General features: G+C 35.2%; 13 protein-coding genes across 14 annotated transcripts; 4 read left to right on the top strand and 9 right to left on the bottom strand.

The window, feature by feature from the left end:
- The first annotated feature begins 7145 nt into the window (after window positions 1-7145).
- On the top strand, window positions 7146-14986 carry LOC133875099 (uncharacterized). Of its 2 annotated transcripts, XM_062313106.1 has the most exons (18): window positions 7148-7602; window positions 7947-8186; window positions 8451-8514; window positions 8600-8729; window positions 8822-8960; window positions 9214-9462; window positions 9552-9636; window positions 10746-10848; window positions 11205-11330; window positions 11401-11514; window positions 12563-12681; window positions 12791-12872; window positions 12970-13062; window positions 13164-13253; window positions 13424-13543; window positions 13641-13732; window positions 14018-14075; window positions 14627-14986. In XM_062313106.1, exons 1-18 carry the CDS (start codon window positions 7410-7412, stop codon window positions 14705-14707), a joined length of 2178 nt encoding a protein of 725 aa, XP_062169090.1. In that variant the 5' UTR covers window positions 7148-7409; the 3' UTR covers window positions 14708-14986. The 2 variants fall into 2 exon arrangements, with proteins under 2 accessions (XP_062169097.1, XP_062169090.1); XM_062313113.1 differs by lacking the exons at window positions 13424-13543; window positions 13641-13732 and having other exon boundaries at window positions 7146-7602.
- A 264-nt stretch (window positions 14987-15250) lies between these two features.
- Window positions 15251-16260, bottom strand: LOC133875114 (early light-induced protein, chloroplastic-like). The gene is made up of 3 exons (XM_062313121.1): window positions 16009-16260; window positions 15796-15882; window positions 15251-15708 (listed from the first exon to the last, which is right to left on the bottom strand). The coding sequence occupies exons 1-3, from the start codon at window positions 16153-16155 to the stop codon at window positions 15364-15366; spliced, it is 579 nt and encodes a 192-aa protein (XP_062169105.1). The 5' UTR covers window positions 16156-16260; the 3' UTR covers window positions 15251-15363.
- A 3576-nt stretch (window positions 16261-19836) lies between these two features.
- On the bottom strand, window positions 19837-20771 carry LOC133858767 (early light-induced protein, chloroplastic-like). The gene is made up of 3 exons (XM_062294229.1): window positions 20582-20771; window positions 20419-20469; window positions 19837-20313 (listed from the first exon to the last, which is right to left on the bottom strand). The coding sequence occupies exons 1-3, from the start codon at window positions 20729-20731 to the stop codon at window positions 19966-19968; spliced, it is 549 nt and encodes a 182-aa protein (XP_062150213.1). The 5' UTR covers window positions 20732-20771; the 3' UTR covers window positions 19837-19965.
- Window positions 20772-37717: 16946 nt separating this feature from the next.
- Window positions 37718-38708, bottom strand: LOC133858807 (early light-induced protein, chloroplastic-like). Its single transcript, XM_062294265.1, has 3 exons — window positions 38490-38708; window positions 38327-38377; window positions 37718-38221 (listed from the first exon to the last, which is right to left on the bottom strand). The coding sequence occupies exons 1-3, from the start codon at window positions 38637-38639 to the stop codon at window positions 37874-37876; spliced, it is 549 nt and encodes a 182-aa protein (XP_062150249.1). The 5' UTR covers window positions 38640-38708; the 3' UTR covers window positions 37718-37873.
- Window positions 38709-44480: 5772 nt separating this feature from the next.
- LOC133858617 (uncharacterized) lies at window positions 44481-45741 on the bottom strand. The gene is made up of 4 exons (XM_062294093.1): window positions 45454-45741; window positions 45289-45339; window positions 45000-45122; window positions 44481-44908 (listed from the first exon to the last, which is right to left on the bottom strand). Exons 1-4 carry the CDS (start codon window positions 45604-45606, stop codon window positions 44660-44662), a joined length of 576 nt encoding a protein of 191 aa, XP_062150077.1. The 5' UTR covers window positions 45607-45741; the 3' UTR covers window positions 44481-44659.
- A 2006-nt stretch (window positions 45742-47747) lies between these two features.
- LOC133875092 (perakine reductase-like) lies at window positions 47748-51358 on the bottom strand. Its single transcript, XM_062313095.1, has 7 exons — window positions 51201-51358; window positions 49885-50055; window positions 49558-49761; window positions 49295-49467; window positions 49010-49106; window positions 48704-48857; window positions 47748-48252 (listed from the first exon to the last, which is right to left on the bottom strand). The coding sequence occupies exons 1-7, from the start codon at window positions 51255-51257 to the stop codon at window positions 48077-48079; spliced, it is 1032 nt and encodes a 343-aa protein (XP_062169079.1). The 5' UTR covers window positions 51258-51358; the 3' UTR covers window positions 47748-48076.
- A 2165-nt stretch (window positions 51359-53523) lies between these two features.
- LOC133875084 (perakine reductase-like) lies at window positions 53524-56952 on the bottom strand. The gene is made up of 7 exons (XM_062313086.1): window positions 56796-56952; window positions 55774-55944; window positions 55134-55337; window positions 54845-55017; window positions 54572-54668; window positions 54262-54415; window positions 53524-53986 (listed from the first exon to the last, which is right to left on the bottom strand). The coding sequence occupies exons 1-7, from the start codon at window positions 56850-56852 to the stop codon at window positions 53811-53813; spliced, it is 1032 nt and encodes a 343-aa protein (XP_062169070.1). The 5' UTR covers window positions 56853-56952; the 3' UTR covers window positions 53524-53810.
- Window positions 56953-62795: 5843 nt separating this feature from the next.
- LOC133875077 (perakine reductase-like) lies at window positions 62796-68978 on the bottom strand. The gene is made up of 8 exons (XM_062313077.1): window positions 68504-68978; window positions 68242-68412; window positions 67893-68105; window positions 65006-65178; window positions 64813-64909; window positions 64517-64673; window positions 63167-63339; window positions 62796-63062 (listed from the first exon to the last, which is right to left on the bottom strand). Exons 1-8 carry the CDS (start codon window positions 68561-68563, stop codon window positions 63057-63059), a joined length of 1050 nt encoding a protein of 349 aa, XP_062169061.1. The 5' UTR covers window positions 68564-68978; the 3' UTR covers window positions 62796-63056.
- Window positions 68979-74977: 5999 nt separating this feature from the next.
- Window positions 74978-78828, top strand: LOC133875068 (transmembrane emp24 domain-containing protein p24beta3). Its single transcript, XM_062313069.1, has 4 exons — window positions 74978-75344; window positions 76653-76839; window positions 77042-77149; window positions 78559-78828. Exons 1-4 carry the CDS (start codon window positions 75120-75122, stop codon window positions 78699-78701), a joined length of 663 nt encoding a protein of 220 aa, XP_062169053.1. The 5' UTR covers window positions 74978-75119; the 3' UTR covers window positions 78702-78828.
- An 11950-nt stretch (window positions 78829-90778) lies between these two features.
- Window positions 90779-93851, top strand: LOC133875064 (stem-specific protein TSJT1-like). Its single transcript, XM_062313057.1, has 4 exons — window positions 90779-91069; window positions 92492-92732; window positions 92858-92978; window positions 93417-93851. The coding sequence occupies exons 1-4, from the start codon at window positions 90870-90872 to the stop codon at window positions 93605-93607; spliced, it is 753 nt and encodes a 250-aa protein (XP_062169041.1). The 5' UTR covers window positions 90779-90869; the 3' UTR covers window positions 93608-93851.
- A 121-nt stretch (window positions 93852-93972) lies between these two features.
- On the bottom strand, window positions 93973-98143 carry LOC133875056 (meiotic recombination protein DMC1 homolog). The gene is made up of 15 exons (XM_062313046.1): window positions 97961-98143; window positions 97760-97842; window positions 97082-97173; window positions 96922-96993; window positions 96742-96780; window positions 96519-96576; window positions 96376-96421; window positions 96234-96279; window positions 95712-95773; window positions 95490-95556; window positions 95305-95397; window positions 95159-95227; window positions 94974-95052; window positions 94486-94652; window positions 93973-94240 (listed from the first exon to the last, which is right to left on the bottom strand). The coding sequence occupies exons 1-15, from the start codon at window positions 97975-97977 to the stop codon at window positions 94196-94198; spliced, it is 1035 nt and encodes a 344-aa protein (XP_062169030.1). The 5' UTR covers window positions 97978-98143; the 3' UTR covers window positions 93973-94195.
- Window positions 98144-108227: 10084 nt separating this feature from the next.
- LOC133875048 (uncharacterized) lies at window positions 108228-118506 on the top strand. The gene is made up of 11 exons (XM_062313038.1): window positions 108228-109009; window positions 110646-110910; window positions 112172-112331; window positions 112471-113233; window positions 113339-113762; window positions 113843-114024; window positions 114419-114578; window positions 114956-115183; window positions 115270-115620; window positions 117293-117394; window positions 117743-118506. Exons 1-11 carry the CDS (start codon window positions 108498-108500, stop codon window positions 117980-117982), a joined length of 3387 nt encoding a protein of 1128 aa, XP_062169022.1. The 5' UTR covers window positions 108228-108497; the 3' UTR covers window positions 117983-118506.
- Window positions 118507-121786: 3280 nt separating this feature from the next.
- LOC133879394 (uncharacterized) lies at window positions 121787-126399 on the bottom strand. Its single transcript, XM_062317988.1, has 6 exons — window positions 126302-126399; window positions 125002-125101; window positions 123224-123715; window positions 122890-123115; window positions 122460-122804; window positions 121787-122127 (listed from the first exon to the last, which is right to left on the bottom strand). The coding sequence occupies exons 1-6, from the start codon at window positions 126397-126399 to the stop codon at window positions 121787-121789; spliced, it is 1602 nt and encodes a 533-aa protein (XP_062173972.1).
- Window positions 126400-138230: the final 11831 nt, after the last annotated feature.

The following is a 138230-nucleotide window of genomic DNA, read 5'->3' as shown; positions in this document are numbered from 1 at the left end:
CCTCATAAGAGGCTAGCTAGCAGAGAGTTTCTCTCTTGTAAGAAGAAGAAAAAAAAACACTTAGAAAAGGAAACAACAAAATAGTAAAAGAGTGGAGACATATACCTTCTTTGAAATTTTCACTGGGAAACTTGTTTTCGAGAGTGTAATTTTCATGCAAAAAAAAAAAGTGACATCATGAGTTAACTGAAAAGGTTTAGAACACAAAGTAGTTATCTTAGCATTATTTACTAGATATTTTGCTAATTGACTATAAAGGGGATATTATATATTTGTTGGTAAAAGAAATAAAGAAATGCTAGAAGTACTAAATCGTTTATTAAGAGATGAGTACTAAGATGATGTGAAGTTTATTCATTGGTATTTATAGCATTTTTTTTTATTAATTGTTTTAATCATTTCCAATGAATAAGCTCCATATCATCTTAGTACCAATCTCTTAATAAAAGATTTAATACCTTTAGCATATCTCAAATAAATATGCCTAAGCCCCCAAAGCCTAAGCCGTGTTCTACATAAAAGGCACATGGTAGATCCACACATGATTTTAGTCCCCTTTTTAAAACATAAAATCAATCTTTTCAAAAAATCCGTTCGGTTTATATATTTTCAAACATAACGATAATACGTTCAAATGAAATAATTAAACATATTTAAAATTAAAAACAAAAACATCATATCATATTTAACTTGCAATGTATGTAAATTGTCATAAAGATATCATAACAATCATCATATGATCATCTTATAACGTTTTCACTTGGCCATACTAATAATACATTTAACCCTCGTACCATTAAGGTTGACAAGTCTCATTGGACGTCCGTAACCCGGCCACCCCTGCGACCACAGGGTGGGTGAAACATATGCATGCCAGAAAGCTACTTGCTCGGCCAAAACTTTTATGGGTTCGATGCCATTCAGAGACTATTTTGAGATATTTGTGATATATGGTACAGGGTTTATGTGGTACATTAATGTTATTCAAGTCTAAGCATCTAACTCAAAATTTGCTCCATCATATATATTGTCATTAATCCAGATGGCTAATTTGAAAATAACTACTTGCAAACATTACACAATTAACATAACAACAAACATCATCCTCACAACATTGCACAATTAATCACAACTTTTTTTTTTTTTTTGGACAATAACGTACAACATTACAAAATCAGAACAAATTCCAAAAGTAAGAACATTACAAAATATTACAAATTAAATCAGACTCTCATACTCTCATTTTGTAAATACGTGGTCAAAGCAACATTATCCTTGAGGCATTGAACTCGATCTGATCTGTTAGATGAAAAGTATACCAACAAGAAAAAAACAAGAGCCCATGAACGGGCTAGTGCGAATTGGTGAATGCCACATGTTTTTATGTTTTTCTAGTTTCAACGCAAAACGAGCAGCTTCAACCTCCATTTTGGACTTGTATTTCACAACTTCATTCTCGATTTCACACCATGCTTGTTCAGCCTTTAGACTTGCATGCCTGTCCCTCAACTTTGTCAACATTATCACGTACAGGCCGTCACACAAATTTCAGGATTAAGCCATTTCAATAAATCACAAGACCGATCATGCTGCATATATAATCTCAAATAAAATAAACCACTTTAATGTTTGAATCCTACTTATTAAAAAAAAAAAAAATGTTCGAATCCTCGTTTTATCTCAAGTGAAATTTTATGTTCCTATTTAATTTTGGCTAAAAGCAAATTTAAGTTGAAGGAAATTTTTATCACTGAGCTTATTGCACTTACCTTTATATCAGAAAACCAAAACCAACTGATTTAATAATTGCCAGCGGTGTTGATTTGACTTTAAAACTCGAGAAATTATGCGTTAGCAATCACATGTAAGACAACAAATAGTATCCTGCCCCCCCCCCCCCCCCCCCCCCCCTCTTCCCCTTACTGAGCAAAATGTTCATTACTTTTTCATATTTCTGAATAAATATATCACCATTTCCAGTAGGAAGCTAATCCTAAGCTGTCTTCTTCTTCACTAGCCTTTTGTGATTCGTAATTTATTTCTTGATTATTGCGTTTTTGAGAATGTTCATTTATATGCGGGATCCTCTATGTGACAAAGAATCTATTCATTACTATTTTGCCATTGCAATTGGTTCAAAGTGCAAAACAATCAGCAACTACTGATAAAAAAATCTAATTTTTGTTTTTACTACCTGGTTTGAATAACCGGTTTGGATAAAAATCGGTTAATTGGGATACTCGATTCCTGAGCCGGTTTCCGGTTATTGACCAATAACCAAGAATCGGCTCTGGTTTACACCCCTAACATATAAGTTTAAGTATAACATAAACAATAATTTTGAAAAAGGGAGGGATATCGATGGATTACTTACAATGGTGTACGTGCGATTGAAGACCCTAGGAGAATTTAATAATGAGCTCCTCCTTTGCCAAAGATTGTGGTGTCCTACGTTGGTGAAGTATAGGAAATGGTTTAAGCTCTTGGCCGGGAGTGAAAGTGTACCTTGGAAGAAGTACTGAAATGGTTGACTTAATTAATTAAGGTTAAGAATATGTAAATGACTTAATTAATTAAAAGCTGTCTTCACTGGAAATCAAAAGAATTTATATCCAAACTCTCTCTCCAAACAATTTCTAGAGAGAGAAGGTCTAATATTTCTAGAGAGAGAGAACTCTGTGAGCTTTGTTTGTCGGGGGGAGGCTCCATGTCTCCCCCTCCTGGTGCTGGTGTTTCCCCCTAGCCGTTAGGTTGAGGGTGTTTTTGTCTCCAAGCCTTTTGGCTGTTGGAGTTTTGTTCCTCCTGGTGCTTGAACCGGTGGAGGTTGTTGGGGTTTTTTTTTTTTTTTTTTTTTTTTTTTTTTTTTTGTAGTTTTCTTGTTGCAAGCAGTGATTTTCAAGTGCTGGCCTGTGAAGAACGGTGGGTGTTGGAAGATTTCCGTTGGAGTTATGTTCAACGCTAGATCTGTCAGCCTCGACTGGTTTTTCTCCAACAAGAACTTGCCAAGTGTGGTGGCCGACCTTTTCTGGTCAGGTTGGTTATTTTTCAAGGCCGTGCAGTTCATCTCTGGTCGGTGTGTGACTTGTACGCGCCAGCGTTTCAGTTCTGTTTTTAGCGTGTGTGGGCTACAACTGTTTTCTCCGATCTCGGAAGGTGCCGATATCAACTTGTGAATGTCGTCTGTTACTAGGGAGGTTCCCGGAGAAGGCGCGTGTTTTACACGAGCCGTCTCCGGCAGTCGTTTCTTGCCGGTGTCTGTATTCTGGGTTGCTGTTTGTGTTTTTGTTGTATATTCCTACTTTGTATTTACGGTTTACCGTTTTGGTAGCAGCTTCAAACTAGGTGTTCCTGGTTTTGTGGGTAGAAATTCATTATCTCTGTTCACTGCGATGGCCTACGGGCTCTGCTTTCTCGCCTTTGGGCGATGTGTTTGTATCTTGTGCTGCTGTGATTGTATCGTTTGTTTTTTTTTTTCCTAGTTATGTACTCATTTGGGGATGTTTTCTCATGAATGGAATAGAAGAAGAAGGCACTGTGTTAAAAAAAAAAAAAAAAAAAAAAAAAAAAAAAAAAAAAAAAAATTTATATCCTATTATCTTACATGCCATGCGTCATTAATTAAACCATTAAATGATGAAATTTATTAGCTCTTATGATCTCTGATCCAATTTTTTTACTGAGTTCACTAGGTCAATATCAATGGTACGGTCTACATATCTAAGCCCAAGACTTGACTAATTCTCTTACTAAGCTTGTACTAAAATGTTGGGGTGTTACAATATGAATAATGAAAAAGTAAATTAGGTTAAAAAAAGAAAAGAGAAGAGAAGTAATTACTAAGATATTTTTAGGGTAGTAGGGTAATTAGAGAAACCCTAGACCTCCCGATCAACGGACAAACATTTAAGCAAACTATACTTGTGATCTCTTTCTTATTAATGAACTTAATTAGAGACATGATATGCATACTTTTGTGCATTTCTTTTTTAAATTAATCATTTGATCAATAAGACCCCACATATAGGTTCTACGTACGTACAAATTCAATTATTTATTTTTTAAAAAACTGTATAAGAGATATAAAAAGATCATTTCTCATAAACTTAATTATGATGCATACAAGAAGAAATGAAATGAAAATACAACTCTAAATGATAACATATATGTTTATCCTTAAGACTTCTAATAATATATAACCTAATCCCAATAAGACTCCTAATAAATAATCCCAATCCTTAAAAAGCTCCACATAACAATGAGATAATATATAATCCTTATCCATGCATGCAACTTCTTCTATGTTATCTTTATACTTTTCATTCTTTTAGCTTCTCATGCAACTCATACTTAATTCTCACGTCCATGCATGTGAATTCGTAGCACTGGCATTGTGTTATGAAGCATTTTCATTCGATTTCTCTTGGATTTTCTTCACAGTCAATGGCCTCAAATCCCCATGACCCCCCTTTTCCTTCTTTATTTTTTTATAAAAAAAACCCTGAGCAATATTACGGATACCCTTTTAATTTCTTGTATTTGCCTAGAAAAGAGAGAGAGAGAGAGAGAATTATTGGGACCAGAATCTTCTCCAGTTGAGAGGAATTTGAGAGGAGCCGACCCTTTATACATTGGAGTATTTTTATAATTTCACATAATGTGAAATTGAAAAAATGTATAAATGACCGACTCCCCTTTAATTAAAAATCAACCGGAGAGAATTTTAAAGCAAATTATCGTGCCGTGCATGTAATTACTAAATTACTCAACTCTTTTAATTTGAACCCTTCCCCCTACTTTTCCAGCCTGCCCAACTAAAACCTAATAATACCAAATTTGACAAAGAGGATTAGTGAATTTAGCAATAACTAATAAACTAATTTGTCTAGTAGACTAGTACCAAAGGTGACAGTCATTGTCCAATCAGGTTGATAGTCAAAGGGGAGGTTATTAAAGGGTCGCTATCTTCTTTGTATTTTTTGTATTGTCCAATCTTTATTCCTCCTGATTATGTATATTAATTGCTAAATTCAAACCCAATAGTGCTATACCATTATTTAAAGCACATAAATTTCTTTTAAACTAGGTTTAACGAATTAATTTCATCCATCTTAATCGTCTATAAAATTGTTATAAAAATATGTGCTTCTTATAGACTTGATCAAATTAAACATAACAATATTTTTATAAAGTTAGAATTATAAATTTTTTGTGATTGGTCAAAAATGAAAAAACAATGGGATGGTTTGATAGTAAACTTTCGAAACAGCTTACAGCTAGCCCATTAAGTGCCAGAATGGGACCCCTCATTCTCAGCCTCGAAGGCTTATCTTTAGCCACCGACAGCCTAACTCCCCATCTTAATCCACCCACAAAGACTGCTGTGTCCTGTTGGGTATCCAAAGGCTTTTCATCTCTCTGCTACGCCGTTGATCATACATCTGAAAGCACCGCAGTCCGAACCACTGAAGAACAGCTATACACCAAATTAAGTCCCAAGAAAAAGTACAAAGACGACTTTTCTTCATTTTTTTTTTTAATCTCATTTCTTCTTTATTGTCCGGAGGGAGTGGGCCAAACCCTAAAAGAATGGCATTTTTTGTTCCTTCGATGCATATTAATAATCATAATTCAGAAATTATTCTTCATAGACTCTTAAATCTCCCTAGCTAGTCAATGGTGGTGAAACCCATGGGTGCACATTAATTTTATAGCACCTAGTCACCTAGAGAACCCTAAGTGTTTAATTGTATATATATATATATATATATATATATATATATATATATAATATAATACATCTGATATCCACCAAATTAGTGAATAGTTCAATTAACAAGAATTAAATAAAAATATATTTTACGTTCAAGACCTAATTAACAATATCGCATCAGCAAAAAAGAATGAAAATATGGTGTCTAAAATTACCGTATAGTAAGAGCATAGAAAATTGTCTAATATGAACAAAAGTTGATTAAGATTTTCTAAAATTCTTTAGATATTTTAATATATCAATTATTCTAAAATTCAATAATAAAAATTTCATCACACAAATATTTATTTTTAAAAAAATATAGTAAAAAAATATTAATATTAAGATAATAAATGTTGAATTGATAAAAATAATAAATATTAAGATGATAATATCTTCATCATCTAATTTAAAAGGAAAAAGTCCATGTACCAATCAAATTATCACTTAATTGGTAATGTTCATCTCCAAACTACCAAAAAATTGTCAATGTCCCTCAATAATAACAAAAAGACAAAAATGACTCATACAATATTTTCAATAAGACAAAAATACTCCTATAAATTCGAGAAAAAAAATAATTTTTTTTTTCTTTAAAAAAACCTTTTCTTTTTTTTTTTTTTTAAAAAAAAAAATTTACACCGGTTGGTTTTATCATTTTTTTTTTAAAATTAGTTTATTTTATTTATAGAATTTTCATTTTTATTTTATTAAGGGTATTTTTGTTATTGGGGGTCATTGACAAATTTTGTTAATTTGAGGAGACATTATCAATTAGGTGATAATTTGAGGGGTATATAAACTTTTCTTAATTTAAAAATAATTATTAAAATTTAAAGAAATATAAGGGTAAGAATATGGGGATCCTCATCCGATTTTTTTTGAGCAAGATCCTCATCCGATTTATGAAAAGGAAACGGTATCACCTTTTTTAACTGATTAATTTTAAATGAAAAATCGATAGAAAAATTTTATTATATAATATTTTAAGCAACTATATTTAATATGAAAGGATTAAGGAATGCTTTCAAAACCTTAGGGACATCTTAATATTAATATTTTGTATTTAATTTCAATTTTCACATAAATATGGTAGAGAAGCCTCTCGATCTGTACAAAATTTTTCATATTTTTTTTGTAGATTGAATATCTTATTTTCGTTTCTCCAAATGAAAAAAGGTTGGATATCAGCAGCACTACCCAAATTAATTAAAATGATAAACAATAAATTTTATATTTGATTTTTCTTTGGTATGTTTTGATATTTTATTATATTTTAAGTCTAAAACTTACAAATAAATAAAAATCAGACCAGATATATATATATTAGTAACAAAAATAACTTCCAATTTTATATAATAATCCAGAATTTCTACAGAAGTCTAAAGGCAAGTTCGTCAATTAGCACTCCGGACCCAAAAATTACTCCAAAGTCCATTTCTCTCTCCCTCTCTCCCTCTCTCTAAACTCCAGAGTCTCCAAAACCTTCGTTTCTAAGTCCTCTCTTTCTCTCTCTCACGCTTACACAAAAACAATTCGTTTTCAATTACTGTAAAACCCAACCGATCCAGCCCTCTGAACCTCATCTCTCTCTCTCTTTCTCTGTGTGTGTGTAATGTCATTGAAGCCGATTAGTGACAATCGACTTTTTTGAGTTCAAATGGGAACCGTGCCTTCAACGCCGAGCAGGAGCGGCAGCGCGCGACCGCAGGACACGGCGGAGTACCTGATCGGTACCTTCGTTGGCGAGAAATCTTTCCCTATCTCCTCCGATTTCTGGCACAAACTCCTCGAGCTCCCTCTCAACCTTAACTGGCCCACGCACCGTGTTCGCGGGGCCTGCGAGCTATTCGGTAAGCAAATTTCCTATTAGTTTTTCTCGTAATCATTATTAATTTCCATTTCATAGCGTTTTACGTTGCATGAATACGGTTGTTTAGAATTCGAACACGCCCGACCTGTATGTGTAATTCGAAGTTTCTTGTGCTTGATTAAAGGATTTTAGGTGTCAATGTGAGTGAAATATTCGAGTTGTGGATCTATAAGTGCAGATACTGATTTTTTCTCAGAAAAGAAAAGGATAACACTGATTTTTGTGCTATTCTTTAGCTTTATTAATTTTTTTAATTTTTCATATTTTGACTTTGGTTATTGTTTTTTTCTTTTTCTTTTTTTTTGGTTCTCTACCTCTATGCAGCACAAAACAACCAATACACGAGGCATCTTGCGAAGATTTTGATCCACCTTTCATGGTGTTTGCAAGAGTGTGTTTCGGCTGCCGGTGCTCCCTCCAATGTTTACGAAAAGGCTGTTAATGCCGTCTACATCTCATCTGTTTTCTTGAAGCACTTGATCGAAAATGCCAAAAGCGATGACATTGAGGAGTTGTATCTGTCCCTGGATGAAAAAGAACCTATTCCAGAGGATTTTATTCAAGGTAATTGATTTGTAATTGGCAATAACTTTTATATATTGGTTACTCTCTTTGGTTTGAAATGGTTCGATTATTAATGAAAAAGATAAAAGATATATAGTGATCTTCCCAAAATGACATTTACTATATATTAGAGGCGGCACAGCTTTAGTGTTTTGTTTTGAGCCTTGTCTTGTGTATTTCAGCTACTTCATTGATGGCTATGTTTTCTAGTTCTTGGTAAAAAAAAATCATCGTGGGCCTCAAATTAATGTTTTTTATATGCAGATGAAAACATCGAGAATCTTGTTGTGCGTAGTTTGCTTAGCTTTATCAGCTCAGTAGATGTGAGGTACATGTTAGACTAGTCTATTGGTTTTTGATTGTTGAAAATTATATATTTTGTTCCCCTGATTATTTGTTTGTGTCTTCTCAAGTCCCAACACGTATTTCCTACATTTGGAGCTGCTTAATTTCATGCTGATTGCAATGTCGACTCAGCTTCTTTGTGGGCCATCTCCGGGACCAAAAGATGTGAACCCATTTATTGATGCAGCAATGATTCAGGTTACAAGATTTTCAGCTTTATTAGTTAGCTCCGAATCTCCGGATCTTTCGAATATATTGCTGGTGTCTTAGATTGCTACTGCTATTTTCAGGATAGCTCTTTGGTTAGTTTGGTTGTGCGAAAACTTCTGCTCAATTACATCTCACAACCTCCCTTCAAAAGTGCAACTTATTCCATATTTTATGAAGGAAGTCAGCCTAGTGTTCTTCAAAGAGTTGGTTCTGCAGCTGGTATGACCGTTTCTTTGATTCTCATATTCTTTCTATTTTGCTCCTACGTGCTTTAACTGGGAGTGCTACTGATAAGAGATCAAATAGTATTTTCTTTGTCTTTCATCAATTGTCCCAAGCTTTCGCATATTAATGTTTCTTTAGAATATTTTCACATCCTTTCCACCAATGCAAGATGATTTTTTTGGGCAATGTTCAAGGCTTACATCACTGACAGAAGCTTCTGTGGTCATCATACTTTTTTTCATTGCAGCAAATTTTGTATTATTGCCATTGAGTTATTTGGGCAGTTCAAGAGGTGAAGGCTCAAGAAGTCCATTGGCGGACTGCAGTCTCCTTGTGCTTCTTGTTCTCATTCATTATCATAAATGTGTTGTGAGCAATGAGTCCGTGACACAGAGAATTGTTGATAGTGCTACTTCAGACTCTCTTCTGAAAGAAAATACATATTTTTCTGACAACCCTTACTGCAAGGCTTTGGAAAAAGCCACGGATTTTGAATGTAAGATACGGAATCTCATTTTTCAAGTTTTTTTTTTTTTTTTTTAAATTACCAAGGCTGTCTTTGGTAAATCAGTGCCCTGGTTGCAGTTGATCGGATAGATGTTGAGGGAAATACATATAGTGGTCCAGTCGTGAGGTTACCTTTTGCTGCTCTGTTCAATACTCTGGGCATGTGAGTGTATTCTTCCTTCTGTATCAGTGTTTGAGAGTTTAGACTTATTACTTGAGTTATATCATGTGAGATTACTCAGATTTTATTTGTGCTAGAATTTATTTTTGGGTTGAAGTGTACTATGTTGCACCTACCATTTGCATTTATCAGCTGACCGTATTTGATTAAAATAGACCGATTTTATCAGCTTTTTTGATTCCTACCAAATGAATTTTAACTATATTTTACCTTGTGCAATGTCTGCCGTGATTTGTCTTTTATGCTTGGCAGTCAGCAGCTTAGTTCACCGTTCTTGTGTTAGATTATCATGCATATCTTAATAGTGTTTAGACTACTTTCCTTCTTATCCTGGGTTCATAGGGTTGAAACTCTAGTTCTATGAGCCATTTTTATAGTGTCAAAACCCTAGCATTTGAAATCCAGGGTTCTTTTCCAGATTCTGTAGTTGCCACTAGTGACATGGAAGTTTCATTCTTGAATACATTAATATTTTCCAATCCAAAATTTGTGTGCGCAAGAACCTGATATGGTTCAAGTGACAGCCATAGTCTTTTTATTGTGGAAATATAAGAAATTAAATCTCACATAAGACAACAGAGGAATAGGGGTTGAACATGTTTTTTATTGGTATGTCAGTCGTCAGATATGCACCTGGTGGGTTTTGAACTCACAACTTCACCTTTCACCCCATCTCTTATGGGGGAAGGAAGTGTCATTTCAGTTAGATCTCATTGGCCAGTGGTAAAGAAACTTGAAGAAGCTTTACTAAACCTTATCCTGATAAAGATAGGATTATTCTTATTTCATTTTTAACAGGAAGAGCAGTAAAATATGTGTCATTATTTGGCTACTTTTATTTGCTTGGAGTACCTAGATTGTTGTGGCCATAAAAATGATGGTTGGAACTATTTGGTACTTACTACAAGCAATTTTTCTGGTATTATTGTAAGAAAAACTGTTTCTAACTTGTAAGGATACAAATTTTATTATATGCGTTGTCAGGGTTGTGAATTTCATTGCATTTTTTTTATATGGTACTAGTTTCTCTATCTTGTAGAAAAATCAGAAATTACAAGATTGTAATAATTTAGTTCCTTCTGCCTCTGCAGGTGCTTGGCTGATGAGACTGCTGTCCTATTGCTTTATTCGTTGCTGCAGGGGAACTCTGACTTTTTGGAGTATGTCTTGGTGCGAACTGATTTGGATACATTGGTATGAAGCAGCTATTTAAGATTTTCAAAAGCATATAAAGGATGTTATATATTTATCATATAAAAGTGGTGCAAAGAGTTTCTTATGAAAACAGTTGCATTTTCAATCTCTTGAAATATTATATTTTTAGATATATCACATAAGTACTTAAAAAAAAAAATTGAAAAAAGATATATCATATAAGTAATTTGCTCACCCTTGTACTTATCAAAAAAAAAAATTTGCTCACCCTTGTGCTCAATTAAGTTCTTAGATTGTATTTAATCAAGCAGGCTGGTGTATTGTGTTTACTACTGATGTGGCATAGCTGCAGCAAAGCCTGATTCTGTTCTATGTTTTCACGATGAAATTGACAGTTGATGCCCATTTTGGAAGCTCTATATAATGCACCTAGGAGGACAGCTAATCAAATCTACATGTTGCTGATTATACTTCTGATACTAAGTCAGGATTCTTCATTTAATGCAAGCATTCATAAGTTGGTAAGGATTGCATCTATTTGCCATTTGGCTTTTAGATAAGGATTGAATTTAATTTAGATTGTGCGGACAGATACTGCCTGGTGTCCCATGGTACAAAGAACGCCTCCTTCAGCAGACATCACTTGGTTCCCTGATGGTCATTATTCTCATAAGGACTGTGCAATATAATCTGTCTAAGTTGCGGGTAAGTCTTTAATGATCCATATTGCTGATCTGCTTATGTTCTATATTTATGGTGACTTTATTGAATACAGAGTGCTATAGCAGGCTGCATCTTTAACTTGAACTGAATTCAATTATGTGAAAAAAATCCTCTTGGAAATATTCCACCATCTAAGGCCTGAGATTTGATGGTGTAATTTATTCAATTTGCCAATGTCCTGTACAAGTATTTGTTTTGATAGGTACTTACGAGTCAAGCACCTATATGAGATTGAACTTGTGACCTTACCCTCAACCCATTTTTTATGGTGGGAGTAGATGTTTGGTCTGAAGGCTGTCAACGTACAAATTTATTGATGGATATATCATCAATTCTGACCTTGTTGCTAAGGATGACAATGGGGCATCTTCCTCAATCTAATCCCCTAGAAAATCCTCAACCAAAAAGTCCCAAACCTTGGCGTGATATTTGTAATTCACCCATACCTGCCCCTAACCAGGTTAGGTCTATCCAGAACCTGTCCTAGAGGGCTGAGACTAGATGAGTTATGCAATTAACTGCATTCTTTGGGTTCATTAAAGAATTAGTGCATATACGCATCAATGTATACTAATTCTGTATAGAAGATACTAAGGCAATATATCAACTGCCCATGCCAACCTACAGGTTTGTAATCTTAATTCTGAAACCAATCCTACACCATAAAATTCAGTCAGTCCCTTTTTCTTATTGGCGAATCCTGTCCATCCCACCTCTGACCCTTATTGGCTACTGTTCTTTGGACCAAATAGCATACCCTTCCACAGGTTTGTATGGAGGGTGAGTTCAGGGGTTCAGAGCCCTTACAGGTGTGTATGTTTGTATTTACCTACTCCGAAAAAAAAGCCCCCTGATAGATTGAATAGTTATTTGAAAATTTGATGTTTCACAACAGCATTTCCAAAACAGTTTCCATTAATGTTTTCTTATAAGCATTTCACATCAAAGATTTTGTGCATATGTAGCTGGATATCTAACTTTTATCAAAATTCTTCCCATTGTCATTTTTTTTAAACGTTTTATTGTACAGGATGTTTATCTCCATACAACTTGTCTAGCAACGTTGGCAAACCTGGCACCTCATGTCCACCGTTTGAGTTCATATGCATCACAGAGGCTGGTCAGCCTTTTCTTTATGCTCTCACGCAAGTAAGTTACTTCTGTTCATTTTTAATTTTGCCAAACTTCAAACTTTTGCTGCTTCATGTTCATATGTCATGATCTTATGATTGTTCCTTTAATGTAATGCTGGATTTAGGTATAACAAATTAGCAGAGCTACGAGATAATAAGGTGCATATAGCCAAAGGCGACTCAATTAACTGCCTTTCAGAAGATATGGTCTGTAACAGTTACAATTGCAAATTTTATGCTATTTGGATGTTGCCCCTCCTTATACTTTATTTTGTTTGGCTAAGCGAGATGGTTTTTGTTGCAGTCGACAGAGTTACATATATATACGGACTTCTTGAGACTTGTTCTTGAAATTTTAAATGCAATTTTGACCTATGCCCTGCCAAGGAATCCTGAGGTATCTCTTTTGGTTAAGGATTTAAGTGAGATAAATCTTCTTTAATTTCACATCATCACCTTTCATATTTTCTGAATTCCTTACTGTATGAAATGAGGCAGGTTGTATATGCGATAATGCACAGGCAGGAGGTCTTTCAGCCATTCAAGAATCATCCCCGCTTCAACGAGCTGCTTGAAAACATTTATACTGTATGTTCCTGCGTATTTATTGGAAATATTTTTGTTTATTCTTTGTCTTGGCAATCTTGCATTTGTTACATGGCAGGGTTAGGTTGTAGCTTACTTACGCAACAATGTCTGATTTTATACTATGCTTTCCTGAGAGCATTTGAAATTCATTTTCTCTTTTGGCTCTTTAGGTATTAGATTTTTTTAATAGTCGCATGGATGCCCAAAGGACAGATGGTGAATGGTCAGTAGAGAAAGTACTACAACTCATAATTATTAACTGCCGATCTTGGCGGGGTGAGGGAATGAAGGTAAAGGAAATGGAAAAAAGATGATAGAATTAGTGGTCCAGTCTAAACTGGGAATGTTATCGGAAGGATTAAGATTAACATGCCGTTGTTCTCACAGATGTTCACACAATTACGCTTCACTTATGAACAAGAGAGTCATCCGGAAGAGTTCTTTATTCCTTACGTGTGGCAGCTAGTTTTATCCCGTTGGTATTGTTCCTGCATCCTCTCCAAGTATTATTTTATAATACTCTACTCAACTAAGCCATGATCCAACTAAGCTGCATGATGATGTTGGTTTTTGAATTTCTTAACCTTATTTGAATAATTATCACCGAGGTTCATTTCTCATTTCTCATTTCTAATAAACTGGAGGTCACATGCTCATTTTATGAATCTTGTTATTGATTTTTAGTTTTTTCATTTGTCTGCTATATGCGGTTCTTATATGTACCACTGATTCCTTTGTTCTGTCTTACAACACCCTTTCTTCAGTGGATTCAGCTTCAATTCAGGAGCCATAAATTTGTTTCCAGTTGATCCACCTGTAGAAGTAAGTATCTGGATACATTTTATGAAGTTAGCTTATAATCTAATAGTGTAGTTAGATATTTTTAATAGTATCTTTGACATGAGGACTTTCTACTTATCAGCAACCTTTGATATCATGAAGAATAACTTTTAGGTTATGAACAAGATTTATTGTCGTTTTTGGCTTATAAGCCTTCTCAAATTCAAGATTTTAGCTTATCGTAAATTCAAGTAACACTGGTATAAAAATCTCTTTGACTTCCAACTGCAGACTACTGAAAGCCTGAGGAAATAATGCTGATTCGCTCTTTAGCAAGGAGCTTTTGATATATAGTAACATTTCTATTAGTTTATTATAAGCAGGGAGGTGTTATATATGATATATTTTTTATTTTTCCAGAAACAGAACTTTGACTCAATATCTCTTAACAATATTGAAGCAGATGGTGGCTAGGTGCAACGAAATTTAGTCCATTAATATTATAATCTTTTTTCTCTTTAATGTACTCTACCAGTTTCCTTCACATTTCGATTGATTATCATTTTGAATGACGCAATAATTCTTGGTTGCAGAAGCAAGAAAATGATGAAGTGGTAAGTAGTAAGTACCAAAATGGAGAGCTGAGCATGCACGGACTTCTCCTTGATCCGTAGGCGGTGCAATATATAATGTCACGATTCACCACCAGAAAGATTCATGTTGGTTGGTGCATATGTATATATATATATATATGAGATAGTAGAATATGTATTCTTCTCATTCTTTCTGTTCATATGTTTGCTACACTGTAGAGAGGCCCTTTCCCACCTAGAAATTTGAGATAATCTATGTAATGAATAAGAGATGACGCTTATATTATAACCGCGAAAATAAATAAATAAGAGTACGAAAAACGATGCCCAATTCTATTTCAATACAGTTGTTGGAGCTCATTTTCCATTTCTATATTGATGTTGGACAGGTGCTCACTTTCATTCCATTGGTTTGAATGTATCACGTGTTGGGAGTAATATATACAAAGTTCGAAATATATGTACTAATGCAATAAACGCTTTGCTGTATAGCATAATTCAACGTCAAATTAGAGAGAGAGAGAGAATAGTGGTTACTGGTTGTCTTAAGGTTAATTTGCAGGATAAGTGAACTTTCACAGGCTTCAAAATATCTCCATTCTTTCTAGATGTGTACCATGTGAATTGATGAAATCGTATGTTTTGATTGATCACTGAAATTGTTTTACACTACTTGCTGCCGAATTACATGGAACTATATCTTTTTATTCGTCGGATCTAATTAGCAAAATATGAGTTTACACAAGGGTTCCACCCTTCACATACTCAGTAAAGGCGAGTGCAACCAAACCCAACATGGCAATCCTCCCATTCCACAACTCAGCATCTGAAGTCATAAACCCTTCTGACTTGGACTCCACGCTGACCCCTTTGAATAAAGGAATCAGAGATGCAAGTGATAGCACGACGGTAGTTCCTAGGAACCATGGGATCCCACCGTTGGATATCTGGGCAAACACATCCTGTCCCCTGGATAGCTCTACTGCCATCGCGGCAACGAAGCCGACCATGGCTAACCTTCCGTTGATCCTCTCCGGTGCGGGCCCACTAAATGCCAACACGTCAGAGAATTTCGTGCTCACCTGTTCATAGCAAATTACAAATTGTTATCTCCTAGAGCTGTAGAGCAGTAGTACTATTTCTTATGATCGATAAAGGCCGGCCACTACCTTAGGTTTACGTGGCGGTGGTATCGGTGTTGGAGTAGCCACAGGTGTTGGAGTAGTCACAGGTGTTGGCTGCTCTTGCTGGCCTTCCTGTAAGCCAAGAAAACGGACTGTTAGGGTCATTAATTTCTTGAACATCAATCGGCATGTAATAGTTAATTACTTAGTTAAGCTATGACCTGAGAATAATAAGAGAAAGCTTGAGACTTTACGTACCTCTGCCATGGACCGCACTCGCACGCTAGCATTCCTTGGCAAACGAGGCACATAAGTACTGGGAAGAAACTTGCTCACCCTAGACCCATTGGCTACGCGGGTCACAGGGCTGGCCAAGATGGATTGCATTGCAGTCGAAACTGTCATCGCGAATGCTTTGAAGAATCAGGAAGGCAATACGAAATGTAGCGTAGAAATGTTGTGAGCTTCGAATACGTATTTGTAAGTTTCAAACTTGCATTTCAGCTGGGGTTGGGGTGTGTATATATATGTAGTGTGTGTGAGGGCAGGCAGACTGGTGGATATTTAGGATCCACGTCTTCCATAGATATTCTCAAAAGGTCATTGGTTCACGTGGGTTCCTTTGTCCACACATAATGCTGTAAGCGGCGTGGCCCTCACAAGCACCGCTGCATTCCACTAGTGAGTTTGTGGTCAAAATGGTTACAGCGGGCTTTCTGCTTCTTTCTAGACTAGTACATTCAAATTCAAATTTTAGGTACCCTTTGTGCCACGCTTCTCATAAAATTAATTTCCGGAGGTAGAGTGAGAAGTTCACTCAAATGAAAATGTGAAGTGAATGGCCCGTTTGACCGATTGGGTTAGTTGTAGTTGTAAAGTCTATTTGGAGGCTCCGAGTTTGCAATTAATAGTACTTATTTTTGTTTTAAAGGTTTATTGTTAAAAACCTCATATCAATTTATTTCACTTTTCGCTTTAGTATATTCTGATTATTAGTATAGATTATAGTGTAGTGAAATCAGCTAGTTACCAGGTAATTGGTTAATGACACTGCAAATAACATTCTAAATTAAGTAAATATAATTATTTAATTTTGAGAGCGTTATACTAAGGTAATGGGATGACGGATGCGTTGTGTTAGGTTAACACTTTAGTCTACCCTTTTTGTATATCATTTTGTTATGTGCATAGACTTCATAGTTTATATCATTGTATCGTTTGTGAAATTTTTGTATAGCAATTCTTTTGTCATGTGGATGATATTATGTAAAAGCTTTAACAATAGATGTTTCCGCTGCATGTCAGTGATATCTGATAAGACATAATGTTTATATTCATTGTTATGAGATAGTATAGTATAGGTTATTTTGATGACTTGACTCCTATTACTACGGTAATGAGGTTCGGGTCACCATAGTATATGCACCCAAGTATGAAACTGTTAGAAAGTTTAATTTTAGCCTATTTAACCATTTTGGCAACCTTAATACCATTTAAAATGTTAATTTTGTTTATTGGGGAGGGTACGTACTATTAGTATTTGTAGTTCAATATTTAACAATTGTTTCTTCAATGTTGATGCCTATTATTGTATATTGGAATATTTGGGCATAATAAAGTTCATTTAACTTACAGTTTAACTATTCATCTTCTAATTTTCACGCTTCTTTTTAATGCCTACATTATAATTTAATTTTTTAAAAAAAAAATATAAAAAATATTTTTTACGAAAACGTCGTAAAAAAAAGAATTGCAAAATATAGATAATGAAAAAAAAGAAAAAAAGAAAGCTTATAGAAAAATTCATTAAATTCAAACAACTATTGATTTCTACCCTATGGTGACGGTTGGGTAGAAAAAAAATTAAAAAAAGAAAAATTCCTAAAATGATATTTGTTACTGATTTAGCCACCCTAAAACTATATATATATATATATATTTATATTTATATTTTTTTTTCCAAAGTACTTTTTACTAATTAACCATTGTAACAGCTATTGAACATATATGCAGTATCCAAATATGAAACTAGTGAAACATTTTGGCCTATTTAATAATCTTAGTCACCCTAAAACCATTTAAAATGTTAAATTTTGATTATTAGGGAGGTAATATTATTATTTGTAGTGCATAATTATATTTAACAATTTTTTCTTAAGGGCTGATGTTTATTGTTGTCATTGAAATATTATAATTTAATTTCAAAAATCTTTTTGCGAAAGCTTCTTAGAAAAGAATACCAAAAGATAGAAATAATAATAATGAAAAAGGGGGGGAAAAAAAAAAGGTTATAAGGGAATTCATTAGATTCAAAAAGAAAAAAGAAAAAAAAGTTGATTTTCTTCCCTATATATGATAATAGTTGGGTGGATCGAATTAAATGCCGCACCTATCAATGTAAGTATTCAAGCCCAGCAAGCAATAAATCTCCTATAATAGTTCGTCTTGGATCCAACATCATACAACAAAATACAGTCATTAAATGTTACTTGTCATAAATTTAATCTCCCTTAAACCATTTTATATATTAAGTTTTGGTTCTATTTTAACGTACTTTTTATTAACTATTGTTAGTGAAATATTTGCACAACTATTGCACGTATATGAACCCAAGTATAAAATTGTCGAAACTCTTGGGTCATTTAACAATTTTAGCCACCCTCAAACCATTTAAAACGTTAAATTTTGGTTGTTGGAAGTTAATACTATTATTTTAAGTGCACTATATATTTAAAAATAATAATATTTCTTTAGTATTAATTCATATTATTGTCATTGCAATATTTGGGCTTAAGAATGTTCCTATAGCTTTCAGTTTAACTATTCATCTTCCAATTTTTACACTTTTCTTAAACGACTACATACAGAAACAATTTTTACCTATATAAAAGCTTATTGTATAGATCTATTGGCAAACAAATTAATTTGATTTATCTGTTTGTTTTCCTGATCCTCCAATTTCAATTTCTTGGCTAATAAGTCATGTCTAGCTTTTTTTATCCTTAGTGGCTCGAATTAAAGCAACTTTAAATCATAAAATAACAATTTCACTTGTCACAATTTTACCATATGTCAATTGTCACGATTTTAACACTATAAAAGTTTCACTTGTCATGATTATAAGCCCCCTAGATTTTCTTTCTCAAGATTTATGATATTATATATATATTATACAGAATGCTCAATTCAATTTTAAATATATATATGCGATAACCCAAGGTAAAGGCCCAAAGCAATTTGAAATATGCCACTTGTCACAATTTTAACATTACTAAAATTCCACTTCTCAAGATTTTAGGGACCCTAGATTTCATATCTCAAGGATTTTGCAATTTTTTTTATATATATAGAATACCCAATTCAATTTTTAATATATGTGACCCAAGTTAAAAGCCCGTTCCAATTTTACATATGCCATTGTCTCAATTTCAAATTCTCACTTTTGTTACAATTCTAAACCATACTCTTGAAGGCTTATGCTATTATATATAATATATATGATATATGATATGATATCCAAACCTAAAGTAGCCGGAATGAAAAAATATTTCTACAATTTTTTCCCACGATGTTTCATCAAAAGTGTTTTTGAAATTTAATTATAATAACAAAATTCAAAGTTTTTTCAAACGATAGTATGAAATATGAAATCTTTTTGGGTCAGTCATAACTTTTGGAGTAATACCCCAATTTAAACTTGTGTAAAAAATCCTTAATTAAGGCTTAAAGATTAATAAATAATAAGAGAGAAGGTTTGGCGTGGAATTTTAAAAATAATAAAAAAAAAAAAATTAAAAAAAAAAAAGGGTGGGGGGATATGAAATGACACGTACTTGGATAATTGTGGATCGACTTTGGGTGATCAATAAGTGCCAGAGGGTACGTGACTGATAGACCATTAGACCTTAGTGATCGAACACTCCTAGTGAGTGATTTATTAGTGTACGTGGCACAAAAACCCTAGATTGATTGGTCGCTGTTAGGTTATTTAAGGCCCCTTATGACAACACTAGCCACCAAATTAACCCAACATGGAAAACCAAAACTTTCTTCCGATCGATTTACAGGGAAATATATTTTCATTTCGCTTTAAAAATAAAGACTACAGTACTAGTACTACTTGCTTCCGATTTACAGTACTACTTGCTTCCGATTTACATATATGGAGCTATATGGTTTTATTCGGGGGTTCTAATTAATAAGCAAGATCTGAGTCTACACAAGGGTTCCACCGCCGTTCATGTACTCAGTAAAGGCAAGTGCAACCAAACCCAACATGGCAAACCTCCCATTCCACATCTCAGCATCTGAAGTCATAAACCCATCTGACTTGGACTCCACGCTGACCCCTTTGAGCAAAGGAATCAGAGATGCAAATGTTAGCAAAATGGTAGTTCCTAGGAACCATGGGATCCCACCGTTGGATATCTGGACAAACAAATCCTGTCCCCTGTATAGCTCTACCGCCATCGCGGCAACGAAGCCGACCATGGCTAGCCTGCCGTTGATCCTCTCCGGTACGGGCCCACCGAATGCGAACAGGTCAGAGAACTTGGTGCTCACCTGTTGATAGCAAAACACGTACGTACGTACGTTGTCAAAATGCATGTAACAACGGTAGGATCGTATATAGTGCTATTTCTTGGGATAAAGGTCATGACTACGTACCTTAAGTGGCTGTTGTTTAATAACAGGTGATGGCTGCTCTTTCTGGTCTTCCTGTAAGCCAAGAAAACGGACTGTTAGGGTCATTTCTTACTTATAGATAAGATAATAAGCTGTAATATTTAACCTGAGAAAAATAAGACAGAAAGCTTGAGATTTTACGTACCTTTGACATGGACCGCACTCGCACGCTAGAATTCCTTGGCAAGCGTGGCACATAAGAACCGGGAAGAAACTGGTTCACCCTAGTAGACCCATTGGCCACACGGGTCAGAGGGCTGGCCAAGATGGATTGCATTACAGCCGAAGTAGTCATCGCGAATGCTTTGAACTTTGAAGAATCAGGAAGCAGGGAATTCTAAATTAATGCAGCGTAGAAATGTGAGTGTCAAACTTGCACTTCCATAGGAGTTGGGCTGTGTATATATAGTACGTATATGCATGAGGGCAGCTGGCAGGCAGATCAGCGCGCGGTGGATATTTAGGATCCCCATCCCACACGTCTTCCATGTATATTTTTTTTCGAAAGCGCATAATTGGGTCACGTGGGTGTAAGCGGCGTGGCCCTCGCAAGCACCACTGCATTCCACTGGTGAGTTTGCGGCCAAAATCGTTCCAGGCTTTCTGTTTTAATTTCTATAAGGACCAGTACATTCCAAATTTTGGTACCCCTCACAAATTGTGCCACGGTACGTTGATTTTTGCCATATGTTTGTTTATGTTTGGAAGGATGGAATTAAACCAACATTAAATTTAAATAATAATTCATTAAATTTAAATAAGGGTTGATTTTTGCTATATATAGATGTTTGGGTGGATCAAATTGGACGAATATTGAATGACAAAAAATAGTCATAAAATGCTACTTTTGTCATGGAGAAATGATCCCTACACTCATTTCTTATAACAGCCCCACAATAAGCTGACGTGGCTGGTAATATTTTATTATTTTTTTGTTTTCTTTTGTTTTCTTTTTGTAAAAAAATAATAAAATATTACCAGCCACATCAGCTTGTTGTGGGGCTGTTGTGAGAAATGAGTGTAAGGATCATTTCTCTTTGTCATATACCCTAAAACTATTTTATATTTTAAATTTAATTTGGTTCTTTGAAAGACTTTGTCTCCTTAATTAATTATATGATATCCTCTCAAGTTGTCGTTGTTTAACAGAGAACACCAAATTAGTTTTGAAGTATGTAGATAACATTTTCTTCTTATCTCTAGCTTTGTAAGTTTTATCTCCTACTCCTACTCGTGTAAGCTAGTGTAAGTTTAGCATGTATTATATGACTCTGCAATCTCTATATATAGAAGTGAATACATAAATTGGAATTATTCCCCAATTTTATTCTTCTATTTTCTTTCAGTCTATCCATATTTTATTCCCCTAATTCTATTCGAGTCCTACAGATCTAGATCTAATGGTGAATTTAAAATAGAGATGGATGGGAGATGAAGGAATAACTGGTCTCTATATATGATTCATCAATATGATTTGATTTGTATTTATTTATTTCCTTATTTGATCCGGATATTAATAACACTTGACCTATTTATATTAGGATACCAAAAATATCCAATTTGATTTAGATTTTCAAAATATTTTTATTTGTACTTATATATTATATATTATATAAACATTGTAGCCATACATTAAAGGGACACTTGTCAACATTTTAACATGACACTTATTGCAATTCTACTATATATTTAAATTAATTATCCCTCAATATGACATGATTTATATTTATTTGTTCTATTATTTGATTTGGACATTAATAAACACTTGACCTATTAATATTAGGATATTAAAGAAATCCTAGCTATTTGATTTAGATTTCTAATATATTTTGATTTATGCTTATGTGTTATATATTATATATATATATAAGCATTGGAAGAATACATTAAAGGGAAACTTGTCAGTATTTTAGACTGCTACTTGTTACAATTATAAGCTATTCTCTTTAAGCCTTCCGTACAAGATTATAATCATAGATGGTGTTAAAACTAAGGAGAAACGTATAAATAATTATTACTTCCGGAATCTAGCTAGTGCAAAAGTCTACAAATCCATATTTCATGACATTTCGCTAATTGCAACGTTTACCTAGCTAGTCAAGATACGTTGTAAAGAGAAGAGTGGAAAGTTGGGCTAAATTTTTATATAGATGTGGCCCCACCATGCGAATTTATCTCATTTTTGCTTAAGTCTCTCATCTCTTTTGCCCGATTCTAAGTTTTGGGTCGAAGATTCTTGGGTTGGATCTTCCATTTTAACTGTTCATCTAAGGTAAAAAGCCTAAATCTTAGATTTTCTACATGTTGGGTTAAATTTTTGGGTAATGATGCTTTACCCATGAAATTTCCTTAGGGTTTTTTGTGTGGGGAAGGGTTCTATACGACACCCAAGCTTCGGGAAGAAGATTCGTGGTATGGAACTTCAGATTTCTCCAACAATAAAAGGTATGAGTTGAACCCCTAATCTCTCATGAGTTGAGTCAAATTGGATTTTATTTTTTATTTTTTTTATTTAAATGTTAAACCCTTGATTTGGCTCTGGATTGGGTTAATTTGACTTGTGATGGTGATTAATCCTAAGTTTGGTTTGGGTGTTCATAAAAGATTGGTGATTGAGGTGTTTGCGCAGCAGCATCATGCATGGGTAGTAATGTGTCTATAGACGGAAACAGTTTTTACCTATATTCAAAGCTTATCCTACAGATTTACTCACAAACAAACTATTTTGATTTAGGGACGTGTTTTGTGTTATTCTCTTGCCCATTTATTGTATATTTCTTTTGCAAATCCACCATTAAATATGCCGAAACCCACATGTGGTCCCACCGATTCAATGATGGATTTGCACATCTCTTGTACGAAGATATATAAGATATGTGAAAGAGAATGAAACCAAACATTTCTCTTTGATTTATTTGTTTGTTTTTCTGATTTCCCAGTTTCAATGTCTAGACTAACAAGTCTAAGTCAAGTATAACTTTTTTTAATCATTGGTATATCAAATTAAAGCAACATTATTAAATCACAAAATAATAGTTTCACTTGTCACAATTTTACCATGCCAATTGTCACAAATTTAACACTACGTATATTTCACTTGTCATAATTTTAGGCACCCTAGATTTTCTTTCTCATGAATGCATACGAATGCATCTAAGCAAGAAACACATTTAAGTCATCATATGTAATCTGGTCATAACGATATACAAATGTTTTGTTCCATTCAAACTCATTGGCATATAGGTGTGTCTAGCACGAAATATCACATAAATCATTCTATGCATTCCGGCTGTAGCGATATATATATATATATGCTATGTTCGATTCAAACACATATATATATATATACTGATACATCTAGTCATAAAAACATCATAAATCATGTCATACATCATTATCATGTCATGCTTGCTTTTCATTCGTTTTCATCGTTTCATAGTGCCAATGGGATTTGAACCCATGGTCTTGTTGTTGAGGCCGGTGAGACTTGAACCAACGGTCTTACATAGGAGTGGGCACGGGGCGGATTTCCGTCCTTTTTGCCCCCGCCCCACATCCCTGCGGTTTGAGAATTTCTCACCCGCAGCCCTCATAAAAGAAGGAAAATCCGCACTAGGGTGGGTTCGTGAGGGGCAGGAGGGACGCGGGGCGGGGGGCGGGGGTGTGAGTTCAACGGGGCAGTGCGGCTTTGGGCGAAGAAGAGGAAGATGAAGAGAGATCTGCTCTCGACATTCCAGAATTCCATAGACGACCAAGCGAATGGGAGATCCCAACCAACGACAAGGCTAAGTGAATGAGAGATCCTTTTATCCCGATCGACGACCAGTACCTATCATTACCAAAATGAAGAGAGGAGGACGAAGGACAGAGGACGGGGATGAGGTTCGAGTTGCGGCGCTTGGGCTAAAGGAAGAAAAGAATGAAAAAATGAAGAGATGCGGCGCTAGGGTTACGAAGTTATGCAGGTAAGGCCCTAAGGGGTTTTTTTGTTTTATAATTTTCAGCATGCGGGGCGGGGCGGGACCCCGAGATTTTAAAAAATACCAACCCGCAACCTGCCCTGCCCTGCACGAGTATACCGTTTTTGGACCCATACCCGCAAAAAAAAAAAAAAAAAAAAACTAAAAACGAAATTTTCGGGGCGGGGCGGGTCCATTGGTTTTTGCCCACCCCTAGTCTTACACTTGGTGCCGATGGGACTTGAACTCATGGTCTTAGTTCTTAGTGTCGTTGGGACTCAAACCCACAGTCTTGTTGCTGATGCAGATGGAACTTGAGCCCACAGTACATTTGGTGTTGATGGGACTTGAACCCATAGTCTTAGTTTAGCATTTATGATTTCGTTCCATGCTCATGCTTTCATGCCGTATAATCATCATGTACATGCTTTCACACACTTATGCATCAATTCACATCATAAACTTTTCATGTCATTTTTAAACGTATCATAAAATGCTTAACTCATAAATCATACCTCATTATCGTTTTCATAAATATACTTGAAGTTGATAAAACATCATCAAATCATATCTCAATATAATTGAAGGTATAGAAAGCATTCTTAAAGCACATACCATCACAAAATATTATCTGCTCGAATTAAAGCAAATATAGCATTTTGTAACATCATAAAACCATAAAACTTAGTATGTTTTCTCAGTGAGTTAAATACTCACCTAGGTTGCTTGAGTAAAAGCTTATGATGGAATCCCCAACGTAAGTCTCGCAATGTACCACTACAATTCACGTTGCAATAACACATTATTACTAACCTGCAACCTTCTAACTCTAAATCTTACCCAAATTCTTGATTTAACTCAAGAGCTTGACACCGGCCAATGGAAACCCATAAAGTTTCAAGTGTTTCATTTGACAACCTAATAACTAAAAATATCAATCCAAAGGAAAATCTTAGGTTTAGATACAGAAATCCCAAGTTTACAACACTTAAACAAAATCTAAGGTTTGGGTCTTACCTTGATTTCCAACAAAAAATGAACCCATTGCTTGAAGTTGTTTAGAACTACTCTAAACACCGAATACCTAGAGAAATTTGTGGATTTAAGCTCAAACTCTTAGAATCAACACAAAATGTAGGAAAAGCTAGGGATTGTGGATTTACATTAAACCAATTAATGAAAACAACAATCTCATGTCAGGAATGTGTTTCCGGGGTCAGATTTGGCTTTAGGCGCATTAAAATACTTAAATCTAAGGTTTGAGAGCAAATCCTAAGAGAAAAAATGGGGAAAAAATGCGTGGGAGATGAGAATGGGAGGAAAAATGAGCTGAAAACGTGTTTAGCCAATTTGTATTCCGACCTGTGGTTAATAAGTTGTCTGGACGCTTTTGACGTGGATCGTCCCTCGAGTCGTTCATAGGTGTCCCGTCCACAGCCCATTCAGATGCGAAGGGAACACACAACTTTTTGCCTAACCTGTCCGAGCACCTAAATGTCCCCATTCGGACGCGCATAATGAAATGAACTCTTTCTCCAAGCTGTCTGGGCACATGTCAATCCTAGGACTCTCGACCTAATCCGTTCACAATCCGACTGGATACGGTAGCGAATGGGACCCTACTGCCTGGTTTGTTTGGAAACCAAGGTGTCCCATCCGAAAACTGGCCTAGAAATTTAGACTTTGGCAATTTTCTTAGTGTTCTTTCACATTCTTTACCTAACTATTTACTTAATTAGCCTAATTTGTATTTTAAATTCTTAATTAATACCTTGGATGTTACAATTTGTGCTTGAGGTATTTGAGCATCATGCATATATGGGTAGTAAATTGAACCTTAGAATAGGTCGATGGTATCCGAGTATGTGATTGAGCAGACTCTCACGACTGGCAGGACCAGTCCCTCATAACACATGAAACAAAAAAGGGGTTAAAGTCACCCATTACACGATAGGAGTGGAAATGTGGATGCGGATGCGGTTATTAGCAATATATAATGTGGTTATTACTTTTAGGTATCCGCATCCGTGCGGTTATTGTGGTCATTATCCGCTATGCACATATGCGGTAATGGTCATTTTATATTACTATCCAAATCTATCTACAAAAATAATACGATTATTAGTATGTCCAAGCTTAAATAAATTAAGATTTCACTTGTTACACAATTCATGATTATCAGCCATTGAAGGTCATTGTCTCATAGAGTAATTGAGATTTGGATTACTCAAAGGAAAAAAAAAAAAAAAAAAAATTGTAGAATGAACTATAACTTTGATATGATAGTGAAAAAAACCTAACATAACTTAAAGATTCTAAAATCTAAACTTACCAAATCTAAAATGATGTCTTTTTAGTGAATTTAATTAAATTTAGGGATAATTGCATCACTGGCCCTTGGGGTTGGCCTAAATTACGAATCACTCCATGTGGTACAAAAAGTTCATGAAGGATCCTTATGGTAAACTATAATTACAAATCACTCCTTGAACCCATTTTTCATCCACCAAGTTAATAGAGTCCATTCGTGGATTACAATAGAAATGATATTTAGAGGTTGTCTCACTATTTATATAATGTGGCAAACTAACGGATTCTGTTAACTTGGTGGACGGAAAATGGGTTCAGGGAGTGATTCGTAATTATAGTTTACCACAAGGACCCTCCATGAACTTTTTGTACCATAGTGAATGATTCGTAATTTAGGTCAACTCTAGAGACCAATGGTGCAATTATATATATTAAAGGGAATGTGGATGCGGTTATTAACAGCATTTTCATACCCTAAAATTGCATTCGCATCTGCGGATAGCGGATGTAGGTGAGTATTATTCGCCGACATTTTCACCCCTATTTCACGAAACAAAAGACATGAGAAAATGGTTGGAAATGGGAATGCAATGAATACTTGAAAGCATGCATTGCATAGCTTTATAACAATGTTATATGTTATATTTTATGAGGGATTGCATTTTAAGCATATCAATGTGTATATGTTTTTGGATGAGATATGGAATATTTGTATACTGTTACAAGGTTGCATATGATGTTTATAAATGATTTCCTTTTTTAGATATGCTCATATGTTTTGTTTCACCGGAGGTAGTGGAATGCATTTATATGTGTGTAGCTGAGTTATATGATGTACAATTATGATATGACTTAAATGGGTTAGTATGTGTATGATTCAAAGTAGGAGATTGGGATGTGCACATATATTCATGGCCTAAAATATTATGTTTTAAATGTTTTCATACCTATGGTGTTTACTTCATCAGTTATGAAATGCTTTTAAATGTAATGTTCAACCAAGAGTGGCTGTTATTGTAAACCCATAGTAGAAAATGGAAAGTCGGCTTATTGTGAAAAGTCAGTGATTTCTAGACTTACTGAGACTGTGGACTCATGTATCCATATGTGTGAATGTGATTATCATTGATGCAGGTATCAAGAGTGTTGATAGGATCTGATAGCCTTATACTGGGGGTACTATGACTAAGTGTAATACTTCAAAATAATAAAATAAAATGACGAGTAATTATCCATTTTAAAATCAGCCAATACTCGTGTTGTTAAGTTTATATGGCATAATGCCTAAAAGAATTTTCCCAAAAATAAAAACAAATAAATATTTTTAACTTTGTTCGAACATTCGAAGTGGACCCCTGACTCAAATGTTCAAAGCATCTCTATAACGTTCGAGAAAATCCTAGGACCATTGGACCAACAGTACATCGAACATTCGAGTCAACCTAAAAAACAATTTTTAACTTACTATTCACATCATTCAGCCTTATCCACTTCAACCCACCCCTATAAAAGTACTCATCGTGCCCTTCAGACTTCACTCCTCACCCATGCACCTTAGCCACCCCAATCCTTGAGAGAAAAAGAAATTCTATAGAGAGAAAATAGTGATTTTGGTGTTGTACCATCTTTATTAATGTAAACCTTGAACCTTAAACTAGTTTTTCATGTTGTTGGTGTTTTGTCAATGTGATTTACCGTGATTTTCATAAGCCTTAAGTATGCCATGATGAATTGATAATTTATCTCTCTTAAAAGATACAGTTTTCTAAAAAATTGGAAAACTAGCTTTCATTTGTTCATGAACTCTTACATTGATATAGTTTAACAAGTTTTTATAAAGTTATTATGAACTTTGCTTAACCTTTAATTTGTTCTAGGTAGGAGTTTTAAGTTTTTCATATATTTCCGTACCCATCGAACATTCATTATAATTGACTGAACGTTCGACCCTTGCTAGTCGAACGCCCGACCTATATAATGCACGTTCGACAATGACCATAAATGATTTATTAGGGTTTTAGTGATATATTATAATCCCTAAAGCGTTTATTAGGATTTTACGTGCATAGGTTGGAACTCTCATTGTTATGTTTAATATTAGGATTTGTTTCGCACTACTGGAAGTTCATGATGTCTGAGTTTGTGGATGAGCGATTGAGATAGGTACATACTTACAAAACTGGTTTTACTAACGTGTGATATGTCAACGGATTGAACATGCTTTACATTTCAAAATGATATGTCCTAAGCCTACTGACTTTATAAGATGTTTAGATAACTTCAAATAGATAAATGTCTATATATGATTTTCTTAAAGTAAATGAACAATATTTGCATCGTATGGCATGGTACACTGGTATGTGCGCTATTACGACCATGAGCCAACTATTATGTGGGTTTGATCATATGGCTAGATATATTTAATTTTATGTTTGACATTGGATCCAATGGGATGGGGTCACGGTTACAGCTTTGCTAGTAGCATAGGCCACCTGAGGTCGGACTCGATCGAGCTGCTAGCATGTGACATTATGCGGCAATATCCGGGGCACGGGTATTGTCTACAGGTCTCTCGGGACAGCATAAACCCTACCAAAAATAAGAGTTTAGATAGACCATATGGAGGATAGTTATAATTAAATGAATATATACGTATATATAGAGCACGATTTTCCTATCTTAAATTATCAGTGATTGTTACTGGAATTATGTCTTATCACTTCCTGAAAATAAAACTACATTTTTATGGGATAATAAAAGAGGCAATATACATTGCATTTGTGAAAACTCATGTTTAATATTCTGAGATTATGTACTGTCAACTAATGCTCGGTGCATAATTGGTTTTGAAATAATTTGCTTACTAAGTCGTAGACTTACGCTGTTATTTCTCTTCCATTTTGAAACACCTTAGTGTTTTGCAAATTAGCAGGTTTTCGGAGGTAGAGTAAAAAGTTCACTAAGATGAAGATGCCAAATGAATGGCTCGTTTGACAGGTTGGGTTAGTTGTAGTTGTAAAGTCTATTTGGAGGCTCTGAGTATGTAATTAATTATACTTGATTTTGTTTTAAAGGTTTGTTGTTGCTCAGATCAATTTATGTCACTTTTCGCTTTAGTATACTCTGATTATTAGTATAGACTATAGTGTAGTGAAATCAACTAGTTACCAGTTAATTGGTTGATGACACTACAAGTAACACTAAAAATTAAGTAAATATAATTATTTAATTTTGGGGCGTTATACTAAGGTAATGGGATGACAGATGCGTTTTGTGTTAGATTAACACTCTATTCTATCCTTTTTGTATATCATTTGATTGATGACATTGTGTCGTCTGTAGAATTTTTGTATAGCCATTATTTTGTCATGTACATGATATTATGTAAAAGCTCTAACGGTATAGCTAGAAGTAATTGTCAACTCTGTGTCTTATGTGAGGAATAATAAATAGATGTTTCCGCTGCATGTTAGTGATCTCTGATAAAACATAATGTTTATATTCATTGTTATGAGATCGTATGGTATAGGTTATTCTGATGACTTGGCTCCTATTACTACAGTAGTGAGGTTCAGGTCACCATAGTATATGCACTCAAGTATGAAACTATTAGAAAGTTTTGGTCTATTTAACAATTTTGGCCACCCTAAAATCATTTAAAATGTTAATTTTGTTTATTGGGGAGGTAATATTAGTATTTGTAGTTCAATATTTAACAATTGTTTCTTCAATGTTGATGCCTATTATTGTATATTGGAATATTTGGGCATAAGAAAGTTCATTTAGCTTATAGCTTAACTATTCCTCTTCTAATTTTCACGCTTCTTTTTAATGTTGACATTATAATTTATCTTTTATAAAAAATAAAAAATCTTCTTTACGAAAACGTCATAGAAAAGAATTGCAAAATATAGATAATAAAAAAGAAAGAAAAGAAAGCTTATAGAAGAATTCATTAAATTCAAACAACTATTGATTTCTACCCTATGGTGATGGTTGGGTAGATCGAATTAAACCAACATTAAATAATAATAATAAAAATAAAAACAAAAATAAAAATTAAGAAAAAAAAAAATCATAAAATGATACTTGTTACCGATTTAGCCACCTTAAAACCATTGTATATATTAATTTTTTTTTTTCAAAGTACTTTTTATTAACCCTCAGCTATTGAACATATATGCAGTATCCAAGTATGAAACTGGTGAAACGTTTTGGCCAATTTAATTATCTTAGCCACCCTAAAACCATTTAAAATGTTAATTTTTGGTTATTAGGGAGGTAATGTTATTATTTTTAGTGCATTATTATGTTTAACAATTTTTTTCTTTAGGGCTGATGTTTATTATTGTCATTGAAATATTATAATTTAATTTCAAAAATCTTTTTGCGAAAGCTTCTTAGAAAAGAATGCCAAAAAATAGAAATAATAATAATGAAAAAGGGAAAAAAAAAAAAAGTTTATGAGGGAATAAATTAGATTTAAAAAAAAAAAAAAAAAAGTTGATTTTCTACACTATGATGATAGTTGGGTGGATCGAATTAAATGCCATACCTATCAATGTAAGCATTTAAGCCCAACAAGCAATAAATCTCCTATAATAGTTCCTATTGGACCCAACACCATACAACAAAATACAGTCATAAAATGTTACTTATCATAAATTTAATCTCCCTTAAACCATTTTATATATTAAGTTTTGGTTCTTTTTAAACCTACTTTTTAGTAACTATTGTTAGAGAAATATTTAAAAAGCTATTAAACGTATATAGACCAAAGTATAAAATTGTCGAAACTCTTGGGTCATTTAACAATTTTAGCCACCCTCAAACCATTTAAAATGTTAAATTTTGGTTGGTGGGAGTTAATACTATTATTTTAAGTGCACTATATATTTAAAAATAATAATAATTCTTTAGAATTGATTCCTATTATTGTCATTGCAATATTTGGGCTTAAGAATGTTCCTAATTCCTATAGCTTCCAGCTTAACTGTTCATCATCCAACATGTTATTGTGAAGCAATTAAATCTATTTGATGCATTTGTTTTGGTTAGAGGTTATAAATAATGAATTGGAATAAATTATGTCTAACCATATTTGAAACTCATTGAGTTACCTCCTTCAACCAAATCACTTGGTTGTAACTAGATGTATAAGAAGAAGCTTAAACCGGATGATATGATAGATAAGTACAAGGCAAGCTTGATAGCTAAAAGCTATAAGCAAAGGTCAAATGATGATTATTTAGTACTTGTTCTCTGTTTACTATAATTACATATATAAAATGTTATTTGCCATTACTTCTATTATAAATTTGTTGTACATCAAATGGATGTCAAAGTTGTTTTTCTAAATGGTGAAGAGATTTATATGGAGCAGCACAATGGGCTTATAATCCTTGTTCAAGAACACACAAGTGTTCAAATTAGTGAAATCCTTGTAAGATTAAAGCAAGCTCCTAAACAATGGCATAAAAGTTTGACAAGGTGGTGTTGTCTAATGCATATTTGATTAATAGTGCAAGTAAATGCATAGCATGTTTTTACAATAATGAATGTGTCATTATTTGTTTATATATATTGGTGACTAGCTTGTTTATTTTATAAACTAGCATTGATATTGTGCATGAAACTAAAAGATCTCTTGCGTATAATGTTGATATAAAATAAATGGGTAGAACTAATGTCATATTGGACATTAAAGTTCTTAAAAATAATGATTGCATTATTTTATCTCAGACATATCATGTTGAAAAGATGCTTAAAAGATTTGAACACTTTGATTATTTGTCCATGTTTACACCATATGATTCAAAATACATTTGGTAAAGAATCACGATGATAATGTTATGCAAGAAAAAATATGCACAATTCATTGATAGCTTGATATTTTGACAAAATGTACACGCCCTGATATTGCATATGTTGTTGGCATGTTGAGTAGATATACTCTTAATCCTAACGTTGAGCATTGGGATGCTATCTCAAAATTGTTGAGATACTTAAAGAGCACAATTAATTTGATTTGTCATATTGTGATGCTAACTGAATTTCTGATCATTCAGATGATCTAAAGTCTATATGTGACTTTATGTGTTTACTCTGGCTGTATGGACTATCTCTTGGAGGTCCTCAAAACAGACTTACATAGCAAGGTTTACTATGGAGTCAGAATTAGTTGCCTTGGAGAAGGCAGGAACTGAAGATGAATGGCTAAGGAACTTATTAATCAATTGATTTGCCTTTATATGCTAATTCAATTCCATTTGTGTTTTGATTGTGATTGACAGGCTGCCATAGCTCGAGCAAGGAGCAAGATCTGTCATGAGAAAAGTGCACAATATTGTGAGGCAGCTTATTGAAACCGGTATAATGTCCATGGACTTTGTGAGGTCAAAAAGGAATTTGCAAATCCTTTGACCAAGCCACTAGCAAGAAGGCTGGTGAGTAAAGCATCGAGGGGGATAGGACTAATACCCAAATTATGACATTGTGATTGATACCCAACCTCTGTGATTGGAGATCCCATGAATGAGGTTTAATGGGAAACGAAGTCACAAGTGATCATGTTGAGGTACTGTCATTCTATGTTTATCCATTATCTTGTTGAGAAGATAGTGATGAGTCCATCCCTATGGTGTAAGACAGTACAAGATGCAGAGTGATTAAGGATGAGTTTAAAAGCTCTTAATGGATCCATAGTCCCTACGTGTTGGGATGGGGTGTTCCCTGCACACATTCTTGATAGATGCCACCTATGTGAGTGTGGAGGTGGTGCCGCCTCCTATGAGACTAGGGTAGGTCTCTAGAGCACTCATGAAACCCAGGGGCGCATGGCCTGTATAAGGCGCCAACCCACTATAGAACAACCCAATTTTTTGGAGAAAGTTATGTGGGTGATAAGTTTGGTCAACTTGTGAATTTGGTTAAAAGAGTTTAACTCTACCACGATTCATTAAGTTCTTACTTATTTATCCTAGGTGTGGTTAAAATCTTCGGATACCACATTGATGCATACTTTCAATCTCCTTATATTATAGTGATTGTAACACGTGGGGGATTGTTGTATTTGTTACAAACATTATTTCTTTTTTGAAGTATTTAAAACATATTGCCGTTTCTCAAAATGTTTATGAGTTTTATGAAAAAGAAAAATCAGTTTTAATAAATTTGGTCTTAAAGTATTTTGACCGTTTATTTTTTTCTTTATAAAGAATTATGATGGTTAGTCATAAAATCTCAAAATCTAACCGTTGGGTGTTTACAAATCATTAAATCTTGCTTTAACCATTTGGTCATTAAGATGCATTAACATTTTAAAACGGTTTTTTACTATTAATATTTTAAACGTTTTTTAACCATTGGTGATTAAAACTTTTGTCTGGTCATTAAAGAGAAAAAAAAAACTGATGCTCATTTTGTTGGTCATCAAATAATTTTAACCGTGGTTTTGGTGGCTTTAAGAAGAAGGAAAAAATTGATGGTCAATTTTTCATATATATATGTATATTAAGTTCCTGATGAGAATGTAAAATGTTATATTTTTCCCCTTAATATTTAATCTCTTATACTTATTTAATGCCTAAATGTACTAATTATTCTTATATTTTGATTTAGGATACAAATTGAGGCATTAAATGCAAAACAAAGCTAATTGGGCGATTTTGGACAGATTTGACATCAGTTTGTAATCTGGGCATAACTCTCTCATAAAAGCTCCGATTGAGATGATTCAAGATGCTATGGAACACCAAGAAAAAGATCTACAACTTTTATGTTTTGCGTTTTGAGAGATACCGGATTAATCAAGGTCGAAATCGGGCTTGAAGTTGACGTTCTGATGCGGTTTAATTGCGGAATTTTTCAGATATGGAAATTTCTTTACTTTGAGACTTTTCATAATCATCCAGTCAATTCCAGCCAAGCCAAGCAATAAATACAAAGTCAAGCAAAAGGAAGAAAAGGAAGGAAAAGATGCGTAGAGGATCAAGAAAATAAAGAAGAGATTTGTGGGGACCACGTGAAGAAGACAACATGAAAGGAGCATCTCTTTTCATGACAAGACAAATTGATTTTCTCTCCATACTTGGCTGATTTGTGGGGACTTAAACAAAGAAAGAATCGAGAAAGCATATGGCAACAAAAGTCCCCATTGAAAACATCACCTTCCTAGTTATCCTAGCCTTTATTTTATGTTTAATATTTTCCTTAATTAGTAGATTTGTGTATTGTTATTTTATGATAGTATTTACAATATCTTTCTTTAGGAGATTTCCTAGGTTTCTAGCATATGGGATGAAACATGTATAAAAGGGGGGAACCATTACACACACCACACACCTTCTAACACACATCATCTATCTTCCATCTTCTCCCCTCTTCTCTAACTTCTTTGAGTCATGGCCCTGCGTGGCTAAACTTTCATAATTGGTCGAAGGAAACGGAAGCCTCGGAATCAATAAAACTGTGAGATTTAATTTGTTTTTATTGTTCGATTTATGCTTTGAGTATCAGATGTTCTTCTATACTTATTTTCATGATTGTCTCGTTTAATTGCTAGGAGTACTACTAGTTTATTATTCGTTGCAATCTATTGCTAGGTTGGATATCAAATCCGTAATTGTTTGATCCCTCCAATCTGTGAAGTAACTAAGATTTAATGATTTGCTGCTTCTCAGTGATTATTAAATCTTAGGAAGAACATCCGACGAAATTAAATGCAACCGCTTGTGCTTGTGTTGTTTCGCTTCATCGATATCTCTAATTCTTAAGGCTGCTACTAGATTAAACCTATAGCGCTTGTCTTAGGTTGTTTAGTAGTTAGGGTTAATTAGAGCGCTTGTCTTCTAATTAACTACGACTAAGGAGAGATAGGAAAATAGTTCCAACGGTGAATATTCAAGCATGAATTGATATATATTTGCATCGATGATCAGTTGCCAGATTCCGATGGTGGAAGTTGACTTAGACCAATGTTTTCTTACTTGATTAATATTTTAAATTGTTTCTTTGTTATTTTTCTTAAAATTATTTTCATACTCAAAACCCCCCCCATCCTTGTTCACGTAGCATAAAACTCGGCTAATTTATATATACTCTCCGTGGGATCGACCCTTACTTCCACTGCTATATATATATTTTCACAAGTAAGGTTTTATTTTTGGGTGCCTGCGACAGCACACCAGTTCCCAATGAGCATTTGAACACTGACTTCTTCTTTGGCTTCCAACATATTTTTCAACGTGTAGTTTATTCCAAAAGTGAATTTGTCTTAAGCCAAGAAGCTATTTGTTATATTAATATTTTTTCTACAAGAAAAAATATTATGAAGTCCCTCATCCACTTTGATCAAAGGGTTGTTCTATTTGATCTTCGTTCTTGGAAGTATGTCCTTAACGAAAATAGATGCTATAGTTTAATCCTGAGAGGTTGTGTGTCAAAAGATCCGATCACACCAAGTTATACACTCCGGGAGGCACGAATCAACCTTTAAGGACAACGCTCTTACGTGATTCTATAGCATTGTGAGATATTTCCTTAATTTAATTTTAATCTCTTGTACAATATTTATTTTTTTTGTATTATTATTATTATTATTATTATTATTATTATTATTATTTCGGATCAATATGCATGGTCTAGTATCAACAATAATTTTTCAATCAATTATTTGTTTAACAATTATTTATTTAATTGTTAATTTTCATATTAATATTATTTTATTTCAATAAGAACTTTGTGCACCATCCAAAATTATTTCCAACAATTTTTACTTATATAAAAGCTTATCCTATAGATCCATTGGCAAACAAATTAATTTGATTTATCTGTTTCTTTTCCTGATCCTCCAGGTTCAATGTCTTGGCTAATAAGTCATGTATAGCTTTTTTAATCCTTAGTCGCTCAAATTAAAGCAACATTAAATCACAAAATAACAATTTCAGCTGCCACAATTTTACCATACCAATTATCACGATTTTAACACTACAAAAATTTAACTTGTCATGATTTTAGGCACCCTAGATTTTATTTCTCAAGATTTATGATTTTATATATATTATATAGAATGCTCAATTTAATTTTAATATATGCAACGACCCAAGGTAAAGGCCTGATTCAATTTTTGAAATATGTTACTTCTCACAATTTTAACATTACAAAATTCACTTCTCAAGATTTTAGGAACCCTAGAGCCTAGATTTCATATCTCAAGGTTTTTGCTATTATATATATAGAATACCCAACTCAATTTTTAATATATGCGACCCAAGTTAAAAGCCCGATCCAATTTTAAATATGCCATTGTCTCAATTTCAAATTCTCACTTGTTACAATTCTAAACTATATTCTCGAAGGCTTATGCTATTATATATGATATATGATACGAAATCCAAACCTAAAGTGGAATGAAAAAATATTTCTACAATTCTTTACCAAGATGTTTCATCAAAAGTGTTTTTGAAATTTAATTATAATAAAAAAATTCAAAGTTCTTTCAAACGATGGTATGAAATACGAGATCGTTTTGGGTTAGTCATAACTTTTGGAGTAATCCCCAATTTAAACTTGTGTTAAAAAAATCCTTAATTAAGGCTTAAAGATTAATAAATAATAAGAGGGAAGGTTTGGCGTGGAATTTTTTATTATTATTTAAAAAAAAAAAAAAAAAAAAAAAAAAGAAAAAAAAAAGGGTAGGGGATATGAAATGACATGCACTTTGACAATTGTGGACTTTGGGTGATCAATAGCTACCAGAGGGTACGTGACTGATAGACCATTAGACCCTAGTGATCGAACACTCCTAGTGAGTGATCTATTAGTGTACGTGGCACAAAAACTCTAGATTGATTGGTCGGTGTTAGATAGTTTAATATTTGCGATTTAAATACATCCCAGACATGTGGGGAGGCAAGGTGGATAGCTTATTTAATTAAGGCCCCTCATGACAACACTAGCTACCAAATTAACCCAACATGGAAAAACCAAAACTTGCTTCCGATCGATTTACAGGGAAATATATTTTCATTTCGCTTTTAAAATAAAGACTACAGTACTAGTACTACTTGCTTCCGATTTACAGTACTACTTGCTTCCGATTTACATATATGGAGGATGGAGCTATATGGTTTTATTCGTGGGTTCTAATTAATAAGCAAGATCTGAGTCTACACAAGGGTTCCACCGCCGTTCATGTACTCAGTAAAGGCAAGTGCAACCAAACCCAACATGGCAAACCTCCCATTCCACATCTCAGCATCTGAAGTCATAAACCCATCTGACTTGGACTCCACGCTGACCCCTTTGAGCAAAGGAATCAGAGATGCAAATGTTAGCAAAATGGTAGTTCCTAGGAACCATGGGATCCCACCGTTGGATATCTGGACAGACAAATCCTGTCCCCTGTATAGCTCTACCGCCATCGCGGCAACGAAGCCGACCATGGCTAGCCTGCCGTTGATCCTCTCCGGTACGGGCCCACCAAATGCGAACAGGTCAGAGAACTTGGTGCTCACCTGTTGATAGCCAAACACGTACGTACGTATGTTGTCAAAATGCATGTAACAACGGTAGGATCGTATATAGTGCTATTTCTTGGGATAAAGGTCATGACTACGTACCTTAAGTGGCTGTTGTTTAATAACAGGTGTTGGCTGCTCTTTCTGGTCTTCCTGTAAGCCAAGAAAACGGACTGTTAGGGTCATTTCTTACTTATAGATAAGATAATAAGCTGTAATATTTAACCTGAGAAAAATAAGAGAGAAAGCTTGAGATTTTACGTACCTTTGACATGGACCGCACTCGCACGCTAGAATTCCTTGGCAAGCGTGGCACATAAGAGCTGGGAAGAAACTGGTTCACCCTAGTAGACCCATTGGCCAGACGGGTCAGAGGGCTGGCCAAGATGGATTGCATTACAGCCGAAGTAGTCATCGCGAATGCTTTGAACTTTGAAGAATCAGGAAGCAGGCTAGGGAATACTAAATTAATGCAGCGTAGAAATGTGAGTGTCAAACTTGCAATTCCATAGGAGTTGGGCAGTGTATATATAGTGTGTGCATGAGGGCAGCTGGCGGTGGCCGGATATTTAGGATCCCCATTCCACACGTCTTCCATATATATTTTTTTCAAAAGCTCATTGGGTCACGTGGGTTCGTTTGTCCACACGTGATGGTGTAAGCGGCGTGGCCCTCACAAGCACCGCTGCATTTCACTGGTGAGTTTGCGGCCAAAACCGTTCCAGGCTTTCTGTTTTAATTTCTATAAGGACTAGTACATTCCAAATTTTACGTACCCCTCACAAATTGTGCCACGTTACGTACGTTGATTTTTGCCATATGTGTCTGTTTAATTATGTTTGGAAGGATGGAATTAAACCAACATTAAATTTAAATAAGGGTCGATTTTTGCCATCTATAGATCGATATATGTTTGGGTGGATCAAATTAAATTAGACGAATATTGAATGACAAAAAATAGTCATAAAATGCTACTTTTGTCATATACCCTAAAACTATTTTATATTTTAAATTTAATTTGGTTCTTTGAAAGACTTTGTCTCCTTAATTTTATGATATCCTCTGATCAAGTTGTCGTTGTTTAACAGAGAACACCAAAGTAGTTTTGAAGTGTAGATAACATTTTATTCTTATCTCTTTGTAAGTTTTATCTCCTACTCCAATTCCAAATCGTGTAAGCTAGTGTTTAGCATGTATTATATGACTCTGTAATCTCTATATATAGAAGTGAATACATAAATTAGAATTATTCCCCAATTTTATTCTTCTATTTTCTTTCACTCTTTCCATATTTTATTCTCCTAATACTATTCTAGTCCTACATATCGAGATCCAATGGTGAATTTAAAAAAGAGATGGATGGGAGATGAAGGAATAACTGGTCTCCATATATGATTCAGCGATATGATTTGATTTGTATTTATTTATTTCCTTATTTGATCCGGATATTAATAACACTTGACCTAGCTATTTATCTTAGGATACCAAAAATATCTAATTTGATTTAGATTTTCAATATATTTTGATTTGTACTTATATATTATATATTATATAAACATTGTAGCCATACATTAAAGGGACACTTGTTAACATTTTAACCTGACACTTATCGCAATTCTACTATATATATAAATTAATTATTCCTCAATATGACTTGATTTATATTTATTTGTTCTATTATTTGATTTGGACATTAATAAACACTTGACCTATTAAAACTAAGTAAAGACGCATAAAGGATTATTACTTCAGGACTCTAGCCAGTGCAAAAGTCTACAAATCCATATTTCATGACATTTCGCTAATTGCAACGTTTACCTAGCTAGTCAAGATACGTTGTAAAGAGAAGAGTGGAAAGTTGGATCAAATTTTCATATAGATGTGGCCCCACCATGTGAATTTATCTCATTTTTCCTTAAGTCTCTCAACTCTTTTGCCCGATTCTTAATGGGTAAGACCATTTTGGAGATATTGGAATTAGGGGTGGGCATCGGTTTGGTAGGTGGTTAAGTTGGTTAATTGGTCGGTCAACCGATGCAGTTGATGAATTTATTTCGGTTAAGCGGTTAAGAGGCGGTCGGTTAAGTTGGTAAAGCGGTTAATAGGTTGTCGGTTAAGTCAATTAAATCGGTTAACATGGGTAACGAAACGACGTCGTTTTGATTTTTTTAAAGGAAAAAAAATAAAAAATAAAAAATAAAAAATAAAAAATAAAAAATAAAAAATAAAAAATCAAACGTTTCGTTCTTACTAAAATGATGTCGTTTCGTTTTATGTCTGTTCGGTTAATCGGTCCGAATAAAAGGCGGTTCGGTTCGGTTACCGAACCAATTTTTGGAATAAAATTGTATACCGACTACCAAACCGAAAATTAGTCAGTAGGCGATCGATGACGATTCAGTTCAGTTCGGTAAGCGGTCTTTAGGCGGTAGGCGGATAATTTGTCCACCCCTAATTGGAACTTGGAAAGGTTCTTAAACCATTTCTAAGTTTTGGGTTGAAGATTCTTGGGTTGGATCTTCAATTTTTACTGTTCATCCAAGGTAAAAAGCCTAAACCTTAGATTTTCTACATGTTGGGTTAAATTTTTCCTACAGATCTTCTCACAAACAAACTATTTTGATTTAGAGACGTGTTTTGTGTTATTCTCTTGCCCATTTATTGCATATTTCTTTTGCAAATTCATCATTAAATATGTTGAAACCCACATGTGGTCCCACCAATTCAATGATGGATTTGCACATCTCTTGTACGGAGATAGATAAGAGATGTGAAAGAGAATGAAACCAAACATTTCTCTTTAATTTATTTGTTTGTTTTTTTGATTTCCCAATTTCAATGTCTAGACTAATAAGTCTAAGTCAAGTATAACTTTTTTTAATCATTGGTACTATATCAAATTAAAGCAACATTAAATCACATAATAACAATTTCACTTGTCACAATTTTACTATGCCAACTGTCACAAATTTAACACTACTGATATTTCACTTGTCATAATTTTAGGCACCCTAGATTTTCTTTCTCATGATTTCTGTTATTATATATATTATATAGAATGCTCAATTCAATTTTAAATATATACAACAACCCAAGGTAAAGGCCCAATTTAGTTTGAAATATGCCACTTGTTACAATTTTAAGACTACTGAAATTCCATTTGTCAAAATGTTAGGAACCCTAGATTTAATTTCTCAAGGTTTCTAATATTATATTGTATAGAATATCCCATTCAATTATACATATACGTGACCCAATTTAAAAGTCCTATTCAATTTTAAATGTCATTGTCACAATTTTAAATTCTCACTTGTCACAATTCTAAGCTATACTGTTGAAGCCTTATGCTATGATATATGATATATGATATATGATATGATATCCAAACCTAAAGCGGAATGAAAAATAAAAAAATAAAAAAAAATCTACAATTCTTTTCCAAGATGTTTCGTCAAAAATAATTTTAAAATTTAATTATAATGAAAATATTCAAAGGTTTTTCAAACGATGGTATCAAATATGAGACATTTTTGGGTTAGTCATTGCTTTTGGAGTAATACACCGATTTAAAATTGTTTTAAGAAATCCTTAATTAATTAGGCTTATTGATTAATAAGGGATAAGGATTTGCGTGAAAATTAGACGAAAAATAATAATAATAATAATAATAATAATAATAATAATAATAATAGATGCATGGGAGGGTCTGTAATGACACTTGGACAATTGTGGACTTTGGTGGTGAGTGAACGATTAGTGTACGTGGCACAAAAACCCTAGATTGATATTTGATCGGTGTTAGATAGTTTGCGATTTAAATACATCCAAGACGTGTGGAGAGGAAAGGTGGATTGCTTATTTAAGGCCCCGGCCTTATGGCAACACTAGGGACCAAATTAACCCATCATGGCAAACCAACTTGCTTCCGATTTACAGGGAAATATATTTTCATTTAACTTAAAAAATAAAGACTACTTGCTTCCGATTTACAGCACTACTTAGCTTGCTTCCGATTTACATATATGGAACTATATATGGTTTTATTCGTGGGTTATAATTAAATTAAAAAGCAAAATCTGAGTCTACACAAGTGTTCCACCACCCTTCACGTACGTACTCAGTAATTAAAGGCGAGTGCAACCAAACCCAACATGGCGAACCTCCCATTCCACATCTCAGCATCTGAAGTCATAAACCCATCTAACTTGGACTCCACGCTGACCCCTTTGAGCAAAGGAATCAGAGATGCATGCAAGTGATAGCACAATGGTAGTTCCTAGGAAACATGGGATCGAGATTCCACCGTTGGATATCTGGACAGACAAATCCTGTCCCCTGGATAGCTCTACCAGCATCGCGGCCGGCAACGAAGCCGACCATGGATAGCCTGGCGTTGATCCTCTCCAGTGCGGGCCCACCGATCGAATGCGAACAGGTCAGAGAACTTGGTGCTCACCTGCTCATAGCAAAACATGTACGTACGTTGTCAAAATGCATGTAACACCGGTAGACAGTAGTTTGAGATGACACGGCCTTGACAAAGGAAATGGGACGCAAACGCTCCACATGTGCTTGGTTTTATAGCTTTCCCTGCCCCAAGAATTACAACACAAATGATGAAAATGACTCAAATTTTATTTTATTTTATTTTTATTTTTTTAAAAAAAGGGCATTCTAGATATATGTAGTTCCTTTTATCGTAATAAAAAAAAATTATTATTAAAAAAACATTATCAAACGAATTCATTTTTGTCTAAAAGTAGAAAAAAGAGTCGGAGAGGAGTACATGCAAGTGGTGCTCAATTATAGTTCTTTTTATAGTAGGGAAATACTTAAAATACTCGTTGTGCATAACAAGTACATTACCACAAAACACAATAAAATGGATCTAATGCACTTGTTATGCATCATGAATGCATGCATCATTTTCCTTTGTAGTATACAATGGCAACGGTTGGTTTAAACAACTGTCAAAGACGAAACTAGACATTGAAATGTGGGAGACCTAAGTGAAAAAAAAAGCATATAATTTAGAGGTAATTCATTTGCCTTTCTTAAAATGCTTTTTTATTATTTTTTTTTTCTTTCTAGATATTTCTTAAAATGTTAGTTAAATGATTTGTAGTGCATGTGTGACTTGTATTTCAACAAGTCTTCCCGTGGGCCCCACTCCTTTGTTGACTTGCTTGCTGTCCACACACGTGTGTACTGTGAGTTGGGCTTGGTGAAGCTTCCCGTAGAAGCTTGTGGAAAAAGGATAAGTTTTTGGATAAGTTTTTTTTTTTTGGTTGCCAAAACCTAGCAGCTTCATTAATTCGGACAGAGGGGTACAGGGGGTTATTCGGACCTTTGTGAGTGGTGTGCAGAAGAATCTTCATTTGGTCCTCTTACAATTGGTGTGCGAGAGAAGACAGGAAGAAGAGGACCCGTCCAGCAGCTTGAAGTTTTCGGCAGCTCATTGGAAGAGGAATAAGTCTCTTTTGTTTTCTCACTTGTAAAGGAGCTAAGAGAAGGTTTTTCTTTTGTATTTAGTTCACATTTGTTGTGTAAGAGTGAGATAAGAGTATACTGAGACTTTTGAGTTTGAATAATTGCTTTTTGCATTACATTTTGTACTTCATCCTTCTAATTGTGAATTTCTCATGGATCATATTTACTGGTTAGTAGAGGTAGGCTTATTAAATCAAACTACTTAAATCTTAGTGTTATTTGTGTTGTTATTTGCTATTTTATAACTTTTTTGTTTTTTGGTGTTCCTAAAATTTTAATCTGTCACAACGTGATTAAATTCGTTATTTCCTACCGATTTATTCTTTTGTACCAAACAAATAGTTGTTTAACATAATATCAGAACGATACTCATGAGTTCTATCTATCTTGGCCAAAAGAAAGAGCCAAAGCTTCCACGATCACATAATTAAGATGGTGCGCTTAAAGCACCGACCTTGTGTTATATTAGATTTGTAAACGTACTACACTTTGCACCAAAAGAAGGAACCATTTTTTTTGGGGACTTTTGACCGTTGTTATCTCTTGTATAAATTTCCATCGGGAAATGATTCTGGAATTATGCATTTGGGTGCTTGCTTGGCATGCAATATTACGTCTTGTTACCACGCTCACACGTAAGCTTTGTTTTACACACAAGACTCCTCCCCCTCTTAGAACCACGATTCTAAGAAGCCATTGTTCCCCCCAAAAAAAAAAAAATCTCTCAAATGATTCGTGTTTGGACAGTAACCAACCCATTAAACAATAAGATTTTAATCTCTTAATCATAGGAGATTAAGTGGTCAAACAGATGTAATGTTAACAGTCAATAACAAATGAAAAACGAATGCCTAGATTGAAAGATGAAAGTTGGAATCAAAAAGTATTATTTCTGGTGCAAGATATCAACTGAAAAGAAAAAAGCAAGAAACTAAGAACGAATGATCAGTTCTTGGTGTTCGTGCTTTTCTTAACCGCGTCAGCATTTTCCTTGATGCTTTGCTTAACCGCGTCAGCATTTTCATTGATGCTTTCCTTCGACTGTTCAGCCTTTTCCAGCCCACTGTCTTTGGCCTTTTGGGTATTGTCTCCGGCCGAGCCCCATGCATCTTGTGCTGTCTGCTTAGCCTTCTCGGTCACATCTTGGGCCGTTCCTGACACCGTGTCAGCCAAATCTTTTGTTTTCTGCGTTACCTACATTTGGCTCACAAAGAGTTGAGAACATTACTTGCAACAAATTAATTATATATATACATACGTACGAAATTAAGGATATGTTTTTTACATCTTCTGCAGTAGACAAAACCTTGTCGCTGACTGACTCGTAGCTCTTCTTCGCTTCATTTGCCCCTTGTTTTATTGCATCATTGGCCAATTTGGCCGGCGAAGCATCTTGATTTGAACTTGCCTATGACACATCGAAAACGTTAATTAATGTTAACTTTACATCCTCAGATTCATCATTTGCAAGCATTAGATATATTCATTATGTTTATGAAAGATAATCTCAATGTAAAAGCACTCCCATAAACCCATGCTGGGTAACCGAGTTGGCTTGAGGTATCTCTACGTACCTTAAATGGCTGTTGTTTAATAACAGGTGCTGGCTGCTCTTTCTGGTCTTCCTGTAAGCCAAGAAAACGGACTGTTAGGGTCATTTCTTACTTATAGTACTTATAGATAATTAGCTGTAATTAACCTGAGAAAATATAAGAGAGAAAGCTTGAGATATTACGTACCTTTGCCATGGACAGCACTAGCACGCTAGAATTCCTTGGCAAGCGTGGCACATAAGAACCGGGAAGAAACTGGTTTTTTACCCTAGTAGACCCATTGGCCACACGGGTCAGAGGGCTGGCCAAGGTGGATTGCATTACAGCCGAAGTAGTCATCGCGAATGCTTTGAACTTTGAAGAATCAGGAAGAGAATACTAAATTTATGCAGCGTAGAAATGTGAGTGTCAAACTTACAGTTCCATAGGAGTTGGGCTGTGTATATATAGTGTATGCATGAGGGCAGCTGGCACTGGCAGGCAGTCGGCAGATCAGCGCGCGGTGGATATTTAGGATCCCCATCCCACGCGTCTTCCATATATACATTTCCCATATTTTTTTCAAAAGCTCACTGGGTCACGTGGGTTCGTTTGTCCACTGATCGTGATGGTGTAAGCGGCGTGGCCCTCACAAGCACCGCTGCATTCCACTACTGGTGAGTTTGCGGCCAAAATCGTTCCAGGGTCTGTTTTAATTTCCTGTAAGGACTAGCGCTAGTACATTCCAAATTTTGGATTGATCCCCAAATTTTAGGTACCCCTCACAAATTGTGCCACGGTATGTTGATTATTGAATGACAAAAAATAGTCATAAAGGCTACTTGTCATATAGCCACCCTAAAACCATTTTATATTTTAAATTTTGGTTCTTTGAAAGACTTTTTTGTCTCCTTATCTCATATCCTCTCAAGCTGATGTTTAACACAACTACAGCAGTGGACACCAAATTAGTTTAGAAGGGTAGATAACATTCTTATCTCTTTGTAAGTTTTATCTCCTACTCCTACTCCTACTCGTGTAAGCTAGTGCATGTTTAGCTTGTATTATGACTCGATCTGTAATCTATATATAGAAGTGAATAAAGAAATTGGAATTATTCCCCATTTTTATTCTTAGTCTATTTTTTTCATTCTATCCATTTTTATTTTATTTTTTGAAAATCTATCCTTATTTTTTTTTTTTTCAAATCTACTTAATTCTATTTTTAGTCGTACAGATCCAGTGGTGAATTTAAAAAAGAGATTGATGGAGATGAAGGAATAATAGGTCTATATATAATTCATCAATATGGTTTGACTTGTATTTATTTATTTTCTTATTTGATATGGATATTAACAACACTTGACCTATTTATATTAGGATACCAAAATAATATATATATATATATATATATATATATATATATGTATATATATATATATATATATATATATATATATATATATATATATATATATATATTATTCCTCAATCTGACTTGATTTATATTTATTTGTTCTCTTATTTGATTTGGACATTAATAAACACTTGACCTATTAATATTAGGATATTAAAAAAAATCCTATTTGACTTAGATTTCTTATATATTTTGATTTATGCTTATGTATTATATATTATATAAGCATTGGAAGAATGTATTAAAGGGAAACTTTTCAATATTTTAGACTGCTACTTGTTATATTTATAAGCTTTTCTCTTCAAGCCTGCCGTACAAGATTATAATTATTCATGGTGTTAAAACTCAGGAGAGACGCATAAAGAATTATTACTTTAGGAATCTAGCTAGGAAAGAGGAAGATGTGATGGTTCCGACTTGGTAGAGGCAATTTATTATTTAAAATGAACGCGTGAAAAAAAAAAAAAAAAAAGAAATAAAGACCCAAGTCTATAGATCTTGACAACAAGGCTAAATACAAAAAACACCAAGTAACTTTTTATTTCACTTCAGAATAAATAGTAGATAGGTATATTTGTAAGTTATATAAAACAATATGTTCTTGTTTGGTAAGTAATTGGGTTGGAGAATATTTGTGTATTGTATAGTAAAAAGTGATTGATGTGATATAAAATTTAGAATATTTTATAAAAAAGTGAAAAAGTTTTATTTTGTAGTGAATTTTTTATTTGAATGATATAAAAAGTGTAAAAAAGTTAGAAGACCCGTTTGAAAAGTAATTGTGTTATGGAATATTTGTGTGTTGTATAGTAAGAAATGATTGATGTGATATAAAATTTGAGAATGTTTTATAGAAAAGTGAAAAAGTTTTGTTTTGTAGTGAGTTTTTTTATTTGATTAGTAATAAAATATGATTGATGTGATATAAAAAGTATAAAAAAGTTAGAATGTTTTTTATTTGATTTTTTTGAGAGAAGTGAAAAGAAAAAGAGATAGAGTTGGGAATGATTGTCAAACAAGCTCAGAATGTTTTTGATTTGATATTTTTGAAAGAAGTGAAAATAAATAAATAAATAAATAATAATTTGCCAAACTAGCCCAATTTTCTAAGCATTAATTTGTATTCATCACATTTAACATATTTATTCTTGGAGATGACTTTTGGATTATTCATAACTTTTTAACTTCATGTATCAATGATTTTTTCAAAGAGCTAGAAGTATATAAATAATTAAAATTTAATAACCAACAACTATGGCTCTTATCACTATATATATGACGATGCCACATTTCTCCCACCACGTACATATCAGCAAGATATCATTCATTGCTTTAATGTTGCTCAACAAACAAAATGGACAATCCAACCACTTCAAAGGTTTGCTCTTTAGTTTCCACGTCTATACTTTGCAATTACTTTGATGGGGTATTTGCAACCTTCCAGGCATACTGAGCAAACAAGGCCATCTCTCGTTCACCAGCCACTTCATTGATGGGCACAGCGTCACAAATTTCTTTCAAATCCTCTGGTGTAAGCTTCAATGCCAAGGAACCGATGTTGTTATCAAGATTCTGAACCTTAGTTGTCCCTGTAAATCATCCTATCAATAACTTTCACATAATGCGCCACTCCAAGTTCATGAAAAACAGGAAATGTCAGTGGACAGTGACAAGAAATGGTCCAAGTTCCTATTGACAAAAGAGTTACAAGTACTCATGTAGCCAAGAAAAGGCCTTAACGTGTGGACATAGGCCATAATAGACCGAACCATCTTAATTCTATGTGTTTCTATTTCTTATTCTCAACTCTTCCCCAGATTATGTTTTCTTAAATGGTATCAAAGTTTTGTATTCTTACAATTCCCAAGCTGTAGATATAGTAAGAATTGAAATATGTCTAACCAGACAATTCAGAAGTAGAATTTCGTTTTCCATGGAAACAAGAAAGGAATTGATCATTAAAGTGAACAAGCAGCTTTACATAAAGAGTTTGATCAAGTAAATGTGAAGATATCAAAAGAGATTAAGAGTCTAATATACCAGGGATAGGGATTATATCGTCTCCCTGATGGAGAAGCCAAGCCAGAGCTAGCTGAGGAGGAGTGCAGGCATGCTTTGAAGCCAGGTTGGCAAATCGGGCATATAAAAGTTTGTTCTTCTCTAAATTCTCCCCGGTAAACCTTGGATGCATAGTCTATGCCAAGAACATCATATGAGCTTACTTATCAATTCTTCTTGTAAAAATATTTGATTTAATGACATTTCTACATTGTTAAGACAGGGAATTACTTGATATTATGTGTTTGTGTATAAAAACATGAGATATATTAATTTGTACTCGCATACCAAGTAACTCTCATTAGGCAAGCTCCCCACGACTGCTTTCCCCCCAAAGAAGCCGTGGCCAAGAGGGCTATATGCCACTATCCCAATACCAAGCTCTCTGTGAGATTAACAATAACATTGATTCATTGAATGATGCTGTGAAAATATCGTGATGTTCTTTTGTACGTTCTCAGAATCTCTGATTCAGAACCAATTCAAAGACCACGAAGACAAAAGTTTCACCTATCTTAATATATCAATGATTGACTTTGGAATGGAAACATCAGAGCTAGATATCAAATAAACCTGCAAAGTGGGATTATCTCATCTTCGATATCACGGGTCCATAGAGAATACTCCATTTGTAAGGCAGTGATGGGATGAACTGCATGAGCTCTTCTTATTGTGTCTACACTAGCTTCCGATAGCCCAATGTATTTGATCTTTCCTTCCTCCACCAGCTTCTTGAGCTCCTCTATCTACCATGGTTATAAAGCAAGCAGAGATTACGCAGTGCAGTTGATTGAAATATGTGAAAATAAAAAAGGACAATATTTCATGACACTAACAGTATCCTCTATTGGCACTGAAATGTCCACACGGTGCTGATAGTAGAGATCAATATAGTCCGCATTGAGATACTTAAGACTAGCTTCACAGCATTGTCGTACATACTCAGGGGTGCCCTTGACACCCAATTGACCCTCCTCTGAAATGGTCATACCGAATTTTGTAGCTAATTGAATTCTTTCTCGGGGAAGCTGCTTCAGAGCCTAAAAGGACAAGATAATATCAGAATGTAGATGTTCCTAAGGCTATTTTGTCCATTGGATGCAAATCTCAACCAAACAAGCATATACAATAAACATTTCAATAGGATTAGAGAGTAACAGCACCTTGCCAATCATGATCTCGTTATCGTGATTATGTCCGTAAAAATCTGCTGTATCAAAGAAGGTTATACCCCTATAAAAAGCTTCCTTTATAACAGAGCATCCAGCTTCATGCGACAAAGGAGTATTAAGTATTCCGGAAAGTCCCCCGCATCCAAAGCCCAATCTAGAAACCTGCAGCCAGAAAAGGATGCCATGAGAAGAAAATTGAAGTAGTTTTCATGCAAGTAAAACTAGTGAAGCAAGTCAGCAATCCAATGATTTGGGTTTCCATTCGATTCAACAAATACAATTGCCGGTTTCTTTGCTTCTTAAAGATGAAGATGCTATTATGAAGCTCATATAATCAAAAAGCTCATTCAACAAATATTACTTTGTCTTGCTACAGAATTTTTCCACGCACTCTTTTGACTAAATGGACAAAACGCCTTACAAAGACCATTCTTGGTTTACTTCCCAATTATCAACAAACATCTTTAAGGCTATTCTTCCTTTCTGTTTGGAAGGAAATTCAGCTCTTATTTTGTTTATCCACAAAATCCGTCTATCCGAACAAAGGTTCACTAAATACCAGAACATTTGAGTTTTTTAGTATTTGCAGAAAGAGAAGCACCAATATATTTGAAAAGACCCATTTGTATCATAAGGCATTCCAGTAGAAAGTCTATTCAAGAATTTATAAATGCTTGTCCCTTCTGGCTTCTGGAAAACCAATTAAAGAATGAACTTGATTTAAGAAGGTCAAGAAGGACAACAGGATGGAAAAAGAAGACATGATTTCCAATGTTTAAAATTAGTCCTAGGGGACAAAATTTGGATTTCTGTAGCAGACCTCAAAGGAATTGGAATTTTAAAACTGAAGCAGTACTATAAATCTACAATTGCAGATGGTTCACATATCCTACTTTTCAGGGGTATATATCCTAACGCCACAAACTCAAAACTCAAAAGCAATTCTTATAAACAATGGTTTGCTAGAAATTGAAGATCGTATAGATGACACTGATCAAAGACACCCAATAGGTAAAAACACTGAGACTCTTTTTCAGTTTTTTAACTTTTGAACCAAGTATGCACATGCAGTAACCGATTAAAGAAAATAAAAATAAAAGAAACAGTCATGGACGAACCTAGAAATCTTTATCCATGGCTATGGTGATCAAGGGAGTGGTCTGTTAAGAATGGGTATTAATCATTTTACAGTGCCTATTACTTTTGCAGGGAGTCCAATTTTTAATACTAGCTAGTTAAAGCAAAATTGAGTATAGACCCATCTACCATTGATAATCCAAATGGGTTGAAGAGAAGACGAAGCTTACCTCCAGTCCCTCGCTGCCAAGTCTCACTCTTGGAATTTGGATATGGGGTTTCTCCATTCTCAAGATACCCACAACTAAGTTGAAAGGTTCTATTATGGAAAAGAAAAATTTAATGTTATGCACCACCTAGTACTCCGCAATTTCCTACTTCCATTTGATAGTACCTTGGTTGGTTGACTTCACTTACACTCTAATACATGCCCCCACTCGCTTTCATTAGATAATGTCTTGGTCGGAAGAAACAAAGATAATATATAAAAATAAATATTAATGTTCATACTCAACAGACACATGTCAAGTGAATTACAACCATGCCTACATCTCCTTTTATCTAAGTGCTTAAAAACCAATCCCTAAAATGTATAGGTCTCTGCAAGTAATTAATACCATAAAAAAAAAAAAAAAAAAAAAAAAAAAAAAAAAATATGAGCACACATAGAGATAGAGAAGATGAAAACTCTTTTTCTTTCTTTTGCAAAAAGAAAAAAATAATAAAAATAAAGAAAATAGCTCTTGGCCCTGATCATAGTTTCCAAGGCATTGTGATAAGACGTTTGAGAAATTAATTCCATTAATTGATGTTGTAGCCAAAAGAGTTTGAGATATATTTTTCAATATTTTCTTATGATCACTTGTCACTACATAAAAGTATGTATATATGTTTATTCTCTTTGATTTATTAATTATGTTCTTCCATGATCAAATAATGAATCAATTGTATACAACAATGATATGATCAATAAATTGGCAACAAAGATATTGCCCAAAAATTGTCTGTGATCCAGCACAAAAACTCTAGCCTTGATCCTACATTATTGAAAACTTAATCCCCCAAGTCTTTTTTTAGCTATTTCTTTTATAAGTTAGGGGTGTGCAATGAAAGTACATACAGACAGCCAACATTTTTTTTATTAACTAGGAATATAATTTCATCGATCTTTTTATCTCTACTTTTTAAAGCTTTATCATTTTTCAATTAAAAAGCAAAGGCAGACAACACTATGATAATTAAATTTCATGCAACAATTTCAGAATATAAAAATGAGTCAAGGAAAATTGAATAAATCGATGGGAGACGTGAAGAAATAAATTATAAGTTACATTTATATGTTTTAAATGATTTGTTTTTTTTTTAAAAGAAGATATTGTCTATTTGTTTCATTAGTTAATTTTTAATATTTTTAATTAATTCTTGTACAGATCAATTTTTTAATTTTGTCCCCTTGTGAACTAAAATATTGACTCCGCCATCTACCAAGCTCAATGATAATCACTTTCTGGCATGCATTTGTTTGATAGGAAAAGCTGGTAGGAATTCGCATACCACATTACTAACATTTTGAATCTTTGATGTATCTATCTTAGGTTTTACCATATTTATTTCGTGAAAATTTCCACTTCTCAATTTTATTTTTTTTTAAAAAAAAAAAATGGTTTCCATGTGATATGTCACCATCATATGAGACAGTGAAACATTTTTCAAAATTGTAAATCTTATCCTTGAATTTGGAAATCAACTTTTAAGAAAAGAATTTATATATATATATATAGCACTTCTCATTTATTCCTACACCAGCCTCAAATTTGACTGCTCCCGGCTCATTATGGTCATGACATCTGTTACATCTTGTTTGTGCAGTCCATTTAGTTAAAATTTGAAGCGTTAAAAGATTAATAGAGTTCTCCTTGTGTTGTACCAAACGTCACATGACTTTTAAAATTATCATCGAATTAAAATTTAATAATAATCGTCTCAAATTCAATAGTGATTTTAAAATTCAATCTAATCTCTTTATTGCATTACTCGTATGTTTGGTATTGCAATTTTACATACTAAAAAATGTGATTTTAAACCAATTCGCAGAAAATGTACTATTTGAGAGTGCATTTTTAAAAAGTTGTAATTTGAAAACATAAAAAAATCTGCATTATTAAATCACATGTAAGGGGTTGCGTTTCTAAAAATGCATAATTTTAAAAATTAAACTATAATTTTAAATGTCAAACTATGATTTTAAATGTTAAACTACAATTTTACGAAACGCTTAATTGTGCTTTCAAATCACACGTTTTAAAATTGTTATTTTAAAATTGCACGTTTTAAAATCGCAAACCCAAATAGACGCATTAACACTTACGAGAGAAGCATAAAGATCGTATTACTTTGAAAATCTCTAGTTATATATATAGTTCCCACTTAGCAGAGGCAAATCTTTTTTGTCGAAAATGAACTGCTCAAATCTGGACAACAAGGCCCCCAAAAAAACAAAAAAAAAAAAAAAAAAAAAAAAAAAAAAAAAAAAAAAATAACTTTCTCTTTCACTTTAAACTAAAGAGTAGATAGGTATATTTGTAAGTTATATAAACCATGTAATTTTCTAAGCATTTGTATGCATAACATTTAACATATATATTTAAAATTAAAATTTTATAAAAAAAAACAACGACTACGGCTCTCATCACTTATTCTATATATGTGACGATACTACATTTCTCCCACCACATATCAGCAAGATATCATTCATTGCTTTATTTTTCCCCAACAAACAACATGGACAACTCAACAACTTCAAAGGTTTGCCCATTAGTTTCCACGTCTATGCTCTGCAATTACTTTGATGGGGTATTTGCAACCTTCCAAGCATACTGAGCTAACAAGGCCATCTCTCTTTCACCAGCCACTTCATTGATCGGCACAGCATCACAAATTTCTTTCAAATCCTCTTGTGTAAGCTTCAATGCCAAGGAACCGATGTTGTTATCAAGATTCTGAACCTTAGTTGTCCCTGTAAATCATCCAATCATTAACTTTCACATAATGCTCTTCTCCAAGTTCATGAAACAGGGAATGTCAGTGAAGGACTGTGACAAGAAAATGGTCCAAGTTCCCAAGCTGTAGATGTAGTAAGAATTGAAATATGTCTAACCAGACAATTCAGGAGTAGAATTTCGTTTTTCATTGAAATAAAAAAAGCATTTATTAAAGTGAACAAGCAGCTCTGCATAAAGAGTTTGATCAAGTAAATGTGAAGATATCAAAAGAGATAAGAGTCTAATATACCAGGGATAGGGATTATATCGTCTCCCTGATGGAGAAGCCAAGCCAGAGCTAGCTGAGGAGGAGTGCAGGCATGCTTTGAAGCCAGGTTGGCAAATCGGGCATATAGAAGTTTGTTCTTCTCTAAATTCTCCCCATTAAACCTTGGATGCATAGCCTATGCCAGGAACATCATATGAGCGTACTTATCAATTCTTGTTATAAATATATTTGATTTAATGACATTTCTACATTATTAAGACAGGGAATTACTTGATATTTTAATGTGTCTCTGTCTAGAAAACATGAGATATAGTTATTCGTACTCGCATACCATGAAACTCTCATTAGGCAAGCTCTCCACGACTGCTTTCCCACCAAAGAAGCCATGGCCAAGAGGGCTATATGCCACTATCCCAATACCAAGCTCTCTGTGAGATTAACAATAACATTGAATGATGCTGTCAAAATATTGTAATGTTCTTTTGTTCTCAGAATCTCTGATTCATAACCAATTCAAAGACCATGAAGACAAAGGTTTCACCTATATTAATATATCAATGATTGACTTTGGAATGCAAACATCAGAGCTAGATAAAAAATAAACCTGCAAAGTGGGATTATCTCGTCTTCGATATCACGGGTCCATAGAGAATACTCCATTTGTAAGGCAGTGATGGGATGAACTGCATGAGCTCTTTTTATTGTGTCTACACTAGCTTCTGATAGCCCAATGTATTTGATCTTTCCTTCCTCCACCAGCTTCTTGAGCTCCTCCATCTACCAAACCAAAATTGGTTATAAAGCAAGCAGAGATTATGCAGTGCAGTAGATTGAAATATGTGAAAATAAAAGGTTTGTATAAATTTAAAAGGACAATATCTCATGATACTCACAGTATCCTCTATTGGCACTGAAATGTCCACACGGTGCTGATAGTAGAGATCGATATAGTCCACATCGAGACACTTGAGACTAGCTTCACAGCATTGCCGTACATACTCAGGTGTACCCTTGACGCCCATTTGTCCCTCCTCTGAAATGGTCATACCGAATTTTGTAGCTAATTGAATTCTTTCTCGAGGAAGCTGCTTCAGGGCCTAAAAGGACAAGATAATTAACTTTGTCCACTAATATCAGAATTTGTTAAAACAATTTTCAAAATTAGTATGTATATATCTTGTTTGTGGTTTAGCAATGATTGGGTGTATGCACTTGTATTTATGCTCTTGCAAGAATAGAAACTCTTAAGGGTGTTCTGATTTGGATTTGTTTTGTGCAAAACACAACCAAGCTACATAGGATTCATGGGCTTCATTGTATCTTAGAGAAGTATTTATTGTAACCAGTGCATACCAATTCATTAGAATTAGTAGGAGCACATAATTTCTTTCAATAACGCATCTTAGGAGCATTTAATTTTCTGTTTTTACAGAATTTTAGATGTTCCTAAGGCTATTTTGTCCATTGTATGCAAATCTCAACCAAACAAACATATATAATCAACATTTCAATAGGATTAGAGAGTACCAGTACCTTGCCAATCATGATCTCGTTATCATGATTATGTCCGTAAACATTTGCCGTATCAAAGAAGGTTATACCCCTATAAAAAGCTTCCTTTATAACAGAGCATCCAGCTTCATGCGACAAAGGAGCATTAAGCATTCCAGAAAGTCCCCCGCATCCAAAGCCCAATCTGGAAACCTGCAGCCAGAAAAGGATACCACTAGAAGAAAACTGAAGCAGTTTTCATGCAACTAAAACTAGTGAAGCAAGTCAGCAATCCAATGATTTGGGTTTCCATGTAGTCCCCAAGGTGTGTTCGATTCAACAAATATTACGATGTGTTACTCACGTGTAGGCTCAAATTCTTTTTAATAGGTGAGACCCAACACATTAAATATTTAATTGAAACGGGAGGTAAATGATAAAGTCAAGGTTCGAACTCAAGAGTATTGGCTCTTAAATCACCGCTTATCCCAAAAGCTTAAAATGATAGGAAGATGTAAATTTAATTATTTAATCAATACTTTAACATTGAATAATTGGACAAAACGCCTTCCAAAGACTATTCTTTGTTTACTGTACAGTAATCAACATACATCTTTAAGGCTATTATTTTCTTTCACTTTGGAAGGAAATTCAGCTCATATTTTGTTTATCCACCAAATGCCAAAACAATGATTTTGAACTGTTCATGCTCAAGACTTAATTGGACATGAACTTTTGAAGAAGAAAAAAGAAAGAATAAGTTTGAGTCTTTTAGTATTTCCAGAAGTAGAAATTAGAAAGTCTATTCAAGAATTATAAAAGCTTGTCCCTTCTGGCTTCTGGAAAACCAATTAATGAATGAACAGTCATGGACGAACCTACAAATCTTTATCCAGGGATATGTGATCGAGGGAGTGATCTGTTAAGAAATGGGTATTAATCATTTTACAGTGCCTATTACTTTTGCAGGGAGTCCAATTTTTAATACTAGTTAAAGCAAAATTGAGTACAGACCCATCTACAATTGATAATTCCAAGTGGGTGGAAGAGAAGACGAAGCTTACCTCCAGTCCCTCGCTGCCGAGTCTCACTCTTGGAATTTGGATATGGGGCTTCTCCATTCTCAACTTTCAAGGGTTCTACTGTGGAAATGAAAATTTTATGTCATGCACGCCTAGTCCGCAAGATACATGCGCCCTTTTATGCCCCCACCCACTTTCATCAGATATAGGTCTTATTTGATTTGCAGAATAGACTATTGAAATAGAAAGATTATTCTTTGTCATTTTTATGTTTGGAGAATAGTCATTTCTATATTTGGTTAGGTCCATTTTTCAGAATAGTTATTCCAACTATTCTCTTACGAAGAGAAATAGCTATTCCAATGAGAATATACTCAATTTAAAAAAAAAAAAAAAAAACATTCTTTTTTATTTTTTATTTTCTTTTAATTTTTTCTTTTCAAAAAAAAGAAGAAGAAGAAATAGCGAAACCCCAAACCCCCCTTAACGATGGCTGGCCGACCACCGGCCAGCCACATATGGCGCCGAGAGTGGTCGCACCGCCCCTGGAACGCCTCATGGTAGACCCTCGAGGTGTTCCGGGGGTGGCCGTGGCGACCCCCAATTCTCATCAGGAGTGACCGGCCGCCCCCTATGGGTTTCGAGGGTGGCCGACCACCCATTAGGGTGGTCAGTTGGGTGGTCGGCCACCTACTAGTTTTCAAAAAAATAATTTTTTTTTTATGACTTAAAATTATTTTTTTAAAAATATATGTAAATATAATGCAGGATTTTTTTAGTAATTTTGATTTGATTCCAATTAAAGTATACGAATTGTTACCAAACTAAAGATTAAAAATAATCATTCCATTTCACCACCTTCTATTCCCAGAAATAGCTATTCCTTTTCCTAATGGAATATCCATTCCGCAAACCAAACGATGCCTATAGTGTCTTGGTTGAAAGAAAGAATATGAATAGTCTTTGGTAGGGACATTAGGCGGAAATTGGATATGAAGTTTACTACCAGTGAGTGGGGTCCTCACGACCCATTCTCTTTCGCCCCATATAAATTGGGTCGCAAGGGACTTTTCCACCTTTGTGACTAAGAGCACTAGTAGCAGTCTCCCTATATCGATTTCCTTCCCTAAATATAGGGAAAATTTCACAAAAAGTCTCAAAAAACGTTCCATAATAATCACCCTATATTTAGATAATTTGGTTGGATAGCTACAGTGCTACCCAATCGAATATTTTATTCACATAATCACTGCAACAGACGTCCTCGCTCCTCATTCACGGTTTTCTCTCTCAATTCTCTCTCCTCCCGATACTCATACGACTCCTCCCGCCGGCCCATACCCACCTCCTCCATACCCACCACCGCCACCATATCCACCCTCACCACCTCCTCGCCCACCAGATCTCCCATTGTTGGCCCATACCCACCTCCCAACAACAATCATTTTTCATATAGGATGCTCGGAGTCACCCCGCCAAGAAACGGTGTTGTTTCCCAATGCCTGATTTTACATGCTGAAATTATCATCACTGCCTCATAGCCATTTGATTTTACAGAACCAAACAGAGATAGAGAGTGTGAATGTGTGTGTCAGAGAGAGAGAGAAATAGATAGGATCCTTTGTCGTATGGAAGGCTATTACGGTAATTTAGCAAATCATCGCCTCCGCAAGCCGTTCAGGCAAATCATCATTTGCCGTATGGAAGGCGATTTTGGTCAGGGTCTTGCTCATTGTGGAGCCTTGGGGACGAGCTTGGCGGTGAGGTCGCCGTCGAAGATGGAGATGTGATGAGGTGAGGATTAGGCTGAGGTGAAGACCCAGGGCGATGATGCTTCTGGAATCAAGATAAAAACAAAACAAAAATAAAAATGAATAAAAAAATAAAAATAGGAAAGAGAAAAAATAATAAAAAAAGAGTAAAAAATAATATTTAATTGATATAGGAAAAATTAAGGGAATCTATTATGAGGCGTTTTTTTTTATATGGAAGCAAAATATAGTTTTGTGCCCTAAATATAGGAAAAATGGTTGGAAGATTGCTGCTAGTGTTCTAACTCTGCGGGATTGGACTTTTCCACCTCCACGGCCTATTCTCTTTGAGTAATGTTTGTTGTATAATTTTTTCACAATTTTAACAATTTTTTTTTTAAGATCAATTATTGAATATTTATAACCCACATATAGGAAAACAAATCCAATATTTGATCATAAAAAAAATAAATTTAAAAAAAAAAAAAAAGTAGTTAGAATTGTGCAAAAGTTGTGTAAGAGTTGTGCAAGAAACATTACTCTTCTCTTTCACCCTCTATAAGAGCATTCCTAACAGTTTTCTTACAGGTGTTCTTCATATCTATACAATGTATAAAGAACCAAAAGAACTTTTTTATTCATTATTTTAATACAAAATATTTTTCTTTCATCTTTGATCTCTCATCTTTTTGCATTTTATTGAGGATTGTATTGAAATTTTGTGAAAAATGTGAGACTCTGTACAAACTTATATTTGTAAAGAAATAATATTTATTTGATATAAGGAAAAATAAAAGAAACTATTGTGGAATGTATTTGAATATATATATATATATATAAAATTGTTCCCTAAAATTAAGAAAGAACCTTCTCCATCAAAGGTGGAACGACTTTTATAAGGGTGGGGCTGAGTTTTAGGAAACTCACCACCGCCCATATATGTATTTTTTTCTCTCAACTACCATACCTTTTTTTTTTCTTTTTTGTTTAATTGATATACTGAAGTGGCAAACATGAAATGGCTCATGCGTGGCGGCTTGGACGTGGCTACTTTTTCGTTCACTTTTTCTAACATAATATAAAGGGATAATTGCACTATCGGTTCCTGGAGTTGGCCTAAATTACAAATCACTCCCTGTAGTATAAAAAGTTTATGGAGGGGCTTTGTAGTAAACTATAATTACGAATCACTCTCTGAACTCGTTTTTCGTCTACCAAGTTAACAGATTCTATTACTTTTATTGGCGGATCCACTCAATGGCGAGAAGGGGCCATGGCCCCAGCAAAAATTCAAAGGAAAAAAATTATGATAAAAGCATCTTTTTATCTCATGCCCACTTCTTTTATTCTTTTTTGAAAAAATAAGAAAAAAAAAAAAAACTGAATTGTGCAAACAAATAGTGAATTGGGCTAAGTTTGGCAACTATTGCTCCTGCTTTCTTTGAAAAAAGTTAAACTCCTTTCTTCACATTTTCAAACAATTTTCTTCACTTTTCTTTCACAAAAAATTTAAACTCATTTCACATTTATATAACTTCAATCAATTTCTTCCCCCTTTCTTCTCGGAAAACTCTTTACCATGCATACACTTCGAGTTTGATTTGAGTTAAAAAACAGAGACTATCTTTTTTCTTCCAATAAAATGATGGTGTAAAACAAATGACTTTTCTCTTCGAATTTAAGAAGGCATAACATTACCGGTTTTTATTTCTCAATTAGTTTTAGAAATCTCTTATGTTGTGTTGCTCAACTTGTAGCTTGTTAGTTGTTTCTGTCATAATGTGAACACTGTGCTTATTTCCGTTTTCGCAACAAGTTAGTTATCTATATAGAAAGAAAAATTATTGAGAAAGTCAATTCAAATTTGTTACTTAATAATTTTATTTCTCTAAAAGAGCGTAAGCTACAATTTTAGAAACTTTGTTTTTGCATTTTTGTAGAAACTTTGTTTTTGCATTTTTGTTTCTTTTTTATTAGTACCGACATGTTATATTATTAATATATCAATCTTAGTAAATATTTATGAAGTTTGACGAATATACTTTTTGTTACGCACGTTTTATAAAAAAGTTCATTTTTATTTCAAATTGTATTTATCATATTTTTGAAACATAATATATAAAGAGGGAAAAAAAATGGCCCCTACAAATATCGATTTCTGGCTCCGCCACTGATTAGTTTGCCACATCATACTAATAGGAAATCGACACGTGTTCATTACAAAAATATATATATAAATATATTAAAAATATAAATAAATAAAACTTAAAAATTATTTTTTTTAAAAAAAATAATAATATAAAATAATGAAGGGGTGGCTACTGGTTAGCCAATGAACATCACAAATCGAGCCGAAGCAACCGCCTCAGATCTCTGGTGGTGGAGTCGTCAATGACTGCTGAGATCTGCTTCTTCTTCGAGAACGACAGCAATGGAAGAGAGCTGGGCTCTGGTAACATCGCGAACGCCGATCTGACGTCCATGTCTCACTTCCCGGTCACCAGAGGCGACAACCTCAAATCCGCGACTCGGATCTGCTTTGGCACCATTTTCGGGTGGTCCGAGCCGAGCCTCTCGGTCCGGAGCACCACCAGACCATCGCCTTCCTTTCTCAGCTCCTTGCTCTTGATCTTCGAGTCCAGTGACTCGCCTCTCCTCAAAATCGTCACTTTCTCTATCGAGAGGCTCCTCCTCTTCGTCTTCGAGACGTCAATGGACCCCAATCTCTTCGAGACCGACTGCTCCGACTGGCTCGCAATGAACCGCTTTCTCTAGTCCAGTTTCTCAGACCGCACCGCCGATTTCCGGCTAGTTGTCCAGGCCCTGAGGTGGCGCGCTGCCACCCCCGGCCACTGGAGCCACCCCTTCACTATTTTCTATTTAAAAAATAATAATAATAATAATAATTTTTATGTTTTATTTATTTATATTTATATATTTTTTATTATAATTGACACATGTAGATTTATTATTGTGTATGAAATGACAAACTAATGAAATCTGTTAACTTTGTGGACGGAAAACGTGTTCAAGGAGTGATTCGTTATTATAGTTTACCACAATGACTCTCCATGAACTTTTTGTACCATAGAGAGTGATTTGTAATTTAGGTCAACTCCAAAAATCAGTGGTACAATTATCCCTAATATAAACAATAGAAGTAAAACAATAAACGAAGAAAACATAAAATTATTTGTCACTTTTAAAAATACAGGGAGCATTTTAATAAAGGAGAATTGCGCTCTCCCATAGTGTAGACTATAGCGCTCTCTGTGAGCCTTCCCTCATTTGTTGATCCCTAGTGATCCCTTCCCTGATTCGCTTTTTTATATATAAGTACATTAAACAATTAAGAACAAAACAACCAAAAGAAAATCACTAAACACAAACAGGAACAGAAAGGGGAGGGGGATCTTTTTCATTAATAATAGGAGCAGGGGAGCAATGGAAATGCAGTCAAAAGTCTGCATTTCTATTGACTTTTCTGACTTCCCAATGAAAGATAATTGGGAAGGAGCTGATAAAGTCGGAAATGAGACCAGATGCCCTTCTTGAACCTTTCCCAAGTCTCCCTTTAACACCTTCCCCCTCCTCTCTCTCTCTAGTCCCTTTCTAGAAGGTGTTTTCTAGTCCTTTCTTTTGCTCTTATCCCTTTCCCTCCTGTTCACCTTCTTGTCTGTCTGCCTTCTCTCCCTTCTCTGGTTGATGGAGAACCTCGACAACGAGATCGACACTTTTATAGCCCAAACAAAGGCACTTGACTGGGAGGAAATTCAAGGACAACTAGTCCAAGAAACAAAGGGGGCTAGTGTAGCTTCTAACATGTCCCTGGTGGGAAGAATAATTTCTCTTAAACCCATCAACAACAGGCAGCACGCTCGACTTTACACACCTCTGGAGCTTTGCAAACAACTTGGCCGTTGAAGAGGTGGAAGATAATACTTTCTTGTTCAATTCTACAAGGACAAGTGACCGAGCTAGGGTCCTGAATACAGGGCCATGGAAAATTAGAGGCCATACCATTCTCCAAAGCATGCTCTAAAGAATGCTCCCTTTCACCTAGTTATATATAGACTTAACAATTGGACTTCGCCCCTCTAATTAAAATTTCTGGTTCCGTCCATAGATCGATCGGACCATCTTCAATTGCTTCCTTTGACATTGGTTGGAAGTAAAACTAGTCATTCATAAAGCTCTAACCTTTTCAGAATTTCTATCAATTCCTAAAGTACAGTTAAAGTTAAACTTGTATACTTAAAATGGCTAACAATATGCATTTCAAAATGGCAACTGAATCAATACACCAAATTTTATTCTGTAACAGAAAAGATATTGTTCCCAACAAGATGCCTGTAATATGAGGATAAAACTGATTAATCAGAAATTCGGAACTTATTACCTTTGCCATATCTATCATGGTGGCATTATTCATGAACAAACAACTGATCAACTAATTAAACTAACAATAAATCTTAAGTGAATTACAGTTGGCTCCATCCATATATGGTTCCTTTTCACTCATCAAGATAGGCTTTATGTATCTATTTCTGCATTATTCCTGCATAAGCAAAATAAATAGAGAAAGCAAAAAAAATTAGAAACGGACATATTTTATTTTAGAAGAATCAGAATTGGTCTGCTTCTATAGTAATTTGTGATTACCTTGATGGGGGTATTTGCAAACTTCCAAGTAAGCTGAGAACGAGTGGCATTTTCTCGTTCGCCAACAACTTCATCAATGTTCACGGCATCACAAATTTCTTTAAGATCATCTTCACAGAGCTTTACAGCCAAGGAACCAATGTTGTTATCAAGGTTCCTAACTTTAGTTGTACCTGTATGATATCAACAAGCAAAATAAGAACGACCATCCATGTGATAAACAAATCTCACAGCCTGCTTAAAAGCCATGTTTATCAATCAAGATAATACAACAAATAGGCTCATATATATATATATATATATAGTCATTTGGAGTGTGTGCGTATATATAAAATAAAAGTAGAGAAGTCTTAAGATTAAATTCATATTAAGCCATACTAAATTTAAGACAATATTACTTTAAAAAAATAATATATATATATATATATATATAGATAGATAGATATTTAAAAACGGCTTCATAACGTAGTAATAGACTCACAATTCGGTGACTATAGTACTACATCTTTTTTGTTGTATTTTTTTTAAGAAAAAAAAATTCCAAAAGGCGTATATAGAAAAATAAACTCAAATGCATAGGATTTTTTATTTTTATTTTTAAGTAATTGGAATAATTTGACGTAACAGAAGACTTTGTAACAACAATTAGAAACCTATACGTCTTCTAATCAAAAGATAAAACAAGCCCACTGGCTTAAGGGCAATAAAACTCCGCATATTGTTTTTGAGAAAACTCTATGATTTGATAATAATTTAGTTGTTTTTTTTATTACATTGCAAATTAACTCACCTATAAATAGTAGAGAAATACTAGTAAAGAAAGTAAATTATTCCTAATAGTAAAAGTAAACATAATCCTAGTAAAGAAAGAAAATACTTGCACAGAAAGTAAACTTATTACTAGTAGCGAAAGTAAATCTAATCCTAGTAAGGAAAAAACTTGATTAGATTTACTTTCACTACTAGTAATAATAAGGAAAGAAAATAAAGTCTTAACTGTAAATAAGAAAAATAAAATAAAATAATATCCTGTCTTGATGATCAAGTGTTTCCTATTTTGTATTTCTAGTCTAAAATAAGAGTAAATTATAATCAAACTGCGTTGGTCCAATATTATTTTTGATATTTTTACGTATAGAAAGTTGTGGTTTTACATGGACTAAACAAAATTTTGAGGTTGTCAAGGATCTCCCAACTGTCCATGTAGTTCCGCCGGACTCCGATATCGGCATAGGTTGACAAAAAAAAAAAAAAAAATTGTAGACTTGTAGTTTCTCTGGCATAAATATATTAAGAACAGAAACTCAATAACCCAAAGATGGAAATGATTAAAGAGAGAGTCAATTATACCAGGGATGGGGACAATATTGTCACCCTGATGGAGAAGCCATGCCAAAGCTAGTTGAGGAGTAGTGCAGGCATGCTTTTGATCAGCCAGGTTGGCAAGCTTGTTATATAGACTTTTGTTCTTGTCTAAATTCTTCTCATTGAACCTCGGAAACGTAGGCTGTGACAAGAACATGCATGAATATGAGTAAACTCCCCCAATATCAAAATATGATCATATATACCATAATGATTAGTGTATATATCTGTGTGTACACGACAAACGGATTCCATAAGAACAGAAATTAAAGATTACATACCAAAATACTCTCAGTGGGCAAGCTCTCAAGAACAGCCTTCCCACCAAAGAACCCACGACCAAGAGGGCTGTAAGCAACTATTCCAATACCAAGCTCCCTGCAAGTAAACAGTAATTTTCTAATATAAACGTACTTTCAAATTTGGTTTAAAAATGTAAACACTGCATGGATCTAGCTAATTATATTTACTAACCGGCAAAGTGGAATAATCTCATCTTCGATATCACGGCTCCAAAGGGAATACTCCATTTGTATGGCAGTGATGGGATGAACCACATGGGCTCTCCTTATTGTGTCCACGCTAGCTTCTGATAACCCAACATATTTTATCTTTCCTTCATCAACCAGCTTCTTAAGCTCCCCCATCTTCCTTACAGAATATATCCAGACAAAATAGGCATCAGGATTGAATGTACGTTGTCTGTACATGAAATTAATGGATTGGAAGTGGCATATACAATAGGTAAAAGGAGGAAAAAGTTTTTTTTTTTTTTTTATGAATAAGTAATCAATATTATTAACAACTAAGAACCAGAGTTACAAACAACAAACCAACAAGAAACAAACAGAACAACAAACACAGCAGAAAACTACTGCAGAACCAAAACAACCAAAAGTCTTACAACTAGGATTATACAAGAATAGAGACATCTACATTCCAGAGATGACAAAATTTAACATTCTCTCTATTTTTCTTAAACTTTTCTCTTCCAGAAATTCTTGATCTAACTTCCCAAAAAATCTGCTTGAGTATCTGCTCTTCAGATTTAGGAGCATTTTGATACTTAATAGCATTCCTGGCTTTCCAGATATTATAGACAACAGAGCTCAATACCAAACGACAAAGAACTCCTGCCATCGTCTTCTTCTTCCAAGTTCTACAACCGTCATTCAACACCCTCTGCCAATCAAGAGAAGGAGCCAAATCATTACACCTTTGCATACAATTTTCCCATATACGAGCACTGAAGCTACACATGAAAAAAATATGATCTCGGGTCTCAACACCATTCCTGCAGAACACACATTGTGCATCACCTTGAAAACCCCAAGCCAACAGCCGATCACCCGTACTTAATCTATTCTGTACAGCCAGCCACATGATAAAAGCATGTTTTGGAATTGCAAAAGGGAACCAAACAACATGCCACCAATCAACCTCATATTTCTTATCCCTCAAAAAATCCCAAGTGTCAGCACTTACATAGGAACCCTTACGAGCAATCGTCCATATCGGTTTATCAACAGAACCAAATTGAACTTCAGGAAGACGACTCTGTATATCAACAAGCTCCTCTGACCGAACAGGCTTCCAACACCAAATGCCATTACTTAAAACAGAATCAAGTCTAGAATCCAACCGACTATGAGCATCATAGATAACACGGGAACCAAACCTCTCATACAACACTCCAAGAGGATGCTAGTTGTCCTGCCAAAGATGAATCATCTTTCCATTACCTACTTCAAATTTAATAAAATTCTTAGCAATACCCCTAAGTTTAAGAATCTTTCTCCAACACCAAGAGCAACTTTGGGGAATGCTCACACTCCAAAAACTCCTCCCTTTCAGCATATAAGCTTGAATCCAAGCAACCCAAATAGATCCTGCACAAGCAAATAACGTCCAGACATGTCTCAACATGGAGGATATGTTCCAAACTTCCAAATTCTTCAGACCTAACCCACCCTCTTTCTTCGGATAACAAACCTCACTCCATGCAACTTTGGCCTTTGCAGAAGTACTATCCTTTCCATTCCACAGAAATCTATTAAATTTCTGGTTTATTTCCTTGATTACTTGCTTTGGGAGAATGAAAATCCCAGTCCAAAAGACTTGAATACTGTACAGAATAGAAGATAACAATTGCAACCTTCCTGCAAATGAAAGGTTCTTTGAAGTCCAAGAACCTATGCGATTAGTAATTTTATCTATCAACAGCTTACAATCTGCAGCAGAAAGCTTAGTAGAAATCAAAGGGACCCCTAAATATCTGACAGGCAAATGCCCTTCTTGCATCTGTAATCTATCCAGCAACGAGATTTTCATTCTAGAGGATAAACCCGAACAAAAAAAAGAACTTTTAGACGGGTTGGCTCTAAGCCCAGACAACTTCTCAAACTCCACAAGAGCTTCTTGAATGATAGAGATAGAAGGCAAATTTGCATCAGAAAAAATAAGAAGATCATCGGCAAAGCAAAGGTGGGTAAGTTTCAGCTTTGAACAACGAAAATGATACTTAAACGCAGTCCCTTCTTTAGTGTATTCACCCAAAATCCTAGTAAACACCTCCATGGCAATGACAAACAAATAAGGGGAAATAGGATTCCCTTGTCTCAAACCTTTAGCACCCTTAAAATAGCCAGTAAGAGAACCATTAAGAGAAACTGAAAATCTGGGAGAAGAAATACAAACTTTGATCCAGTTAATAAATCTCTCTGGAAATCCAAAACATGCAAGGCAATGGATTATGAAATCCCAATTCACTGAATCATAGGCTTTCATCAAGTCTATTTTCATTGTGCATCTAGGTTTACCGCCCTTCTTATGATAGTCTCTAACAATTTCTTGAGCCAAAAGAACATTCTCTAAAATATTTCGGCCAGGGATAAAGGCTGACTGATTTCGGCTAATCAGAGAATCAAGAACCAGAAGCATTCTATTGGAGAGAATTTTGGTGATGCACTTGTATATAACATTGCAACAAGCAATTGGTCTAAAGTCCCCCATGACAGAGGCGTTAGGCTTTTTAGGAACTAAGGATAAACTGGTGGCATTAATCTCCTTGAGCAACAGACCAGTATTAAAAAAATCCTTAATTGCAGTGACAACATCATTCCCAACTACAGACCAAGAAGACTTGAAAAACTCAACAGTAAAGCCATCAAGTCCAGGGGCCTTATTTGACTTCATACTGAAAATAGTACTTCTTATTTCCTCAGCCGAAACATCCTTAGCCAACATCACACCACTTTCATGTGAAACAATAGGAGAAATTAGTTGCTTAAGCCTAGCAACATTTTCTTCTGTAAAAACCATAGAAGAAGAGCCCAATAGGAAAAAGTATTTTGATGCTTACAGTATCCTCAATTGGCACATTAACGTCAATGCGATGTGAATAGTAAAGATCAATGCAGTCGACATCAAGCCGCTTAAGACTGGCTTCACAGCATTCCCGTACATATTCAGGGGTTCCCCTTACGACAAATTGACCATGTTGATCCCCTTGTAACCTGAAGACGCCAAATTTTGTAGCCAGTTGAATTTTTTCTCGAGGAAGCTGTTTCAAAGCCTGAGAATACGAAATACCAATAATCAAACAACAACACATGCATTTGGTCTTTGTTTGATCCCACACTAATTAATGCAAAATGGTCGTTTGCATCATGACTCACGTTCAAACTTCAAAGTAAATATAAAAAGATTACCTTGCCAACCATGATTTCATTATCATGATTATGCCCATAGAAATCTGAAGTATCAAAGAAAGTAACGCCCCTGTCGAATGCTTCCTTAATAACTGAACATCCAGCTTCATGAGAAAGAGGAGCGTTGTATGCTCCGGATAGTCCCGCGCATCCAAATCCCAATTTAGAAACCTGCTCAGCAGAAGCCCGTCTAGTAAAAATGATGGTATCTAAATGGTAGGAAAGAATTGAAGGAAGTGATTGATCAAAAACAAAAGCTCACCTCCAATCCCTGACTGCCCAGTTTCACTCTTGGGATTTGGTTCTGCTTCTTCTCCTCCATTATTCTCAACAAACCCCTGCCAAGCCCGTTCAAGATGCTCGTGCCAGGATCCTTAGAACACTGAAATGGGTTCCCCTCCAAATACTTTTTACACTCGGGAAGTAGAGTCCAAACCAAATTGTTGTGGGGGCTGACTACTTGATTTTTACCGAGTCAATCATGTGGCTGGCTAGCCAAATTTGACTGGCATTTCATCTTTAAAAACCATATTGTTCGGCCTTTCATTGGACACAAAATCTGAGAGAAGCCGCCCAACGTTGACACACGCAATGACGCAAGAACCAAGCACATTCTGTCGGCCTCGGTTAATTCAATAAGAAATGAAATGGGGTTTAGCACTGCGCTATATTTCCTTGGTACCGTCCAATCGAATCCAATTCAATTTCAATGAGTGAATTTCAAGTTCGATCAACCAACCCATTTTCAAAATCACGGATGAACAAAAGTCTTGAGAAAGTCTTTCGTTTGACTATTATTATAGACAAATACCATCCATATTATCTATTGAATTTGTTGGGGGGAATGATTGGGGGGAATAATCATTCCCCAATGCCCAAGTGGGTCCAAGAGGAGAGTTGGGCCTTACCAGGCCCAGCTCATAATGCGGGCCATCCGGCTGAATGTTATCCAAGAGGCTCAACTGCGTTCGGCTGGCGGAACGATTCTCCCAAGGAAAGGATGCGTCCAAGCAATTGAATTTGATTTTAACTCTCAGAATTGATGAGACTATGCCGGGGACATCTCAGTACAGAAATGAGGTAAAGTGCACTTACCTCCGATAAGAGCGAGGAGCCCAAAGCAAAGGACTTCCCGCATTTATTGAAGTATCCAGCATTTATTGGTATCTTCAGCATTTAATGAAATCGTATACTCAGAACATCAAATCGGATTAAATGTCTGACACGCCGACAAGGCCAAGTGGCTCAACTGACTTAGGACGTCATCCCAGGTATCTTTGTATCATATCAGATTACTATATGCATCATTAGCTATGTCGAATGGTCATTAATGCAGTGATTTTAGCGTATCAGCTTCACACACGAGTAAAGAATGGTATAACTATAAATAAGAATAAAGATATGTACACCTAACAAGAATAGCATTTACTCACTCTCTTCAATTCTCCAATTGACTTGGGCATCGGAGGAGACCTCACCGGCCAACTCTCGGCATGCCTTTACTGTTTTGTAAGTCCCGGTTTTGTGGACCAATCGAGAGTGGCTCGTTGCTTCTAACCACAAGAGGTCCAACTAAGAGCTGACGTGTCACCATACTGAAAACTGTACCAACAAAATTCAAACCGGAACTCTATTTACGATTCATTTTTTATTATACCTACAGCCTTTATGCTTTTCATGGACGAACTCTGCATATTTTCACATCTACGATTTACAACATATATCACAGTCAAGAGTGAATTTCTTATTATTTAGATATTCCGATTAAATTAATAAAAATAAAAATAAAAAAGTTTAGAAACTTGAAAAACCAAGGATTGGGTTGCGCCATACATAAGAAAGAGTACACAATAATTGTGTATTTAGCGAATCAAATATCATGGTCTAATAACGAACCATTCTAATTAGTTGATAATTTTGTGAAATAATTCCTGTGAAAGGTTTCATCAACACCTAATTCATGTCGAGTAAACCTTGTTGTTGAGAGCATCTCTAGCATGCTAATCAAATGTTTCAAAATATTCAAATTTGACCATTATGAACCATTATGTGTCTCCAACAGAATAGGTAAAATAATTTTTTTCCTTCTAGTGTAAATAATAAATAGACTATTTTGCCTATTCACTATTCACAGTACAAACAGATTTTTATTATTTTATTTATCTCTTCCTTCTTTCACTCTCTCTCTCGCCCTCTTTCTTTCACACTTTTTCCCACACAAAATAATATTTTTTAAAAAAAATAAATGAGATAATAGATAATCTATTAAAGTGTGTATAGAAAAATAAGTAGGTAAAGTAGAGAATTGTACTTTTTCAATAGTCACTTTAGTTATTATTGCTGGAGATGCTCTGATGGTGTTCTCCGGATAAGGATTCTCTACAATTATTTGTCCGAATTTGAGAGAATTCAGACAGGTGATTGTAAGAGACTACTTTTAGGACTCACCTGACCGGATAAGTGGTTGGGCAGCCCAATTTTTATTTGGTCAATGTGAATTTCATAAGTAATTTCTCACAATCAACTGTCTGAATTATCTAAAATTCAAATAAATAATTATAGAGAACCATTATCCTTCTCCGGAACGAATTTCAACTGGCACAGAAGGCGTTGGGCAGGAAAAGCTGCGAAGTGGAAGGTTGGTAAGGGGATTGGAGGTGGGCCGGGTATTGGGTTATCTAGTGGGCTGTAATATTGAAGCTTCCAATATTGGGCCTTTGAGGGAGATGCCAGCAGTGGTATAGACCATGGAGTTAAAAAAATATGAGGAGGTTTGTGCGACCATCAAACCCACGGGAGGTTATCTCAAAGTTTGAGGATTTGACTTCTCTTGCTTGTTGAAATAATAGGTTACGGCAGAGAGACCTCTGTGTGAGATGATTTCGCCGGAGGGGGAGGCCTCACGCCTCCCCCTCTCGGCGCTGGTTTTGTCCCCGAGCCTCCGTGGGAGAGGGTGATTTTTGTCCCCTTGGTTTTGTTTCTAGTGGTGGTTTTTTATCCCCGGAACTAGATCCGGTGAAGGTAGTTTCGTTTTCTTTGTTTTGTTGTTGTGTGTTGGTGCAAACAGGAGATTTCTGGTCCAGGTCCGTGGTGAACGGCGGGTGTTGGTGGTTTCCTGCAGAGATGTTGTCAAAGCTAGATCTATAAGACTCGGCTAGAATTTCTCCGACAAGGACCTTTTGTTGTGGTCGCCGGCCTTCTCTGGTCATGGTGGTCATTTGAAGAGCCCGTGTGGTTCGTTCTGGTTTTGACTCGTGACCAGCATGCACCGAGGGTTTTATATCCCTGATCATGCGCGTGTGGGTCACCGTTCACTTCTCCGGTCTCGGATGGTGACGATCTGGACTCTTGAAGGTTGTCCGACGCAAGGGGGTTCCTGGAGAAGGAGCGTGCTCTACACGAGTCGGCTCCGGCGGCGGTTCTTTCGGTTCTTGTTTCCGGGGGTTTTCTGTTTGTCTTAGATTGTATATTCTTGTCTTTGATCACAGTCTACTATAATGGTAGCTGCTTTAAGCTAGGTTTCTAGCTTTGTGGGTAGAGAATCTTTTTCTCTAATCACTCCGATGGCCTTCGGGCTCTGTTCTTCGCCTTTAGGCGTTGGTAGCTTTGTATTTGGGTGCCTGTTTTTTTTTCTGTAATAGTCGTCCTGATTGTATACCCTTTGGGGCGGTTTCTTAGTAATGAAGATGGCACTGTGCTATTTGTTCAAAAAAAATAATAATAATAATAATAGGTTACGGCAAACAACAATCGCCTTGTTTGGTAAGCAATACAAAAAAATTTAATTTAATTTTTATATTTTTTTTAAAAATCAACATCAAAATATATTTTTTTTTTTTTGTTACTTTTTACTTCACTTCAATAATTTTTTATTATTATTCAAATCAAAAAATCTACTATAATACAAAACATTTTCACTTTTTTATAAAAACTATTTCTACTTTATATCACATTTATCACTTTTTACTAACTCAAAAATTATTTCCTTACTATTCTCTTATGTTTCCTCACTTGCCAAACATACCCGAAGACCAAGAGAAGCAGAAAGTAGTGGTGGATAATGTGGTCATAGAAGTTGAGGAAGAGCTTCAAGCGCAACCCAGTGTTGGCTCCACCCTTAGTAGATTAGCGGCACCTAAGGCCTCTAATTGATAAATATTAATAAAAACTTATTTTATAAATATATATATATTTAAGGTTTTAAATTTTTAATTACAGTCAATATTTCTCAATGGACAAAATTATTGTAAATAAGTATTTAAAAAATGCATTAATATCATTTGATTCTCTTAAAAACTTAAATCTCCAACATTCCATTATGGAAGCAAGTCTTAAAAACAATCGATAGCATTAAATAAGGAAATCAAATAATATATTAATATTAGATTCTCTTAAAAACTTAAATCTCTAACATTCTATTATTGAAACAAGTTTAAAATCAACTGATAGCATTAAATAAGGAAATCAAATAATATATTAATATTAAAATCATTCTTAAATAAAAACATTTCTTTTATTATAAATCATGTTCATTTAATTTTTTAATATTTTTACTTATATATATTTACTAGAAAATATTCATCTATTTGTGAAAAAAAAAAAATTAATTGAATCTCAAAAACGATTTTTAAATAAATTTGTTATTAGCAATAAACAAAATATAAATGATAATTTAAACTCATAAATGAACAAGAAATTCATCAAAAAGAGTTAGAAGATAATGAAATAATATATAACAAAAAGATGGCATTGAAAATAATAATAATGATTTTTTTCAAATATGTAATATAACAATTCTTGATAAAGAACTTAAGGAAAAATTAAAAGAAAATAAAAATACGAAAGATGTATTTGATTCTATTGTTACAATTGTTTATGACCTACGTCAATAGAAAAATATTGATGATAATTTTGCATCCACTAGAGTGAGAATAATGGTTTTTAAATAAAAATATAGTATTAAATTAAATATTATTTAAATTTAAAGAAAATGCATTATTTAAACTTCTCGCCTTAAGCCTCAAAATACATTGAGCCCATAACCATGAGCCACAACCCAGTTTGAGACGGTGAAAGCACCGAGCAAAAGGTGAAGAAGGTGATGGAAGCAAGGAAGAGGAGGAAGTAAATTACAAAAATCAAAGTAGATATAACGAGGACTATTTGGACACTGGGAGTGGTAAGGTAAGAAAGAAGTGTAACACCCCGATAAATTAATTAACTCTTAATTAACTAAATTTTGAATACACAATCAAGTCTCAAATGCTAAGCTTATAACATTATCTAAAAGTACAAATTACTATGAGCGGCCTTCAAAATCCTGCAATCATTCCTCAAGCAGAACTAAATCAGCATCACTATGCCAAATTGCAACATCTGTCTCGAGGTCCATCTCAAATCTAACATCTGAAGGTGGTCCGACTATAAAACAACACATGTTTCATAGGTGGAAAAGATACAAGTGTAAGTCAAAGACTTAGTAAGTAATAGTACGTATGATACACTTGTTATCATATAGTGAATTCAGTTTAAGATATAAATCACATGCAGCAATGTAAATTACAGTTCATCTTTTGACAAAATAATCATGAATGCAATGTAAATATAATATATGCTGAAATATAATATATATTAAGATAATATATTAGATTAATAAAAATGATAAATAATAATACGATAAAATTTTAATAATTCAAATTAGGAATCGAATATTTGAAAAAAAAATATATAATTATAATATTTTAGAAATTCTAAAAAAAATCTCAAATTCAAGGAATTATATACGGTACAATATCTTATAAATTGTACAGATCTTATTTCATTCCCATTTATAGTTGGGAAAATAAAATAAAAATAAGAGTTAAATACCTTTAACTCTCTAATGATTTAACTACTTTAATTTTTTTACCTAAATTTCAATTTGCATCGTAGATGGTATTTCGCTAATGATTAAAAACAGAGATGGTATCTCCATATAACTTTCGTTTGTAAATTGACAGAAGTCCACGTCAATATGCTTAAAAAACCATACATGTGTCCATATGCCTTATTAAAAATAAAATAAAAATTGAAAACTAAAATATTAAAAACAATAAAAAAAAATTTGAAAAAGAAGAAGAAGGAGGAGGATGGCTGGGCCACCCCCACTACCAGTCTGGGGGTGGCCGAACCACCCCCAAATAGCAAAATGAGGGTGGTTTCAACAACCCCCTAGGGTCTTAGGGTGACTCGGCCACCCCCGTTTAGCTTGGGGGTGGTTTCAGCCACCCTTATGACTGGTTTGGGGGTGGCCGAACCACCTCCACGGCCCTTAAGGTGGTTTAGTCACCCCCACAGGCCACAAGGCTAAAAGAAAAATAAATAAATAAATAATTTTTAAGGTTTGGCCTTTGTGGATGGTTCGGCCATCCCTAGACTGGCCGCAGGGGGTGGCTTCGACCACCCCTAGGTCGAACAGGGGTGACTGGTTATGGGAGTGGCTCAACCGCCCTTCTTTTTTTTTAAAAAAAGAAAGTGTTTTATTTTTTAAAAAATATTTTTAGTTTTCTAGTTTTTTAATTTTATTTTTTAACAAGGCATATGGATACGTGTTTTTTTTTTAAAAAAATGTATTAGCGTAGACTTATGAACAAAAATTTGATGGATGTACCATTTATTATACAAAATAAAACCTAGGCCAAAAAAAGGTATTTAACCCTATGGGGTAGAGCTCACGCGGGAGTCATGAAAACGGTGCCGTATCGACGTGTATCAACCAGTTATTCCCCCCGGTTTGTGAAAACCAAAACCCAGGGGTCTCTCCTTCAGACAAATCCAGGAAGTCTGAAACCAAAAAGAAAAACAAACAAATAAACAAATTCAGAGGAGAAACAGAAAACATGGAGAGGAGGCAAAGACAGGGAAGCGAGAGGATGTGCGCGTCAATGGTTGTTCTGGTGATGTTGAGCTTGGTCGGTAGAATCTCATCGCTTTCGGTGACCGTAAACGACGTCGAATGCGTGTACGAGTACGTACTCTACGAGGGCGACTCGGTCTCTGGGAATTTCGTGGTCGTCGACCACGACATCTTCTGGACCTCCGATCACCCCGGCATCGATTTCACCGTAAGCGATTTGGGTTTTGATTAGATCTTTCTCTGTGACAGGGTTTTTGTTCTTCTGGGGTTGTCTTCTTTTATAATTGGTTGATTGGTTTTGATTGTTGATTTTTTTGGATTTGAAAAGATGATGTCTTTTGAAAGAAACAGGGTGTGGTGGGTCTGGTTGATTGATTAGAAAATTGTGGGAAAACGGGAGAAATTCACGTTATGTTTAGGTTTTCTTAAAATTCGGCTATCGGGCACAATTCGGTATCTTTTTTGAAAAATAAAATTTTACTCAATATCTTTCGGTTTGATTTGTTGCGCAGAGTCGATGATGTTGGCAATTTACCTGTAATATTGATATGGCCATGAAATTTTGGTTTTGGTGCTGTTTACGTGAGGCTTGTCTTTTAGAATTTCAAGGATTTGGGTGCTGTGATATATTTGTAGAAACAAATTCATAGATTTACTGTAAATAGAAGAAAGGGTCTGTATTTTGAGCCTTTAGTTTGAAGCTTTGGTTTAGACGCATTATTTGCCTGCTATCGGCTGCCAATCCAAGATTAACGTTTTTATTATTAGTCTGGCTCTTAAATATTGTATAATACTTGATTGGAACTATACCATAATGTTTGAATGCTTGGTAAATGTTTCTTAACTCAGTGGAGGTGCTTGAAAAGTTTTAATGATGAAAAGACTTCTTCTGACAACCCTTCTTAGTAGAATTCCGAATGATGTCACTTATGAATTACTTAACAATAAGATAAAACAAGGGGGGAAAGTAGAAAGAGTTGTAACCATAATTCAAGGAAGGAAGAAACAAAGGTGAGGAAAAAAACATCAGATTATGATTACTAATAGCTAATAATATTGAGTACTCTCATCTATTCTAGTTTTCTCACTTTACATCTTGCAATTGGAGCTATTATTATGAGAGATGACCTTGGCTGTCTTCGCCTCTGGAATATGTTGGTCTTTTGCTTTAAAACTATTCAAGAAAGAGTTATATCATAAATATGAAATGCAATAAAATGCGTATTCATTAAAATGCTTTTCTAGGGCCTTCTAAAAGCCCATCCCTATGTGCATGAAAACTCTTGACTCCATGATGTGGTAAATTAGAAGCCATTTTCTGTCCATCTTGCATGGGTACAACATCTATTTACAAGGCATCAGTTATCCAAATTACCTAGTCTGAAGTTGCAAATAATTTTCATATTTACTCTCGAATTAGAGGTTGTACATCCTAATTATGAGATTTTGAATCTTCCCTTCCCCCTCTGATTGGAGTCAATTACTTATAAAAAAAAAATTATGCGATTTTGTTCAGGTGACATCTCCTGCGGGTAATACGGTGCATACTTTGAAGGGAAAATCTGGTGACAAGTTTGAGTTCAAGGCCCCACGAAGTGGAATGTACAAATTCTGTTTTCATAATCCGTACTCAACCCCAGAGACTGTTTCTTTCTACATACATGTTGGTCATATTCCCAATGAGCATGACCTCGCCAAAGATGGTTTGTTAAAATCCTTACCAATACGTTGTTATTAGCAGATTCTGACATTCTCATCATATACATATATTCATATCTGAATTGTTATAAGAAATAGATTTCATAAATATGAGCTCTGTTAGCCCAAGCAACATGTTTGAGGCTGACATATGCTCTCCATCTGTGTTTTGCTCTCCCTTTTAACTTAACATGGTGGCTTTTTCAGAACATTTGAACCCAATAAATGTTAAGATTGCTGAGCTGAGAGAGGCACTGGAGTCTGTTACCTCAGAGCAGAAGTACTTGAAGGCACGTGATACTCGGCACCGTCACAGTAAGTTGTTTTCTTTTCCATGAGTTGAAGTGATGATCATGATTTGATATAAATGTCGTTTGTGGTTTTCTGGCAAATATGGATATATGCCCATTTCATTGGACAGAATCTAGTTTATCTCTTGTGATAGACACCCCGTCAAACATGGGAATTTCCCACATGCAATGCATCAGCTTTAGTGATTTACTGTAAGGAAATACATATATAGGGTAGGTTAAAGTTATGCATGGTCTAGTTTTAACAAAAGCTACACCACTCAATAACTTTTTGTTACAATATCTTGTTAAATCCACTGTTGGAGTAAATACCTTTCTAATAACTATTATGCTTACTAAATGTCATGTTAATCAGATATCTTATTTATGAAGTGTTCAAAATTATAGTTATTGTATTCCTAAAATATACTACAAAAAGTTCCTAAGGTGTATAGTTCATCGGCTAGGAATTACGCCTCATGAAGCGGAAGTTTCTAATTCAAATCTCCTCTCCCCCCTCCCCTTCCCTTGGGGACAAAAAAAATTACTCTTAACGACAAAAATAAGTCTGCAAATTTGATAGTAATTACATCCAATTGTAGTTAAATTTAGCATGGCTGATAAGCCTTGAGAGAACATTTAATTTAATGGCAGGATCCAAAAACTATTGATTTAATAAAAAAAAAATATATTTGGTAGTGTACCCTTACCAAAAGTTACACCAGGTGTAATTTGAATCTATATAGGGAAGTGTTGAGTAAACACAAATAACTTGACATCTTCAGCATCAGTGCAACATACATCTGGTAATAACATCGATAGATTCATTTCTTGTGGTTGTATCAAAAACACATAATAGGATACCCTTTATGGTATTATAAGCCTTAAAATTGAAGTTAGATCTTTACACCTTTTTTTCTTTGTTTATCTTCTTTTTTTTTTCCTTTCTTAAATCTGTCGAGTAAAACTACATGAGTCATTCGTGTTTAAGTTGCGGTTGTTGAACCTCTTTGAGGTGCTTGGTGGGGTTTGGTGGTCGAACATTTAGTAAGGAGCCTTTTTCATCCAGGGGAATAGTGATGCTATAATATTCGAACTATCCAATAAGATTAGCAAAAAATTAATTTCCAGTAATGGTCAAGCAGGTTGGCAATATTGATTCACCAAGTGGATGTTGGTAGCAAGCCCTTTGAGGGTGTTTGATGTTTGATGAATATAATCTTGTTGCTTGTATCACTGTATCTTTCTAGAATGTTCAAAGATGAATCACCAACCCATTCTTTAGTTGGTCCTACTCATCTTTAGTGCGTTTGTTGTTTTGCTGCTTCTGGATATATCTACACCCATATTATATCAATAAAAAGATTTTTCTTGATGGTGGGGAACACGGACAACTATGTACTGATTACTTACCACACCCTGTTTCTTCCTCAGCAAATGAGAGCACACGAAAGCGTGTTGTCTTCTACACTGTTGGAGAGTACATTTTACTGGCCGTTGCAAGTGCTCTACAAGTCATCTATATACGTCAGCTGTTCAGCAAATCAGTCGCATACAACCGAGTTTCAGCTGCCTGATCAATCTTAATTTCTACTTGGCAACAGATGAGCCTTATGGATGAGTTCCTTTTGTGTAACAATTTGCTAGTTTATGCTATTAATTTATTGCAGTGAGTTTCAAACAAAATGATTTAGCTGATCTTAATTGCAGATTTTTAGTGGATTTAGAAAATGAATTTAAATTATTAGTTGAAATAAATAATAATAAAAATTAAACTTCTGATTCCCCTCCCCCTACCCCTTTGAAATGAAGTGTGGAATGATTTGGATAACTATAGGATGGGTGATTTGAAAGTCTTGGGAACAATTCAGGGATAATGCAAGAAATCTTAAGATAAGTGTTAGTGATTTACTGAGTCATCGTCTCTCTTTCCTTAAGACCAAGACCAACAAGGATGATCAGAAGCAGCTCGACTTTTATTTGATGGGCTTTCTATGTAGCGGGGCAAGAGAAGGTGGAAGGTTGCCTTAGGCCGAATCAGGTGAACTATTGAAGAGTAATGCTACACATCATCTCCTTTTGTCCTCCCAAAATTGATGTGTCTCTTAAAATCACCATTGGATCAAAATCCAAGAGGGATATATCAAAAATTCAATGGTGATTTTAAGAGCCACATCAATTTTGGGAGGATAAAAGGATGACAATGGGATGATGTGTAGCATTACTCACTATTGAAACGTTGCACGACTCCAGTGCCTAAAGAAGTGGGCTGAGCAATTAGCGGAAACTAGGGGTGGAAATGAACAAAGTTACTCGTGAGCTCGTCCAGGTTTGGCTCAATAAAGCTCGACTCGTATGTGACTCAGTTATTAAATGAACCCTTCGTGGATATGAAACTATACTCGATTATTAAACGATATATACCTATATAAAATTCGGCTCGCTCGTTTAAAGTTTGCGAACACACTCGTATAAAGGTTCAGCTTACTTATTAACGCGGCTCGTGTATATATTAAGTATTAAAAATAACTTATATTGTATATTAATTATTAAGTAACAATAATTTATTGGAATACAACATATAATTATATTTATAAACAATAAACTATAATTAAATAATTATATCTATAAGTATCTATATAATATAAAAGCTAATCATATGGTCATATCTTAAATGATCTAATCATTAAATGTCTAATGATAGTTGAATCAACATATGATATAAGTTATATAACAATATATATGATACTAAATTTTATAAGTTAGGTAATATATTGATATTGCACATTGTATCTTTATTATATAATTAAATTATGTAATACTCATATGATTTATATCAACAAATTAACAACACTTATTTTGTATGACTATTGATTAAGTATGATATAATCATGTAAAATGTATAATATGATCTAAGAGTCCATATGTTAACAATTCATATGTGATATGATTAAGTATATAATAATTCATATATATAAGCCTATAAGGCTATAACTATAAATTATAATCACATAATATCACATAATTCCTAAATCCTAATGACTCGTTTAAGTGTGCAATTTTTTTAAAAAAAATATTCAAAATTGCAAATTCCGAGAGAATTTGTTTTTCAAAATTATGTTTAGATGGTTTAGAAAACTTGAGACAAAATTAGAAAAAGTTGGATAAAATCTGAGTAGAATTTGAATTCTAAAAAACAGTATTTGAAAAATAATTGTCACCCAAACAAGCCCTAAGTTTCCTAACTCATTAGTATACAATTCATAGTAATATAAACTATAAAGATTAAATAATAAGTTATAACTAATTTAACAATTTATATGATTTTAAATCTTAGAAATTAGGTGATATAATGATATGGGCCATTTGGCACAATGTATATTCATTATATAATTTAAATTATATAATAATCACATGATTTATCTCAACAACACTAATTTTGTATGACTATTGACTAAGTAATAAGTATGATATAATAATGTACATTACATAATATGATCTAACAATTTATATGTATATGATATAACAATTCATATGTGATATGATTAAGTATATATATGTAAGGCGATAAGCCTGCAACTATAAATTATAGTCACGCAATATCACATAATTCTTAAATCCTAATTCATAAGTATACAATTCATAGTAATATAAACTATAAAAATTAGGTTTATAAGTTATAGCTAATATAACATAAGCATATAATTTTGATTAATACAAATATACAATAAAACTTCTAGCTTAAGTATAAAAATGATAATTACTTTAAAAAAATATAAAAAATAATAATTAAGTATGAATGTATGATTATTATGAATTTATTATTATAGTTTATTAGTTTATATATAATTAATAATTTTTAGGCTTTGATCCAAGATTAAGTGTAATTATGATTAAGAATAATATATAAATGTATAATTATATAAATATGTAATAACTTATAATAAAGGGTTAAATACAATTCACTCCCCCAAAGTTGTCACTCATTTTCAATTTGGCTACCAAAATTTAAAAATTTGCAATGTGCCCCCCAAGTCTTAAAAATTTTTAATTTAGCCATTCTGTCTAGTTTGACGGTCAAACCAGACAAAATTTTGACCACGTGCATGTCACGTGATTTTTTTTTTTTATGCAAATGTGTATGTTTTATCCTTACTCCAAAACGATGTCGTTTTGCCCTTTAGGAGGTGAATTGAAAATTCTAGAAACTTTGTGGGGACAAATTACAAATTTTTAAAAATATTTTAATAGACACGTATCAGCTTTCTATTGGGTGTTACGTGGCTGACTTAAAGGGCAAAACAACGTCGTTTTGGAGTGAGGGTAGGAATGACACATTTGCATAAAAATTATCCAATGCGGCATCCCAATTAACTTTGTACGTACTAGTAGGGGGTAAGTACCACAAAGTTGGGATTTCTCCAAGGCTAGTACACGATGCAGTCAAATTTGTCTTGGTAGCCTGTCAAAACTCATCCAGGGAGATACTTGCCTCTCTTGTAATGTGTTGGGGATGAGTAAACTCACCTCCATGGATCACCTCATTTCTCCATAACTAAATCTTCCGTGCTACAACCGCCATAAGCTCAAGTTTCACTACCTCACAACGACCTATAAGGTCCTAAAAAATATGAACAAAAGTGGGGCCTCCATTCGTACATTTTTGGAGCTTTGTTGGCCTACACCCCCAAACATTTTGTGCTGAAGGGCAACTCCATGAAATATGTTTCACAATTCCCACTTCTTGAAAAAAAAAAGGACATAAATCATTAGAGACTACACCACGCCGAAGTAGATTTTGTTTGGTAGGGAGAAAATCATTGCACGCTCACCATATGAACATTTTAACTACGTTTGGAACTTTAAGAATCCAAATCATCTTTCATATTGAAGTCCCAACACCTTGTCTAGAGCTCCTACTGCATTGAAGGGCTTGTAATTCCTTATTCATATGATATGCCCTTCGAACTAAAAAACCCCATTTGTTGTGCCTCGCTAAACGAGAGTATCCTTTGCTTGTACCGGGCTTAAAGGAATTTGGCAAATAATATGAGCTTCCTCGGCATTAAAGATTTCTTTTAATGCCGTAATTCCAGTACTTTGTATCTTGATCTATAAGCTTCTTTACCCTTGTATCCACATCTAGGATTCTATGTGGAGATTTGATTGAAAAACAAAGTTAGAGTAGGCAACCATTTATCCCCCCAGATTCTTATGTCACTACCATCCTTAACTCGCCATATAAGCCCATTTTTAAGAACATCACATGCAAACATTAAGCTTCTTCAAGCAAAAGATGGACGTTTCCCCAAAGTTGCCTCCAAAAAAGTGGATTGAGGATATTATTTGGCCCCAATAATCCGTGCAACCACCGAGTCAGGATTTTGTATTAGTCGCCAGCATTGTTTAGCCATAAGAGGTTTGTTAAAGGACACTAAATCTCTAAACCCCAAGCCCCCCTGAGCTTTCGAGACTCCCATACGAACCCAACTCATCCAATGTATCTTTACTTCATTCTCCTTATGCCCCCACCAAAACTTCTGCATCATCCCATTAATTTCTTTACATAGCTCAATGGGAAGTTGAAAAGTACTCATACTGTACGTTGGAATAGCTTGAATTACAACTTTCAGCGTAATCTCATTCCCTGCTTGAGAGAGGAATTTAACCTTCCATTTGTTTAACCGATTTCAAACTCTATCCTTGATACTCTTGAAAGCTTGAGATCTTGATTTTCCCACAAGTGTTGGTAAACCAAGATACTTCTCACAACTGGTTGTGACTTGGAAACCGGAGAGCTAGGAAATTTCTTGTCGTTGTGCTAGACTCGTGTTTCTGCTGAAGAAAATTGAAGTTTTTGCCATATTAAGCTTCTGACCAGAAGCATTCTCATATTTCTCCAAAAGTCTCATCAACCTGTGCCACTCAACAGAATTGGCCTTACAATAAAGCAGACTGTCATTAGCAAAAAAATAAATGACTAAGGCAGGGGCCCCTTTTTGAAGTAGGAATTTATGTGATGCATCCAGAGCTTTCAGGGTGGAGAAGGAGAGCACTCAGCACCTCAGCACACATAATAAAAAGATAGGGTGATAGGGGATCACCTTGCCTTATGCCCCTAGTAGGTAGAATTTTCCCCACAAGTTGGCCATTCACCACAATTGCATAGGAGGTCGTATGAATGCATGTCATGATAAGTCTTATCCATCTACTTGAAAACCCCATCCCCCTCATTATTGCTTCAATAAAATTTCATTACACCTTATCATATGCTTTACTAAGTCTAATTAATCCCCATGTATCCCATTTTACCCCATAATCTTGTCTGCATGGAATGTAGTGTTTCATACACTGCTAAAATTTTGTCAAAGATTAAACGGCTCGGGGTGAAAGCACTTTGGTTTATAGAGATGATACGAGGGAGCAAGACTTTTAATCTGTTAGCTAGAACCTTGGAAATCAACTTGTAGATCACATTACAAAGACTAATATGTCAGAATTCCGAAACATGTGTGGGCTTTTTCACTTTAGGAATAAGGGTTATATGGGTAACATTAATTTGCGCATCCAAATATCTAGTGTTAAGGAAATTAAGAATAGCCGTACATACCTCCCCAGCAATTGTCGCCCAATTTTGTTGATAAAAACATGCTCCAAAACCGTCAAGAACTGGAGCTTTCAAAGGCTGCATCTGCTTTAGTGTTTGGCTGATTTCTTCCACAATGAATTCAGATAGAAGTTTCAAATTCATCTCTGAGCTGACTTTCCATTCAATTGCATGAATACATTCACTGATATTTTTCGGCTCGATTGTGGCGAATAATTGTTGATAGTAAAGCAGTAGTAATATCATCATTTATGGAGCACATTCTACCATTCACTTCCATAATTTGTACAATCACATTACCTTTTAGCCTTTGATTTGTACACGCATGAAAATATTTTGTATTGCGGTCGCCATTAGTAATCTAATTCTCTTTTGCTTGTTGTTTCCATTTTACATCCTCCTATTCCATTAGCACATGCAACTCATCTTGTAGTGTCTTTATGCCTACTATGTCTATTGGCACATCCTTCTGTTGTATCTCCACTAGCTTCTTCGTCTTTTGCTTCACTATAACCCTCGTGGCATGTCCTATTTTTTTAACCCCCATCGTTGTAAAGTTTGTTGGCATCTTTGGTGTTTTCCTTCAACGATTCCCCACATATTCCCCTGCTTAGGGCTTTCCTTCCATGTTTTCTTCACAATTGCTTTGTACACTGTATGCATGGCCCAACTTGCTTCAACTCGGAAATAGTGACACTTTTTCCGTCTATTATCTCTAGGCATAAATAATGAAATGCAAAGTGGGCTGTGATCGGAACTCCGACCCACTAGCACAATTACCTCAGCTTCCCCATAAAATCTCGCACCACTCCATATTAGCAACAGTTCGATCTAAGCGTTCCTTTGGAATCCATGACTTGTTTGTCCATTATTCCATATAAACTTTGGCCCCTTAAAACCCAATTCACTCAGTTGGCTGTCATCCAAAGCATTCTTAAACTCCTCCATTTGACAATTGGGCTTTTTGGCCCCACTTATCTTTTCAGACAGATTTAGAATCTCATTATAGTCACCAACACAAAGCCATGGTCGTGGATTAAAACTAGCCAGAGACAGCAATAGTGCCCACGCCTCTTTTCGTTTTGCTATTTCTGGATGCCCATAAAAACCTATGAATTTCCATTCCACACTATCTTTATCCAATTTATAGGGATAATTGCACCACTGGTCCCTTGGGTATGCCATAATTACGAATCACTCCCTATGGTTTAAAAAGCTTATGGGAGGTCTTTGTAGTAAACTATAATTACAAATCAATCTTTGGAGTCAAATTCAGTTAAAATTTTTGACAGATTCTGTTAAATGCCACGTTAGCGCCACATCAAACCAATAAGATGGCAACACGTGTCTATCTTAATAAAAAATATAAATTTATTAAAAAATAATTAAATAAACTTATTTTTTTAAAAAAAAATTAAAATTAAAAAACAAAAAAAAACAAAACAAAAAAAGAAAAGAAAAGGAAGGGGTGGCCGGCCAATGGGAGTGGCCATCGGGCCACCCCTGGAACTAGCCCGAAGGCCATCCCCAGGCCACTAGGGGTGGCCCAGCCACCCCTTCCTTTTTTTTTTTTTAATAAATAATAAGTTTATTTATTTATTTTTTAATAAATTTATACTTTTTTATTCAGATGGACATGTATCGTCATTTTATTTGTTAGACGTGGCACTGACGTGGCATTTAACAGAATCTGACTTCAGGGATCAATTTGTAATTATAGTTTACCACAAAAACCTTTCATGAACTTTTTAAACTATGGAGACTAATTCGTAATTATGACATATTCCAGGAACCATTGGTACAATTATCGCTTAATTGCAACATTGATGTGTCTTCAACTATAATTCTAAATATGAACATGAGCTTCTTCCTTCCATAGGAGAACAAGCCCTTCACTCCAACCCACACAATACAATCAATCACAAACATGTCATAGTAGCCGATTTTATTCTTTAAAAAACAATTTTTTTTTTTTTTTATTCATCATTTAGTTTCCACAAGAAAAACCAAAGTAAGTTTCTTTTCCTTTACCAAAAAAGCAAAGGTCTCTAACAGTTTGTGGGTTTTCAACCCCCGACAATTCCAACTTAAAATACTCATTATGGATGGCGGGACTGTCCCCAGCCTCCACCAAATCATCTATAGCAGCCTCCTTACACACTCCTTACGCCTTTCCTTTTTTCCCATCTCCCCCAGCCTTTTCTTCAACATCTGGTACATCCCGTTGGCGTTTCCCAAGAGAGGGGTATCAACTTCAATCATATAAGAACTTTGATTTCAAACTCGAGCTAGCCTTGCGTTTCCATCCCTTCCCTTCACACTAGACTTACGTACAATATTCCCATCATATGTGTCCCATAAGTTAGATGAAGGATTTGATAAGTTGGCCGCCTTTGAGACTACGGATCCGTTTGGGTTTGCGATTTCAAAAAGTGCGATTTAAAATAACGATTTTAAAATGTGCGATTTGAAAAAAGTGATTTTTAAAAACGCAGTTAAGCGCTTGGCAAAATCACAGTTTAGCCTTTAAAATCGCGAATTTACCTTTTAAAATTCTGCGTTTTCAAAAAAGCACTATCTTATCTGCGATTTGAAAAAGCAGATTTTCTGCGTTTTTAAATCGCAATTTTTAAAAACGCAGTTCCCAAACGATCTATGTTCTGCGATTTGGTTTAAAATCGCACTTATTGCTTACGAAATCGCAATCCCAAACGCACCCTACATTTGCCACGCCATTGACCATACAAACTTTGGACGCCTGATAAGTGCTGAATGTTACACATTCAAGCCCCTTAATTTACATATGTTATGCTCTTAGTTTTGTTATAATTTGATGTTTTGTGTTGTTTTTGTGTTTTCTTATATTTTACAGGTTTTAGAAGAAAAACCGATCAAATTCCAAGATTATAATGAAGTCAGCAAACTCACTTTTGGATAGATTCAAACTCCAAATCAATTTTGAATTTAAGGAAAGAGAAGTTGGCAAAAATTCGTTATCTTTGGAAAGAATCCAGAATGAGCACGTCTCAGTAATTTAATTATAACTTTCGGCTCAAGTATCAGATTGCAACAAAATTGGTGGCGTTGGAAAGCTAATAATAAACTCAACAAATATGTCAGAAATAGGTTTTTCCTAATTCGGATGTTTTCCATGCCAAAATCGCCCCGCAATAAAAGACCGCAAATCTGTACGAATTTTGGAATCCTTTTCCTACTTGGATAGAAATTTCAGAAAAGGAGAAGATTTGTAATTATTCTTTTTGGACTAGAAAACCTACTTAGAATTGTAATAGGAATTCTAGAGCTTCTAAAGCTTCTCTAATCCCTATAAATAGGCATCTAGCTTTTGAAGAAAGACACACAAGTTTTGAGGAAGAATCAAAGGCTACATCAAGAAGGAGGTTCTTTTTAGTTTTTATTTTCTTTCTTCCTTTATTTATTTTCTGTATGTATATAATTTTAGTTTATATTAGTTGTAACTAATACTTTAGTTAGGGCTCGATTGAAGCCCTAATCATGTCTTTTTAAGTTTTTCAATTTGCTTTGCTACAATTTATATATTGATGTTTAACTTGATTAATTCTAGTTTCTTGAATTCCTCGCATGTTTATGTTTGGCCATCATATGCATGTGGTATGGATTTGTTATTTATGTCAATTTGGATGACCGAGTCCTGGGCATAATAGAGTAACAAAAGAACCCCGACACAGGTTCTTGGATTAATCAACATAAAGACAACTGGAATAGATACCATATTTCAATCTGAGTGTGTTTACCGATTTCCATAGATTTATGCTTCCTTGAAGAACAACTTAGTAGATACCATGCTAAATCCTTTAAGGAAGAAAAGAGTTAGAGTAGATACCATGCCTAACTCGTTGATTAGGGAAATCAATAGCTTTAGGAGAAGATACCATTCCCTTGTGGCTGGTAAACATTAAACATCATGTTATGATTGTAGTATTGTGCATATTGCGAATCTTATTTGAGTATGATTAGCGGTGGATATCGAAGCCCTACCTTTTCTTCATAGTATTTTTAATTCAATCTTTTATCTCGTCTTATTCAACATATCGCTTTTAGAAATTTCTCTTTAAATACAATTTATACCAATCCTCGTGGGAATGATCTCGTATTTGCCTACTATACTATCGTTTTGATCTTGTGCACTTGCGAGTAAAACGTACAAATATTTATCTATTTATTTAGGTAGATATTTGCACAACAAGTTTTTGGCGCCGTTACCGGGGATTGTGTTAAATTTTGTTTTTAAAGTTTTTCCTTTTATTTTAGTTATTTCTGTTTATGATAATCTAAAAAAAAGAAAAAAAAAAAAAGAAAAAAAAAGAAGGCTTTTTTCCTTTAATTTTTATTTTTTGTTTTTGTTTTCCTTTTGTTATGCTTATGTTCATGTAATAAAATAAAAATAAAATAAAATAAAAATAAAAATAAAAATAATAAAAAAAAACGTATTCAAAGTTGAGGACGACATGGCAGAAGTACGTGTAGAGAATCCACCCGAGCGGGAGCCAATGAAGAGTTCCTTCATACCACAAAATCCAAATCAACCCTCTTGCATTGCTTTTCAACTAATTGTGCAAAGCAATTTTGATTTGTCTCCGTTGCTCAATATGGTTCCACACTATAGAGGCACAACAACGCCTCCCCCTAGCCCACTTTACCGTCCGGGACATCAACATCTTCCGATCCACCTCTCCCACAGAAGCTCCTATCTTGAAGCCTATTTCGATACCCATACAAGCCAAAGGGAGATTGGACATTCTAACCCAAAAGGCAGCATTTTCAAACGCCATCTGAGTTGGAGAGATGAGCCCATCGAATTCCTTCACCAAAAATAAATGCCCCTAAAGAATCCATGGCCTTCCTTCCATCAGTCGAGCTTTATCCCATTCATATTCGAACTCTATAACAAACAGATTTTCCCCCATAACCCTGAAGTTTGAAGTACCCATGCATGAGTTTCCATCCCTGTCTCAGGGTGGATTTAAGTACATCTTTGCCTACTATTCGATCAGCAAGCAATTCCCCTATCAAACACAATTTTCCTTTTTCCTCTATATCTGCCACTGCACCTTCTTCAACTTCCAACCCTACACTTTTTTCTTCAGAGACAGGAAATTTTTCCCATAGTTTTGTAGATTAGCTGCCCTACCTATTAATTATTTTTGCACGCAGTTTTTGCCGTCTAAGCTCCTTTTGATCAATTTTCAACGGATAAGTATTACCATGATAACATATAAATAAAATAATCACAGTTTGCCGCTCCCTCCTACCTTATTAATTAGATTTTTTTTTTTTAAAAAAAAAAAAAAAGAAGAAAAGAAAAAGAAGACATGATTGTGATGGTGCACTCTTTATGGTTCGTAAAGAGGTAATACGTACGTACACAACCAAATACTGTGTTTGGTTTCTCACTTAATTACTGAGAAGCTAATTAATATATGTAAATTGTAATTGATTCCTCTCACCCTTTGATAAGAATATAAAGAGCAATCGGTGATTTATTTAAGAGTTAACACCTCCGATGATAAACAGTCATATAATAACTTTCGAGAAGATGAGTATTCTATTCTAAAAGCAAATACAGTACTTGAACATCTTTGTTAAAAGCCATGAACATTGCCACTGTGAATCATCTAAGGTTGATCTGGTGAACCCCTTTCTGGTCAAGAAGATTTCTAGAGAGTGAAAATGATACCCAAAACACGTCATGACAAACCCATGTGAATCTCCCATTAATGCTCTTTTAATGCCTCTAATCTCTCAGATTAATATTAGTTGGAGCGAGTGTTGACCACCGCCATATGCCACGCCAGCTTTCTATAATGGGGATAAGATCAAACTTTTGTCCAGTCTATTTTGTGGGCTAATTGTTCTATATATATAATAATTAAAACCATGAGACAAGCTTACTAAAATACCCTCTGCTTTATTGTGATTTAGTCAACTATTCATTACATTGTATTACCCGAAAATTCTGACGGTAATATGTGGGTTGAAATTTGGTCATCTCAATTCTCAAGCCCCTCCATTAAAATTAGATTTTTTAGGCCATAAAATTAGATCCTTGCAATTTGTGTTGCATACATGTTCCTCCAAGTGAGTTCTTTCCTCTTTACATTTTCTTTTCAAAAAATAAAAAGAGAAAAAAAAGTGAGTAATGTGACTCATCAAAATTAACATCCCTAAAACTATAAGCCCAGCGCTCAATGAAACTTCATTTTTAGATGAGTAATGTGATACATATTCTCACTCTTATACTCCTTAACGTAACTTTTAAAAACATTATTAAATCTGGGATTAATCATTATTGAATTTTGATTCAATTATAATTTTAAAAATCACGTCAAAAAATGTGAGAGTGAGAGTATACATAACATTTCTCTTTTTAGATTATAGAGAACTTTCTTTTGATTAGATGAAACACACTCTTAAATCTTTTGGCTCTAGACATTTTATAAGGCCCTCTAAAAGAATTTAAATTAAAATATCACTATTTAATAAATACTTTTAGACTCATGATAGGAATTTAAATTTGAAAATCGCTTCTATATAGACTCTTGTTCTAATTAAACTTTCTAATTGGATCAAGATGATTCTAATGTCCGAAAAGATTATACTGAGGCTAAATATATAAAGTCAATATGAAAAATCATTTTCTCTTGCATTTTATTTAATTAATTCCTTGTAGTAAATATCCTATAACTTTTAGCAAAAAATATTCTTCTTTATTTTTTGCTTGCTAAGGCTTACCATAAAAAGTTAGTTATTAAAAAAAAAAAAAAAAAAAAGTGTTTGTTTTTTAGTGAAAAGTCAAATCATGGGATAAAATGATATTTATTGCTTAAGAAACCCTAGAAAAACAAAAAGATCTAAACTAAAATATTCGTAGATAAGAGACTTCCAGGGTATACGCGACAATTCGCACAAAAAGCAAGGGCAGTATCGGGGAACCAAAAAAGTTGCCCATTCAACGAGTCACATATTTACCACCCCCAGAGTCTCTCTCAAATAACGCTCTCTCTCTCTCTCTCTCACTTCCACTTTCCATCATTTTCCTTCTGTCTCTCTCTCTCTCTCTCTCTGTGCGTTCGATCGACGATCAAGAAAGAAGAAAATGCTGGCGGTGTTTGAGAAATCGGTGGTGAAGAGCCCCGAGGCTCTGACGAGCCCTCACTCGGACGCGGTCTCGGCTCTGAAAGATGGGTTCTTGGCCCAGCACTTCGTCTCTGTGCACCCTGGCTCCGTCACTGTCAACCTTGGCTCCGCTGGCCTCCTGGCCTACTCGCTCGACAGACAGAACCCTCTCCTCCCCAGGTTGGTACTACAACACCCATTTCCTTTATCTACCTCCACAACATGAAAATGCCCACACGATGAAGAGAAAGAAATATATATAAGTTTCTTTTCATTTTTACGCGCATAATTCCCCTATGATCCGGTTTTGGTGATTGGTGGGTCGTTTGGGTTTGGGCTTATCGGATGTTTGGTTGGTGAGAAATGGTAGGAAAAGGAAAGAAAACTTGGGGATTTTTTCATAGGATCCCAAGTTTTCATTTATTTCTTTTCCGGGGGGTCTTTTTAATCCCTTACGTTCCTGTTAGGCCAAGCGGGGTTAAATTTGCTACTTCTGATGTAGATTTTTAGATTACGGGTGCGTTATTTTGTTTTATCTTGTTGATATCTATATCTGGTCCTTGTTTTACTTGTCATAAGAAATGTGGCTCTTATCTGTAGTGGCATGATGACAATTATATTTTTCACGGTTAATAAGAATATTTGAGACTTTTGTTTTACAGATGTACAATTGTTGACTGAATTTTTGATGATCTTTGTACTATTGGGTTAGGATCTTGGTGATAATGTCATAGATCTTAGTGTTCTCTTGTTAGCTAATCTAATCCATTAGTGTGGGTTGTGGCTGAAATTGCAAGTGCTTCCTTTGGTGTCTAAGAAATGTTAGGAAAGAACCAGATTCTTGAGGGGTATGCTTTGATTTTGGCTTGTTAGATTTTTGTGTTTTGTGGGTTTTCAAGTATTTTTTTTTTTTTTTTTGTGGCAAACAGGGCCTGCCCACAAACCCCACTACGAAGGGATCATCAAACTCTTGTTTGATCAGTGGTTTTTGTCTTCATATCTATTCAATCAATTTTTATATCTTAAACTTTGCTTGAGTAACTTATATTCTGGGTTATGTCTGTCTTACATTGGCATATAATCCAACTATTCAAGTGGAAAGATTTTATTTTGTCTTTAGTTTCATCTGTCTCAATAATCGCCTTGGTATGAGACAAAAGACTGATTCTCAACTCGTTGGCTATGTTCATTTTTATTATTCTAATATGTTGGCAGTTCTTTAGAACGTTTGAATTTCCCGTGGCATAAAATTATTATATCAGTGTTCTATATAGCATTTGAATCAACAAGCATGTCTTTTCTAAGGATTTGGAGCGCTTTTTTTTGGGAGATTATTTGTAGTTATGTTGGCAAACATATTTTTAATCATGCTTTCATTGTTCTTGTTGACTTGGATTGTTATTTTGCAATGAGGACATTCTAAAACACTGAGACTTTGTGTCTTCACATATCATGGAAGAATCAGATGGTTAATTTCTGCTGTACTGCTATTGCCCTTATTTTTTCACTGATTTTTTTTTTCTTCTTTTTATGCTGATGATTTTTCTTTTCGTTGGTGGCACATAAATCCAATTGTTGACGTTCAACATCTTCTACTGTTAGATTGTTTGCGGTAGTGGACGACATTTTCTGCTTGTTTCAAGGCCACATTGAAAATGTTGCTCTGCTTAAGCAACAATATGGATTGAACAAAACTGCGAATGAGGTTGTCATCGTTATAGAAGCTTACAGAACTCTGAGAGATCGAGGTCCTTATCCAGCTGATCAGGTTGTGAGAGATATCCACGGGAAGTTTGCATTTATTCTCTACGACAGCACTTCCAAAGCCGTATTTTTAGCTGCAGTGAGTATAACTTTCTTCCAAAATGCTGTGCTCCTATGTTATGGCCCCTCCTAATTCTAATCTCTTTCTTTGTACTGATCTTCATCTGCTTTAGTCGAGCTAATTCTAACCTTTGTCTTATGCAGGATACTGATGGGAATGTTCCCTTCTTTTGGGGTACTGATTCTGAAGGCCATCTCGTTCTTTCAGATGATAAAGAAATTGTGACGAAGGGCTGCGGGAGATCTTTTGCACCATTTCCTAAAGGTATATGAACATGAAAATTATTTTTATTCGGGTTAGGAAAATGGTTGCCCACATAGTGGAGAATTTCTTTAGAAATCTTTTCGCTCGTCTCAATGATCTAGATGTCAGAATATTGGGATAAAATAAAATACATGGGACAAAAACTTACCGGGAGCTTTGAAATATGTTTCAAGTTGATTTAGGACCCTAGTATAAGAAATATAGGGAAGTCAGTGATTTCAAATTGTTATAGTAAGATAAACATCAAAATCTTCTTTGTGTTCCCTTTTTATTACCTATCTATCACAATGGTTATAAAATTGGGACTCATTTCCTGTTTTCTGTGTGTTAATTAGCATGAACTTTGGGTTACTAGTCTTTTTTAGGAAAGTTTGCTATTTCTTCATGAGCATAACCTATTAGATTGCTTATTTCTCTCCATTATGTTGTTTTCTGAAGGATGCTTCTTCACATCCTCTGGAGGCTTGAGGAGTTTTGAACACCCCCTTAATGAGGTGAAGCCAGTGCCGCGGGTGGACAGTTCTGGCCAGGTGTGCGGTGCAACTTTCACAGTGGATGCAGAGTCTAAGAGGGAAACTGTTGGCATGCCGAGAGTTGGAAGTGCTGCCAACTGGTCCTCAAACTACTGATCTTGTTATAATTTCCTTCTGCGGCAAGGCTGTTGTTATTAGGGGGCCTTCCGTTGCTTTTACTCTGTATTTTCCTCATCACCTACTCTCATCTTGAATGACTTTGGTTTTTCAATGGATGCTTAGCTTCATATCCTTAGTAGTACTTTCAAAACTAAAGACATGATTCGATGCTGCTATGAGTGTTGCTTATTGTCAAAACTAAGCCATGATGTCACGGAATAATATAACGGCTCTTCAAGTCTGATATTGCGGTAGATCGCTATTTGATATATCTCTCTTTAAATTGCAGTTATGTACATGCTGATGGTAGCTGCTTTTGAACATGGGATCAGTTTCCTGTTCAGACAGTGGCACCGTTAATATGAAATAATGAATTGAAGTCCATTGATTTCTAGCATATGCTGCTATTTTGTTACAGCTTGTTCCACATTTACCAAAGAAGTTTTGATATATCTAGAGCATAGGCCAGGGCAGCTAAAGCACTCCAATGCTTTTAGGATTCATAATCAACGGGCTATTGCTTATGTCATTTGCAACTTTATACTAAACTGCTAGTAGATATCAGGAAAATGTAATGTCTTGAGCTTAGTCCTTTGCGTCTGCAATGCCCCCTGGTGTTATCTGAAATACGTGCTTTTGTCAAGTTAAACTTGACAACAGTGAAAAGTAGTTTTTAAAATTTGTTCTGGAAGATAGAATTCACGCATGCTGAGTGGTGGGTTTGATGGTAATTTTTATTGAATGATTTTGGATTTCACTTGCTTTGACTCTCTCGTGAACAGAATGGTGAGAATTATAGTGTTAATTCTTAAAAGATGATTTTTAGGCAATCAGAAAATTAAACTGTAAAATTATCACACAAGTGGGAAGGATATTGCTTCACTCTCGGGCAGATTTGGTGCATCAAACACCTTGCAGACACGCTGTTCACCTTTGCCTTTCCTGAACATCAGCCTTATTGTGGCCGCGTGGGCAAGCACATGCCCTCCGGCTGGTTTCTTTGGATCGGATATGAACATTCCACCACCGGGGTCAGCTATAACTGCAGCCAACAATCCAAAGATATAGTTTAGCAATAAACCTCCAGTACGTCATGCAATATTAGCTGGAGCAACAATGATTGGATTACAAATTGATATTGCTCACTAATGATTCAACACAATTTCTGGGCAAATAGACTGAGTTGTTTATACACCTAAAGTTGTTTATACACCTAAATTTGAACTTCTTTAGCCACATTTTAAAAAACAAATATAATGTTTGTTCTTTGAGATTGTATTATATGGTATCCAGCTTTGTCTACATGAGATTAATTAGAAACAAAAGAGCATACAAAAGGTCTCTCAAACTGGTCGGGGATTACCTTGATTAGTCATGTAGACCGCAACATTAAATTCCTCGGCTATTTTTGTTAATCGGGAGAGCATCTGTGCCAGTTTTTGCTGCAAAAGCAACTGGCCCATGTCACTGAAGAGAAATGGCGCAAAAAGAGATGGACCAAAATTTCTATAGATTATAGGCATTATAAGAAATTTCTGAAGTTTTAACCTGGCGCTCTGCCAGTTCTCCTCGTCCTGTGAAATCCACTCGAAAGAGAGCAATCACTGAATCTACGATCTGAAATATGATAAGCTTCAACCCTCCAGGCCTCACAATATCGGTGACATAGGTTAGTTCTTTAAGTAGAGACTCACCAGTAGTCTGAATGGTTCTTCAGACATCTTTGCAGCCAGGCCAAGAAGCAGATTGAACTGATGCTCGTACGTGTATGCACGAGCATAAATGATCTTACACATTCACAGAAAATGCATAATTAGCTGCTATATATGGATTGCTAGTTCTATTGGTACTACATTGGACTGAATGAAATGAAGCTTACATTGTCAAGGACGGCTCCTGGATCCATGCCAAATCTTTCAGCAATGGTTACGATTCGATCAGGTCGGCTGCAAGTGGGTATAGTTAAGAAGGAAACATACCAAAACTGGATTGGCACTTTGATGATATACTTGGTTATACTCCTATTTGAAAATAAACTAAACATGCCAAATTGCCAATCACTCAATCAGATGTTAAAAGGAAAGAGCAAACAAAAGGATACAAAGTTCCTTCAGTATCAATGTAAGCAACTTTTCCATTCCCTCCCTTCATGTTGGTAGGAAGCTGCCAAATTTATCAGCCAATCATCAGGATGCAAAATAAGTAGAGCTTATGTTAAATCTTGTGATTATTGAAATCAAGCTTGTCAATATTGCATGCGAGTTTAAGGCCAGCGCCACACAAACAAAAAATAAATGCGATAGCTGACTTTTAATTAAACCAGCTGCGTGAGAACAATAGTGAGCCGCAATGTTCTCTCCGCTTATACTTGTCATGTTGCAATCTGTAAAACATTACGAACATTTTTTTTCCAGAACACACACACGTTTGCAAAGTGCCATTTCCAAATCCCTCTGCTGTATGTCCCACGGTACTGATTCTAGTGGAATATGCTTGAAATAACGCCAGAAAGACAAGGAACAAAGAATTCAATTCGACAAGGTAAACCATCTTCCACTACGTACTACGTAGTACACCCGTTACATTCATACTTATAAGAGTACACGCTACTTAGGAAAGGAACCTGGGTAGAAACGCATAGAGTATGTGCAAGCTGTGTTTTCCCAGACCTGAAAAAGGAGTCGCACAAATTAGAAATTCAAATGTTGCGTAAAGGCAAATGAGTAATTTCAAGTTTCTACACTGGAGGGAAAATGTGACATCACCGAAATTCCCCAAAAGTTTCTGTAATCGCCATAGTTTCAATCCCACCTTTCCAAATTTCACACACAAATCAATTACAGCAAAAAATTTTCTCATATGAACAATCATACACACAGTGAAGGGATATCTCAGAGGCAAAAATTACCGCCTAAGAGTTCATCAAGGGCTTGGCTTCCAGTTGTAATGCGGATCACCGACTTTCTCTATAAACAAAACCAGGATCAGATTTTAGGATCACTGTCAAATATAACTGAATAAAAATTTTACGAGGGAAATGAAATATGAGAGAGAGAAAGCCGTTCGATCAGAACTGCTCAGATCTTGTGGAACTAATTCCAATTCTAAATCAAAAGGAAACTTCGACTTACTCTGAGGAGAGCGTCACTTCCAGTGATATACCCAAAATTCTAAGAAAAAAGACACAAAAGTCCAATATCAAGTCACTGAAGCCAAAGCTAAAATACATGAAACTTCAAATTATTTTTATCAAAGACAAAAATAAAATTCAAAAAAGCATCGTAGAGATAATGGATTATCTGAACGCTAACCACAAGCTTCTCGGCAGCTTCACAGATCTTTTCGACTTTGGCCTCAGATAAGCCTCTGATCCCCGTCAAGTGCTGCAAATTGGATACAGATCATGGTAACCAAACCACACGCAAAACCTTCACAGCCAAAGGATTTTGACGGAAAATTAGACATTTATACCTTCTTTGTATGCATCATTAAGCCATTGCAGGTGTAGATCCCTGCGTCTTGAAGCTTCTTCACGTCTCCGGCATTGATTCCCTGAGAAATCACTGCAGAAAAATGCGTTGATTATGAATGGAAATTATTGAGGAGTGACGTATGCCAATAGGAACTCAGCTTTCTCGTCAATTAGGTGAAATATGCCAAGGAATTTATATCTGATATGAAAACAAATGGCGAAAATTTCAAATAGTCAAATTACGAAGCAAGCTTCTACGTGAATATGGTGAAAAGGACTCATAATTTCGTCAAACACAAAGCAAGAAAACCTATATCCTGCGAAATTGAAATCCAGGTATCAAATACGAAGTAATACTCAATCGTACTTATGGATTGTCACAAAATGAAAGTAAATCCATTCGAAATCGAAACCATACTAGTAGGAGCGATCAACAAGACGAAACAACCTGGTTATTGAGAATCAATATTAAAACAGAACAAAATAAAATTCGACTCTAAGCATCAACATGCAAACACAGCGAACTCGAGCACAAGATCGTCAAAATTTCACAGAAGTCGAGAATATAATTCAGATCTTTTGAACAAATTGAATTTAGAGTAAAAAACATGAAATCAATGCAAAGACGCATGGAAAACCGAGAATCAAAGAGCCTAAGCGAAGATTGCACATCATACATTTGTCGATCGCTTCGAACAGGTCTTCCTCGTCATCGATGTCTTCGCGTTCGACGAGCTGTAATTGAGTCTGATCTTCGGCTCTGATCAAACATCAGAAACAGCAAACCAAAGTGACGATCAGGCTTTTCGTGAACTAGAATGCAATCGAATTCAAATAGAAACGAAAAGGAGGAAGAAGTGTACGGCTCAGTAACCTACTTGAGAGTCGCCATCATCTTTGTTGCGATGAAGTCTCTTGATATGAATTTCTGAGTGTGTGTGAGAGAGAGAGTTGAAATGTGATGGACTGTGAGGAATTGAATTTATGGGCGGGAATTTGGACCGAGAGTCGACGAAGTTCGTTGAGGTTGCAGGTTTGGACTACTTCGACGGGACCCTCTTTTCAGCCTCTTCTGTTAAAATCTTTATCAGTTTGAACAGTAAGCCGCCCTGATCTTGCCATGTAAGCTATTAACAATATTTGGACTGCGAATCGGTGGGCCTCTGTGGGTTTTTTTTTTTTTTTTTTTTTTTTTTTTTTTAGCGAGGAAAAAAAAGGAAAGTAATTTCAAAAAAAGTTCTTGAGTTTTACCTCTTATAAAAATTCTGAATTTCTAATTTTGACAATTGAAATTTTGAATTTGGCTGGAAAGTTGAATGACAAATGGGTCTTTTTCAAATTCTTTCATCAAATCTTTATTGAAAAACTTGTCACATGTTATATTGTTTACATCATGATTCATGCCAATGAAAATATCACACATGTATTTAGGTTCATGTCAGCATGCCAAAGTATTCAAATTGGCATAAAAATTTAAAAAACTTAAAAAGGAGTGTCATGTTTCACCCCAAAAAGGGAGCCAATGAGGGTGGCTTCGCCCCCAAAAGGGGTGCTCCAACTCAACCCACTTCATAGAAGGGCGATAAGGGTAGAAGTCCAACCCACAAATTGATTGGGTGAAGAGCTCCACCCTGCACACCTATGTTGTAATACTCCAATTTAAATTAAGGTTAAAGAAATCATTAATTAGGACTTAAGGATTTATAAGGTATAAGGTTCGACATGAAAATTAGGGAAAATAGACCCGAAATGACACTTGGGCAATTTTGGGGCTTGAGTGATCAATCAGGGTTAGGGAGTGATTGATCGGCCCCTAGTGATCCATCACCCTAATGAGTGATCGATTAGTGTGTGCCATAAACCCTAGGGCTAGGGAGATTGATCAATCATTTTGGGTGATTGATCGGTATCAAATAGGTTGCGATTTAAATACATTCAAGATTTGCGGATGCGATACTTAGCTTATTTAAGACCCCTAATGGCAACTCTTGCAACTATTTGGTCGATTAGGGCACCCGAAAACTAGGGGTGTACATACAGACAAATATTAACTACTTGCATCCGTTATCCGCATATGCGGATGCGGTTAGTAAAAATCACTATCAACATGTGTGGATGCGGAAAACAGTTTTATGGTATGTGAATGTGGTTATTAACTGCACATGCATACCCTTTATATAAAATATATATTATATTTAATGTTTACCAAAAATGCATCGTTTCGGATTAGGTATAGGTTATGTTTTCATTAGTTTGGTTAGCTGTGTTGCTTTCTCGTGTAACACTTTGACAAAAAGATAAAAGTAATATGAAATTGACATATTTTCAAAAGATTAAGGCTTCAAAAAAAGAAAGAAAGTGAAAGCTCTTAAGAAAAACCCTACCATTATGATGATTCATGTTTCAAAAGAATTAAAGAGGTTTGTGTGTGTGTGTGTGTTCCAAGCATGCAAATCAATACAAATATGAAAGCTTTTTAAGAAAGGGAATAGGATCGTCTCCATTTCATTTAATGAAATGGATACTCTCCATTTTAAATGAAATGTCAGGATTTGAAGTTGGTACATCTAACGGTATATATAAAGTTAATATTGGCATGTTTTTCAAAATTTAAAATAATGTGAAATTATGTACATCATTAGATGTATTAACTTTAAATCCTGACCATAAAATGAATAGCATCCATTTTAATTTAAAATGGAGAAGATCCTATTCCGAAAGAAAGACCCTACCTTTATGATGGTTATTGTTTCAAACGAACTAAAGAGGTTTAAGGATGAGCTTTAGGCTTTGTGTGGAGTAGTTATGGACTATCGACCAAAGCTTTTGGTGATTTGTTAATGGTTGGCGTGTAAAGTCGGAGACTTATGTTTTTAATGAAAAAAGGTTTGGACTTTAGGTGTTAGACAATGCTACAAGTGTTAAAAGGGATAACATTTTAAATCTTAGGGCCTCTAGACGTCTTATTAGAGCTAAAAATATGATTTTTCAGAGTTTGAAGACGATGAACAATATTATTGATCAATTATTGTTTATCACTGGTCAGTCAGTTGTACTGTACTATTCCAAGTAAACAATATTGATCGATCACTACCCAAGTAGTGATCGGTCAACACTTGGTGATTAGTCATCCCAGTAAAGATGATCAATCAAGATCATGTCAGAATGCAAAAATAAGTTGTTTTGAGGACTAGGGTTAGAAATTTAGCCTAATGGACCTTACCAACAATATGGTATCTTGCAAACAAAGGAGCTAGTGTGTACAATAAGGAATAGTAGGAGGGCCTTTTCAACCAATGTGAGTAAAACTCACATTCGAAAGTACATACCGACAATTTAAGCATGTCTAATTTGATACCAAACTTGCATATTTTGTATAGACATTAAATGCTTTGTTATTAATGTTGTAAACTCTACATTTTGTGGGAAAAAAAAATGAAATACCTGTAAAAATGAGTGATTGTGTGATTTGTAAATTCATGCATTGTCAAATAAATGAAGAACTCATGATTATCATGATAAAAATGGGTGAAGAATCTTGAGCATGTGTATATATTGTTTCTATGGGATTGATCCTATGGCCTTTGGTTAAATTAGAGTGTTAATTATCATGGATCCAAGAGCTACAGTGACCAACGCAATCATTCATGGATGGCAGTCACGCCTTGCGGCATCATTAATTGTATAGATCATTAGGAATTAGATTCGGTCGAATAACTAGCGGTAGCTAGCTATTGTACCTCACTAGGGCACTGGTGTTGTACCTGAAGTCCCACGAGATGTGCAAACCTCACTGTAAGAGAGTTATTGGTATGATGATGTGCATGATTTATTATGTTTTTTTTATAGATTGAGTTCACTACATATAAACACTGTCCACCTGTGCTTAACTCACTAAGTCATGGATTTACACTTTATCTTTTCCATTTGTAAAACATTTTTGTTTTACAGCCAATCAAGTTTTAGAAGATGGTACATGGGCCAGTGCAGAAGGATATCAATGGATGATTTGGTTAAGCTAATCTACAAAGACCAATCCAAAAATGGTGACCTATATAAAGACTCATCATAAAAAACTGTGTCAAGCCCCAGTCTAAACACGTGGCAAATTTTCTTTACAAAACCACATGTTTATATACATGCATGTGCGTATTATTATAAATTGATACAGTTATACATATATATGTATTTATATATCTACTTTTATACACAAAGCAAAGGATAATGTTATGTTTTACAAAAATACCGAAAGAAGTTTTAAGATGTTAACATGCTCAGCTTAAGAGCATAGAGAATTTTTAAGGTTTTTTCAAAATACTTGTGATTTTAAGATTTCGTGCACTAACTGAACGATCCATGCATTGTCCCAACGGATTCACGCCAAAGCGTTCGAACAATGTTGGGTAGTAAGTAAATATATTTTAGGAAAGTCGTCCCAACGGTTGGAATGAACGTTCAAACAGAACTCTAACATAACCATTTTCGCTCGCCTTTAGCAACCAGAGAGAGACAGGTTATCCCTTAGAATTTGAGTTCTTAGGGCAAAAAGCTCTTGCCTTTAAGGTAAGAAAGCTTGATAATTTTATATTGCTTTATGTGTTTTAATCCATGTTAGACCTTTGTATTTTGTATTAGTTTTAAAACTTGTTTTAGTTTCCTTAATAATGTTAGAAAGTTAGGTTCTTTAGATATAAATGTTTGGCCTTGCATAAAAGATTGAGACTTTGAGAGCTAGTTTTCGTTTTGAACCTAAGTCAATGCATGAAACCTTATTTTTCAATATATCTAAAACATTCATAGGTTGTTTAGCAAGGGGGATGTGAGAAATAGAAAGGAAGTTGGGATCTTGAGAGTTTGAGTTAAAGTCATAATCTTGGTTGTTTTCAAACATGGTTTCATACTTTGGTAGCACCTTAAAGGTTTGTTAAACCTCTTAGAATTAGAGAAATGTCAAGGGTACTTACAAACTTTTACAAAAAAAAGTTTACAAATTGACATGGCATGCATGTGGCATTTTATTAACTAAAAAAGTTAGACACGTAGGATTCCACGTCCAAACTAAATTCAGGTGGATAGCCGTAGCTTCCATTCCTGAAGACCATGGACGTAGCTTCCATTCCCGAAAGCCATGGACAGCCGGCGATGGGAGCTTGAGACAGATGGACGACTGGCGAGAGGGGAGAGATCCCAGGGGAGGATGGCGTGCTGGCAGCCCGTGGTCGAGAGTTTCTGAGATCCAACAAACCCACGTCGGTGTGTGTGGGTTTGGTTGGTCCTTCCGGAAATCCAGATCGGGCCGGGAAACCCATATATGACGTGGGTTTCGTTTGGTTGAGAGATCTGGGCGGGAAACCCAGATCGACGTGGGTCTTGTTTGGTTGAGAGATCCGACCGGTGTGGGTTTCGGAAACCCAGATACGTCGGGGAGATGATTTACTGAGAGATCATTCAAAAATCCAGATCCGACTTGTTTGGTTGGTCCAGATGGCCGGCCGGCGACTGGAGCTGTAATGCCTCAGATTTTATTAGACATTTAAAAAAAAAATAAAAAAAAATTATAACTTGCACAGCAAGTTGTTTTCTTCTTTTATTATTTTTCTTCTTCTTCTCTCTCTCTCTTTTCTTCTATTTTCTTCCTTCTTCGTTTTTTTTTCTTTCTTCTTCTTCCCGAGAGACACAAGGAGAGACGAGGGAGTGAGGGATTGAGGGAAAGAGAGAGAGATCGAGAGATAGAGAGAGAGAGTTGAGAGCAAGTATTGAGAGGTCTCACAGAGAGATCGAGAGAGAGGTGGAGAAGAAAGGATCTGGTGGATCCGTGAGCTGGAGACCCAACGGAGGAGGAGGAAAATCCGACCGCTCAGAGGTTCGGCTTACCGGGGGGTGGTGCTGGGTCGTCGCTGGCAAAGCCAAAGCCGAAGATTCTCGGCGGAACCCAGGAACCTGTGACTCGCAACCCACCGGACCCGAGAAAGAAAACCCAGGAGATTCGTGGACCCGTGAGCTGAATCCGACCCTTCCGAAGGTCCGATCCTCCATGTTCGGCGGCCAGAGTTGAAATCCGGCTGTCCTAGTAGCGGTTCCGGCGAACCCGTGACCCGTATGTGTGTGAAACCCAAGCAACCCGAACTCGTGACCCGTTGAACCCGAGAGGAGACCCGGTTCTCCATGTGCATTTTCCGGCGACTTTCTGGCGAAATCAGAGGCGATTTTTTATGGGTTCTTGAGAAAATCCCCAAGGTACATTAATTCTATAATTTTGTGGATTAATTTGTTTATTATGGAATTAGGGTTTGATAATTTTGGGGCTTTTCAACCGATTGTGTTTAAATAGATTGTGATGTTTTGGAATTGATTTATTGATGTTGGGTATTGTTGGTTGGCTGATTGAGTGTTTGTGGGTGTGTGTCTCGGTTGAGCTGTGTGTGTCTTTGTTGTTGAGTCGGCAGTGGGTGTATTTTTTTGGCATATGTGTGTGATGTTGGATGGGTGTATATGAGTTTTGGGATCGGTTGTGCTGTGGAGATTTGATGATGAGTATTCTGAATTGGTGGTTTTGTGGACTGGATTGTGAGATGGCTGATAGGCTACTGTTTTTGGGTCTTGCTAGCCGATTAGTTGTTCTCTGTTAACAGTGTTTTGATTAGCTGGTTTGTGATGATTTTGGAAGCTATAATTATTGTAGAATGATTATGTGTTTATGATATTGATGATAAATTATTAATTGGGGGTTTTGGTTGTTAACGGATTTCGTGTGTGTTTGAGCTGTATTTTGGGGATAATGATTCACGGGCGGATCAATTTTAGGAGCCTTTAATTTTTATTTAACCGATTGTGTGGGCAGTAGCCGTGTGTAGTGTTTTGGGTTGTGGTGTTGATAGTTGAATGTGTACTGATTTTGAGTATTACCCAGTTGCTTGGTATTTGGATTGATTATTCCGTCTTGACCAAATGGGAATATTTTGGAAGTTAATTATTCTTGGTGTATGGTTGTGTGGGCGTGATTCTGCTTGGCTGTGATTATTGAGTTATGGTTACTGTTCTGATTGTGAGTGATTTTTTGGATGATTTACCTTGGGTTTGGGATCTAGTTGAATTGATAGACTTTATAATCAAAATTGAATCTTATATGTTTTAGCTCAGCTAAGTTTATCCTTGTTTTTTATTTAGGTAAAAACTCGACTCTGGCGCTAATGCAAGTCCAGGTAAGGGAATACAACACCGAAAAACCCCCAATAAGATTCTATTACAAATCTTTTAAAAAAAAAATGTGTTGGGAAATTTTGTAAAGTATTTACTTATGTGATTTTAATGCTAAGCTTTTATTACTCATATGTTAGTATTCAAGAATTTTGTGTATAAACTACAGTTATGATTAAGAGCATTTTAAAGTATTGGTTTATGCATAATTACAGTTGTGAATAAGAGTATTTCAAAGTTATTATAGTGATGATTAAGAGCATTTCGAGGTTATAATTTGTGCATAATTACAATTATGATTAAGAGCATTTTAAAGTTATGATTTATGCCTAACTACAGTTATGATCAAGAGCATTTCAAAGTTATGATTATAGAGCATACCAAAGTTTATGATTTATACATGGATACATCTTTGAATGAAAAGAAGATCTAAAGTTTAAATTCTGCACATGACTATAGTTAAGAAAGCGGCTCTTACAGTTTTAAAGTAAAGTGTACAGTTATAGCAGAGCTTACAAAATTATAGAAAACGTTCATGTGCAGTAATTGTTTAATCATGAGGCACTACTACAGTTATGATCGGTACCATATAGGGTAGCATGGCAAGCACATCAAAAGACGGTGTGTGCTACCGGCGGGGTTGGCCTTCGCCTAGGGAAGATCCCCGACCCGACGACTCTTCTTTGTGACGACATGCTGAGTCTATAGGTCCTTTGGACAAAGCCAACGTGCTCCGCTCACGGGAAATAGCAGTGTAGAGTCTATAAAGGGGTAAACCACAGTTACAGTTTTAAGAGAAAAATAAATGAAAAGAATATATTTGATCATACTAAATTTCTTATGCAATTACTCATGTTCCTCATCCACTTGCTCATAAATTTTGTTTTAATTGTTCATAAAGTTATAATGCATAAACTGTTATTATGCATGACTAAAGATTTTGGCATGAGTATTTTATAGCATGTTTTTATTTTCTTGGTGTTGTAATTTCCTTACTGAGTTGTCGAACTCACCATTTTTTTTCCAAATCTTTTCAGATAACCCAGTAAGACGATGTTATTTCTTGGTATTGGTGTAGACTTCGCTAAGAGCAATAGATCTGAGGACCGACCAATCCTTTATATTGTATAGTATGCCTTTTGTTTTGGAGTTCATGGCTTTGTAAAGAATATTTTAATAGACAGAAATAACAAAATAGGAAGTTTCAGTTTATACGTTGTAAATGCATGCTTCCTTTTAAAAGTTTTTAGGACTCAAGTTCGCGTTTCCCCTTATATCCCAAAACGGGGGCGTGACAGGAGCTCAAGAACAAGACATGAAAGTTGACGGGCGGTGACTGAAGGGGAGAACGGTGACTGGGGGAGAGAAGGGCATTTTTGTGATTTAACATTTATTCCATGAAGGACGTCACATCAGTTTGTAAGCTTTCCTTTGTAAAGGTTTGTAAATACCCCTAGCATTTCTCTAGAAATAAGGGGGAAGTGGTTAATTGTGAGCTAGTTTGGTGAAATTAGGAAAAACACATTTGTGGGGCCCAAAAGTTCGAACGTTGTCAAGCATCATCCCAATGGTACAGACCGTTCCAATGATCATCGTGGAGTGTTCGGACATTTTGAAGGCAAAATGAGTAAATCAAGTTTCTAAGTGTAGATTAGGTTTTTTGCTTAGAAGTTTGATTAATGAGTGCAACTTCTGTTCGGTCATGGCAAAATATAAGAGTTTTTTGCCCGCCAATAACCAATTGACACGTAAGCTAAAAACTAAAAAATAAAATACTGCTGATCCACCGGATCCCTCTCACAACTTCCCATTTTTCCTTCTAAAAAAAATGAAAATCCCCAAATCATGATCAATGGATGTTGAAGAAACCAGAAGATCTGCACCATTGCCGCCCAAAATCTGCAGCCCACCGTGGCACTGCCCAGACCGGACGCTACCGCCACCGACCGGACTGGACCACGCCGCCTACGCCCAAGCCGAACCCTAACTCCACCCAACACTGCTACTCCATCGATGTTGCCTCAAGATCTCACTTTTACTGTGTTTGTTCCTTCCCAGAGAGCTTTTGAACGTGATTTGAGGCTACGAGTGAAAGATAGTCTTGTGGGGGAGAAGATGAATGATACCGTACGCAGTAGTTTCTAGGATTTTGGGTTTCTCAGCATGTGTTTCTTTGCTCACTTGTTCCGTAGGCGTTTTGTACAGAAGGCATAATGGGTCCATTGGGTAGTTTTGTAGCCTTGTGTATTCAAACCAGAAGCAGGGTTCAAGAGCAGATCTTGTATAAAACAAAATGCTTGAACAGATATTTTGTTTCTCCCGACAAAGCACCTCAATTAGTGTATTCTGAAATGCTGTAAACCTTCAAAATGAAAATCGGCTGCTATTTTCTGTCAAATAAACCTTGTATTTTTTTGTCTTAGCCCAACAGAGGACATCCTCTATGCAAGCAAAAGATTATGGCAACCCATCATCATATATATGAAAATCCCCCTGGTCTAAATTCGGTGATTTTGTCAAGTGGGAACAACGGCGTACGGCCTTTCTCGAGTCTTACTGTCGGAGAGAGAGAGGTTGAACTTACCGGTGAAGGAGCGGCGGAGCTGGCAGCGGCGTCCGGCGTGGGACAGTGGGCGGTGGCTGGGATGGCTTCTTTTTTTTCTTTCTTTTTTTTTTTTGTAATTTATATATTTTTTTAAGACTAAAAGAGGGAAAGAAAAGGTTGGATTTAGTGTTTTGTTAGCATTTGGCTTTTTTGTTTTTTTTTTTGTTTGATGTTGATGTGTCAATCCTTAATTGGAGGGCAAAAACCTTTTGGTTTTTGCCAATGCCGTATTGAAGTTATACTCTTGATTAATATTAGAATGTAATGCAAAGAAAGGAGCTATAATCATTGTAAGAAGCTAGTGCACGGGAATTTAGCAATTGAGGTAAGTAATCACTCATGAGAATGCCGAAATAAATTATCATCAAGAATGAATACTTTCATCAATAAATTGTGAATGTTTTATGTCATATTTCTTGAGAGAAAATATGTTATGAGCCCTAATGATTCGTTTGGGTGTGCGATTTTTTGAAAAATTACGAATACTGAGAAAATTTATTTTTTAAAATTATGTTTGAATGGTTTAGAAAACTCAAGACAAAATTAAAAAAAATTGAATAAAATTTGAGCAGAATTTGAATTTTAATATTTGAAAAATGGATTTCCCCCAAATATGCTATAATAATATTTTATAATTGTTGATTTGAAAATACATTGATATTGTTTATATTATCCATTAAATAAATTATGTTATCAACCAGAATCTACAATGTTGTGTCGCATGCCATCGTTGAAAAAAAAAAGTGAAGAGTGTACACTAGAAAAGCTAGGAGTGTGACGAGTGTCCTTATAAAGGGTTGGAGAATAATCTTTATTCTTTAGTGACTACTTTTATGTTATTTAGATAAAACGTTTTTACGTTAATCAAAGTTTTTAATTTGACAATATTTTCTTTAAAAATAAAAATAAAAATATGGTGTTGAGCAATATCTCTATATTGTCTTGCTATTTTTGTTTGATTTTACAACAATCATTTTATTTTCTTGGATAATTTCAAAGGAACTCTTTATTTTTCAAAGATAAGCACGTTGGATTATCAACAGCTACGTCTTACATTGAATGCGAAAACACCGTCACACCGCGAAGCTTCGTCAGGAGTGCTGAATACATGTCCACGCGCAACATCGTTCGTCATCTGCATCAATTGTTTTTTTGAGTCCACTTCACTACTCCAGTCCTTTTTCCAATTTTACCATTCCCGCTGCAAGGAATTCAAGTTTGTAGCAGTAACTACAGTGAAGGCTATTTTTGACTTTTCCGCTGTAATAAAGGAGGGAGCGTCTAAACGGGCGTCAATATTCAACGTAACAAATTTTTAATTAAATTCCTTTTTCTCTTATATATTTCCCCCCCTGTAAAGGACTCCGACTTAGGGTTTCTTCCTCCTCTTTCTCTCTCACGCTCCGCTCGGCTCTCACCCCCTTTATTTTCTTTCACTCTCTCTTATTTTCCCTCGTTCCTTCTTTCCATGCTTCGTGTTTGTGCTTTTCTTTTCGTCCAAACAGATCTTTACCGTAATAAACCTGTCCAATTTCTTGCAAATCCCACCAATTCGATTCCGTTCTTCCACAAATCCTTCATTTGTTAATCTTTAGATTCCGTTGTTACCTCCAATGCAGCGCGCCAATTCGGACCAGAATGCACCTGAATCGGCTGAAATCCCCAAAGAGTCCGAAACTTCAAAACCCCCCGAACCCGCTTTGATCGATAACGATTGCAAAAGTAATGTCGAGGACGAGGCGGTACTCGACGTGTCAGGGAAAATCTTGGAAGTTTCGTCGTTGGAGAGCTCAAACGACGACGTGGAGGGGTTGTACTTGTACAAAAACGTGTTCAATTTGATACCCAAATCGATGGGCGGTCTCAGGCGGCTGAGGAGGTTTAAGTTCTTTGGAAATGAGATCAATTTGTTTCCATCGGAGTTGGAGAATTTGCTCGGGTTGGAGTGCTTACAGGTGAAGATATCGTCGCCGGGGTTTGGTGGGTTGCCGCTGCGTAAGCTTGAGGGTCTCAAGGAGCTTGAGCTGTCCAAAGTGCCGCCTCGGCCTTCGGCGTTCCCGATACTGAGCGAGATCGCTGGGCTTAAGTGCTTGACCAAGCTCTCTGTTTGCCATTTTTCTATTCGGTAAGCCGTGTATGCTACTGTGTTTCGCTATGCTCTTTTTTGGTGAAGTTGAAAATTTTAATATTTGGTTATTTGGGTTCACGTGAGCTTGCTGTGACAATTTCGTTTAGTTAAATTGAAGTGTTTGTAGTTGGGTCTGTTTTGTCCGGCAGCTGTTATGCTTTATCTAATGTTAGACGCTGGGAAAGATAATTGGAATGTGTCAGCCATGAACTAAATGGTGTTTTTAGGCTCTTTTTTTTTTTTTGTCAAATAGGAAGTATAACTGACCCAATTGATTTGGGATGAAGGCTTGGTTCAGTTGTAAATAATTAGTGTGTGGTAGGCATATGTTTTGAGCTGAGAATGTAGACTTTTTTCTAATTTCGATCAGGCGAGGACATAACAATATCGTTGATTTTTTTGTGGGTTCGAGTCCCACTGTGATCGCACTTCATTGTTTACTTATATAAAAAAAAACAATATCGTTGATTTTCCGGTATTTTACATATTTTGAATTTTCCACAACAAGAATATTTTCTGTATTGTACAAGATGGTATCTTTCAACTGAAGGCCTCTAGATGGATGATGGAGAAAAAAAGAGTTGCCAATGATCTTTTTCAATTTGAATCTCCTTCCCCCATAAACAAACTTTAAGTGTCCAGGGTGACTTCACATGTTCAATCCCATGCAGAGGCGTGTAAGTTGTATTTGATAACAAAAAAGAGAGTGCTGAAATTTACAAATGCATGAGTGCATTTTGGTAAGTACTTGCAAATATTTTAGCATTCTTGTTTTCTTGTAATTATTTGTCCGTTTTAAATCGACGTCACATCATCCAAGAAGGGACTTGATATAAGATGGCCTCTTTTTTGAAGGGATAATTTTGGTCCTGTCATTAATTTAGATTGGCCATTTAACTTCAAACTCGTAAATGGGTTGAGCTTTGCATTCCTAGGCTACTGAGTCACATGGAATGAGCTCTATAATGGCAAGGCTTGAGCTACTTTGATTGTTTGTAGCTGTGTGGAGTTAATGCATTTTATAGTTTGGGTTATGTGGTTGCCATTTTTTCACTTTTACATGAACTGCTATGATACACAACTGCCAAGAAATAATGCCAAAGAAATTCTGAAAGAAAAGAGAGATTTGAAATTATATGGAACATGCATTGAAGCCACAGGGGGAAAAAACTTGCTGCATATCCTTTGATAACTTCAAAGAATAGTCATATTTTGTTCAACTTAAAGAAATGTGGAATTTTGAAGACTCCAAGAGATTTGTATAGTTTCAGGAGATGGAGGACCTAATCATGGGATTGCCTTGGTCACTATAAGTTCAAGTTTTGGTGGCAGTCCCAAATGTTGGGCCTTGATAATGATAGTATTCTGCAGTTAACTGTGGGATGATTTTATTTTCTTTTTTAAAAGAAGAAAATTCTAGTAACCATTGACTATGTGCTTAAATCTCTGGTGGAATGCTTGTTTTTATCTGATGAAACCATTAACATTTAGTATTTCTCCAAATAGTCAAGGCCTTGAGTACTCGACGACCATTGTTGTTGCCAGTTCAGTAACAAATAGAGAAATAGCTTTGCTGTCATCACTTTTTACCAGTTTTTAACCGACTGAATGGTGGTGAACTTTTTTCGTGCAGATACCTTCCTCCAGAAATTGGCTGCTTACATAATTTGGAGTATCTAGATCTTTCATTCAATAAGATGAAGAGTTTGCCAACTGAAATAAGTTATTTGAATGCCTTGATATCGTTAAAAGTTGCTAATAATAAATTGGTGGAACTACCTTCTGGTTTGTCCTCTCTGCAAAAGTTGGAGAACTTGGACCTCTCAAACAATAGGCTGACATCAATAGGTTCTGTTGAGCTTGGCTCAATGCGTAACCTTCAAAACTTAAATCTACAGGTACTTATCTATAATTGTTAACTAGGGACAATGATTCGTCAAGTGGTTCTATTTTAACTTTACTGTATTTAATACTTTCTATTGACCTGGTTTCAAAGGCACTTAATGGCATATTTCTTTACCTGTTGTTGTTCATTGCAATTTAGTTTCTTGTTTGTTGTACAATTTTATTTGTTTGCCTCAGAGAGGCCATATCCTAACTTATCTCTGGCAACTTGAAATCCTTTAATACCTTGTTATTTGCACTAGTCAAATCATAGGCCATCATGTACTCTTTTTCAACTTAGCTTTTCATTCATTTGATCTATCCTTTATGTTTCTACTTTATTTGATTTGAGTGGATTATTGAAATTAGGATATATGCCTTTCATCTCTTCTGGAATTTTTTTTTTTTTTTTTTTTTTTTTTTTTTTTTTTTTTTTTTTTCTGTTTCACTTGTTCCATGACTTTGTGTTTCTTATCAACTAATCAAGATTGCCCCATATGCATTCTTTTTGGTCATTATATTCTATCCAAAATTATATGCTCACTGTTGTCTTTTTATTCAACATGTCCTTTACTCTACCAGAGTTATTTTAAGTCTTTCTTTATCTCTTTGCACTTCGTCATTTTGAATTAAATTATTCATTCCCACTAATGCAATATCTGTCTCCATTGCATACGGTCAAACCATCTTAAGTGACTCTTCTTTTTCTTTTTACAAATAGGAGTCATTCTTACTTTTAAGAGGATGAATTCATTTTTTATTTTATTTTTTGAGTATTTTCTATTAGAATAATAATTAAATAATAAAATTAACACTTTTCTTGCATTTGGAATAACTGGTGACATAACATTGTATTAGAGAGTGGTCGGGAGTTCGAATGCTAACTCTATAATTTACCTCCCATTCACTTACATATTCTACGAATTGGATCTCACTTGTTGAGGGAGAGTTATAGCCCACATGTGAGAGGGAGAGTTATAATTCACAATTTCCTATAAGCTTAAGCATTTGGGATAACTGGCGGTTTAACATTTTCCCTAATTTATTTTAACGTTATCATTTCAGTTACTGGCATTTACAAACATGTTCTTAATCTCTGGGTGTGTTTGTTACACACGTACATGCATACTGTTCGCTGTTGATGAAATTTGGATATAGTTCCATTTTATCTTAGAATTAGATGAATAATTGGTTTTTAAACTTTTATTCTTATTCCATATCGATGTCAAAAGCCTAACATGTTCATTATGTCCTGATTATTCATTATCTATCAAGTACAATAAGCTTCTCAGTTGTTGTCAAATACCTTCATGGATATGCTGCAATTTGGAAGGAAATGGTACAGATGCGTTCAATGACGATTTCATCAGTTCTTCAGTTGAAATGGATGTGTATGAAACTGCCATTGAGAATGATGGAAGTCTTTCTTGTAATGGTGAGGCTGTGGGTCCAGTTCTATTTATTTATTTCTGGATACTGCTTTCATTTATTTTTTCTTAATCTAAGTATACTTTGTTTTGTATTTGATTATGTACAAATATGTGAAGCCAGCTTCGTGTTAATAATTGATGCAGGTTCTCGGCATACCTCATCAACTCTATTAACTGTGTCGTCATCAAACAATCGGTGTTTCGCAGCTCGTAGGTCAGGCAAGCGGTGGAAACGTCAGTATTATTTGCAGCAGAAAGCTCGTCAAGAACGTTTGAACAACAGCAGAAAGTGGAAAGGTGTAGATTGTGACAAGTTGTTAACTCTGAAAGCAGATGAAAATGTCAAATGCAGCGACTTAGATCTCCTTGCCCCTGAAACTTCTTTAGAAGGTGCTTCAGACATTGTAGGTGTGGATAATGATGATAATAATCTAATAGTTTCTGGAGAAGTCGAAAGTGAAAATTTGCTTGGTGGTGCAGAGGATAATGAAATAGGTTCAAAAAAGGGATTTGATGGAGAAAATTGCTCATGTGTTGGCCTTGACTCTGCTACTATAAGAAAAGTGGGTGAAAATGAATGCTGCGAGTGTCATGTATCTCTGGCCTCCACACAGAGTGGAGCTGGCCAGGAAGATGAAGGTTCATCAGTAGAAACGTTGAAAAGTGTGTCCAAGTCAAAGAGGCATTATGATAGGGATCTTGATAATCCGAAACCATGCAAGTCTCGGAAACCATCTGATGATTGCTCAAATTTGTCTTGCAAGTACAACAATATCTCGGTTTGTGGTGTTGAGGATCGTGTACCAGATGGTTTCTATGATGCAGGGCGTGACAGGCCCTTCATGTCATTGAGTAATTACGAGCAAAAATTGCATCTTGATTCTCGTGAAGTCATTCTTTTGGACAGGTCATTTTATGTTGATATAGACTTTGATTGCACCTTTTTGGTTTCTGGGTACATAATAATGGTTCACTGATGTAAATGACTGAGATTGTTTGTTTTGATCTTCAGGGAGAGGGATGAAGAGTTAGATGCAATTACACTTTCTGCTCAAGCATTGGTGTCTAGTTTGAAGCAATTAAATGGTTTAACCAGAAATAGGGATCCTGCTGTCGATGTCCTGCAGATTGCATCATTGCTTGCTCTTTTTGTATCAGATCATTTTGGAGGTAGTGACAGAGGTGCTATTGTTGAAAGGACACGGAAAGCTGTATCTGGCTCGAACTATCAGAAGCCTTTTGTTTGCACCTGCTCAACTGGAAACAGTGACAATGATACAACCACCAAAGCTGTAGTGGACACTGTTGAAGATATTTTATTTTCTGATCTCTGCGAGAAATCCATCCGTTCTATTAAAGCCAGACGAAATTCCATCATAGTTCCTATAGGGGCTCTGCAATTTGGTGTGTGCAGACATAGAGCACTGCTAATGAAGGTGATTCTTTTACTGCATTTGTGTTTTGAGATTTATTTATTAGTCATTATTATGATCTGATGAAATTTCACTTTCACCAGTTCTTATGTGACCGGATGGAGCCTCCTGTACCTTGTGAGCTTGTCAGGGGTTACCTGGATTTCTTGCCGCATGCGTGGAACATTGTTCCCATCAAGAAGGGTGATTCATGGGTTCGCATGGTCGTTGATGCATGTCGTCCACATGATATAAGAGATGAGACAGACCCAGAATACTTTTGCAGGTCATCACCTTACATAGATGCATAGGGCAAACAATGCCAAACCATGGCAAACCAAGCTTAGTATTTGAATCTCAGGCTTGTCTAGGAGAATTTGGGCCATGTTCAAACTTGGCTTGAGCATAGCATGGTATGCTATAAAGCAGCTTGCTAAAAGCTTGGCTCAGGCCTGATTACTGTGTCTTCTCAACTTAAGCCTGCCCACTACAAGTGTGGTGCCCAGATAACCATAATACCTGCTATTCCTTTTGAAAGGAAGATACATTTTAATTATGTGCCCTTTGCTGACATGAGTAACTCTAGAGTCAACAAGAATGTTTCTGAAACTAATATATTGTTTTGCTTGAGGTTTGCGTGTAATTCCTGTTTATTCTGATGGATATGCTTCTTGTAACAGATACATTCCTCTCAGGCGGATCCAAGTTCATCTTTCAAGTGAAAGCCAATTAGGTGCTGATTGTTCCTTTCCCTCTATGTCTAGTTGTGACGAAATTGATAAGGCAGCTTCTAGTTCTCTCATTCAGTGCAAGTTTGGATCCGTTAAGGCTGTAGCAAAGGTTTGTACCTTGGAAAGTCTTGTCACACTTCCATTATAACTGAGTGGAAAATGCGGTCACCGATTTTTCTGGAATATTGCATTCAATTATTGCCATTAATACTTGTGATGAATCTTCTAAAACTTCAATTGGTTTTTAGTATTTTTTGATATATGTATATTATCAGTGTTTTTAACCATACCTTTTCTGCATGTAGACTATTATGCTTCAGTACACAATTTATTAGTGTTTATTTTTTGTTGTCTGAATGCTATATTTTTCTCTTTTAATAATGGTAGCTGATTAGGTTTTTGTTTTATTTGTTCATATTTGTTTATCATGATTTTAAACCATTTCCATCTAAGTGCTTAGTATGGGTATCTTGTTGGATGTTGCAGGTACGTAAGTTGGAAGTGTGTGCGACTTCAGTGGATGAATTGAGAAATTTTGAGTACAGTTGTTTAGGGGAAGTAAGGATTTTAGGAGCTTTGAGACACTCCTGCATAGTAGAAATGTATGGACATCAAATATCTTCCCAGTGGGTTCCTTCAGTTGATGGAAATCCAGAGTGTCGTATGCTAAAGTCTGCAATATTCTTGGAGTACATAGAAGGGGGATCTTTAAAGGTAAATTTGGTGTGGTTTATCGAGGTTGCCTTTGCTTGCTCAGCTTTTATTCATTCTTAATGGTTGTCCTACCCTTTATGCAACAGAGTTATTTAGAGAAGCTATCAAAAGCTGGTGAAAAGCATGTCCCGGTGGATTTGGCATTGTGCATCGCAAGAGATGTTGCCTGTGCATTGGCAGAGCTGCATTCGAAACACATTATTCATCGTGACATAAAAAGTGAAAACATTTTGATTGATTTGGATAGGAAGAGAGCTGATGGAATGCCTGTTGTGAAGCTCTGTGATTTTGATAGAGCAGTGCCTCTTCGGTCTTTCTTGCATACATGCTGTATTGCTCATATTGGAGTACCCTCTCCTGATATTTGTGTTGGGACGCCTCGTTGGATGGCTCCAGAGGTTCTGCAGGCAATGCACAAACCTAAAACATATGGACTGGTAAGGTCTTTCTCCAATCAGTTTGACTTGGAACCTTCATTTAGTGGTTCGCAGCATTTGATCTGTATGATTAATTCTCAATTTTCTTATCCATTGCCATGACAAGCAGCATTATGATATGCATAAACACATTGTAATGGCTTTATGTCTAAGCTGGGGCACAAATGTGTGTCCATTTTGTTTCAGAAATTGTCTGCAACTCTTTAATTCCATGAGCTTGCTAAGGGCTTATTGAAGGAAAAGTAAAACATATTTAGGATGGAAGGTTGAATGGCATGGAAAAGAAAAAGCATTATCCATATATAATTATATGTTTAGGTGATAGAGGTGGAAAAAAAAGATCATTGCAAATGTGAAAATAAGATTGGTTTTGATGTCTCGCAATATAATTTTTTTTGAGTTTTGATTTATATGCTGGTGGAAGTCTTACATTTGGTTGGACAACATTTTCTGTAGAATAGGGCAGAGTAAATCAACTTTAACAGTAGGAATTTTTTTTTTTTTTTTTCATTTTTTGTTGAGGTGGGGGGAGGGAGAAAATTGGGAAGGGGGAGTATGCTGTGTGATATCATTGAGATGCATGGAGAAGAAATGCCAGACCTAGAAAACTACTGATTTTCTTCTCTTGGATGGATTATACTTGGAGGCAGAGTCAGAAATATTTTGATCAATTTTTAGAAGTTAATGTGTCTTGTGCTATTTTATTGGAGAGAGTGCTATGCTAACCTGATTAGGCAATGCGGACTATTTTCTTAAGAATAGTTGTGATCTGCAAGACCTGCTTTAAATGAAATCTAAAATTGTCTTCCATGTTTAATATGTAAGGGTAGAACTGACTGTAGGTTTCTCAATTTCTTTTTATTTTATTTGATATAGAGCAAAAATACCCATTTTTAGTGTGAGGTTACTTCGCATGTCATAATTAAAGTAAAGACAAATATTAAAAGGCCCAACTAAAAATTAAATTAAGTAGCATGCAGTCTCTTTTCGTATAACTGCAAGCAGTTACCCGGTTGAAATTCTCTTATTTATGTTTTTTTGTACACTAAAAACATAAAGGAGAAGAAGAGTGTTAGCATGTGTTGTGCATGTATCAAGATATTAGGAGATCTCTAGTAGATTGAGTATGGTTATCCAATGGAACATGATCCGTGTGGTTCCGGTATTATGAGTACTTTATTGCTGAAGGCAAACATTGAAAGACAAACAGGCCTTGCTACAAGCTATTTTAGTCTGGGATCACCAATTATGTAGCTTACTAGTGCAAAATTCATGATGATAATTGGCATGTTTGGACGTCGTAAGGAAATTAAATGGCTGTTGTGTATTAGGCATCCATCATTTAGGGTCGTTATTAAAGGTTAGCATCAAAGAATCAGGAGATCTGTAGTAGATTGAGTATGGTTATCCAGTGGAACATGATCAGTGTGGTTCCGGTACGATGAGTACTTTATTGCCGAAGGCAAACATTGAAAGACAACAGGGCCTTGCTACAAGCTTCGTAGGCTGGGATCTTACCAATTATGTAGCTTACTAGTACAAAATTCATGATGATAAGTATCTTTGTACAAAATTCATGATGATAAGTTTCTTCGAACTCTATATTTACTTTCTATTTCTTATTCCTCATTTGGATCATAAAGCTTCATTTTTTTTTTTTATCTGGTTACAGGAAGTTGATATTTGGTCATTTGGCTGCCTGCTTTTAGAATTGTTGACTCTGGAAATCCCCTATCTTGGGTTATCAGAATTACAAATGCATGACCTTATTCAGGTAGAGCTCTCTCTCTCTCTCCAAAAAAAAAAAAGAAAAAGAAAAAAAGAGGTAGACTGAAAAACTTTGGATAGTCAAAGATCTGGAAAGCTCAGAGTTGTAGAGATGCAGGATTGTGATATGTTTTGCTAGTACGCTGATTCTGTTCAATATATGTTTGTATTCATGAATGTTGAATATTTTAAAAGAATCATAATTTCTATAATTAAAATGCCTAATTTATATTTGGGCTAAAATCTAGGATACTGTGTCACTCAACAGAAGTGAACCGCAGGCATTAATCATACATTTGTGTTGATGTGCTTTTTATTAGGTCTTAACTAGGTTTCTACCCTCTGATTTAAACAGATTGGCAAGCGACCGTCGTTGACAGAGGAGCTGGAGGCATTGGGGTCATTCAGTGAGCCTGCAATGGCTCAATCTGGTGCTGAGCTAGTGGGATCAAAGGCTGAATTAGAAACATTGAGATTCCTTGTTGATTTATTCCGTCGTTGTACCGATGAAAGTCCAAAAAACCGTCCCACGGCTGATGACCTCTATGAAATGTTGCGTCTACGCACAAGCAATCTTACCAGTTCCGAATGTTAGGAACCGGAGTAGGATGGACGTAGGTGATAATATCCTCCAACTTGCTAAGTTTTGTAGCAGTAGGATATCTTATTGTTATATTCACTTCTGTGCCTCTCCACTGCCGAAACCCAATGAGTAATGCAATTCATACAATTACTCAAGAATAATTGTAGTTTTACTGGTTAGGTTTAGCAGCCACAGTAATTTATGTTTCTCTATCAGCAGCGTCTAGGGTTAGATTTAGCATCTGTAACCTGATTTTTTTTTTTCCTCTTTTCCTTTTTGGGCCAGTAACATGTAATCTGATTGAGAGCTGTAAATTCTGTTGCAATTCTTAGCCGTCATTGTAACTGTCCCAAATGTAAAGTAGACCTCACTCACTGAATTATAGAAGCCATCCCCATTTTTTATTTGGCAGTTTTGGACCTTTGCGTTTGATTTCATGGATATTTGGGCACCTGTGTTTATGAAAGTTTTGAATCCATTGCTGAATTTCTGTAATAAATATTGTCCCAGTTTTCAGTAATTTGATTAGATATTCATATTGATGTTCACTCGGTCCTTTATTTTTTTTTTTATTATTATTTTTTTTTTGGGGGGGGTGGGGGGGAGCTTCTGATGGTGAAGTTGAGCGTTACACCTTTTGGAGCTCTAATCAATGCATTATGGAAATGATCGAATCTGATTTCTTTTTGGACTGTCTGGCGAATCGCACACAGCTGATTGTGACGGATCAATAATGGACTGGGTATTGCTACGTGCCTTTTGAGTAGCGGATGTCGGTGATGATATTAGAATAACATAATCACTATTAATTAGAGAAGTTTCTTTTTCTTTTCTTTTTTGAACGTATGGGTTTGAGGGTCCATAAATCATTTCTGGAAACGTTGCTCTATGATAATGCTCGAGGATCCGTCAAGAAACAGTTTTTACTGCCCCACATCAGTAGAATAAATTGATTTTGAGGAACATATTGTTTTCTGTGTGTGAAAGAAATGGAAGCGACATTGGCTACTGGCTAGTCAACCTCGTCATGAAAAGAAGCAGAAGCAGAAGCAGAAGCAACATGGGCGATTCTTAAACTTGGTTTGAAAGTCACCCCACCCTCTCAGTCTCAGTGGCTCAACTTGCCTTGTGCTTTGACTTGGTGTGATGCCACATGCAGCAGGTGTGTTAATAATTAACCCTACTCTACCAAAAGAAAATAATAATAAAAAAAAGGCAGTGAACTTTTCCTTCCAAACATAAACAATTGAGAGAGAAAAGAAAGAAAGAGAGAAAAGCATTAAATGGACAATGACCTGCATGAAACACCGTTAAACACCATTGGGGACTGGAGAGCTTAAAAGACTTTTAATTAGTGGAATTATTGGAGGGGGTGGGGTGGGGTGGGGTGGGGGGAGTTCAGCTGCTTTATTCTCCCACAGTCCCACTGGCCACTGGCTTGGTGTTGTGTTGTTGCCCTTTATGTGACCATCAAATGTGATGTTGGAGAGGAGAGAGAGAGAGAGAGAGAGAGAGTAAATATTTGCCTCCTTATACCACACAGTGCTAGCAGAGCAGTGTGTAATGGAGTACAATGGGACCACTCTAGCTAGTTCTACAGTTCTACTGCTACTACTACTAATCTCCAAACTCTGACATCCTGAAACGTGGACCAGAGTTTTTAATAATCGTCTACCTATAGCCTGCCTATATACCCCTCTCTCTCTCTCTCTCTCTCTCTGTCTTTCACAGGCAACAAAAGAAAGAATGCTTCTTTGCCACTTGCAGGAGACACAAGGAGAAAAAAGTGCTTCCAGTAGCCCCAGAGCCTTGTGAAACTCTCGTCTCATGTGGCCCATGTGGCTGCTGCTTACTGCGCGTGTTTTAGCCCCATCATTCTGACATCATATCTTACTTCCCACAAATTTAAACCCACTGGATTCAATCAACTCCATGTGTTAATTATCATGTTGCTGTGTTCATCATTTCGTGTGTAGTTGTAATTGTTTTGTTTATAACAACGACCAAAGTCGGCCAAAAAACTCCATACACATGACTATATAGCTAATACTGCTCCTTAAATCTCGGAAAACTAAAACCTACAGAGAGAGAGTGCTTTAGGCAGTAATAATGGCCGTGGTTTTATATATATGGAACTGGATTCTAGCTGAACATCATAGGTGTGCATCCTTTCTTTTTAATTTCCCTGAACAGGATTTCTTCTCCCTTTTTTTTGTGTATTTGTGGCTACAAAAACTGACCAGCCAATGCACGATCGCACGCCTCTGCGCAGCGATTGGACCACAGTCGAATGGCAAGCGTGCGGCACCTACGGTGCTATACAGTAAGCTATGTGGCCCATGAGAAGCCGCTGAGGCCGCCTTGCCATTGAGGGCAAGATCCAAAATTTAAGGCCGGCCAGAGCCATATATATAATTCCATAGCAATCTTATAAATGTATGAACTAGCATGAGCTTAGGTCCGTCAAAAATAGTGAAGCTACAAGCTTAGCTTGTACTATAAAACTTATTCGGACTACTATATCTCTTGCTCCGGCGGCTGGCCATGGCCTGGCCTGCTAGTTGTTCACTTAACGTTTTCAAAAGTTTAATTAGTTATAAGGTAATTTATAATTATATCTAGTCACAATGAAGGAGATATATTTTAATTTACCCAAATATTGTCTGTGAATGTTTCCATCAGGATCACAATGTGATACAGCCGGAACTATACTAATGCTCCGTTTGTTTCGATGTAAAATGGTTTCCGTCGTAAAATGATTTCAGGGAAGTCATTTTTCAGGAAAGCATTTTCCATCGAAAGCATTTTCTGGTGTTTGGCGCGTACGGAAAATCGCAAATATTTTTTATATTTTCATTCAATCATATTAACTTATAAAAATTAATTTTTATTCACAACATAAAAATATTAATGTAAAATAATATAAAAAAATTAAAATTAATTATTTTTTTAAAAAAAAAAACTAAAAAATTATGTTTAACTAAAATATACACATTGACTAACAATAATCATATATTTTCAAATTGGGAGAGTCATAAATAACATCCAACAATAAATTTAAATTACCAACAAAAGTTCAATCATAAATATTACCATTCAAGTTCAACCACAAATATTGCAAAGTTTAGGCCAACGTACTACGACTATCCAAGTTCAATCATATATGTTATTTCAATCTAGTTAATTAGTATCTTATTACATATCAATACTACGCAAATTCTAAGCTCTATGATTTTTGAAGAAGTTGTCCAACCAAAACTTTTTAAGCTTAGCATTCTTTGCCAAAAATCCTCTTGCGACATTCTCATCTCCCATCAAGTGGTCAAATGCAGATGCAAGCATAAACTTGTCATATCCTTCCACCTTCATTACTTCCTCATAAAGATAATCTGCATCGACTCCCTTATTGAGAGATTTAAGTGCTAATGCAACATCTTTTAACTGTTCAGCTATCGAACTATAAGTATCTTCACTGTCAGCACGGCTTCTTTTCCTGTGTGACCTTTTGGCTGAAGCAGAATTGGAAGAAGCAACATTTTTTTCTTTTGACGACGCTTCATCAAAATCCAAATCCACATGTTATGAATCATCTATATCAGCAAAAGACTTTGAGAAACTCCCGGTCGCCATATCCTTACCAACAACTATGGCCATCTCATCGTACATTTCAATTTTTTTATTTAAAATTGCTCATGCTTAGGATGCGCCTGTGAAAAAGAGAGAACATAATTTAGTTTACTATAATAAAAAAAAAAAAAAAATAGACTTTGAGAAACTTCAAGACTAATATAACTACTATAATAAAGAAAGTTAGTTTTATACCACCACTTCCTCTTCATACACCTTCTTTGCACAAGTAATCATCCTCAAATTGTCATCCCATCCAAAGCCACTCTTCCCATGTAGGGTGTTGATGCTAGTCCACATGTTTCTGATGGTTCGAAGGCGGTTCTCAATATGATTAGATGCACATTCTACTCCAAATTTCTCATTAATTGACCTGGCAATTAGTGCAAATGATACAGGTTTGAATGTGTTTGAAGGCTTATTTCCTTTAGCAGCCTCATCAGCAAGAATTTCAAGTAATAAAGTGTGCATTGGTTTTGACCACCTAAATTGCTTGTTTGTAGTGTCTTTCTCCTTGTTTTTGCCCATTGCTACAATCACAATCACAAACACATGAATAATAATGCAAGATAAAAAATAAAAACACAATGCAAGATAAAAACAAACTTATATCATAAGTTGGATTAAACATCAAACATGCAATATTATACAATCAAATCATTAAAGATAGAAATATAATCGTCTTTCAACATGACTACTTCAGTTTTGTTCACATTATAACATAAACCATACAAGAGAAAAGAAATCTACATATTTTTTCTATTTTTATAATCATTCCACATCGCATGACATATTACATCCCTTTTAATTGTCCATTCTCTACTTTCCTCTTGAGCTTCCCTTTGTGTTTGATAGACTCTACCACTTTGATTTTGAGATCCAACATCACGAACAATCTCTTCCATAATTGAGTCATTAGGATCAACAACCATAATGTGATTGTGAATGACACAACATGCTAATACTACATCCACTTGTGTCGGGAATGACCAAAAAGGTTCTGCATCCAACACACGAAAACGTTTCTTCAAAATTCCAAACCCTCGTTCAATGGTGGTTCGTAAGGACGAATGACGAAGATTAAATAATTCTTTTTCATTTTCAGGTGAATGATCACCAAATTCTTTCAAATGGTACCGAACACCACGATAGGGGGAGATAATTCCATTTCGAGTTCCATAACCAGCATCACCAAGATAATACTTACCTACAAGTTTACAATAAAAATAAAATCATAACTAATTAATAAAAGGTAATCAACCGAAACAAAACGTAATTTTATCCCTATATACCTTCAGGAATTTTGAATCCTTCTGGCCTAGTGAGTGCATCGTTCAAAACACGGGAATCATGTGCACTTCCTTCCCAGCCAGCTAATACATACGTGAATTTTAAGTCAAAGGTAATGCCAGCTAACACATTTTGTGTTGTTCGCTCTTTTCGACCACGAAACCTTCCTTGGATTTCGATTGGAACAGATGCCCGAACATGAGTTCCATCTATTGCTCCAACACAATCCTAATGATGACAAAAGAAAAAAAAATTACGTTTGTTTGACAAATTACTTGAATTAAAAAAAAAATAAAAAAAATAAAAAAAATAAAAAAATCAATTTTTCAAACGTACCTTAAAGTATGGGTAAAACCTTTGGCTATTCCTTATTTCTGGTGGCGTAGAATTGTCAGGTTTTCTAATTAAATGTTTATATAGCCTCAAGACTCCTCTAAGGACAACCCTAAAATATCGATGAACAGACTCAATCGATCTATAGAACCTTCCACCAACCACTCGAAACCTCACATTATGTCCAATAATGTGTAAAAACATCAACACTTGTTCCTTAATAGACATGTTAATGGTTTCACGTATGAGGTTGTTGTCAGCAAGAATTTTACATAATTCAAAGAAAGCTATAGGACTCATTCTTATTTGATCAATACAATCTTGCTTGCTTCCATAAAGAATACTATCCATATAAATCCCTCTTTCATACTCTCGATTAACATGAGGTTCTCTACATAATAATCTCTTAGTTCTAATATCTTCTAAGATTACAGCCCCAATAGCAAGGATAGATGCAACTGCGGCCATAACTGTTGCAAGAATTTTTTCATCCATCTACAAACAACACAAAAAATTATTAAGGTATGATATTCCATCCAAGCATAAATTCAGAATACGAAAATTTTCCTATCCTTGTATTTGTAACAAGGAAATTTTCCTGATTGTTAAATATTGAGACGTCAGAGAAGCATCAAGCTGAAGTTGACAAGAAGGATAAAGATAAAGTTGAACGACAATCTGCAAAAGCCGAGGAGGAAGATAACAATAACCAACAACCAGTTCAAAGAAGAGATAAAGAAGTTGATGTGATAAGATGAATTGTAATCACTTTGTAGTTGTTATAGAAATCTCAATGTTCCCAAAACAGAAAGTGTGGAACATTTCAGCCATTACACTTCTTAAATCTATTTATTAAATGAGTGATCACTATAATATACTTGTTTGTTTGCATGTCTTTCCAAAGAAGAAGTTAGGCGGGTTTTGTCTTTTATTTCATAGAATTATTCATTACAGAGAAATGGAACATTTTACCGAGGGGCCAAAGATACAACCAAAAAGCTGACATAGAGAACAAGAACCCAAAGATTAAAAAAAAAAAATCCAGATTCCATTCTATAATCACCAAAATTAGGATTCTTCTCCTCAAATGGCTATCAAATCAAACAGGGCAAAAGGGAAAGTTGATAAGAAAAGGTTGGAGTTCAAGTGGACAGTGGACTCATATTAGAATCTCATCATCTTCTGACCTCCAAGTTGTAATTTGAAAAACCAAATCCAATATGATTTAAGAAATGCAGACTAACTAATTAAACTGATAAACTATATTTTTGATGGTCTTATTTGATGGTCTAATTAAACTGTCATGGGCAGAAGGGTGGCTACGGAGCCCAGGCATTTTATAGAGCATACTGCCATTGGGGAGAGTATGGAAGTTTGAATTTGTAAAAGGAAAAGAGAGATGATGCCTTATGCCCCAATAACTCTACTTTTAACTCAAAATAAAGGAATCGAAACTTATGAACTGACTTTAGTTGGCAATGCAGTCAGACCCTTAAAACATAATAGCCCTACAAACATTACAACTTGTATAGAGACATTTTGACAAACACTTTGAGTGCATACAACAGCCAGACACAGGGGTCCCAACCTCTGTCAATCGTGACCCATGACAACGTGTAAATGCAAGTGAGGGTAAACAAAGCAAATATCACAGAGAGAACAATAGCGTCACATAGGGAAAAGATACAAAGTAATCAAGCCACCCAATAGCAAATATCCCCACCCCCCATGCCAACAGTCCCCACATAGCAGAACCAGATCAACCAAAAGCCATATATCACATGTAAACCATATAAATTCAAACAGGGGACAGAAAGCGAGAGAAAATGCAGAATCGGGTTCTTCCCTTGAGTTTTCTCAGAAACCAAACGGAAGTGAACGCTAAAAACCCAAAATGAAAATGAAACCAAACGCAACAAAGAGAGAGAGATGTGAGATTACCTGAGATGCTAGCAGAGAGAGAGAGAGGAGTTGTGCGGTTGAGCGTGAAGGAGAAGATGAGAGAAGCTGTTGCCCGTTTGTATTTGAGGAGAAGACAAAACTCCCGTAAAAAAGAGTTGAGTGTCGGGCTTGCGGGAGGAACGAACGAGAGTAATGAGCCTGGGGGAAAATGATTTACGAAAATAAAAATCGTAAATCATTTTCCAAAATTTGTTAACTAATTTTGGTCAAACCGAAATCAATTTACGGTTGACTATTATTTACGCCCCAACCAAACACCGGAAAATACGGAAATTATTTTCTAGAAATCATTTTACGCCGAAACAAACGGAGCATAAGATTACATTTGGTATAGAGAAATGCTTCGTTGCCTTTTGGTGTCCATTTCGTATACATCTATACTGATTTTGCATGCTCCATTTACTATTGGTGTTCTTAATGGTGGATGGAGCATGCCAACCCAACGAAGATGTACGTGAGATAGACGTCAGAATGCAAAGTAACATTTCTTTATATCATATCATATATTTACAAATAATAGCATAAGTCTTCAAGAATAGTATAGCTTAATGACCAGTGGCTTATTTAAAATTAAATCGGGCCTTTAACTTGGGTCACACATATTTAAAATTGAATTGGGCCTTCTATATAATATATATAATAGTAGAAACATTGAAAAATGAAATCTAGGATGCCTAAAAAGTAGTATGAAAAAGAACCAAAATTAATTAATATATAAAATGATTTTAGAGCAGTTAAATCTATGACAAGTAACATTTTATGACTGTTTTTTGTTATTTAATTTTGATTCTAATTCAATCTACACAACTAGGGCTGAGTATGGGGCGGAGGGGGGCGGGGATGCCCCTTTTTTGGCACCGCCCCGCACCCCTGCGGGTTGCGAAAATCGCACCCGCAAACCGCACAAAATGGGGAGAACCCGTGCGGTGCGGGGTGATGCGGGGCGGGGGGTGCGGGTTATGCTGGGATATGCGGGTTTAATACCTAGATCTAGAAAAATGAGAAACCAAACCAAAGCTAGATTTTCTCAGGAACCAAACAAGAAAATCAGATTCAAACAAGAAAATCACAACAACCAGACTCAAACAAATCACAAAAAAGGGATGAGAGGCCACTGACCTCAAGATCGGCGACTCGGCGAGGCCTCTTGAAGCGAGCGCGACGATCTTCCCACCGTTCCCGGTCTCCTCGCCAACCCTGACGTTCCCACCGTTCATGACATTCCCACAGAACCGGTGACTCGGCGAGGCCTATTGACTTTCATAATTTCATTGGAGTAGACGTAGCACGACGAAAATCGTGAAGAAGAAGAAGAAGAAGAAGAGGGGAAGGGGTGCGGCGCTAGGGATTAGGAAGAAAAGAAAGGAAAAAATGGGAAGGAGGGGGGGGGGGAGGGGGGGGGGGGCGGCACTGCTAGAGTTAGTAGGGTTTTTTTTTTATTATTATTAACTATACGGGGCGGGTCCCCGAGGTTTTTCAAAACCCCAACCCGCAACCCGCCCCGCCCCGCACGGGTATATCAATTTTTGATCCGCACCCGCAAAAAATACCTAAAACCCGAGATTTTAGGGGCGGGTTGGGGCGGGGATGCGGGTTGGGGCGGGGGATGCGGGTATTTGATCAGCCCTATACAACTATCACCATAGGGCAAAAATCATCAATTGTTATGAATTCCTTTATAACCACAATTGTTTGAATTTAATGAATTCCTTTTTGAATTTAATGAATTCCTTTATAACCTTATTTTTCACTATTATTCTATATATATTTTGCAATTCTTTTCTAAGAGCAAATTGTTTTTTGAAATTAAATTATAATGTACTCATTGAAAAGAAGCTTGAGAATTGAGAGATGAATAGTTAAGCTGGAAGTTAAAGGCACTTTCTTAAGCCCAAAATTCAATGACAATAATAAGCGTTGGCACTAAAGAAAAATAATTAAATAATGCGCTGAAAATAATAGCATTACTTCCTAATATTCAAAATGTAACTTTTTAAAGGGTTTTAGTGTCTAAAATTGTTAAATAGGCAAAAACATTCAACCAACCAGCTTCATACTTAGGTGCATATACATTCAATAACTGTGAAATTTTTTAACTACCAATGGTTAATAAAAGGAAATTTAGGGTGCCTAAAATCTTGACAAGTGGTATTTTAGGAGTGTTAAAATTGTGACAACCGGTAATGCAAGTAAAATTATGACAATTTAATTGGCATGGTAAAATTATGATAGGTGAAATTGTTATTTTGTGATTTGTTGTTGCATTAATTCGATCCACCATTGATTAAAAAAGTTATACATGTGACATATTAGCCTTAACACTTAAGTTGGGGAATCAGGAAAACAAATCTATAAATTAAAACTATTGGTTTGCCAGTAGATCTGTAGGAGAAGCTTTGAATATGGGTTACAAAGGACTATTTCCGTCTATAATCATTTAAAATAAGCATGAGAATTTGAAGATGAATAATTAAGCTGTAAGCTAATTAAAGTAACATTCTTAAGCCCAAATATTCCAACGATAATAACAAGCGCTAGCACTAAAAATTTTGTTAAATAGGGTACTAAAAATAATAATATTTTCTCCCCAATAGCAGAATTTTACATTTTAAATGGTTTTTGGGTGGTTCAAATTGTTAAATATACCAAAACTTTCTAGCAGTTTCACACTTGGTGGCATATACCTTGAATAACAATGCCAAAATTTCAATAAACAATGGTTAATAAAAAGTGAGTTGAAAAAAATCGAAATTTAATATATAATATGATGTCAGAGTGGCTAAATTTATGATAAGTATCATTTTATGACACCTTTTTTTTTTTTTTTTTTTTTTTTTTTTGTGTTTAATGTTGGTTTTAATTTGATCCATCCAACCATCACCAAATGATAGAAATCAATAGTTGTTTGAATTTATTCAATTCATTTATAATATTATTTCTTTTCGTTTTCTTTATTATTATTATATATTATTTATTTTCTATTCTTTTCTAATACATTTCCACAAACAAAATAGCATTACAATTAAATTATAAAGATAAAGAAAAACTTGCGCCCTTGGGATATAGGAGTAATGCTGGGTACCATGCATATTTTTATCCTTATTTTATTCTCCTAACATTGATGTGACTTTTAAAATTATTATTAGATCTAAATTTATTAATAGTGATTTGATTTAAATCTTAAATCCAATGATAATTTTAGGACGTACCTAGCATTACCTCGTACCAGCATTGGAAACTTTTTGTACATGGTGGAGGCTAGGATTACTTGACAAAACTAGTGCTATCCGACATATTTGGACAAAACTTGTAAATATATATGTCTGATACAACAAATGCAGCGACCATAATAGACTTGTTCTCCAACGATGCTATGTATACATATATATATAGTTTGGAATAAGGCAGTAGAAGTATTTTTTTTTAAGTATATATATATATCTGTCCTACAAAATTGGCATGAAGGCGCAATATGCATTGGAAATGGTGGAAACTGCATGTTTATTCACTGAGGGTAAGATCGTGTGACTCTTGTGTGATATGAAACTCAATAACCATGAGTTATAAATAAAATTTGTAACACCTAATATATGTATAACAATTTTCTTTAGCATATATATATATGACATCTAGCTCGGACATCTCCCATTGATCAGAGTCGCAATAAGCAAGCTACATATATAACGATATGTATTTACAACTAATAATCATTAAAAAGTAAAAAATAGGGAAGAAAAGCAACAAAGCAAAAGAGAGCAATTGAGTTGAGATCAACATATATATATATATATATGGAGTTACAGCTCCAAAAATACCATCTACTAGGGCTATGCTAAACGAAACATAACAATAAAACTACATATATTTCATATGTTAGTTTCTGTGCTGAGGGGGAAATGGAAAGGCTATACATGATACGTATATATTATGAAACTTTTGTTTCTCAATAACCTTAGCTAGTCTATATTAATTAACATTATACTTGGCACGTGTAGGATATTAGATATGTGGAGAATATTAGACACTTACGCTAGATGAAGCTAGAAAGTAAGTCCTAGAGGCCCATACATATATATATATATATATATATATATATATATATATAGTATGATAGGTTAGGCTTTCTGAGTGTCATATCCTTACTGCCCCACTGCAGTTCATATACAATGAAGCGTCTTATGATGCTATCACTATCACCCGAGGAATATATCAACCACAGGAATATATATGTTCCATGGCTACGGTGAAAAATTTTCAAAAGAGAGAGAGAGAGAGAGAGAGAGAGAGAGAGAGAGAGAGAGAGAGAGAGAGAGAGAGAGAGAGAGAGAGAGGATTATTCCATATTGCTTTGGAGATCGATGAGCTAGGAAATTAATGAAATCTCAAAAAGGTTAGGCAAATCTCATCAGAGTTTTAGAATACTAAACACTGTTTTACCTTTCCAAGCATCTTATTAGTTCTACTCCAAAAGCTTTATTCTTGAGAGTGATTTTGTGCCATATTTTGGTTCAATCATGGCATGCATCTACTGTATAAAATAAAAGCAACCTATAGAGATTTCTAAATTACAATAACTTTTTAACAAACAAGTCACTTTCCTAATTGTCGGTATCAAATATTTCCAACAAGTATAGTAGGCGCAGCTGGCACTAACCAGACGAAGGACTGCCAATTATTCAAGAAATGGAAATTTTGCATTGAAAAGGGGCATATCAATGAACAAAGAAAAGATGCTCATATGGATTGGATTAAATGCACATCACTTGAATATATATATAATCAGAAAGAGATTGGCCATGATTTTCTTGTGTTGAGATGCTTTCTCCTTTCTTCTTTATGTGTTAATGACCTTATGTGCAACACCTATGAAACCATGCAGAATGGTCCCCCCCCTATACACACCCTTTTTCCTTTGGCTCCGGTTGATGGTTTGATGCCTTCCTTCGTTCTCAATGAGAGAGAGAGAGAGAGAGAGAGAGAGATGACTGTAACGGGTCCCCCACCGCCTCAAGCCCCAACCTAAAAGTTATTAATGCTGTTGCATGTTACAATATATTTATATATAGAAACACTCACCAAACCGGCCTGTCTGCAAAACTGCATGGTTTTAATCTTGGCGTGACAATATTCAATTTGCATCACTTGGGGACCACTAATTACGTCTTTCATTTTGTTTTTATCTAATAATTTTTATTTTATTTATTTATTTATTTATTTTCTGAGTCCCCAAATAAAACCATAATTTCCCTTCATTTCCCCCAATCCCCCTCTATTTATACCAACCTTTATCCTCTTTTCTCCATCAAACCCTAGCAGAACCAGAGGCAAGATGGGTGGATCTCTCCCTAGTCTTATTACGTGCGCCATTTTCAGTTGAAGCTGCCAGCATGATCTTAACCTCCCTCCTTTGCTGAGGAAAGATCAGATCATGCGGCAGTTTCAACCGTTGTTGGCCGCACGAGAAACCCTAATTCCTCACAACCCTATTTCTCATTTCTTTGTTTAATCGCATGCCCATTAGGGTTTCCTTGATCAATCCCTAGAAAAGGTATGTAATCGTCTTATCCACGGTTTAAACTCATCTGGGTTTCTCGGGTTTTTCTAATTTCTGTGTTTTTGTACTTGTTGGTGTATTGATTCTTGTGCTCCATTTTATTTATTTTGTGGGATTTGCAAAAAAAGATATTATCAGTGCTTATGGCTGTTAGGGTTTTTGGCGACAGAAATCTCTACTTGGGATTGTTAGGGTTTTGAGTGACAGAATTGCGTGTCTCCGTGCATCTTAATTAGATGGTTTCTAGATCCCCCACCCTGGTGCTTTGGTGATTGAGCCTTGATGCTGCACTAGTTTTGTTAAATAATTGGCTAAGCATCTCTCATTTCAGGTATATGCTGCAATGATCTCATTATCTGTTTGTTTAGGTTTTTTCCTCTAATGGACATGATGCTGGCTTATTTTCTTGCATTAAATTTTGAAACAAACGTATTTCAGCATTTAGGTTTATATGAACGAATCTCTTCTTTACACAAGATAAGGTCCCTAGCTATCTTATTCTCTCTTGTTGATTTGGGATCAAATCACAGCTTATTAGTCAAGCTAGGGTTTTAATGAAGTGGGTTTTGTTGTGAGAGAGCCAGAGAGAGATTTTGAAATTCTGCGCTTTTGCCCCCATGAGATTTAATGTTACATATATAGTGGGTTAAATTAATCTTGTTAAATTAGTCTTGTTAACTGAACTATCAAATCCACGGATCAGAGGGGGAGAGAGAGAATTAGTGGGTATACTTGAATTCTGTGCAAAATAATTGAGATGGCCAGATATCATTAAATCGAGATCGCCTCAAAATGATTACTCAACTATTTTTTTTTCTTTTCTTTCTTTGCTCCTCCAACTTGAGAATCAATGCGCCGGTGGAAATATATAGCGAAGGTGGAGACAGCTTGAAATGAAGGGAAATAGGGAATCTGATATAGATGACTTAGCAATTGGATAGTAAACAGCTTGTCTAATCTGAGGTTTATTCTCAGTTTAGAATCTATGTAGTTTATTCGTTATGGATCTTATTCTTTTATTTGGCTTAGGTTTAGATGATGACGTAACTGTCCTGTGCTTTTAACAGTTCACATTTTCAGTTCCTTTTTCTGTACATCCTGATCTTGTATTTCCTGCAAGCCTGATCATGCAGTAAAAGATTTAAGTATAAGAAGATGATGATTGTGGTGGTAATGAATAAACCTTTCACTCCTTTAATTAAGTGCTTAACAGTAGTTAAATTTTTTTGAAGTTCTGTTCATGATCTTGCTGCCACTAAACTGATGGTTTTGAGACCAACTCCTAAATTGACATTGGAGGCATAAATTAACAGTCATTTGAAGTGTTTTCTCAGTGAGAAGAGTCAAATGGATGCCCCATTATTTGAGCCTTCAAGGTTTCCCTCTCGGGCTGTAAATGACTCTTTAGACTTATTTTGTTAAGCTAACCAGAAGCATTGCTTATCATTATGGCCGGAACATAATCTCAAAGGGTTGGCTCAATTGGTAAGCCACTACTCATAAAGAATTAGGTTTAAAGTTTGACTCTAGTGCAAACAATATTTTGGAGCTACACCCGTAGGCGAAAGTCCGAATTTCATCCGACCTGTGTGGAGGTAGCGCTTTGCGCAATGCACCGGAAATCGAGTCAAGACTAAGCCCCGAATACTTCAGTTATAACAAATATTGACTGAAGCAGAGTTCTAAGTAATTTCTTTGAAAGAGAAAGTGGGTATGTCTAAGTTGATTTTTACCGTCACTGATGTCTATTTCCCTTTTGTTAAGAAAGCATATATAATGGAGAATATGTTGATGCGATTTTCTGACTCTAGCATGTGAAACATTTCAGATTTTTTGGTTCAAGTTAGTAAATCTTACCATTCTCTCTCTCTCTCTCTCTCTCTCTCTCTCTCTCTCTCCATGAAGTATGGTTTCTGTGTATAATTAAGTTGGTGGTTGGACTATGGACCCTCTTGTTTGACATGATTTCATATGGGAAGCTATCATTTTCCCCCTCGTACCAATTTACCAAATAATAAAAACGTCACTATTGTGACTCACCCAGTACTGCTTTCATTTGTCAGCTATCATTCATAAAGGACATTAGGCATAGGATTAATTAGGGCAGAGTTTGTCACATACCCATTTTAGGACAGTCCTGGGAAAGCTTTATTTATGGACACTGCCTTTACGGTTACTTGTTCCTTTCATCGAGAAGGGCTTGGTTGAAGGGTTGAAAGAGAGAGATCAGTGAAGCTGGAACAAGTACACAATGTTTAAATCTGATTGCATATATCTTACTGTTATAGTTTGGCCCCTGATGGAACATGATCTGATCGTTAATTTTATCTAGGCCTAATTTCATTCCGACAAAAAGAACTAGTAATGTTCTTGCTTTTTAATTCACAAGCTGTATGAACTCTTGACTGGATCAGACAAATCATACAAAAACTTGAAGAGGAGCTTCTAAATGTTGTAGTACTGAATGTCTTAACTAGCATTGGAAGGCCAAAACAATAAAAAATGTTGTAGGGTTTGAAAAAATCGTGTAGTACTGTTAATTATCCTGTAAGTAGTTCAAAAAAGTCGAAGGGACTCAGAACATGTACATGGGGGGGTCTTTAATTATCTCGAACTGTAATTTTCAAGCATTGGTTACAGTGCTTGAAGGATTTTTCTGATTTTATTTATTAAAATTCTCAAATATAACCTTATTTCCACCATGATACGATCATCTGCCTGGTGTTTATTTGTGTCTACTGATCTCTACACCACAAGCATGGGCGAAAAATACAATCTAATTATAACATGTCATATATAACTAACTATTTCAAAAAACATATGTATTAGAAATTTAGAAAGACAAATAACTTGTGATCATGAACTAGCTTGTATCAGATAGACAAGTTACTGTCATTATTTTCTTTGTCAGACCAGAAATTTATTAGTGAAACCGAAATTCCATCAACAATTATAAAAAAAATTCTTCAATCATCAAGAAATTAATACTGCCTGAATAGTTTTTTGCATTGATCTCATAGCTTGTGGATGAGAATTAAAATTATATACAGCAGATGTTTACATTATGTTTTGATCAGGAATAGAAATATGGATTTATAAAATTACATGTTCGATCAACTCAATATTCTTAGTAAATTATAAAACTGATGAAAATCTATTATATCTCTATATACGTTTGAAATTGCACATGTTATGCGGAAACACAATTAGATACTACATGACAGTTTACATAAACACTCAATTTTATAAAATATAAATTACCATGTAAATTTATAAAAAAAAATTGTAGTAAAAGTTATAATACCTTAAACATTTTCCTTGATTATTTAATTTCATGAATATTAGATTAGCCAATACGAGAATGTGCTGCAAATTAATATATATATATATATATATATAATGTGGACAAATATGCCTTCAACATCAACAAGACAATTAAGCAATTTAGGAGTCATTGAATTAGATTTTATTTAAATGCCAGAAAATCCAGTGACCTCCAATCTGTAGACACAAACAGAACTGGCCAGGAAGTGGCCGGCCGCCTCGAAAGAAAAGGTGGGATACATCATTACAAAGATAACTATATACCCAGAAGTACTTTTGCAAAGTTTTCAAGCAGTTTCCTTAACCCTTCCAGCTTAATAACCTAATTAATTTCATGCCAACAATCTGATAATTATCCTTTTCCTTTAAGAGAATTGGGTATGTCACCAAAATACTCTATCAACGGTCAAGAGTGAGAGAGAGTGCAATACAAAGAAGAAGAGCCAATCTAGTCAGATGGACCACTCTTACTGATTCCAGTGAAAATTTCCATTGTGACTCTTCCTGGGCTGGTTATTAGTGATCATGATCATGCTAATCCCCTCAATTATTATTATTTTTAATTTTGTCCTTTTGTTCTTGATTTGCTCAAGAAAAAAAGAAAGAGAAAAAACAACAGCAACTATATATATATATGGCCATTGCCTTGTAGAATATGACTTCATTAGTCCAACCACTCTCTATCTCCCTCGTCTGAAACTCAATCCACACCGTCCATACACCTCGTCCTCATCACCCCTTCTCCACCTCCGCCGCACCCTATGATCATTATAATCCTCTAACCCTTCTCGTGACTATATGTATATATCCTAGTAATTATGTCACACGGTCCTGCTTTTTTTGTTTAATATATGAAGTGGCAGCTTCAAATACTTGAAATTAATTTGCATATAATTTCCACCTGCAGATAATTAACCTGAAACTTTTAGCATAACATGCATCAGATGTTCACGACTGGCAATCTCGGTAGTAAAAACAGGATTAATCAGCCAAGATCAAAAGCCTGCTAGCTAGCCTCACGTGCGTACGTAAACAAAAACCTGTGCAGAATATATATATATATATAAATATATGTGTGTGTGTAGGTTCCTTTGTGGCAGGGAATAGGTAGTGCATGAGTTAATAATACTCCATAATCTCAAAGCTACCGCATGCAAGAGATTTTGTTAAGGAAATGATCGAGTGTGCAAGTTTAATAGTACTCGATCTGCTCCCAAGCAACCTTTCAACACCCTTTAATTTGTCCCACGCCTTCACATGCAGCTTCACCCCAGTTTTGGCTCAATTTTCAAAAACTAGGACCATCCTTTACAGGGTTCACGAATCATATATACTAAGGATAGGTTATAGATTTTACAGGGCTCGCAAATGGAGTTCGGATGGTGTTGACGTATAACCATACAAAAATGATATACATGCATATATTATTCATTTCGATCCATATAATCAAGTTTTAAATCTATCATTGAATTTGTGAGACTTATATTGAATCTCACAAATTTAAAAGTAGATTTGAAAATGAGATGCATGTGTAGGGGATGTATTTTTATAATTTCTTTTAAGTATAAGACTATATAGGTACGCTATAATATAATCTATTTAATTAAATAGGTTAGACTCTCTCTACTCTAACACGCTAATTCCGTGTTCGGTTCATGCTAGGTATGCGAGTCGTGTTAAAAATTAATGTCAGCCACAAATATCCGTGTTGGGTTTGAGTCGTATCCAAGTACGAATATAAGATTATATAAGTCAAAACCTGATTCATTTAATTAAATGAGTGAGACTCTTCAACCCTAATCAACTAATTTCATATCGAATTTATAAATTGTTTAATAAATTGCTAGCCCTAATAAAATTCAACCAGCGTCATCCGGATATATTATTTGTCCCAAATGATCGATGGTCCAGCCCTGGAATCTCCATCTCCTTCATATATACAACTCTTTCATACTAAAAAATAAATGATCTTCCATCGCGAGAACAGCTGCTTTATGGATGTGTAGGAAGATGTAGTAAGAACTAATTAAGAAAAACGCTGATATTCAATCAAATTTGCAAATTTGCTCGTACTCTGAACATCACATTTGGGATGAAAGAAATATATATATATATATATATATATAGAGAGAGAGAGAGAGAGAGAGAGTAATAATAAGAGCAAAGTAAAAGTAGAAACATAGGTAGAGAGGGAGCTGTAATTAAGGATTGTTAAGGATGTTTCCGTAGGTCAAACAAGTAAATGATTTTGCAAGAAATTGTGGTACGGTGTGGCTCATTCTTGGGGGATTTCAATAAAATATGGGAAGGTCTATGGATGAGGGCAACTTTAGGTAGTAATTCAAGAGTATTTTAGATCCACCTTTTGCACATACTTCAAAAATGCATGCCAGATCATAGGATTCACTCTTTTTTATGTAAAATTCATCTCAAAATACGTGATGACGTGCCTGTCAGAATTTTAAAATTCTCTCTCTCTCTCTTTGTTTATATTTGATTCAACATTTTACGGAGTATTTGCTAAACTTTTAGAAATCTCTTTTCCGGTGGAAAAAAATATTATTGAGTTAATTACCATTTCTCTAGTTAAACTAATATCCATTTATAAGTTGCCCTTATAAAATACCACGTATTTTTACATTCAGTCTTTTTTGAACTAACATTTTCTTGCAAAAAAAAAAAAAAAAACCTCACCGATAGTTTTATATCTTATTAAATCAGATAGAATCTGTGTTTTTAGATGTAAAAACATGGAAATATACTCTTATAAAAAAAAAATTTAAAATTTAAAACTAAAAAAAATACAAAATTAAGAATTATATATATATATATATTTTAAAAAAAAGGTGGTGAAAGTGTTAGACGAGTCATCCCCAAAACATTTACGGGTTGGCCTAACCACCCAAAAAAAAAGGTGTTTAGGATGGCTCGACCACCTCTAAGCGTGTTTCGAGGGTGGGTAATTTATCGTTGGGGTGGATCGGCCACTCCAAACCACCCCCAGGTGTTGGAGGTGGTTCAGCTAGCTGAATGTGACTTTTTGTTCTTTCTTTCTTTCTCTCTCTCTTTTATTTTTTATTGATAGCTTCTTTTTTTTGTTGTTGATTTTTTTTTTTTTTTTTAATTTTAATGGTGTATGTAAATTTAGTTTCTAAACTTAGGGTCTTTTATGCAATTCAAAGAGGTTGACATATGGTGATTCATGGGAGCAACTTGTAAATAAATTGTAATTTAAGGAGGAAAATAGGTAATTAATTGAAAAATATGATATTAATTATTAGGGTAAATGACATATTTGGTACCTGCGATTTAAAAACTTTATTTTTAAGTACCTCAATTTCAATTCGTATTACAGATGGTATATGAGTTTTGGAAAAAGACGGACTTCGTACCTCCGTCTATTTTTTCGTCCAATATTTAACGGTCTGCGACATGTCAACTTCTAATGGTTGACACGTGACACAATATAAAAAATAAAATTAAAAAATAAAATAAAGAAAATAAAATCTTTAAAAATTAATTTTTAGCTGCCGAATTTCTCTTTAAATCTTGGTTGAGGGGGGAGGGGACGTTGCCCCCGACCCCCTATTCTTTGCTTTTTCCGTCTTGTTTACTTGCTTTCTGTTTATGGTTTTGTTTTCAGCCCAGCACTGAGCCGTGGGCTGTTAGATTTCTTCCCTCTAGGTGGCTCTCTACAAACCCAACAGGTGAAGGTGTTTTTCTCTAATCTTTTTGAAGATTTGGAGTTGGTGGGTTTCTCTCTACGATTGGGATGTTTAAAGTTAGGAGCAAATATCGGTTTTCTGTTTCTGGCGAGGCTCGGACCGGTGCGGAGAGAGTGGAGAATGTAGAGGAGTTTTCTCTCTCAAATCTGCACTTTTTGTGTTATTTCAGGGGTTGTCGGCAACGTTTGAGGATGAAGGAATGATGATGGGTTGCACAACCTGGAGTATTTCTTTTCTAGGGCGTCGGCAACGTTTTGATAAGGAAGACTGATGTTTGGGCGCACAATTGGGTTACTTCTATTCCAGCATGAGAATAGGCTTATTCTTGAGTAGGTTTTGGTGAGGTTTTATTCCAGTACGCTGATAAGCTTATTCTATAGCAAATTTTTTTCATTTAGAAGAAGCCTTATACAGATCAACCGGCGACTCCCTACGCTCTATGCCG

The sequence above is a fragment of the Alnus glutinosa genome, chromosome 1 (assembly GCF_958979055.1).
Source record: "Alnus glutinosa chromosome 1, dhAlnGlut1.1, whole genome shotgun sequence".
NCBI classification, from domain to species: Eukaryota; Viridiplantae; Streptophyta; class Magnoliopsida; order Fagales; family Betulaceae; genus Alnus; species Alnus glutinosa.
Note: the sequence above shows the minus strand (reverse complement) of the source record. Positions and strands in the feature narration are given on the sequence as shown.

What these genes read in the sequence shown, in the direction of transcription:
- LOC133875099 (XM_062313106.1), top strand. Translation starts at nt 7,410, where the DNA reads ATGGGAACCGTGCCTTCAACGCCGAGCAGGAGCGGCAGCGCGCGACCG. An exon ending in TCCAGAGGATTTTATTCAAG is followed by an intron (nt 8,187 to 8,450) that starts GTAATTGATTTG and finishes TTTTATATGCAG; the next exon opens with ATGAAAACATCGAGAATCTT. An exon ending in AAGAGTTGGTTCTGCAGCTG is followed by an intron (nt 8,961 to 9,213) that starts GTATGACCGTTT and finishes TTTTCATTGCAG; the next exon opens with CAAATTTTGTATTATTGCCA.
- LOC133875114 (XM_062313121.1), bottom strand. Translation starts at nt 16,155, where the DNA reads ATGACAGTTTCGACTGCAATGCAATCCATCTTGGCCAGCCCTGTGACC. An exon ending in GAGTGCGGTCCATGGCAGAG is followed by an intron (nt 15,883 to 16,008) that starts GTACGTAAAGTC and finishes CTTGGCTTACAG; the next exon opens with GAAGGCCAGCAAGAGCAGCC. An exon ending in CACCGCCACGTAAACCTAAG is followed by an intron (nt 15,709 to 15,795) that starts GTAGTGGCCGGC and finishes TGCTATGAACAG; the next exon opens with GTGAGCACGAAATTCTCTGA.
- LOC133858767 (XM_062294229.1), bottom strand. Translation starts at nt 20,731, where the DNA reads ATGACTACTTCGGCTGTAATGCAATCCATCTTGGCCAGCCCTCTGACC. An exon ending in GAGTGCGGTCCATGTCAAAG is followed by an intron (nt 20,470 to 20,581) that starts GTACGTAAAATC and finishes CTTGGCTTACAG; the next exon opens with GAAGACCAGAAAGAGCAGCC. An exon ending in TTAAACAACAGCCACTTAAG is followed by an intron (nt 20,314 to 20,418) that starts GTACGTAGTCAT and finishes TGCTATCAACAG; the next exon opens with GTGAGCACCAAGTTCTCTGA.
- LOC133858807 (XM_062294265.1), bottom strand. Translation starts at nt 38,639, where the DNA reads ATGACTACTTCGGCTGTAATGCAATCCATCTTGGCCAGCCCTCTGACC. An exon ending in GAGTGCGGTCCATGTCAAAG is followed by an intron (nt 38,378 to 38,489) that starts GTACGTAAAATC and finishes CTTGGCTTACAG; the next exon opens with GAAGACCAGAAAGAGCAGCC. An exon ending in TTAAACAACAGCCACTTAAG is followed by an intron (nt 38,222 to 38,326) that starts GTACGTAGTCAT and finishes GGCTATCAACAG; the next exon opens with GTGAGCACCAAGTTCTCTGA.
- LOC133858617 (XM_062294093.1), bottom strand. Translation starts at nt 45,606, where the DNA reads ATGACTACTTCGGCTGTAATGCAATCCACCTTGGCCAGCCCTCTGACC. An exon ending in TTAAACAACAGCCATTTAAG is followed by an intron (nt 45,123 to 45,288) that starts GTACGTAGAGAT and finishes GATGTGTCATAG; the next exon opens with GCAAGTTCAAATCAAGATGC. An exon ending in TTTTGTCTACTGCAGAAGAT is followed by an intron (nt 44,909 to 44,999) that starts GTAAAAAACATA and finishes AGCCAAATGTAG; the next exon opens with GTAACGCAGAAAACAAAAGA.
- LOC133875092 (XM_062313095.1), bottom strand. Translation starts at nt 51,257, where the DNA reads ATGGAGAAACCCCATATCCAAATTCCAAGAGTGAGACTTGGCAGCGAG. An exon ending in TTGGCAGCGAGGGACTGGAG is followed by an intron (nt 50,056 to 51,200) that starts GTAAGCTTCGTC and finishes TTCTGGCTGCAG; the next exon opens with GTTTCTAGATTGGGCTTTGG. An exon ending in GAGATAATCCCACTTTGCAG is followed by an intron (nt 49,107 to 49,294) that starts GTTTATTTGATA and finishes TTAATCTCACAG; the next exon opens with AGAGCTTGGTATTGGGATAG.
- LOC133875084 (XM_062313086.1), bottom strand. Translation starts at nt 56,852, where the DNA reads ATGGAGAAGCCCCATATCCAAATTCCAAGAGTGAGACTCGGCAGCGAG. An exon ending in ACGAGATCATGATTGGCAAG is followed by an intron (nt 55,338 to 55,773) that starts GTACTGGTACTC and finishes TTGTCCTTTTAG; the next exon opens with GCCCTGAAGCAGCTTCCTCG. An exon ending in GAGATAATCCCACTTTGCAG is followed by an intron (nt 54,669 to 54,844) that starts GTTTATTTTTTA and finishes TTAATCTCACAG; the next exon opens with AGAGCTTGGTATTGGGATAG.
- LOC133875077 (XM_062313077.1), bottom strand. Translation starts at nt 68,563, where the DNA reads ATGGAGGAGAAGAAGCAGAACCAAATCCCAAGAGTGAAACTGGGCAGT. An exon ending in ATGAAATCATGGTTGGCAAG is followed by an intron (nt 68,106 to 68,241) that starts GTAATCTTTTTA and finishes TCGTATTCTCAG; the next exon opens with GCTTTGAAACAGCTTCCTCG. An exon ending in TGCCCACTGAGAGTATTTTG is followed by an intron (nt 64,674 to 64,812) that starts GTATGTAATCTT and finishes TTCTTGTCACAG; the next exon opens with CCTACGTTTCCGAGGTTCAA.
- LOC133875068 (XM_062313069.1), top strand. Translation starts at nt 75,120, where the DNA reads ATGGAGAGGAGGCAAAGACAGGGAAGCGAGAGGATGTGCGCGTCAATG. An exon ending in GCATGACCTCGCCAAAGATG is followed by an intron (nt 76,840 to 77,041) that starts GTTTGTTAAAAT and finishes TGGCTTTTTCAG; the next exon opens with AACATTTGAACCCAATAAAT. An exon ending in TGATACTCGGCACCGTCACA is followed by an intron (nt 77,150 to 78,558) that starts GTAAGTTGTTTT and finishes TTTCTTCCTCAG; the next exon opens with CAAATGAGAGCACACGAAAG.
- LOC133875064 (XM_062313057.1), top strand. Translation starts at nt 90,870, where the DNA reads ATGCTGGCGGTGTTTGAGAAATCGGTGGTGAAGAGCCCCGAGGCTCTG. An exon ending in AAGCCGTATTTTTAGCTGCA is followed by an intron (nt 92,733 to 92,857) that starts GTGAGTATAACT and finishes TGTCTTATGCAG; the next exon opens with GATACTGATGGGAATGTTCC. An exon ending in TTTTGCACCATTTCCTAAAG is followed by an intron (nt 92,979 to 93,416) that starts GTATATGAACAT and finishes TGTTTTCTGAAG; the next exon opens with GATGCTTCTTCACATCCTCT.
- LOC133875056 (XM_062313046.1), bottom strand. An exon ending in GTTCGAAGCGATCGACAAAT is followed by an intron (nt 97,174 to 97,759) that starts GTATGATGTGCA and finishes ATTTTTCTGCAG; the next exon opens with TGATTTCTCAGGGAATCAAT. An exon ending in GGTCTACATGACTAATCAAG is followed by an intron (nt 94,653 to 94,973) that starts GTAATCCCCGAC and finishes TGTTGGCTGCAG; the next exon opens with TTATAGCTGACCCCGGTGGT.
- LOC133875048 (XM_062313038.1), top strand. Translation starts at nt 108,498, where the DNA reads ATGCAGCGCGCCAATTCGGACCAGAATGCACCTGAATCGGCTGAAATC. An exon ending in ATAGAGCACTGCTAATGAAG is followed by an intron (nt 113,763 to 113,842) that starts GTGATTCTTTTA and finishes CACTTTCACCAG; the next exon opens with TTCTTATGTGACCGGATGGA. An exon ending in AACCTAAAACATATGGACTG is followed by an intron (nt 115,621 to 117,292) that starts GTAAGGTCTTTC and finishes ATCTGGTTACAG; the next exon opens with GAAGTTGATATTTGGTCATT.
- LOC133879394 (XM_062317988.1), bottom strand. Translation starts at nt 126,399, where the DNA reads ATGAACGGTGGGAACGTCAGGGTTGGCGAGGAGACCGGGAACGGTGGG. An exon ending in TGAATTTATATGGTTTACAT is followed by an intron (nt 123,716 to 125,001) that starts GTGATATATGGC and finishes TGTTGTTTGTAG; the next exon opens with ATGGATGAAAAAATTCTTGC. An exon ending in AGGATTCAAAATTCCTGAAG is followed by an intron (nt 122,805 to 122,889) that starts GTATATAGGGAT and finishes GTAAACTTGTAG; the next exon opens with GTAAGTATTATCTTGGTGAT.